Source organism: Somniosus microcephalus, chromosome 5 (genome assembly GCF_052327205.1).
Source record: "Somniosus microcephalus isolate GS21.2 chromosome 5, FLI_Smic_1.0, whole genome shotgun sequence".
In the NCBI taxonomy this organism is placed as follows: domain Eukaryota; kingdom Metazoa; phylum Chordata; class Chondrichthyes; order Squaliformes; family Somniosidae; genus Somniosus; species Somniosus microcephalus.
The window spans coordinates 241,520,036-241,662,537 of NC_140991.1; the positions used below are offsets into that span (position 1 = coordinate 241,520,036).

At 49.4% G+C, this 142,502-nt stretch overlaps 1 protein-coding gene across 5 annotated transcripts; it reads left to right on the forward strand.

Annotated features, from left to right (window-relative positions):
• Positions 1 to 61,143: 61,143 nt before the first annotated feature.
• LOC147117625 (uncharacterized) lies at positions 61,144 to 120,141 on the forward strand. Of its 5 annotated transcripts, none has more exons than XM_085988759.1 (10): positions 61,147 to 61,252; positions 78,981 to 79,433; positions 81,143 to 81,355; positions 82,498 to 82,731; positions 84,483 to 84,713; positions 88,335 to 88,628; positions 93,585 to 93,664; positions 98,191 to 98,291; positions 113,002 to 113,142; positions 119,951 to 120,141. In XM_085988759.1, exons 2-10 carry the CDS (start codon positions 79,198 to 79,200, stop codon positions 120,134 to 120,136), a joined length of 1,716 nt encoding a protein of 571 aa, XP_085844885.1. In that variant the 5' UTR covers positions 61,147 to 61,252; positions 78,981 to 79,197; the 3' UTR covers positions 120,137 to 120,141. The 5 variants fall into 5 exon arrangements, with proteins under 5 accessions (XP_085844889.1, XP_085844885.1, XP_085844887.1 ...); XM_085988761.1 differs by lacking the exon at positions 61,147 to 61,252 and adding an exon at positions 61,264 to 61,522; XM_085988760.1 differs by lacking the exon at positions 61,147 to 61,252 and adding an exon at positions 61,902 to 68,052.
• Positions 120,142 to 142,502: the final 22,361 nt, after the last annotated feature.

Genomic DNA, 142,502 nt, shown 5'->3' on the forward strand with positions numbered 1-142,502 from the left:
TCTCGGAACTCCGAACTCGGAACTCGGAACTCGGGACTCGGAACTCGGGACTCCGAACTCCGAACTCCGAACTCCGAACTCGGATCTCGGATCTCGGATCTCGGATCTCGGAACACCGATCTCCGAAGTCGGAACTCCGAACTCCGAACTCGGAACTCGGAACTCGGAACTCGGAACTCGGAACTCCGAACTCCGAACTCCGAACTCCGAACTCGGATCTCGGATCTCGGATCTCGGAACTCCGAACTCCGAACTCCGAACTCGGAACTCGGAACTCGGAACTCGGAACTCGGAACTCCGAACTCGGATCTCGGAACTCCGAACTCCGAACTCGGAACTCGGAACTCGGAACTCCGAACTCCGAACTCGGAACTCGGAACTCGGGACTCCGAACTCCGAACTCCGAACTCGGATCTCGGATCTCGGATCTCGGATCTCGGAACTCCGAACTCGGAACTCGGAACTCGGAACTCGGAACTCGGAACTCCGAACTCGGAACTCGGAACTCGGAACTCCGAACTCCGAACTCCGAACTCGGAACGCCGAACTCCGAACTCCGAACTCCGAACTCCGAACTCGGATCTCGGATCTCCGAACTCCGAACTCCGAACTCGGAACTCGGAACTCCGAACTCCGAACTCCGAACTCGGAACTCGGAACTCGGAACTCCGAACTCCGAACTCGGAACGCCGAACTCCGAACTCGGAACTCGGAACTCGGAACTCCGAACTCCGAACTCCGAACTCCGAACTCGGATCTCCGAACTCCGAACTCCGAACTCCGAACTCGGATCTCGGATCTCGGATCTCGGAACTCCGAACTCGGAACTCGGAACTCGGAACTCCGAACTCCGAACTCCGAACTCCGAACTCCGAACTCCGAACTCGGATCTCGGATCTCGGAACTCCGAACTCGGAACTCGGAACTCGGAACTCGGAACTCGGAACTCGGAACTCCGAACTCCGAACTCCGAACTCGGAACGCCGAACTCCGAACTCGGAACTCGGAACTCGGAACTCGGAACTCCGAACTCCGAACTCCGAACTCCGAACTCGGATCTCGGATCTCGGATCTCGGAACTCCGAACTCGGAACTCGGAACTCCGAACTCCGAACTCCGAACTCCGAACTCGGAACGCCGAACTCCGAACTCCGAACTCCGAACTCCGAACTCGGATCTCGGATCTCGGATCTCGGAACTCCGAACTCGGAACTCCGAACTCGGAACTCGGAACTCCGAACTCCGAACTCCGAACTCGGATCTCGGATCTCGGATCTCCGAACTCCGAACTCCGAACTCCGAACTCGGAACTCCGAACTCCGAACTCCGAACTCGGAACGCCGAACTCCGAACTCGGAACTCGGAACTCGGAACTCGGAACTCCGAACTCCGAACTCCGAACTCGGAACGCCGAACTCCGAACTCCGAACTCCGAACTCCGAACTCGGATCTCGGATCTCGGATCTCGGAACTCGGAACTCGGAACTCCGAACTCGGAACTCCGAACTCGGAACTCGGAACTCCGAACTCCGAACTCCGAACTCGGATCTCGGATCTCGGATCTCCGAACTCCGAACTCCGAACTCCGAACTCCGAACTCCGAACTCGGAACTCCGAACTCCGAACTCCGAACTCGGAACGCCGAACTCCGAACTCGGAACTCGGAACTCGGAACTCCGAACTCCGAACTCCGAACTCCGAACTCGGATCTCCGAACTCCGAACTCCGAACTCGGAACTCGGAACTCCGAACTCCGAACTCGGATCTCGGATCTCGGAACTCGGAACTCGGAACTCGGAACTCCGAACTCCGAACTCCGAACTCCGAACTCGGAACGCCGAACTCCGAACTCCGAACTCGGAACTCGGAACTCCGAACTCCGAACTCCGAGCTCCGAACTCCGAACTCGGAACTCGGAACTCGGAACTCCGAACTCCGAACTCCGAACTCCGAACTCGGAACGCCGAACTCCGAACTCCGAACTCCGAACTCGGAATTCGGAACTCCGAACTCCGAACTCCGAACTCCGAACTCGGATCTCGGAACTCCGAACTCCGAACTCGGAACTCGGAACTCGGAACTCGGAACTCCGAACTCCGAACTCCGAACTCGGATCTCGGATCTCGGAACTCCGAACTCCGAACTCCGAACTCCGAACTCGGAACTCGGAACTCCGAACTCCGAACTCCGAACTCGGATCTCGGATCTCGGAACTCCGAACTCGGAACTCCGAACTCCGAACTCCGAACTCGGAACTCCGAACTCCGAACTCCGAACTCCGAACTCGGATCTCGGAACTCCGAACTCCGAACTCCGAACTCGGAACTCGGAACTCGGAACTCCGAACTCCGAACTCCGAACTCCGAACTCCGAACTCGGATCTCGGAACTCCGAACTCCGAACTCCGAACTCCGAACTCGGAACTACGAACTCCGAACTCGGAACTCGGAACTCCGAACTCCGAACTCCGAACTCCGAACTCGGATCTCGGATCTCGGAACTCGGAACTCCGAACTCCGAACTCCGAACTCCGAACTCGGAACTCCGAACTCCGAACTCCGAACTCCGAACTCCGAACTCCGAACTCGGAACGCCGAACTCCGAACTCCGAACTCCGAACTCCGAACTCGGAACTCCGAACTCGGAACGCCGAACTCCGAACTCGGAACTCGGAACTCCGAACTCCGAACTCCGAACTCCGAACTCGGATCTCGGATCTCGGAACTCCGAACTCGGAACTCGGAACTCGGAACTCGGAACTCGGAACTCCGAACTCCGAACTCCGAACTCGGATCTCGGATCTCCGAACTCCGAACTCGGAACTCGGAACTCCGAACTCGGAACGCCGAACTCCGAACTCGGAACTCCGAACTCCGAACTCCGAACTCCGAACTCCGAACTCGGATCTCGGATCTCGGAACTCCGAACTCGGAACTCGGAACTCGGAACTCCGAACTCCGAACTCCGAAATCGGATCTCGGATCTCGGATCTCCGAACTCCGAACTCCGAACTCGGAACTCGGAACTCCGAACTCCGAACTCCGAACTCGGATCTCCGAACTCCGAACTCCGAACTCCGAACTCCGAACTCGGAACTCGGAACTCCGAACTCCGAACTCCGAACTCCGAACTCGCATCTCGGATCTCGGATCTCGGAACTCCGAACTCCGAACTCGGAACTCGGAACTCCGAACTCCGAACTCCGAACTCCGAACTCCGAACTCCGAACTCGGATCTCGGATCTCGGATCTCGGAACTCGGAACTCCGAATTCCGAACTCCGAACTCCGAACTCGGAACTCGGAACTCGGAACTCGGAACTCCGAACTCCGAACTCGGAACTCGGAACTCCGAACTCGGAACTCGGAACGCCGAACTCCGAACTCCGAACTCCGAACTCGGAACTCCGAACTCCGAACTCCGAACTCGGAACTCGGAACGCCGAACTCCGAACTCTGAACTCCGAACTCCGAACTCGGAACTCGGAACTCCGAACTCCGAACTCTGAACTCTGAACTCTGAACTCCGAACTCGGATCTCGGAACTCGGAACTCGGAACTCCGAACTCCGAACTCGGAACTCCGAACTCCGAACTCCGAACTCGGAACTCGGAACTCCGAACTCCGAACTCCGAACTCCGAACTCCGAACTCGGAACTCGGAACTCCGAACTCCGAACTCCGAACTCGGATCTCCGAACTCCGAACTCCGAACTCTGAACTCGGAAGTCCTCACTCCGAAGTCGGAACTCGGAACTCCGAACTCCGAACTCCGAACTAGGAACTCCAAACTCGGAACTCGGAACTCCTAACTCTGAACTCCGAACTCCGAACTCTGAACTCGGATCTCGGAACTCGGAACGCTGAACTCCGAACTCGGAACTCGGAACACCGCACTCGGAATTCGGAACTCGGAACTCCGAACTCCGAACTCGGAACTCGGAACTCTGAACTCAAAACTCCGAACTCTGAATTCCGAGCTCCGGACTCCAGATTCGGAACTCGGAACTCGGAACTCCGATCTCCGAACTCGGAAATCGGGACTCCGAACTCCGAACCCAGAACTCGGAACTCCGAACTCCGAACTCAGATCTCGGAACTCGGAACTCGGAACTCGGAACTCCAAACTCCGAACTCGGAACTCGGAAATCGGAACTCTGAACTCCGAACTCCGAACTTCGAACTCCGAAATCGGAACTCCTCACTCCAAACTCCGAACTCGGAACTCGGAACTCGGAACTCCGAACTCCGAACTCCGAACTCCGAACTCGGGACTCGGAACTCAGAACTCGGGACTCGGAACTCAGAACTCCGATCCCCGAACCCCGAACCCCGAACTCGGAACTCAGAACTCCAAACTCAGAACTCAGAACACAGAACTCCGAACTCGGAACTCCGGACTCCGCACTCCAAACTCGGAACTCCGAACACGGAACTCCGAACTCCGAACTCGGAACTCCGAACTCAGAACTCCGAACGCCGAACTCCAAACTCCGAAATCGGAACACCGAACTCCGCACACAGAACACTGATCTCGGAACTCGGAACTCTGAACACTGAACTCGGAACTTGGATCTCCAAACTCCGAACTCGGAACTCGGAACTCGGGACTCGGAACTCCGAACTCCGAACTCGGAACTCGGAACTCGGAACCCCGAACTCCGAACTCGGAACTCGGAACTCGGAACACCGAAGTAAGAACTCCGAACTCCGAACTCGGAACTCGGAACTCCGAACTCCGAACTCCGAACTCCGAACTCGGAACTCGGAACTCGGAACTCGGAACTCGGAACTCGGAACTCCGAAATCCGAACTCCGAACTCCGAACTCCGAACTCCGAACTCCGAACTCGGAACTCGGAACTCGGAACTCCGAACTCCGAACTCCGAACTCCGAACTCCGAACTCCGAACTCGGAACACGGAACTCCGAACTCGGAACTCGGAACTCGGAACTCGGAACTCGGAACTCCGAACTCCGAACTCCGAACTCGGAACTCGGAACTCCGAACTCCGAACTCCGAACTCCGAACTCCGAACTCGGAACTCGGAACTCGGAACTCCGAACTCCGAACTCCGAACTCGGAGCTCGGAACTCGGAACTCGGAACTCCGAACTCCGAACTCCGAACTCCGAACTCCGAAATCCGAACTCCGAACTCGGATCACGGAACTCCAAACACCTCACTCCAAACTCAGAACTCGGAACTCCGAACTCCGAACTCTGAACTCGGAAGTCCTCACTCCGAACTCGGAACTCGGAACTCCGAACTCCGAACTCCGAACTAGGAACTCCAAACTCGGAACTCGGAACTCGGAACTCCTAACTCCGAACTCCGAACTCCGAACTCCGAACTCTGAACTCGGATCTCGGAACTCGGAACGCCGAACTCCGAACTCCGAACTCGGAACTCGGATCTCCGAACTCGGAACTCGGAACTCCGAACTCCGAACTCGGAACTCGGAATTCTGAACTCAAAACTCCGAACTCCGAATTCCGAGCTCCGGACTCCAGACTCGGAACTCGGAACTCGGAACTCCGATCTCCGAACTCGGAAATCGGGACTCCGAACTCCGAACCCAGAACTCGGAACTCCGAACTCCGAACTCAGATCTCGGACTTCGGAACTCGGAACTCGGAACTCCAAACTCCGAACTCGGAACTCGGAAATCGGAATTCTGATCTCCGAACTCCGAACTTCGAACTCCGAAGTCGGAACTCCTCACTCCAAACTCCGAACTCGGAACTCGGAACTCGGAACTCGGAACACCGAACAAAGAACTCGGAACTCCGAACTCCGAACTCCGAACTCGGAACTCCGAACTCCGAACTCCGAACTCCGAACTCCGAATCGGGACGCAAAACTCCAGCACCTCACTCCGAACTCGGAACACGGAACACCGATCTCCGAAGTTGGAACTCGGAACTCCGAACTTGGAACTCGGAACTCGGAACTCGGAACTCGGAACTCGGAACCCGGAACCCGGAACTCCGAACTCCGAACTCGGAACTCGGAACTCGGAACTCGGAACTCGGAACTCGGAACTACGAACTACGAACTACGAACTACGAACTCGGAACTCGGAACTCGGAACTCGGAACTCGGAACTCCGAACTCCGAACTCCGAACTCCGAACTCCGAACTCGGAACTCGGAACTCGGAACTCGGAACTCCGAACTCCGAACTCCGAACTCGGAACTCGGAACTCCGAACTCCGAACTCGGAACTCGGAACTCGGAACTCCGAACTCCGAACTCGGAACTCGAAATTCTGAACTCAAAACTCCGAACTCCGAATTCCGAGCTCCGGACTCCAGACTCGGAACTCGGAACTCGGAACTCCGATCTCCGAACTCGGAAATCGGGACTCCGAACTCCGAACCCAGAACTCGGAACTCCGAACTCCGAACTCAGATCTCGGACTTCGGAACTCGGAACTCGGAACTCCAAACTCCGAACTCGGAACTCGGAAATCGGAATTCTGATCTCCGAACTCCGAACTTCGAACTCCGAAGTCGGAACTCCTCACTCCAAACTCCGAACTCGGAACTCGGAACTCGGAACTCTGAACTCCGAACTCCGAACTCGGGACTCGGAACTCAGAACTCGGGACTCGGAACTCAGAACTCCGATCCCCGAACCCCGAACCCCGAACTCGGAACTCAGAACTCCAAACTCCGAACTCAGAACACAGAACTCCGAACTCGGTACTCCGGACTCCGCACTCCAAACTCGGAACTCCGAACACGGAACTCCGAACTCCGAACTCGGAACTCCGAACTCGGAACTCCGAACGCCGAACTCCAAACTCCGAAATCGGAACACCGAACTCCGCACACAGAACACTGATCTCGGAACTCGGAACTCTGAACTCTGAACTCGGAACTTGGTTCTCCAAACTCGGAACTCGGAACTCGGAACTCGGGACTCGGAACTCCGAACTCCGAACTCGGAACTCCGGACTCTGAACTCCGAACTCGGAACTCGGAACCCCGAACTCCGAACTCGGAACTCGGAACTCGGAACACCGAACTAAGAACTCGGAACTCCGAACTCCGAACTCCGAACTCGGAACTCGGAACTCCGAACTCCGAACTCCGAAATCCGAACTCCGAACTCCGAACTCGGATCACGGAACTCCAAACACCTCACTCCAAACTCGGAACTCCGAACTCCGAACTCCGAACTCTGAACTCGGAAGTCCTCACTCCGAACTCGGAACTCGGAACTCCGAACTCCGAACTCCGAACTAGGAACTCCAAACTCGGAACTCGGAACTCCTAACTCCGAACTCCGAACTCCGAACTCCGAACTCTGAACTCGGATCTCGGAACTCGGAACGCTGAACTCCGAACTCGGAACTCGGAACTCGGAACTCCGAACTCGGAACTCGGAACTCGGAACTCCGAACTCCGAACTCGGAACTCGGAACTCTGAACTCAAAACTCCGAACTCCGAATTCCGAGCTCCGGACTCCAGACTCGGAACTCGGAACTCGGATCTCGGAACTCGGAACGCCGAACTCCGAACTCGGAACTCGGAACTCCGAACTCGGAACTCGGAACTCGGAACTCCGAACTCCGAACTCGGAACTCGGAACTCTGAACTCAAAACTCCGAACTCCGAATTCCGAGCTCCGGACTCCAGACTCGGAACTCGGAACTCGGAACTCCGATCTCCGAACTCGGAAATCGGGACTCCGAACTCCGAACCCAGAACTCGGAACTCCGAACTCCGAACTCCGAACTCCGAACTCCGAACTCCGAACTCAGATCTCGGAACTCGGAACTCGGAACTCGGAACTCCAAACTCCGAACTCGGAACTCGGAATTCGGAACTCTGAACTCCGAACTCCGAACTTCGAACTCCGAAATCGGAACTCCTCACTCAAAACTCTGAACTCGGAACTCGGAACTCGGAACTCCGAACTCCGAACTCCAAACTCGAGACTCGGAACTCAGAACTCGGGACTCGGAACTCAGAACTCCGATCCCCGAACCCCGAACTCCGAACACGGAACTCCGAACTCCGAACTCGGAACTCCGAACGCCGAACTCCAAACTCCGAAATCGGAACACCGAACTCCGCACACAGAACACTGATCTCGGAACTCGAAACTCTGAACTCTGAACTCGGAACTTGGATCTCCAAACTCCGAACTCGGAACTCGGAACTCGGAACACCGAACTAAGAACTCGGAACTCCGAACTCCGAACTCCGAACTCGGAACTCGGAACTCCGAACTCCGAACTCCGAACTCCGAATTCGGGACGCAAAACTCCAGCACCTCACTCCGAACTCGGAACACGGAACACCGATCTCCGAAGTTGGAACTCGGAACTCGGAACTCGGAACTCGGAACTCGGAACTCGGAACCCGGAACTCGGAACTCGGAACTCGGAACTCGGAACTCGGAACTCGGAACTACGAACTACGAACTACGAACTACGAACTCGGAACTCGGAACTCGGAACTCGGAACTCGGAACTCCGAACTCCGAACTCCGAACTCCGAACTCCGAACTCGGAACTCGGAACTCGGAACTCCGAACTCCGAACTCGGAACTCGGAATTCTGAACTCAAAACTCCGAACTCCGAATTCCGAGCTCCGGACTCCAGACTCGGAACTCGGAACTCGGAACTCCGATCTCCGAACTCGGAAATCAGGACTCCGAACTCCGAACCCAGAACTCGGAACTCCGAACTCCGAACTCAGATCTCGGACTTCGGAACTCGGAACTCGGAACTCCAAACTCCGAACTCGGAACTCGGAAATCGGAATTCTGATCTCCGAACTCCGAACTTCGAACTCCGAAGTCGGAACTCCTCACTCCAAACTCCGAACTCGGAACTCGGAACTCGGAACTCTGAACTCCGAACTCCGAACTCGGGACTCGGAACTCAGAACTCGGGACTCGGAACTCAGAACTCCGATCCCCAAACCCCGAACCCCGAACTCGGAACTCAGAACTCCAAACTCCGAACTCAGAACACAGAACTCCGAACTCGGTACTCCGGACTCCGCACTCCAAACTCGGAACTCCGAACACGGAACTCCGAACTCCGAACTCGGAACTCCGAACTCGGAACTCCGAACGCCGAACTCCAAACTCCGAAATCGGAACACCGAACTCCGCACACAGAACACTGATCTCGGAACTCGGAACACTGAACTCTGAACTCGGAACTTGGTTCTCCAAACTCCGAACTCGGAACTCGGAACTCGGGACTCGGAACTCCGAACTCCGAACTCGGAACTCCGGACTCTGAACTCCGAACTCGGAACTCGGAACCCCGAACTCCGAACTCGGAACTCGGAACTCGGAACACCGAACTAAGAACTCGGAACTCCGAACTCCGAACTCCGAACTCGGAACTCGGAACTCCGAACTCCGAACTCCGAAATCCGAACTCCGAACTCCGAACTCGGATCACGGAACTCCAAACACCTCACTCCAAACTCGGAACTCCGAACTCCGAACTCCGAACTCTGAACTCGGAAGTCCTCACTCCGAACTCGGAACTCGGAACTCCGAACTCCGAACTCCGAACTAGGAACTCCAAACTCGGAACTCGGAACTCCTAACTCCGAACTCCGAACTCCGAACTCTGAACTCGGATCTCGGAACTCGGAACGCCGAACTCCGCACTCGGAACTCGGAACTCGGAACTCCGAACTCGGAACTCGGAACTCGGAACTCCGAACTCCGAACTCCGAACTCGGAACTCTGAACTCAAAACTCCGAACTCCGAATTCCGAGCTCCGGACTCCAGACTCGGAACTCGGAACTCGGAACTCCGATCTCCGAACTCGGAAATCGGGACTCCGAACTCCGAACCCAGAACTCGGAACTCCGAACTCCGAACTCCGAACTCCGAACTCAGATCTCGGAACTCGGAACTCGGAACTCGGAACTCCAAACTCCGAACTTGGAACTCGGAAATCGGAAATCGGAACTCTGAACTCCGAACTCGGAACTCGGAAATCGGAACTCTGAACTCCGAACTCCGAACTCGGGACTCGGAACTCAGAACTCCGATCCCCGAACCCCGAACCCCGAACTCGGAACTCAGAACTCCAAACTCCGAACTCAGAACACAGAACTCCGAACTCAGAACTCCGGACTCCGCACTCCAAACTCGGAACTCCGAACACGGAACTCCGAACTCCGAACTCGGAACTCCGAACTCGGAACTCCGAACGCCGAACTCCAAACTCTGAAATCGGAACACCGAACTCCGCACACAGAACACTGATCTCGGAACTCGGAACTCTGAACTCTGAACTCGGAACTTGGATCTCCAAACTCCGAACTCGGAACTCGGAACCCCGAACTCCGAACTCGGAACTCGGAACACCGAACTAAGAACTCGGAACTCCGAACTCCGAACTCCGAACTCGGAACTCGGAACTCCGAACTCCGAACGCCGAACTCCGAATTCGGGACGCAAAACTCCAAACACCTCACTCCGAACTCGGAACACGGAACACCGATCTCCGAAGTTGGAACTCGGAACACCGAACTCGGAACTCGGAACTCGGAACTCCGAACTCCGAACTCGGAATTCCGAACACTGAACTCCGAATTCCGAACTCGGAAATCGAAACTCCGAACTCCGAACCCGGAACTCCGAACTCGGAACTCGGAACTCGGAACTACGAACTACGAACTACGAACTACGAACTACGAACTACGAACTCGGAACTCGGAACTCGGAACTCGGAACTCGGAACTCGGAACTCCGAACTCCGAACTCCGAACTCCGAACTCCGAACTCGGAACTCGGAACTCGGAACTCGGAACTCGGAACTCGGAACTCGGAACTCCGAACTCCAAACTCCGAACTCCGAACTCCGAACTCCGAACTCGGAAATCGGAACTCCGAACTCCGAACCCGGAACTCGGAACTCGGAACTCCGAACTCCGAACTCCGTACTCGGGACTCGGAACTCGGAACTCCGATCCCTGAACCCCGAACCCCGAACTCGGAACTCAGAAATCCAAACTCGGAACTCCGGACTCCGAACTCCAAACTCGGAACTCCGAACTCCGAACTCCGAACTCGCAACTCCGAACGCCAAACTCCGAACTCCGAAATCGGAACCCAAACTCCGCACACAGAACACTGAACTCGGAACTCGGAACTCGGAACTCGGAACTCAGATCTCTGAACTCGGAACGCGGAACACGGAACTCCGAACTCCGAACTCCAAACTCGGAACTCCTGACTCTGAACTCCGAACTCGGAACTCGGAACTCGGAACTCGGAACTCGGAACTCCGAACTCCGAACTCGGAACTCGGAACTCCGAACTACGAACTCCGAACTCGGAACTCGGAACTCGGAACTCCGAACTCTGAACTCCGAACTCGGAAATCGGAACTCAGAACTCCGAACCCGGAACTCGAAACTCCAAACTCCGAACTCGGATCTCGGAACTCCTAACTCGGAACTCCGAACTCCGAACTCGGAACTCGGAAATCGGAACTCCGAGCTCCGAACTCCGAAATCCGAACTCGGAACTCCTCACTTCGAACTCTGAACTTGGAACTCGGAACTCCTCACTCTGAACTCCGAACTCCGAACTTGGAACTCGGAACTCCGAACTCGGAACTCCGAACTCCGAACTCCGAACGCCGAACTCCTAACTCCGAACTTGGAAATCGGAACTCCGAACTCCGAACCCGGAACTCGGAACTCCGAACTCCGAACTCCGAACTCCGAACTCGGGACTCGGAACTCGGAACTCCGATCCCCGAACCCCGAACTCGGAACTCAGAACTCCAAACTCCGAACTCAGAACTCAGAACTCGGAACTCCGGACTCCGCACTCAAAACTCGGAACTCCGAACACGGAACTCCGAACTCCGAACTCGGAACTCGGAACTCCGAACTCGGAACTCCGAACTCTGAACTCCGTACTCCGTACTCCGTACTCTGAAATCGGAACACCGAACTCCGCACACAGAACACTGATCTCGGAACTCGGAACTCGGAACTCTGAACTCGGAACTTGGATCTCCAAACTCGGAACTCGGAACTCGGAACTCGGAACTCGGAACTCGGAACTCCGAACTCGGAACTCGGAACTCCGGACTCTGAACTCCGAACTCGGAACTCGGAACCCCGAACTCCGAACTCGGAACTCGGAACTCGGAACACCGAACTAAGAACTCGGAACTCGGAACTCCGAACTCCGAACTCCGAACTCCGAACTCGGGACTCGGAACTCGGAACTCCGATCCCCGAACCCCGAACCCCGAACTCGGAACTCAGAACTCCAAACTCCGAACTCAGAACTCAGAACTCGGAACTCGGAACTCCGGACTCCGCACTCCAAACTCGGAACTCCGAACACGGAACTCCGAACTCCGAACTCGGAACTCCGAACTCCGAACTCGGAACTCCGTACGCCGAACTCCGTACTCCGTACTCTGAAATCGGAACACCGAACTCCGCACACAGAACACTGATCTCGGAACTCAGAACTCGGAACTCTGAACTCGGAACTTGGATCTCCAAACTCGGAACTCGGAACTCGGAACTCGGAACTCGGAACTCGGAACTCGGAACTCGGAACTCCGGACTCTGAACTCCGAACTCGGAACTCAGAACCCCGAACTCCAAACTCGGAACTCGGAACTCGGAACACCGAACTAAGAACTCGGAACTCCGAACTCCGAACTCCGAACTCCGAACTCCGAACTCGGGACTCGGAACTCGGAACTCCGATCCCCGAACCCCGAACTCAGAACTCAGAACTCCAAACTCCGAACTCAGAACTCAGAACTCGGAACTCCGGACTCCGCACTCCAAACTCGGAACTCCGAACACGGAACTCCGAACTCCGAACTCGGAACTCGGAACTCCGAACTCGGAACTCCGAACGCCGAACTCCGTACTCCGTACTCTGAAATCGGAACACCAAACTCCGCACACAGAACACTGATCTCGGAACTCAGAACTCGGAACTCTGAACTCGGAACTTGGATCTCCAAACTCGGAACTCGGAACTCGGAACTCGGAACTCGGAACTCCGAACTCCGAACTCCGAACTCCGAACTCCGAACTCGGAACTCGGAACTCGGAACTCCGGACTCTGAACTCCGGACTCTGAACTCCGGACTCTGAACTCCGAACTCGGAACTCGGAACCCCGAACTCCGAACTCGGAACTCGGAACTCGGAACACCGAACTAAGAACTCGGAACTCGGAACTCCGAACTCCGAACTCCGAACTCCGAACTCCGAACTCGGAACTTCAATCGTCTTTGTATCATAAAATGTCTTTGGGTGAGCACAAATCCATTCCCTCCCCAACTGATCTTCCCCATAATTTACCTTGCTAAGGAGTGTACCTCGCCCGCACTTTCCTCATTCCGAACAACGAAGTTTGAGAAAACATTTCCTATTGGAGACAAACCTTTAAACAATATACAGACTCACCTAGAGTCATAACAGAATAATCATAATACAATATAATGTGAAATCAAACAAGATACAGAACAATCCAAAATATTAAAACAACAGTAATTACACGGCTGACTCCCCGTTTATACTGACATAGTGGCCCCGCCAATTCGGCTGAATAGGGAATTCCCTGCTGTGTCCCTTCCTTCTGCACTGTACACAGACCAGGTACAAAACTATCCCCAGTTGGCACACCACCAAAATGTGGGAAGCCAGTCGGATCCATGATGGGACCTCTATATTATCAAAAAGGTCCCACCACGGTGGAACCACTATATCCTGAATTTCTGCCCCTATATCAACGGTCTTTTGTTCCAAAGTGAAAAAGTGTTGCTGCGAGATGGCGACCGCTTTGAGCAGCGCGGTTAGGTGTTCTGGGAGAGGGGGAATCGTAAAACCAAAATGTGCTACATACTTTTGGAGATCAGTGAAATTCTCCTTAACGGTGAGGTGAACAGTGGATGGTTTGGGGATCGGGATAATCTGCAGCTGTGCCACTTGAACTATTGCCTCGGGTTTAAAACAGAAGCTGCTGTCACTGACCGCGCACCAGCCGTGCTGTCCGTGCTGGTAGTGAGACGCTGCGGTGGTGACACAATATGTCCCACCTCCTATGTATGCCACCTGTGGGGGAACATGGCCCTGTGCCATGGCTTCCATAGTGCAATTGATAGGCTCAGCGTCAGCAGACCTGAACCCGCATTGTGGTATTGAATAGGCATTCAAGTGCTGGGGACACAGGATTATGTGTGCTCCCCGGCTATGGCACCCCGAGAAGTCAGTCCCCGTCATAGCATGCTCCCACTTAATGACGTAGGGTCGGACCTCTGCAAAATGGACATGAGCTCCCCCCCGAATGACTCCAATGTTCACCACCCTATACACCGGCGCAGGTCGGGCTGTCCTGCTCATTATGGGGATCCGCACGACGACCCCCATGATGGTATGGTTGGAACGGCCACAGTCCACCGGGACTGGATAAGCCTCAGAAGCGAGCCGGAGCTGGCAGGGACTCAACGCGTTCTCAAAAGGGTGGAGGGCTGCGAGGTGTTTGTTACTGATCCAGGAGGGGACCAAACCCTGTTTCAAGTCCTCCAGATTGCTGCGGCCCTCGCCCAGCAACCATGCCCCATACAGCATGCACACCTCATTCTGTGCAGCCTGATCTGAGGCGTTCCTGTCCTCCCTAATGAGAGCGTTGACCGTCCGAGCCTGCTTCTCCAGCTCTGCTATGATCTCTTTTAAGTGGAGTGTCATAGCCTGATCCTCATGGAGCTCCGAATCCACCACCCGATTTTCGTCCGTGAGGATCCCCCTCAACTGGGTCTTTAACCCGTTAACCTGCCGTTAAGGGGCAGCACGGTGGCATAGTGGTTAGCACTGTTGCCTCACAGCACCAGGGACCTGGGTACAAATCCGGCATCGGGTGACTGTCTGTGTGGAGTTTGCACATTCTCCCCGTGTTTGCGTGGGTTTCCTCCGGGTGCTCCGGTTTCCTCCCACAGTCCAAAGATGTGCGGGTTAGGTTGATTGGCCATGATAAAAATTGACCCTTAGTTTTAGGGGGGATTAAATACGTGGGGTTACGGGGTTACAGGGATAGGGCTTGGGTGGGATGGCTGTCGGTGTAGGGACTGGGTGCTAGGGTTTGGATGATCAGCCATGATCTTGTTGAATGGCGGAGCAGGCTCGAAGGGCCGAATGGCCTGCTCCTATCTTCTATGTTTCTATGTTGCAATTCGATGTCGTCCATACTATTTATGATGGACGACCCAGTGTTAAACCCTGTGAACCAGTCATTCATGGTGCCCCTTTTTAGTCTCCCTGCTTGCTCCCATTGCTTGTGGCTTTCGGTATACAGCTTGGTTCTGTTGACCCTTGCGAAGTCAAATTCAAAGAACTTCTGCAGGGTCTCTTTTAGCAGGGCCTGATATAGCCTTCCTGTTTCTACGGGGCACCATTCCGGCAGGTGCACCTCGGTCAGGTTGTGGATGACCGAGGCCACCATGTAATGGACCCCCTGGTAAGCCATTTGATCAGTCGGAACTAAAACAAAACCGTTCCCCGGTCCCTTGGTGGTGGTGGGGCACCCCCCTGTTACCGTCCATGGTGTCTGGGCCGTGGGCAGGGGCTGTCGGGGGCGGGTCACTAGCTCAGTGGCATTAACTGCGATTGGGGAGTAGGGGACCGCGTATGCGTCCAAGCGCGATTCCCAGTCCATCCCCCTCCTGTTATCTTGCCACTGGCTGTGGAAAATGATGGAAACACCTGCGGGGCAGACTTTTCCTGAACCCCACATACATATGTAAATCCCTTGATCGGGTTCCCACCATTTATCCCAGCACACTGTCAGCCCTCCCTGGGTCCCTGTGATGGTCCGGTGAGTGTTGCTCCCTAACCTTTCCCACTGTCCTCTGGGGTTCCCCATGTCCTTGCTCAGTTTCCTGAGCCACCACCACCTATCCAGGGGGGTGTTCCCCCTGCATATTAAACAAATTCGTTTTCCCACAGTAACACTGATCCACGTGGCCTTGATCGTGACCCGCGGACACAATAGTGAAACTTCTCCATAAGTGAAACCAATGTCATTAGAGTATTTAGTGGCGTTCGATCCCAGCCAACCCGGCCAGTTGCCCTCGTGGGTATATCCAGTGACTCCCTCTGCCTTGCGCAGGCCCTGCCCGTCGTGGGCCAGGGGCGCCATTTCTCCGCTACATCCGAAGATGTGGTGATCCTCCATCTCCCCTCGCCATGCAATGTTGAGGCCCACCAGGGCCGCGAGGATGATGCCTCTTAGTAGCATCATTGGATTAATATCTGTTGGAGAGATAAAAGAGAATGTTCGAGCCGGGCTCCTCGGCTTGGGTGTGGGGTGAGTGGGTCCAGCGACCCTAGCTCACTTAACTTGCCACTCTGTACCGTTCCAAAATGCCACCATACCTCAGAAAAACCTTATACATACATACTAAATTTACAAATAACTAAACCTTACTTAGCAAACTATGGTGTATCTATGTACATCTGCCGCCCATCTCCAGACGGCCAGCTTATAATCTGCGGGGACTGTCACAGACTCCCCCTGCAGCGTTCCCACATCAGTCTCAGCTGCTAGTCCCTGGCAGCCTGTGGCTGCTGGCTGTGGACTGTTTAAATTTCCCGCAGCTTTCCTACGGGGGTATCTTTTTACAGTAACCGACGACCAGACCTTTTCAATGCTACACTGAGGGGCAAGACCTAAGACCTCTGGCTCCTCCCCTTCACCGCTGTCGGGGGCGGGACCTTCGTCCTCCGACTCGGCTTCACTTTGGCCAGGGACAGGACCTAGGACCTCCAGCTCCTCCACTTCTGGGTGATCGGGGACAGGACCTGGGACCTCCGGCTCCTCCCCTTCTGGGTAACCAGGGACAGGACCTAAGACCTCTGGCTCCTCCCCTCCTGGGTCCCAGAACAATGGGGGAGTCTCCCGTTTAGATGAGACCTCTCCTCCCCTCACGCAGGCTGCACGTCCAGCCTGTGTGGCCTGTGGCTGCAGCTCCCCTACAGCGTTTAACTCTTTACTGGCCTTTTCAGCCCCTGCTGTCTGTTTCCCTGCCTCCGGCTTAAACAGCTTGCACTGTTTAATATACCTGGCAGCTAGCCAGTAATCTAGTTTTATCTCCTCTTCCCTACCCACTCCTGTACTGGGGGCAGGTATCCCCTCACCACCCGCTGCTGGTGGCTGAAAATCTTCATGAACCATTTTAAACACCTTTAGCTGACCCTCTAAACTGCCAGTCCTCGCTGTTAACCTAGCGTTCTCCTCCCTTAAAGCCTGCTCAACTAACTTAGCCTCCGCAACCTGGCACCGCAGGTATTCCTCCATTTTACTGGAGGTCTTTTCCTCTGCATGTCTTTCTGGGGGACACAGGTCGACAGGCTGCGCTGGCTCTAGTCATTGTGGAGGGGCAGAGGTGGGGGAGGGAACTACAGCAGCTGTACTTCCCTGGCCAGTCAGAAGAGACCGCATGGCCTCTAAAAATGACTCGATCCCAGCGGGAGCAATTTCTGTCTCTGCCTTTTGGACTGGGGCTGTGGGAACCTTTTCCCTTGTGTCCTTCCAGGGATTCTTACAGTCCCTGCGCCAATGCCCCTCCTTCCCGCAACCGTAGCACGTTTGCCTGCTTTGGTTGGGACGGCTCCCTTCCTGGCGCCACTCTTTACGGGGCTGGTCACAAGGCCTGACCTCACAAACCTCCCCTTTTTGCTGGGGTGTCTCACAATCCCTCCCATTTCTAAAGGTGACAGTGAGTTGGCGGATTACCATTGCCTCCATGGTCAGAGGGTTTCGGGGGTCAAACCAAGCCATTGACTGCATTCGAACGTGGGGCAGGGAGTTGTTCATAAGGCACCTTAGCCAGTGAACTAACTGTTCCCCGTTCAGGCGCGCTCGCGCCGGCATTCCCGGGCACGCATCCTGATAGACTGGCCACAGCCTGTCCACAAACGCCTGCGGGAATTCCCCAGGGAGCTGGACTGTTTTCTCTACCCGGGAGAACGGACTCCCCTCATTCATCCCCATGGCCTCCAGGATCTCTTCCTTGAGCTTGCCATAATTCTCCTGACCCCTCTTACACTCATCGGGTAGCGTCTGGAGGAGATCGCTACCCAGGGAGAACAGCATCATTTTGGCCTTTTCTGCCTCATCGCAGTCATTCACACAGGCCGCCTGCTCTATCTCTCTAAAGTGCAGAGAAGGGTCTCCCTTCATGGTGAGCTTGGGGATGTAGCTCACCATGGAACGCAGCAGGACAATAACCGCCCTGCACCAAGAGAGGGGCATCTACCCGGTTGCCAAACTTTCCTCCAGGACCCAAGACGTCCCAGAATGCCCTGTGGAACTCCACGGTCAGCCCGTCCAGCCCCGGGGACTTTCCCTTAGAGAGCTCGTGGAGGGCACCGGTCAGCTCCTCCAGACTCAGAGGAGCGTCCAATTTTTCGGCGCCCTCCAGGCCGACCTTCGGCAGGTCCTCCCACAAAACTCTGCGCGCATCCTCGCTGGACGGATCCGGAGAGAACAGAGCCCCGTAATAGGCGTGGGCCTCCGCGCTGATTCCCTCCGGATCCGAGACCAGAGATCCATCGTCGGCCAGCAGCCCCAAGAGCTGCTTATGGACACCCCGTCTTTTTTCCAGTGAGTAGAAGAAGGGGGAGCCGTGGTCCAGGTCCCGCAGGAGCTGGATCCGTGACCTCACGTACGCGCCTCGGGACCCGACGAGCTGCAGGTCCTTCAGCGCACCCTTCTTCTCTTCGTTCACCTTCCGCAGGGCCGGGTCCTCGACGACTTGACCGAGACGGGACTCCAGGTCGAGCACCTCCTTCTCCAACCGCCCGACCCGGGCCTCCCGCCTCTTGGTCGGCCCCTTCGCGTACTCCTGACAGAAGAGACGGATGTGAGCCTTGCCCATGTCCCACCATAGCCTCAAGGAGGGGAAGCCCCCCCGCTTCTTTCTCCAGTTGGCCCAGAAACGACGAAACGAATCCTGGAACCGCGCATCCTCCAGCATCAGATTGTTAAAATGCCAGTACGCGGACCCCCCCCGCGCGTGCAGTGGAACGAGCTCCGCCCACACCAGGTGGTGGTCCGTGCACGGCACCGGCCGCATGGAAGCCGCCGGAACGCAGGAGACGTACGCCCGGGAAATATAAAGGTGGTCGATTCTGGACCATCCTCCTCCAGACCTCACGCTAGTGAAGGTGCTGGAGTCAGGGCGGAGGTGTCGCCAGACGTCCACCAAGTCGAAGGACCCGACCAGGTCCCTCAACTTCTCCATCACCGCCGGGCATCGCTGGGGGGCCGAATGGTCCCTCGCCTCGAGGGTGCAGTTAAAATCCCCCCCGAGGATGACGCACTCGCCCCCGTCGATGGAGCCCAGAAGAGCGGACACTTCTTCAAAGAAGCGCACTTGCTGCGCACTGGCCTGAGGGGCGTACACGCTCACTAGATGGAGCGGCACACCCCCCAGGCGAACAGTGACCTGGAGCAAGCGGCCCAGCACGTGCTCCTTGACCCCCAAGATCTCCGGCTGAAAATGCGGGGCCAGCAAGATAGCCACCCCACTGGAAACGCTGGAGAGGTGACTCATGCTGACCCCTCCTTGCCACTCCAGGAGCCATGTGGCCTCGTCTCCCGGAACGGTGTGGGTTTCTTGCAGGAAGCACACCACATACTTCCCATCCTGAAGGACCGAAAGGTTATGAAATCTGCGGCGAGCCTCCCTGCTGCCGTTGATGTTGAGGCTGGCTATGGTTATCTTCATCACAGAAGGATAGTGCAACCTCTACCTACACCTAACGGGGGGAGGGAGCGCAGCCGCTAGTCGACCGCCATTCCATCAGCAGCCCAGTGAGGAACGACCTGAGCCGACGCAGCTCGAGCGTGCTCACGTCCGCGTCCGCGCCCATGATCTTGACAGCGGCGCGGACTGACCCGATGAGCAGCGCCAGCTCCGACCACCTGGCTAGGGCCAGCCGGGTCTTGTTTTGATGACCCTGGCACACGGCCACAAAATCCCGGAGTTCCCTGACAGGAATGAGGGGAGACTCGGTGAGGGGCACGAGGTCATCCATCGCCTCGTCGGCGATGGAATCCAACTCATCCTCCGCACCCATCACCGAGTCCCCAACCTCCTCCGGGGGGTCGCCACCAGCGGCCGACCCGTCCGTCGCGCAGTGCGCAGCAAACGGCTCAGCCACAACGGCCGGCCCCGCCTCTGCCCGGATCCCACCCCCAGGATCAGTGGCAGAGGATTCCTCCCTGGGCTCCTCTGGGGGCGCCGGGCCAGAAGACGGCGGCGGTTCGGAGCCCCCCTCCGCCTCAGACGCCGGAACGACCGGAGAAATCGGAGAAAAAACAAATCCGAATTCCTCCAGGACGTCCGGCGCTGGAGACACAGTCAGAGGGCCTTCCTCTTCCCTGCCACCGGCCTCTGACCCAGCAGATGGGGTGTCCTTAACTAAAACCGCGACCAGGTCGAGCAACCCTGGGAAATGTCCGGGTCGCTTTGGCCGAGCTCACTTTCCTCGAACTCGCCCGACCCAGACCCCAGGCCGCCTGACCCGTCGAGGGGTAACGGTACCGATAAAACATCAATATCTGCCGCAGGTTGTTCCGCGACCCCCCCCCCCATGGGCAGGGTCTCGTCCCCATCCCCGGGAGGCATGTGCTGGACAGACACATCTGCCTCAGCCTCCCGAGGGACAGGCGACCCCTGCCGATCGCCGGTGATGGTGACAGCGGTGGGGGGGCGCAGTACCCGCGGCGGGCGACGACTCCCCCTGTTCAGAGGGACCTTCCTCCTCCCGGTCCTCCTCCTCTTCCAGGGGGTCACACCTTCTCTTTAATGCAGAGGGAGCGAGGGAGACCTCCATGTCTGCAGGGGCCCCCTCCGCTGCTCCCTCCAGCGGGGCAGGTTTGTCGGGTCCCTCGGGCCCGAGCCCAGCCGCAGGTATTAGCGTTTCCGCCTCAGCGGTCGTGACCACAGGCTCGGGCACAAGGTCCCTCCCACCCTCGTCTGCCCCGACCAACTCCGCGATGAGCGCGGGTGTCAGGGGCTCTAGGTTCAAGGGCTCGCCCTCCACGGGGGGACCCGCCCTGAGGTGTTTCATCTTGCGCTGCGACTTCCTTCCGCCCGGACGGGCTCCCTTCCCCCTGCTGGAGGCCCCGGTGGCATCGGCCTCTGACGTCGACCGCGCATCAGTGGCACCCGACGCGTGGACAGATCCGGAGGGGGGGCGGCGGCGGCGCCAGCCTCGGCCACGCCAGACGATCTGGCGGCCTTGGAGGCGGGGCAGTTCTTTCTGATGTGCCCCACCTCCTTGCAGGCGTGGCACCGCACACCGTCCGACATCCAGAAGACACGGTAAGCGGTCCCCTCATGGAAGATGACAAAAGCCCTGTCGGTGTCCTCCTCCCGCGTCAGCTGAATAAAGGCCTGGCACTGGAAGGAGAAGACGTGTCGAAGGCTGGCTTCCCGGAAGCCGAGCGGGATGGGTGTAATCCCCGACCTCACCTCCCCAAGTTGGTGCAAGTGGGGGAGGAGGAGCTCACCAGAAATATAGGGCCGGACGTTGGAAATAACGATCCTCCACTCGGTGGCCTCAAGAGGATCCACCAGCAGGAAGGTCCCGCCCATAGTGAGCCCCTTGGCGACGGCCAGGGACACCGCCCGCTCCGACCCCAGGAAGAACACAACCTTCCCGTACATTTTTGAGGCGGCGAGGATGGCTGAAGGGCTGACAACCCCAGCCATGGCCTTTATGCATGCCTCAATTGTCATTGTGGGGTGGGTGTAGCTCTTCACCTCAAGCTTTTTGGTAATCAGTTTGAAGGGTGACGGGGCAGCAGAAGAAGCGGGAGCAGCTGTGGCTGTGGCTGCCACTCCCGCATAAGTCCTGGCTAGCCCCGCCACCGGCGAAGATGCAGTCGCCATTATGGGGTGGGTTTTTTTTTTAAAGAGCTACACCCACCCCAAGTCACAGGCCTTGAGATTTTGAAGATGGCCTCCGGTTGTTTTTTAAGTCCTCCCTTGAGCAGAGGAAGCTGTTAAATTAAAGGCCCACCTCTCCCCTTATTGATTAGAATTGGGAGAGGGGCCTTCTCCCCTCTGCTCAAGTGGCAATTAATGAAAGGTGGAAAAGAGGTGCCTCTTGAGAAAGACAAAGAGAGAGACAAAGAGAGAGAGAGAGGGGGGTGGGAAGGAGGGCGGCCGCAAAGGCAGGGTCGCCACTCAGGATGGTAGGTGGGTGGGTGTCAGCAGGGGTGCACTCCCCGATGGAAAAAAATAAAGTCTCTGAACAGGTGTTCTTCTGGTAGGGGGAGAAGATGTCTTCGCCTGGGAAAGCTGGAGAATGCCCAGGCTCAGCCCTTCACCAGGTTTTAACGATGAAATAAATGAATTAAAGGCTTCACCTAGGCAGCTCCAGCTGACCCAGGCCAGGCAATGGAAGGGGCGCTTATTAGTGGTGTGCTCCATCTCCAGGGCCACCCAGGCGCGAACATGGCCATGGAAGAGAGGGAGGCAATCTGGCTGGACGACCCCCTCGACCGCCCGCTGCCTGGACCAATTGATGGCTTTCTTAGCCAGGCGCAGGAGCAGACCCACGAGGAGGTCCTCCAACCTGCCCGCTCCCCTCCGCACTGGGTGACCGTAGATCAAGAGCGTGGGACTGAAATGCAACCAAAAATCGAGGAGCAGCCACTTCAAATAATGGAAGAGGGGCTGCAACCTCTCACACTCTGTGTAAATATGAAAAACGGACTCCTCCAAACAGGCGGCCTGGGAGTCCATGAACCTACTTAAAAATATATTGCACGGGACTGCTCCGTGCAACACCCTCCAGGCCAAATCCCCAATAGAACAAGGGAGGACTCCCGCATAGAGAGCCCTCCATTGGGGACCTCCGCCTCCGCTGGAAGGCAAGACGGCACGCCATGGTGTGTCCGGACGGTAGGCGAAGATGACAAAGTGGAAAGTGTGCAGGAGCAGCCCGTACAGGAAACCCCTCCGTGCGGAATGAAAAGGCACGGAGGGTATTTCCTCGAGACGGCTCAAGTTGTGAGGCGCCGGTTCCCGAGGGGGGTTTCGGGGCTGGGTGCCGATAAGGAATTCCGTCCGAACGGGGGAAAGCTCGGACGGGATCGCCCCACGCACCTGAGCCACATCGATACACCTCGTGGCGCCGGGGCGCAGCGTCGCTTTCACCGACTCGATGGCATTGACCGCGAGCTGGACGTTGGCCCAAGACATGCGCCGCGCCAACTCCTCCGGCGCCATCCAGCCCGCTCCTCCGCCATCGAGCAGGTCCCCGACCCTAGTCACCTTGCCAGGCACAGCCCTGCCCTCCGCCAGCCACCCGAACCCGTAGACGTGGAGGTGCGGATTCCTGAACAGCGGCTTCCAAAGGACAGCCGCCATTCCTGATGGGGGAGAGCTCCGCCTGGAAGCGACATAGTTCCAAACCCATAGCAGTTCCTGGTAGAAGACAGGCAGCTCCCGCAGGCTGGCACGCGTGCCACCCACTTCCAAGAACAGGAGCTGCATGTCGTAATTGAGGCCGTGCAGCTGGCGGAAAAAATACGTCGCCAGCGCACACCATCTCGGAGGATTCTCGACGTACAGGTATCTCTGCAGCGTCTGAAGATGGAAAGTTGCAGCCTGGGTGCGGAGGCACACCAGTGCCTGACCGCCCTCCCTAAGTGGGAGACTCAAAACCGCGGCAGAGACCCAGTGCTCCCTTTTGTCCCAGAAGAAGTCGACGAGCTTCTTCTGTATCTTGGCGACAAACGCAGGGGGAGGGATCAAAGTGACGAACCGGTACCACAACATGGCGGCCACCAGTTGGTTTATGACCATCGCTCGACCCCTGTAGGACAACACTCTGAGCAATCCTGTCCAGCGTCCTAAGCGAGTGGTGACTTTGGCCTCCAACTCTTGCCAGTTCACCGGCCAGGCGTCCTCGGCGGGGCTGAGGTAGACTACCAAGTAGAGGAGGTGCGTGGTGCTCCAGGCGAAGGGCCTGAACTCCTCCGGCAGGGAGTCCACCCGCCACTGACCCACCAGGAGTCCGGAACATTTCTCCCAGTTGATCTTGGCGGAGGATGCGTCCGAGTAAATCTGCTGGCATTCCCGCATCCTCCGCAAGTCAGCGGGATCCGTGACCGTGAGGAGCACGTCATTGGCGTAAGCCAAGAGGACCACCTCCACGCCCGGTCCTTGCAGAGCCAGTCCCGACAACCTCTTCCGCAAGAGGCGCAGGAAAGGCTCTACGCAAACGGCGTATAACTAGCCGGACATGGGGCATCCCTGACGCACCCCCTCCCAAAGCGAAGGGGCGCCATCAAGGACCCGTTAACTTTAATCAGACACTCTGCGGCAGCATACAGAAGTCAGATCTGGGTGACAAAATGCGTCCCGAACCCGAATGCGTGCAGAGTCCTGAAGAGATACTCGTGATCTACCCTGTCGAACGCCTTCTCCTGATCCAGGGAAAGGAAGGCGACCGACAGACCAGCCCTCTGGGAATGGTGGACCAGGTCCCGGACCAGATGGATGTTATCATGGATGGTCTGGCCCGGGACCGTGTAGGACTGGTCGGGGTGGATCATGTGGGCCAGCACGGTGCCTAGGTGAGCAGACATGGCCCTGGCAAAAATTTTGTAGTCCGTGCTGAGGAGGGAGACCGGGCACCAGTTCTTAAGGAGGTGGAGATCGCCCTTCTTAGGCAGCAGGACAATAACCGCCCTGTGCCAAGAGAGGGGCATCTCCCCGGTCGCCAAACTTTCCCCCAGAACCCACGCGTAGTCACCCCCCAAGATGTCCCAGAACACCCTGTGGAACTCCACGGTCAGCCCGTCCAGCCCCGGGGACTTTCCCCTAGAGAGCTGGTGGAGGGCGCCGGTCAGCTCCTCCAGACTCAGAGAAGCATCCAATTTTTCGGCGCCCTCCAGGCCGACCTTCGGCAGGTCCTCCCACAAAACTCTGCATGCATCCTCGCTGGACAGATCCGGAGAGAACAGAGCCCCGTAATAGGCGCGGGCCTCCGCGCTGATTCCCTCCGGATCTGAGACCAGAGATCCGTCATCGGCCAGCAGCCCCAAGAGCTGCTTACGGACCCCCCGTCTTTTTTCCAGCGAGTAGTAAAAGGGGGAGCCGCGGTCCAGGTCCCGCAGGAGCTGGATCTGCGACCTCACGTACGCGCCTCGGGACCGGACGAGCTGCAGGTCCTTCAGTGTGCCCTTCTTCTCTTCGTACACCTTCCGCAGGGCCGGGTCCTCGACGACTTGACCGAGACGGGGCTCCAGGTCGAGCACCTCCTTCTCCAAACGCCCGACCCGGGCCTCCCGCCTCTTGGTCGACCCCTTCGCGTACTCCTGACAGAAGAGATGGACGTGAGCCTTGCCCACGTCCCACCCTAGCCTCAAGGAGGGGAAGCCCCCCCCGCTTCCTTCTCCAGTCGGCCCAGAACCGACGAAACAAATCCTGGAACCGCGCGTCCTCCAGCAGCAGGTTGTTAAAATGCCAGTACGCGGACCCCCCCCCGCGTGCGCAGTGGAACGAGCTCCACCCACACCAGGTGGTGGTCCGTGCACGGCACCGGCCGCATGGAAGTCGCCGGAACGCAGGAGACGTACGCCCGGGAAATATAAAGGCGGTCGATTCTGGACCATCCTCCTCCAGACCTCACACTAGTGAAGGCGCTGGAGTCGGGGAGGAGATGTCACCAGACGTCCACCAAGTCGAAGGACCCGACCAGGTCCCTCAACTTCTCCATCACTGCCGGGCATCGCTGGGGGGCCGAACGGTCCCTCGCCTCGAGGGTGCAGTTAAAATCCCCCCCAAGGATGACGCACTCGCCCGCGTCGATGGAGCCCAGAAGAGCGGACACTTCTTCAAAGAAGCGCACTTGCTGCGCACCAGCCTGAGGGGCGTACACGTTCACTAGATGGAGCGGCACGCCCCCCAGGCGAACAGTGACCTGGAGCAAGCGGCCCGGCACATGCTCCCTGACCCCCAAGATCTCCGGCTGAAAATGCGGGACCAGCAAGATAGCCACCCCGCTGGAAACATTGGAGAGGTGACTCATGCTGACCCCTCCTTGCCACTCCAGGAGCCACGCGGCCTCATCTCCCGGAACAGTGTGGGTTTCTTGCAGGAAGCACACCGCATACTTTCCGTCCCGAAGGACCGAAAGGTTATTAAATCTGCGGCGAGCCTCCCTGCTGCCGTTGATGTTGAGGCTGGCTATGGTTATCTTCATATCAGATGCATAGTGCAACCTCTACCTACACCTAACGGGAGGAGGGAGCGCAGCCGCTAGTCGACCGCCACTCCCTCAGCAGCCCAGTGAGGAACGACCTGAGCTGACGCAGCTCGAGCGGGCTCACGTCCGCGTCCGCGCCCATGGTCTTGATGGCGGCGTGGACCGACCCGATGAGCAGCGCCAGCTCCGACCACCTGGCGAGGGCCAGCCGGGTCTTGTTTTGATGACCCTGGCACACGGTCACAAAATCCCGGAGTTCCCTGACGGGAATGAGGGGAGACTCGATGAGGGGCACGAGGTCATCCATCGCCTCGTCGGCGATGGAATCCAACTCGTCCTCCACGCCCTTCACCGAGTCCCCGACCTCCTCTGGGGGGTCGCCACCAGCGGCCGACCCGTCTGTCGCGCAGTGCGCAGCGAACGGCTCGGCCGCAACGGCCGGCCCCGCCTCCGCCCAGATCCCACCCCCAGGATCAGTGGCAGAGGATTCCTCCCTGGACTCCTCCGGGGGCGCTGGGCCAGAAGACGGCGGCGGTTCGGAGTCCCCCTCCGCCCCAGACGCCAGAACGACCGGAGAAATCGGAGAGAAAACAAATCTGAATTCCTCCAGGACGTCCGGCACCGGAGACACAGTCAGGGGGCCTTCCCCTTCCCCGCCACCGGCCTCTGACCCAGCAGATGGGGTGTTTTAACTGAAACCTCGACCAGGTTGAGCAGCCCCTGGGAAATGTCTGGGTCGCTTTGGGCGAGCTCACTTTCCTCGAACTCGCCCGACCCAGACCCCAGGCCGCCCGACCCGGCGAGGGGTAATGGTACAGATAAACGTCTATATCTGCCGTGGGTTGTTCCGCAACCCCCCCCCCCCACGGGCAGGGTCTCGTTCCCATCCCCGGGAGGTGCGCGCGGGATAGGCACATCTGCCTCAGCCTCCCGAGGGACAGGCGACCCCTGCCAATCACTGGTGATGGTGACAGCGGGGCGGGGGGGGACGCAGTGCCCCCCTGCTTGGAGGGACCTTCCTCCTCCCGGTCCTCCTCCTCTTCCAGGGGGTCGCGCCTTCTTTTTAGCGTGGAGGGAGCGAGGGAAACCTCCATGTCTGCAGAGGCCTCCTCCTCTGCTCTCTCTGGTGTAGCAGGTTTTTCGGGTTCCTCGGGCCCGAGCCCGGCCACAGGTATCGGCGTTTCTGCTACGGCGGTTGCGGCCACAGGCTCGGGCATGAGGCCCCTCCCACCCTCGTCTGCCCCGACCAACTCCACGAGGAGCGCGGGTGTCAGGGGCTCTAAGTTTAGGGGTCGGCCCTCCGCGGGGGGACCCGCCCTGAGGTGTTTCGTCTTACGCCGCGACTTCCTTCCGCCCGGACGGGCTCCCTCCCCCCCACCGGAGGCCCTGGTGGCATCGTCAACCGCGTATCAGTGGCTCCCGACGCGTGGACAGATCCGGCGGGGGGAGCGGTGGCGGCGCCAGCCTTGGCCACGCCAGACGATCTGGCGGCCTTGGAGGCAGGGCAGTTTCTTCTGATGTGCCCCACCTCCTTGCAGGCATGGCACCGCACACCGTCCGACGTCCAGAAGACGCGATAGGCGGTCCCCTCATGGAGGACGATGAAAGCCCCGTCCTCCTCCCGCGCCAGCTGGATAAAAAGCTGGCGCCGGAAGGAGAAAATGTGGTGAAGGCTGGCCTCCCGGAAGCCGAGCGGGATGGGTGTAATCCCCGACCTCACCTCCCCAAGTTGACGTGAGTGGGGGAGGAGGAGCTCACCAGGAACAAAGGGCGGGAGGTTGGAAATAACCACCCTCTGTGCTGTGGCCTCAAGGGGGTCCACCGGCAGAAAGGTCCCGCCCACGGTGAGCCCCTTGGTGACGGCCAGGGACACCGCCTGCTCCGACCCCAGGAAGAACACAGCCTTCCCGTACATTTTTGAGGTGGCGAGGATGGCTGAAGGGCTGACAACCCCAGCCATGGCCTTTACACAAGCCTCAATTGTCATTGTGGGGTGGGTGTAGCTCTTCACCCCAAGCTTTTTCGTTATCAGTTTAAAAGGTGACGGGACAGCAGAAGAAGCGGGAGCAGCTGTGGCTGTGGCTGCCACTCCTGCATAAGTCCTGGCTGGCCCTGCCACCGGCGAAGATGCAGTCGCCATTATGGGGTGGATTTTATAAAGGGCTACACCCACCCCAAGTCACAGGCCTGAAGATGTTGAAGATGGCCTCCGGTTTTTTAAAGTCCTCCTTTGAGCAGAGGGAGCTGTTAAATTAAAGGCCCACCTCTCCCCTTGTTGATTGGAATTGGGAGAGGGGCCTTCTCCCCTCTGCTCAAGTGGCAATTAATAAAAAGATTAATGGAGGTACCGCTTGAGAGAGAGAGCAGAGAGAGACAAAGAGAGAGAGAGAGGGGGTGGGAAGGAGAGAGGCCACAAAGGCAGGGTCACCACTCAGGATGGTAGGTGGGTGGGTGTCGGCAGGGGTGCACTCTCCGATGGAAAAACAAAGTCTCTGTTGGTGGTCTTCCGGCAGGGGGAGAAGATGTCTTCACCTGGGAAAGTTGGAGATGCCCAGGCTCAGTCCTACACCAGGTCTTAACGATGTATTAATTGATTTAAAGACTTCACCTAGGCAGCTCCAGCTGTCCCAGGCCAGGCAATAGAAGGGGTGCTTATTAGTGGTGTGTGTGGCCTAGTATTCTACAAGAGACACATACCCACCCCTTGGTGTTCCGGCCGGTCTTCTTTCCTCCCCCTGCCTACAATACAAAGTCTTTTGGACAATGCACCAAATGACACCCACCTGCAGATGTTCAGTAGAAGTTGATGGTTGGTGTCGATGCTGTTTCTCTCCCCTCTCTCCCTCTCCTGGAATGGAGGCCAATTTGGGGAGGCAGTGGTGGAAATGCCTCTCCTCTGATAGGTGTTGGCCTCCTTCTCCCTCTGTCCTCCCTCTCCAGGCACCTCAGTTGTAGCTATTTGTGGTAGTGGTGGTCTGGGGTTTCTCCTTCTCCTCCACTCCCTGGTCAAGGTGACCACCACTTTCCACTCTCCTTCTGGGTGAACCAGCAGCACAGAGAGCAAGGCAGAGAATGAATAAAGCTAAGCTGGTCTGGTCTGGTCCTGTCCTTGTCTTGTTTCTGTGCCTCTGGCCTCACCTGTGTGTTGTTAAAGTATTTGTCTCCTGTCTCATTTGAATAATTATGTCACGTGACCACTCTGGCCTGTATTTAAGCTTCCTGTTTCCTGTCCTCTTTGCTCAGTCCTGGGTTCGCCTGCCTGCAAGTAACAGTGCTTGCTGTGTCTCTTGCGTTCTCGAGTCTCAACTGAATCTCCTTTCGAGTGTTACCATGTCTCTGTGTTTTCGAGTCTCGAGTGAATCTCCTTTCGAGTGTTACCCGGTTTCTATATTCTCGAGTCTCAAGGAAGCATCTTTCGAGTTCTACCTGGTCTCGAGTCCTTGGATGGGTTTCCTGCGCTTGGGTCCACTACCGAAACCGTAGCAAAACGGCCCCATGAATGCACGGCCCCGTGACAGGCACAGGGTCGTGGCTTGCTCATTCCGCAGGATCAAGAGGCTCTTCACAGAGCTGCCTCGGATGAGGATGATGCTGAGGAGGAGGAGGACGGAAATGAGCATCCTGCAGAGGCCCGTCAACCAACGGCACCAGTGCGTGAGAACATTGCTGGGCGGAATGCAAGGAACGCACTCATCCTGGGCCGATTTGCGTAGCCTGCTACCTCAAACACCGTAGTCTCGCTGCTTCTTAGCTGACCATGGACAGTGGCCCATCCCTGCGCATTTCTACCTATTGGATCAGCTTGCTGACATCTGCAAGTAATCCTAAGGCCTCAATGTGAAATCCCCATTTGCCAAATGACAGATGCCACAACTCCAGCAGTTGCCACCAGATTTTTTATGTACAACAAAGTGATGGTATTAAAACTATATACAAGAGTGACTACCCTTGTGATTAGTGGTGCTTTATTTTTCTCTTACGCGTGCTCCTACATAATGGTACCCCTGTGGCATCAGCAGATGTGGAGGCCCCTTGCTCAGTTTGCTGCTGCTCCTGTCTCGACACCTTTGGCGGGCGTCCTCTGGGGTGGCAAGCCTGTGAGGGCTCGCCAGCAGTCTGCTGCTCCTGCAGCTGTGCAGGGGTTGAGACTCCTATCTCACTTGGGTGTGGACTCTGGTGGGGCTCTGACCGAAGGCTCTGAAGTGGCATGGAAGTGAGAGCGTGTGGAGAGGAGCCCCCACTTCCCTGACGTGTGCCAACAACCTCCCTCTCATGGGTCAGCTCCCCCTCAGTGCCTGCAAGTGGCTGGAGAGCACCTTGCTGCACATCAGGGGGGCCATGGGGACCCGTCTCTGCACTGGAAGTCCTGCTCAGGGGGACTTTCATGAAGGTTTGGTTTCGGTGTTCAATAGATGCCCATCGCTCCTCAAGAGATGTCATTCTATTCTGAGCACTCACCATGTTTTCGATAACCTGGTGACTAATCTCCTCCATGGCCATAGCCCTCCTCTCCTCGGCTGCAGCCCTCCTCTCCTCGGCCGCAGCCCTCCTCTCCTCGGCCGCAGCCCTCCTCTCCTCGGCGGTAGCCAGCCTTACCATGGAGGTAGCCATCCTTTCCATGGTGATGGTTTCATGCGCCAATGACTCCAATAAGGCTGTGCTCATGCTCGCCATGGACTCCTCCATATGCTCCACACTTGCAGCGACCCTGGAGACAAAACCTGCCAGAGACTCCTGCATCTATCACCTCCTCTCTTGCAGATGGACCCAGAGGCATAGGGTCGACATGCAGCTGAGCTGAGCTGGCAGAGGCCTGCGCCCTCCGACAAGGACTCTCCACTGCTGTCCCTGTCTCCACAATCTGCTGATGCTCACTTGTGAGCTGTGAAACACCAGGTGACAACACTACTCTATGTCCCGAAGGCCCCCCCCCCCGAGGTGTGAGTGTCTGCGCTGGTGCTGGGTGCGCTTACTTCTGCTGACGCTGCACCCTCAGAGGCTGGAGCTTCCTCTGAGGAGTCTGGCTGCAAAGCCTCTTCCTCCTCGGCAGTGGGGATGGGGGCTCCAGATGGTCCTGTGGGGAGTAAAGGGAAGAGTTAGAGATGTGATGCCAAGGCTACTTGCACATTGGATTTGGCATATGCTCATAAGTCCAAATGATGCAGCTTCAGAATCATATCAGCGACTCATGCTATGTCAATGACAGAGATGGGAAACTATTCTGTCACCAGCTTGTGGGCTTGCTCCTCTCTCCTGCCCCAGCTTCCACAGGCACGTCACCCCCAGCAATCTCCATCACGGCTTCCTCCCAGGGGCTCAGGTGGGCGATTGAGGGTGGTCCTCCTCCAGTTCTCGTACACTCTCTCCTATTGTGAGCTCTCTTTTCCTGCAATGAGGGAGATAAGTGGAGTTTGAGTGAGAGTGCTGGAGTGAGTGTAGAGATTGCATAGCATAGATACTTAGAAGGAGACAAAGATGGTGTGAGGCGGCAAGACCAAGAGCCCTCCCTGTGTGTTGTCAGTTGTGTTCCAAGCATCAGAGTGAGAGGCAGTGTGAGGGCTGCATGGTAGAATAGTTCTGTGAATGTGAGCATAGAGAGAGAGGGAATGGGTAAGGGTGCATGGATGTGACTGTGAACATAAGAACATAAGAACATAAGAAATGGGATGTGGAGGAAGAGATTGCTGAAGCTGAGTGCTGCTGGGGAAAGGCAATGAGGATCAGGTTGAGGGTAATGGAAACTTCATACTTACATTTCCTGTATGGTGAAGGTCATGGAAGCGCTTCCTGCACTGGACCCAGGTCCTTCGGGTGACTCCCTGAGAGTTGACCTCTGCAGCCACCTCCATCCATGCTGCCCTGGTCTCTTTGGGAGGCCTCTTCCTCCCTGAGCTAGGGAAGAGGACCTCCCTGTTGTAGTGTCCGTGTGTAGATAAAGACACTGAAGACAGGAGTTGGTTCATAGGTATTGAAATAAAGAATAGATTTGCCTTTCTAATCTAGGCTTTATTAACTTATAAATCCTGTAGCACATCTTTCAACACCCAGTCCCAACTAAAGGCTGGAAAGAACTGAATTTAAGATGGCTACCACAAATCACATGACATCAACTACCAATGAGATTACAGCATATATCCCAAGACAGGAAACAAACAACCAATCACAATACTTCTTACTAAACATAAAGAATAATCACCACATTCACCCCTCCTTTTAAAATATACTCCAACCTAAATAACCTTTACAATTTATAATTAATTAATTACAACTAAAACAATGCACAGACAAAATAAAACTATTCAACATGACACAATACTAAGTGAGCAACAACAAATAGTAACATTGCACATAAGTATTAAGTATCTCTCAACTAAAACAATATAATATAATATTTCAACAATTTTAAAACATTACTATCAATTTAAAAGTCCATTTTCAATCGGTCGACCGGATATCTTGTTCGTGTCGACCTTCTTAACCTTGGTGAAATTCCTTGCCCTCCCACACCAGGAGACACAGAAGTATCTTCTGCAGGAAGGCTATCCATATCCCGATTTTCAACGGTTTCCAGATTAGAAATCCCATCAGGAGGTAAACTGGGACGGTCATGAACATCCATCGAGGGCTGACTAATAGAAGTATAATTATCTGCAGTCGGATTGGAAATATTCATAGTATCTGTAACAGCATCCACATTATCTGAATCATGACTATTGTTAATATCCTCAGAAGAGTGCTGGCCACCACAAGGAGCAAAGTCTTTAATTGAAACGGTACTTTCTTTCCCATCTTGGAATCGAATATGAGCATATTGGGAATTTGCCTCCAACAGCTCCACCTCCTCCACTAAAGGATCATATTTTGACAATCTAACATGGCGTCGAAGCAGCACAGGTCCCTGCATAGTAAGCCATGAAGGTACCGAATATCCCGTAGTAGATCTCCGCGTATAGTTAAAGAGCCTTTCATGGGGGGTCACATTAGTAGCCGTTGAAAGCACGGTGGCATAGTGGTTAGCACTGTTGCCTCACAGCGCCAGAGACCCGGGTTCGAATCCGGCCTCGGGTGACTGTCTGTGTGGAGTTTGCACATTCTCCCCGTGTTTGCGTGGGTTTTCTCCGGGTGCTCCGGTTTCCTCCCACAGTCCAAAGATGTGCGGGTTAGGTTGATTGGCTATGATAAATTGACCCTTAGTGTTAGGGGGATTAAATACGTGGGGTTACGGAGATAGGGTGGGATATGTGTTGATGTAGGGGTTACGGGGTTCGGGTGGGATGTGTGTCGGTGCAGGCTCGATGGGCCGAAATGGCCTCTATCTGCACTGTGGGGTTTCTGTGATTTCTGTGATGTGTTGGTGTAGGGGTTACGGGGATCGGGTGGGATATGTGTCGGTGCAGGCTCGAAGGGCCGAAATGGCCTCTATCTGCACTGTGGGATTTCTGTGGATTCTGTGTGGATTCTGTGGAATGCAGGGCATCAGGCAGTACCATTTCCCATTGTGTATTCTTAAGGTTCCGGGATGTCAAAGCCAACATAACTGCCTTCCAGATCACCCCATTGTATCGTTCGCACTGTCCATTACCCTGGGGATTATACGGGGTAGTTCTGCTAGTAGAAATTCCCCGACTCTGAAGGTATTCCTTCAACTGGGAAGACATAAAAGAACTTCCCTGATCCGAATGGATATACGCAGGCATCCCAAAGATGACAAAAAGTTGAGTCAGACATTTGATAACTGTAGCAGCTGATACATCTGCGCAAGGAAAAGCAAAAGGGAACCTTGAAAACTCATCCACAACAGTAAATATATATCGGTTTTGAGTAGTTGAAGGAAGAGGCCCCTTGAAATCGACGCTCAAACGTTCAAAAGGAGAAGTAGCCTTTATAAGATGAGCTCGTTGAGGCTTAAAGAAATTCGGTTTACACCGAGCACAGATAGAACATGATGAAGTCATTCGCTTGACGTCTTCAACTGAAAAGGGCAAATTCTTACTGCGTACGAAGTGTATCATCCTCATAACCCCAGGATGGCATAAGGCATTGTGAAGATTAATAAGCGTACCTCCATGAATCACAGAACAATAAGCCCTTGACAGCGCATCAGCAGCAACATTATCCTTCCCCGGACGATAAACTATATCAAAATGGTAACATGCCAACTCAATCCTCCACCTCATTATTTTATCATTCTTAATCTTTCCAAAATGTTTGACATCAAACATAAAGGACACAGACTTTTGATCAGCTACCAACGTAAAATGTCGCCCCGATAAATAATGTCTCCATTTACGCAGTGCTTCTACTATTGCATATGCCTCTTTCTCTATTGAAGAATGCCTTTTTTCACTGTTGTTCAAGGCACGTGAGAAAAAGGCCACAGGTCTTCCATTTTGGTTCAGAGTAGCCCCAATTGCAAAATCAGAAGCGTCCATCTCAATCACAAAAGGAACCTGCTCATCAATAGAATGCACAACTGCTCCAAGGATATCCTTTTTAAAATTATCAAAACACGTCCTGCCCTCCCATGATAGAGGATATGTCGTAACCCGAATAAGAGGCCGGAACTTCTGTGAAAAATTTGCAATCCAATTAGAATAGTAAGAAAACAGTCCAACAACTCGTTGCAAAGCCTTAGAATTAGTAGGACAAGGTAAATCAATCAATGGTCGCAGACGTTCTGGGTCTGGTTTAATCTTGTTTCCCGAGATAATGTACCCCAGTAGATTTACCTCAGTGGTTGAAAAGGTACACTTCTCTTTATTGAAAGTTAAACCAACTTTTTCCGCAGCTTGAAGGAATCTTTCTAAATTAGAATCATGCTCCACCCTTGATTTGCCACACACCGTGATGTCATCTAAGTATGAAAAGGTGTCAGAGAGAGAGTTATCACTTATAAAAGCATCCATTGCCCGTTGAAAACAAGCAACACCATTAGTAACACCAAATGGTATTCGGCAAAACTGATACAGCTTTCCACCAGCCTCAAAGGCCGTATATGGTTGATCCTACTTAACAATAGGAATCTGATGATAAGCACTCTTTAGGTCAATAGTGCTAAAAACCTTATACTGAGATACTTTATTGATAAGCTCATCAATCTTAGGCAAAGGGTACGCATCTAATTGAGTATACCTATTAATAGTTTGGGAATAGTCTATCACCATTCATTTCTTATGTCTCTCGTTAGTCGTGACAACTACCTGTGCCCGCCAAGGCGAACAACTAGGTTCAATGATTCCTTCCAATAAGAGACGTTGAACTTCAGAATTAATAAATTCTCTATCCTGACTGCTATACCTTCTTGACTTGGTAGCAATTGGCTTACAATCCGGCATCAAATTGGAAAAAAGTGATAATGGAGAAATGGATAAAGAGGTTAATCCTCAAATAGATAAAGGTGGCTTAGTCCCTCCAAATGAAAGACTGAGAGACTCATGTAACTGAAGCACATCATGACCAATCAAAATATCCGCACAGAGATTAGGCAAAACAGATAGGCATATATCAGTATACGTATTACCTAGAAGAATCAATTTCACAAGGCAACAACCAGCTACTTGTGAAGTGAGAGTCGTCTGAGCCATACACACCTGATAGGAAACAGGTGAAATTTTCAAATGCTTCTCCTTTGCAAACTGAAGACTTATAAAACTCTCAGTACTGCCCGTATCTATAAGGGCCTTCACTTCCAACCCATTAACTTGGGCCGTAACCATAGCTTTGTTTAGGCCATGAGCAAATGCAGCAGAAATTGATGCAATAAATGCCCTATCTAAAAGCTGAATAGTCACAGAGGAGGTCATAGAGTCATAGAGTTTTACAGCACAGAAAGAGGCCCTTCGGCCCATCGTGTCTGCGCCACCCATCCATCCCTGTCCAGTCTAATCCCATTTTCCAGCATTTGGTCCATAGCCTTGTATGCAATGGCATTTCAAGTGCTCATCCAAATGCTTCTTGAATGTTGTGAGGGTTCCTGCCTTTACCACCCTTTTAGGCATTGAGTTCCACATTCCAACCAGCCTCTGGGTGAAAAAGTTCCTCCTCAAATCCCCTCTAAATCTCCTGCCCCTTACCCTGAATCTATGCCCCCTTGTTATTGACCCCCCTACTAAGGGGAAAAGTTCCTCTTTATCTACCCTATCTATGCCCCTCATCATTTTGTACACCTCAATCAGGTCCCCCCTCAGCCTTCTTTGCTCCAAGGAAAACAACCCCAGCCTGTTTAGTCTTTCTTCATAGCTGAGGCGCTCCATCCCAGGTAACATCCTGGTGAATCTTCTCTGCACCCTCTCCAAAGCAATCACATCCTTCCTATAGTGAGGCGACCAGAACTGCACACAGTACTCCAGCTGTGGCCTCACCAGCATTTTGTACAGCTCCATCATAATCTCCCTGCTCTTATATTCTATGCCTTGGCTAATGAAGGCAAGTATCCCATATGCCTTTTTAACCACCTTATCTATCTGTTCCGCTGCCTTCAGGGATCTATGTACATGTACACCAAGGTCCCTCTGACCCTCTGTACTTCCTAGGGTCCTACCACTCATTGTGTATTTGTCCGTCCAAAATGCATCACCTCGCACTTTTCAGGGTTAAATTCCATTTGCCAATTTTCCGCCCATCTGACCAACCCGTTTATATCGTCCTGTAGCCTGAGGCTTTCCCCCTCGCAATTTACCACCCCACCAATTTTCGTGTCATCTGCGAACTTACTGATCATACCTTTAACATTCTCATCCAAATCATTTATGTAGATCACAAACAACAAGGGACCCAGCACCGATCCCTGAGGTACCCCACTGGACACAGGCTTCCAGTCACAAAAGCAACCTTCGACCATCACCCTCTGCCTCCTGCCACTCAGCCAGTTTAGGATCCAACGCGCCAAGGCACCCTGGATCCCATGGACTCTTACCTTCTTGACCAGTCTCCTATGCGGGACTTTGTCAAAAGCTTTACTGAAGTCCATGTAAACCACATCCACAGCATTTCCCTCATCCACCCCCCTAGTCACTCCCTCGAAAAATTCAATCAGATTTGTCAGACATGATTTACCCTTGACAAAGCCATGCTGACTATCCCCGATTAATCCTTGCCTCTCCAAGTGGAGACTAATTTTGTCCCTCAGAATTTTTTCCAATAATTTCCCTACCACAGATGTTAGGCTCGCTGGCCTGTAATTCCTGGGTTTATCCCTGCTACCCTTCTTGTATAATGGTACTACGTTAGCTGTTCTCCAGTCCTCTGGTACATCCCCTGTGGCCAGAGAGGTTCTGAAAATTTGTGTCAGAGCCCCTGCAATCTCCTCCTTTGCCTCCCACAGCAGCCTGGGATACATCTCGTCCGGGCCTGGGGATTTATCCACTTTTTGGCCTGCTAAAACCGCTAGCACCTCCTCCCTCTTGATGCTAATATGTTCAAGTATGTCACAGTCCCCTTGCCCGATTTCTATGTCTGCATCGTCTTTCTCCATAGTGAACACAGATGCAAAAAATTCATTAAAAACCCCGCCTACATCATCTGGCTCTACACACAGATTGCCACTTTGGTCCCTAATGGGCCCTACCCTTTCCCTGGTTATCCTCTTGCCCTTAATATGCTTATAAAACATCTTAGGATTTTCCTTTATTTTGCTCGCCAGTATTATTTCATGGCCCCTCCTCACCCTCCTAATTTCTTTTTTAAGTATGCCCCTGCACTTTTTATACTCCTCTAGGGCTTCTTCCGTCTTTAGTCTTTTGTAACTGCCAAAAGCCCCCCTTTTATTTCTAATGCATTTTTGTATATCCCTTGTCATCCAAGGTTCCCTTTGCTTGTTGGTCCCACCCTTGACCTTTACAGGAACATGTTGGCGTTGTACTCTCTCTATTTCCCTTCTGAAAGTCTCCCACTGTCTTGATGTGGATTTTCCTATAAGTAGCTGCTCCCAGTCCACTTTGGCCAGATCCTGCCTTATCATATTAAAATCGGCCTTCCCCCAATTTAGAACCCTTATTTCCGGGCCGTCTTTGTCTTTTTCCATGACCACCTTAAATCTCACTGAATTATGGTCACTGTCACCAAAATGCTCCCCTGCTGACACTTCCACCACTTGCCCGGCTACATTCCCCAGAATTAGGTCCAGTACCGCCCCCTCTCTTGTAGGACTTTCTACATGTTGGCTCAAAAAGCTCTCCTGGATGCACTTTAGGAATTCTGCACCCTCTAAGCCTTTCACACTCTGACTATCCCAATTAATATTGGGGAAGTTGAAATCCCCCACTATTATTACCCTATTATTTTCACACTTTTCTGAGATTTGCCTACATATCTGTTCCTCTATCTCCCCCTGACTGTTTGGGGGCCTATAGTACACTCCCAGCAAAGTGCTTGCCCCCTTTTTGTTTTTAAGTTCTACCCATATGGCCTCATTAGAGGAACCCGCTAATATATCATCCCTCCTTACAGCAGTAATTGACTCCTTAATTAATATTGCAACACCCCCTCCCCTTTTACACCCCCCTCTGTCTTGCCTGAAGATTCTATACCCCGGAATATTGAGCTGCCAGTCCTGACCCTCCCTCAACCATGTCTCCGTGATAGCAACAATATCGTACTCCCATGTGTTCAACAACAACTTCAGTTCATCCACCTTATTTGCAAGACTCCTTGCATTAAAATAAATGCCCTCCAGCCCTGCCATATTCCCTTTTGCCTTCACATATTTGCTCTGCCTTCCCAGCTGACTTGTTTTTTCCTCTGTATTTGGCTGTAAATCACCCCCTACTATAGCTCCACTCTGTACCCCATCCCCCTGCCAAGTTAGTTTAAACCCCCCCAGCAGTGCTAGCAAACCTCCCCGCAAGGATATTGGTTCCCCTCTGGTTCAGGTGTAAACCGTCCGACTTGTACAAGTCCCACCTTTCCCAGAAGCAGACCCAGTGATCCAGGAAACTAAAGCCCTCCCCCCTGCACCATCCCTTTAGCCACGCATTCATCTGTTCTGTCTTCCTATTCCTATACTCACTAGCACGTGGCACCGGGAGTAATCCAGAGATTACAACCCTTGAGGTCCTGCTCTTTAATCCTTCACCTAGCTCCCTAAATTCTTGCTGCAGGACCTCATCCCTCTTTTTACCTATGTCGTTGGTACCAATATGGGCCACGACCTCTGGCTGTTCACCCTCCCCCTCCAGAATGCCCTGCAGCCGCTCAGTGATATCCTTGACCCTGGCACCAGGGAGGCAACAAACCATCCTGGATTCACGTCTACGGCCACAGAAATGCCTATCTGTTCCCCTTACTATAGAATCCCCTACCACTATTGCTCTCCCACTCTTTTCCCCCCCTTCCTGTGCAGCAGGAGCACCCCCAGTGCCAGGAAGTTGGCTGCTGCTGCCTTCCCCTGGTGAGTCATCCCCCTCAACAGTATCCAAAGCGGTATACCTGTTTGAGAGGGGAATGGTCACAGGGGTCTTCTGCACTACCTGCCTGCTTCTATTGCTCCGCCTGGTGGTCACCCATTTCCTATCTTCCTGTGCAGCCCTTCCCTGCGGTGTGACCAACTCACTAAACGTGTTAACCACGAACCTCTCAGCATCGTGAATGCTCAACAACCCATCCACCCGCAGCTCCAGCGCCTCAAGCGGTCTGCTAGTAGCTGCAGATGGATGCATCTCTGGCACACGTGGTCATCAGGGGCACCGGGGTCCCTGAATTCCCACATAGAGCAAGAGGAGCATATCACGGGGCTGGGCCTTCCCTTTAATTACTTTAAATTAATTTACTATCACCAATTAAAGATATCTCTAAGGCGCTTGTATAGTCTACCAACAGTCCCTGCTATACCAGAAAAGACCCTAGTAACTATAAACTACAGAGTTAAAGTTTAAAATAGAGAAATACTCACCAACCAATCACTTACCTGCTCCCTGGTGATGTCACACTCTGATTACTTTTTACCTCTCTCCCCGCTGCTGAGTTGGTGTGCCTCGCTGGTCGCCGGTTTTTAAGCCGGGCTCCTCCTCGCTGCTCCGAGTGTTCTCGGGCCTCGCTGGTCGCCGGTTTTTAAGCCGGGCTCCTCCTCGCTGCTCCTCCCTGCTCCGAGTGTTCTCGGGCCTCGCTGGTCACCGGTTTTTAAGCCGGGCTCCTCCTCGCTGCTCCTCCCTGCTCCGAGTGTTCTCGGGCCTCGCTGGTCGCCGGTTTTTAAGCCGGGCTCCTCCTCGCTGCTCCCCGCTGCTCCGAGTGTTCTCGGGCCTCGCTGGTCACCGGTTTTTAAGCCGGGCTCCTCCTTGCTGCTCCTCCCTGCTCCGAGTGTTCTCGGGCCTCGCTGGTCGCCGGTTTTTAAGCCGAGCTCCTCCTCACTGCTCCTCCCTGCTCCGAGTGTTCTCGGGCCTTGCTGGTAGCCGGTTTTTAAGCCGGGCTCCTCCTCGCTGCTCCTCCCTGCTCCGGTAATTGAACCTGATGATTTACACACACGTGCGTAATGACCTCTCTTGCCGCATTTACTACACACAGCCTCCCGAGCAGGACACTTCAGACGAGGGTGCCGGACATTCCCACAAAAATAACACTTCTGAATCCTAGAGGCAACAGCCGCTGAAGTAGAAACTGTTTCAGAATCTAGTAAACCACTCCTATTAAGTCCACATAATTCCTTTTCATCTGGAACTGCCAAAACCACAGTCACAGGCCGATTAAAAAGAGCATAAGAATCCGAACTTCTCTGAGCCACATCCAATGTAGAAGCTTGCTCAAAAGCACTCTTAAGATCCAAAGTCTTATTTTCTAACAACCGCTGACAAATTGATCTAGACAGTAATCCATTAATAAAAGCATCCCGTACCGATTCTTCCTTATATTCTTCAGCCGTCACGGCCTTATAATTACAGTTAACACTAAGGCACTGAAGTGCTTGTAAATAAGTATCCAAAGATTCTCCCACCTGCTGCCTACGGGCAGATAGAAGGTGACGTGCAAATACCTCATTCTTTGGTTTAACAAAAATCTTTTCCAATGTAGAAATAGCCACTTCGTAAGTTTTACAGTCCAAAATATACTTATACACATCCGGAGCAATGTAGTTGATCAGCATATTCAGCTTATTTAGAGACTCTTGATCCAACACGCCCAAAAAGTTTTTAAATGTACAATACCAATGTTTCCATTTATCATCCACCCTGCAGAATTAGGGTCAGCATTGAATCGTTCTGGTTGAAGATATCGCTCCATTCTGACATAAAGTTAATAAATTGAAATAAAGAATAGATTTGCCTTTCTAATCTAGGCTTTATTAACTTAAAAATCCTGTAGCACATCTTTCAACACCCAGTCCCAACTAAAGGCTGGAAAGAACTGAATTTAAGATGGCCACCACAAATCACATGACATCAACTACCAATGAGATTACAGCATATATCCCAAGGCAGGAAACAAACAACCAATCACAATACTTCTTACTAAACATAAAGAATAATCACCACAGGTATTTACTAAGCAAGTCTGGGGGGGGGGTGTTCTAAAGGATATACACAATACACAGGCTTATATAGCCCAAGAGGCAATTACCGGCATTACGCACACCTGGGGCTCTTAAAGGCACATACACCACAATTCCTCCCCTTTTAGCTAACCAGTACATCATATTTTAAGTAATTATTAATTACATGTTATATGCAAAATAATATACATTGCTGTAATTAATTAATTATAAGTTTGTCTCTCAGGGGGCTTCCTGACTCGGTCCGGATAATGCCTCGGGGGTGTAGTAGTTTCTGGTGGTGTAGTAGGTTCTTCTGGCAAGGCTGATTCGGCTTGAATACCAGTGTCGGGTTCATCGGGTTCCAGTATCACCGGATCGGAGGTAGATATGGGTATCTCTACTTCATCGTTAGATGTATAGAGTGGTGGTGTAGGTTGTCCCTTTTCGGATGACTTTATGATTTGGTCAGCATGGTGCCTTATTATGCTTTCTCCAATGTCCACGGTATACATCAGTGGTCCTAGTCATGTGCAGATAGTTCCAGGCTGCCATTTCTCGGTACGGCAGTCCCGGGCCAAAACCTGTTGGCCTATCTGGAAGACCCTAGTTGGCCTTTCATTCATGCCTTGAAACTGTCGGTTCTCCACGTCCCTTCGGATGTTGGGCTTGACCAAATCCAGCCGGCATCTTAGGTTTCTATTGAAGAACATCATGGCGGGAGTTTGGTTGGTAACCATATGTGTTGCATTCCTGTATGCGAATAAGAAGTTATCCACCTTGTGCTGAAGTTTTATGTCTTCATTACCCATGGCCTTTATGGCCTTCTTGAAGGTCTGGACAAACCTTTCAGCCAATCCATTGGTGGCGGGATGGTATGGGGTGGACGTGTAGTGCTTTACCCCATTGTTCTTTAAGAACTTTCTGAATTCTTCGGGCACAAATTGCGGTCCATTATCAGAACATATCTGTTCCGGCAGCCCATTCCTGGCAAATATGGTCCTTAATACTGTGATGGTTTTTTCCGTGGTGGTGGAGGACATCTTTATTACCTCCGGCCACTTGGAGTGTGCATCAACCGCGATTAAGAACATTGAGTCCATAAATGGACCAGCAAAGTCGATGTGCACCCTTTGTCAGGGAGATGAGGGCCACTCCCATGGATGTAGAGGGGCCTGTGGCAGAGCGTTTTGGACCTTCTGGCATCCTAGGCAGCTCTTGGTCATGTCTTCGATGTCTCCATCGATACCTGGCCACCATCGCACACCAGTCTGATTGGTAGTGATGGGTTGTAATGAGCCAAAACTTCTTCGGATGTGATTAAGTCTTTACATTTATGGAAGGCACGTTTACAGTCTTCGTTCCATTTCCAAATCACTCCTGTCTGTAGAAGTTCATTAAGAGGGTGTAGAAGAGTTGATAAGTTCGGTAAAAATTTATGATAGTAATTTATTAATCCCAGGAATGACCTTAATTGTGAAACATTTTCAGGTGCTGGGGCTTTTATAACTGCTTCAATTTTTTCAGGTGACTTATGCAACCCTTCCTTATTAATTATGTGGCCACAATATGATATCTGATTTTGGAAAAATTCGCACTTGGGGCGATTTGCTCGTAGGCCCCGTTCTTTCAGCCTAGTGAGCACCTGCTCCAAATTGGCAAGGTGCTCGTTGTCATTTTCTCCTGTTATAAGGATGTCGTCTAGGTAGCATTGAGTCCCCGGAATCCCTTGCAGGACTTGCTCCATAGCTCTTTGCCAGATAGCTGGAGCTGATGCTACTCCAAAAACCAGTCGATTGTACTGGTACAGGCCTTTGTGTGTGTTTATTGTGAGATACTTTTTAGAGGCGTCCTCAACCTCCATCTGTAGATATGCCTGTGCCAAGTCAATTTTGGTGAAACGTTTCCCTCCGGATAGTGAGGCGAAAATATCTTTTATCCTCGGAAGAGGATACTGTACTGTGTGAAGGACCGGGTTTACAGTCACCTTGAAGTCACCACAGATGCGAATTTTTCTCTGTTCTTCAGAGTTATTTTTCAATGCTTTTTTCATGACTGGAACGATGGGTGTTGCCCATTCGCTCCAATCTATTTTGGATAATACGCCTGCTTTTTCCAAATTCTCCAGCTCTGCCTCGACTGCTGGACGTATTGCGTATGGCACCAGTCTTGCCTTAAAAAATTTGGGAATTGCTGCATCTTCTACTTTTATTGAGGCGGTGATGCCTTTCAAGGTTCCTAGTTTCTCTTGAAACACTTCTTTGGCGTTGGCCAAGATGTCTTTTAATCGTTCAGGTATGATGTCATCGTTGTTTTTTTCCTTACTGGTCACTGTCAGTGCCTGAATGGAGTGCCAGTCTAAACGTATCTTCCTGATCCATTCGCGTCCCAACAACGGTGGACCACCATCTTGTAGAATGTATAAATACAACTTTTGTATTTCTTTGCCGTTGTATACAACAGGCACCCTTATTTTTCCTTTGGGGTATACTTTCTGCCCCGTATATGTTTTTAAGATAATGGATGTGTCTTTTAGAGGTATATGCGAAAATAGCCTCTCGTAATCTCGTCGATTTATTATGGTTAGAGCTGATCCTGTATCTAGCTCCATTTTAACTGGGGACCCTGCTATTGTGAGGGTAACCCAAATGGTTTGGTAATCCTCTTTGGCAAGTACATTATGTAATTTGAGACAGCTTAGTCTCTTGTTTCCGGAGTCGCTATCGCTCTTCTGGTCTTCAGAGCTACTGTCCATCATCATTTGTACCTTCCTGTACTTTTCTTTATTGATTTTTTTTTTCTGTCAGTGGGTTTATTTTGTCCAGATTGGCATACCCATGCAATGTGTCCAATCTTCCCGCATTGCCTGCATGCTTTGTCCTTGAACCAGCAGTCCCTCTGGTTTTGGGTGGATCTGCCGCAGCGATAACATCTTCCGAACCCCTGTGTCATTTCATGGGTGCCGAAGTCCTGTGTCTTTTGTTGTATCTCTGCAGCTCCTTTTGCTGCTGCTTCGTATGATACAGCCATACTGAAAGCTTTGTCCAATGTTAAATCTTTTTCAGAAAGCAGTCTTTTTTGTGTTCCTTCACTTAAGAGACCGCAAACGAATTTGTCTCGAAGATAATCCGATAGTCCTGCCCCGAATTGGCAGTACTTTGATAGCTTTCTTAATTCGGTTAGGTAATCAGCATTACTTTCATTCTTGTGTTGATTTCTCTTGAAGAACTTGAATCGTTCCGCTATCAGCAGCGGTGTTGGGTTTAAGTGCTCCTGCAGGATATCAACAATTTCTTTAAAATTCTTGTCCTTTGGTTTGGTTGGAGTGATTAAGTTTCATAACAGCCCGTATGTCTTCGCGCCCATTAAGTTAAGAAGTACTGAAGCTTTTTTTTCATCTTCTATTCCATTTGCAGTGCAATATACCTCTACTCTTTCCACGTATGTGGTCCAATCCTCTATTTCACTATCAAAAGCATCAATATTACCAGATTTAGGCATGTCAGAAAAGATATGGCGCTTCCCGCACTTTTTTTTTTCTGTAGCAAAGATATGGCGCTTCCCGCGCTTTCCCGCCGCTGCTGCCGATAACAACGCTGTTTTACTGCGGTTTCCGTTTATTCACTGTTGGAGACTTGTTCCCGCTGGAGGTCTGAACGCTGACCTGCTTGTTGCGCCGGCCGTCTCCCGAGTGCTCCCTCCCAGTCCGTTATTGCTTGCCTCCGATTTTGCTGCCTGTCTCAGCTGTAGAGCCCGCCGCTGGAGCCCCAGCCTGATGCCCAGGAAGGATTAGCACAGTACCTGCCACCAGCTTGGCCAGCTGGTGAAACCACAGTTTCTCTTACTTCCTTGAGTCTTCTAGACGCTGGAGGAATCGATGTTCTTGAGGTGCTGCCGAATTGCAGGTAAGTCCGTTTCCACTTCATCGCCACTGTAGTGTCCATGTGTAGATAAAGACACTGAAGACAGGAGTTGGTTCATAAGTATTTACTAAGCAAGTCTGGGGGGGGGGTTCTAAAGGATATACACAATACACAGGCTTATATAGCCCAAGTGGCAATTACCGGCATTACGCACACCTGGGGCTCTTAAAGGCACATACACCACACCTGTGGGCCCTTACCTCATCCACCAATGTCTGGAGTGATGTCTCGTCAAATTTGGCAGCAGCTCGGCCTCTGCCACTGACAGCAGCTGGTGCAGGCTCCTCTGCCATTCTGCAAGACTGGTTGGGAAGCCTGCAGAGGTTGAAAAGCTTGCTGGACACTTTAAAAGCACCACGAATGATGACATCATACTGTGGGGCTTTCTGACTGGAAATGGACAATTAGCAAGGGTGCCCACACGTTGGAAGTAAATTGGCCAATTGAGCGAAAATAGCGCGCACCTGGCTGACCCATTTAGATTCGGGTCGGAACCCAACATTCGGGGTGTTGTGTCTGTGTATAATAAGACACAGACTGCAGGAGAATGGTACAACAGGTGTTTACTCAATGTGGCTCACACGGGAACTGGTCTGTACAGATTACTACTCCGTGCTATATACAGGTGTGGTCACTGCCGGTACTGCAGTATACATGAGCTGTAAAAGATAGTTCCCCCCCTTAAAGGTATATACATTACAATTCCTCCCCTTTTAGATTAACAGTACCATAACACTCATTTAACAATTAAATAGCAAACTAATTACAATTAACACTTTTAACATGCAACATTAGCTGAAAATAGTCTATTTATATATTCAGTCTTTGGGGAGGCTTCCTGATCCTTTCTGGATAGCCATGGTGTGGAGATGCCGGAGTTGGACTGGGGTGGACAAATGTAAGAAGTCACACAACACCAGGTTATAGTCCAACAGCTTTATTTGAAATCACAAGCTTTCGGAGCGCTGCTCCTTCTTCAGGTGAAGTGGAGAAATGCATAACGATCCTTGGATCTTATGCTATCATTATGCATTTCTCCACTTCACCTGAAGAAGGAGCAGCGCTCCGAAAGCTTGTGATTTCAAATAAAGCTGTTGGACTATAACCTGGTGTTGTGTGACTTCTTACATCTTTCTGGATAGCGCCTTTCCCGAGTGTCTTGCTCTTGGTGCGGAGGCGATTCTGGCCCCCTGTCGTCAGTTGGTTCATCAGCTTCCGATGCTACTGTTTCTGGGGTAGATGCGACCTGTACGTTGGGTTCATCACCAGGTACGTATGGGCGAGGCATGGGGTTGACTTGTTCCTGTGACTCTAGGATCTGGTCAGCATGGCGTCTCACGATGCTCTCCCCAACGTCCACTGTGTACATTAGTGGGCCCTGCCGTGTGCATATCATTCCTGGCTGCCATTTTTCTGTTCGGTAGTCGCAGGCCAAGACTGGTTGCCCTACATTGAAGCTCCTTGTTGGCTTCTCATGGATGTGCTGGAATTGCTTACTCTCAACATCTCTTCGTACGTTTGGTCTGAGCAAATCCAGGTGAGATCTTAACCTTCGGTTAAAGAACATCATGGCTGGGGCCTGGTTGGTGACTGCATGTGTCGCATTCCGGTAGGCGAATTGTCCACCTTGTGCTGCAGCGGAATGTTGTCATTGTACATAGCCTTTATTGCCTTCTTAAAGGTTTGTACGAACCTCTCAGCCAATCCATTTGTGGCTGGATGATACGGGGCGGATGTGTAATGCCTTACCCCATTCTTTTTCAAGAACCTCCAGAACTCTTCGGACACAAACTGTGGTCCGTTGTCGGAGCAAATCTGTTCTGGCAAGCCATTCCTGGCAAAAATGGTCCGTAGGACTGCAATAGTTTTCTCTGTGGTGGTGGAGGACATTTTGATGACCTCAGGCCATTTCGAGTGCGCATCCATGGCTATTAAAAACATTGAGTCCATGAATGGACCAGCAAAATCAATATGCACCCGTTGCCATGGAGATGAGGGCCACTCCCATGGGTGTAGAGGGGCCTGTGGTGGTGCATTTTGGACTTTCTGGCATCCTGAGCAGCTCTTGGTCAGGTCCTCGATTTGTTTATCGATTCCCGGCCACCACACATAAGCCCTGGCTAGGCTTTTCATTTTTACCCCTCCCAGATGACCCTCATGAAGCTCATTGAGCACTCTATCCCTTAACTTGGGTGGAATTACCACTCGGGATCCACACATCAAGGTCCCCCGGCACACTGACAGCTGTTCTCTCCTTGTCGAGAATGCTGGCAACAGTGAGTCGCCATGTGCTGGCCATCCCTTCACCGTCAAATCATATACCCGAGACAGTGTCGGGTCATTTCGGGTTTCCTTTTCGATACAAGCGTTAGTTACTGGTAGGTATTCAACTATAGTCGAATGGAATATTTCGACAGGATCCACTGCTGGTGCTTCCTCCGCAGTAGGCAGTGGCAGGCGTGATAGCCCATCAGCATTTCCATGCTGTTTTGTGCCCTTATATTCAATCTCATAGTGGTGCGCCCCTAGAAAAAGTGACCATCTTTGTAGTCGTTGCGCAGTCATCACCGGAACGCCCTTCTTCGGATTAAAAACGGAGACAAGAGGCTGGTGATCAGTCAGCAAGGTGAATTTCTGCCCGTGCAGATAGTGATTGAACTTTTTCACTCCCCACACTAGGCTGAGGGCCTCCCTGTCAATCTGGGCGTAGTTACGCTCGGCTGAGTTTAGTGATCATGACGCAAAGGCTATTGGCCTCTCTGAGCCATCTGAGAATTTGTGCGACAGCACCGCTCCAATGCCATAGGGTGACGCATCACATGCCAACCGAATTGGTAATGCTGGGTTGTAATGGGCCAATACCTCTTTCGATGTGATTAGTGTTTTGCTCTTCTGGAAAGCTCGTCTACATTCGTCACTCCACTTCCATGGCACCCCAGTTTGCAGTAGGGTGTTCAGTGGGTGTAGTATTGTAGACGAATTTGGCAAGAACTTATGGTAGTAGTTTACCAGCCCGAGGAACGACCTCAGTTGTGACACATTTTCCGGTGCTGGAGCCTTGATTACTGCCTCAATCTTCTCTGGGGACTTATGTAACCCCTCTTTATCGATAACGTGGCCACAATACGAGATCTGTTTTCTAAAAAACTCGCATTTGGGGCGGTTAGCTCGGAGCCCATATTCCTGCAATCTAGTGAGCACCTGCTCCAGGTTGGCAAGGTGATCACTGTCATTTTCGCCCGTGACCAGGATGTCGTCCAAATAACACTGGGTCCCTGGGATCCCTTGCAGGACTTGTTCCATTGCCCTCTGCCAAATAGCCGGAGCTGATGCTACCCCGAATACCAGCCGGTTGTATTGGTAGAGACCTTTATGGGTGTTGATTGTGAGGTATATTTTGATGCTTCTTCTACCTCCATTTGCAGATATGCCTGGGCCAGATCAATCTTAGTGAAGCGTTTCCCTCCAGATAGCGAGGCGAAAATATCTTCAATCCGCGGAAGTGGATATTGTACGGTGTGAAGGACCGGGTTCACTGTTACCTTAAAGTCCCCACAGATGCGAACTTTCCTTGGTTCCCCAGGCGTGCTGCTCAATGACTTTTTCATCACAGGGACGATGGGTGTAGCCCACTCGCTCCAGTCTACCTTGGACAGTACACCTGAACGTTCCAGACTCTCCAGCTCTGCTTCGACGGCTGGGCGGATTGCATAAGGTCTGGCCTTAAAAAATTTTGGGCTTGCGTTTTCTTCAATTTTAATCGTCGCTGTCATGCCTTTTAGTGTTCCGAGTCCTTACTGGAACACTTCTTTCGTGTCAGTTAGGATCTTTGACAGTCGCCCAGGTGTGACGTCATCATCCTTTTTGTCAGCCACAGTCAGTGCCTGTATGGAATGCCAATCCAGTTGTATTTTCCGGATCCATTCACATCCCAGTAATGGTGGTCCTCCATCTTGCAATACATACAGGTCTAGTTTTGGTGTTTCCTTACCGTTATATATAACGGTCACCCTTATTTTTCCTTTGGGGTAGACTTTTTGCCCCATGTACGTCTTCAAAATAATTTTTGTGTCTCTCAAGGGTATGTGTGAGAATAGCCGCTCGTAGTCCCATCGGTTTATGACTGTTAGGGCTGATCCTGTGTCCAATTCCATCTTTACCTGGACTCCTGCTATCTTGAGAGTGACCCAAATGGTTCAGTGATCCTCCGTTGTGATCACATTATGTAGTTTCAGACAACTCAGTTCCCTGCTTTCGGAGTCGTTATTACTCTTTTGTTCGTCTGAACTATTCTCCGTCATCTTATGTACCTTCTTGTACTTTTCTTTGGTAGGTTTCTTATTGCTGGTTTTCTTTCCCGACCTGCAGACTCGTGCTATGTGTCCTACTTTTCCACACTGTCTGCACACTTTGTCTTTGAACCAGCAATCATTCTGGTCGTGTGTTGTTCTGCCGCAGCGATAGCACTTCTCTGTTCTATATGACATTTCGTTTGTGCCATATTCTTGCGGTCTCTGTTGTATCTCTGCAGCGCCCCATGCTGCTGCTTCATATGATACCGCAATGCTGAAAGCCTTTTCCAGCATAAGGTCCTCTTCAGATAAAAGCCGTTCCTGGGTTCCTTCACTTTGAAGCCCACACACAAACTTGTCCCTTAAGGTATCTGCCAGTCCCGCTCCAAACTGGCAGTGTTTCGATAGTTTGCGCAGTTCTGTTAAATAATCAGCATTGCTGGTTCCGTCTGTGAAACTTGAATCTTTCTGCTATCAGCAGCGGTGTGGGGTTTAAATGTTCCTGTAGTATTGTTACTATGTCTTCAAAACTCTTTTCCATTGGCTTCGTTGGGGCTACTAGATTTCGTAATAAACCATACGTCTTTGCACCCATTAAATTTAACAATACCGACGCTTTCTTGTCATCTGACACCTCATTTGCCTTGCAGTATACCTCTATTCGTTTGACATATGTAGTCCAATCTTCGACTTCATTGTCAAACGCGGTGATACTGCCACTCTTTGGCATTTTGGGTGTGGTTTAAAATGGCATCTCCCAATGGCTTAAAATGGTGTCTCCCATGCTTTCCTTCCTCCCCTGCTGCTGCCAATGCCGCTCCCGGCGGTTCTCGTGGCAATGGCGGCGCCTCACGGGTTTCTGTGCGTCTCTCTCTCCCTCTCTTCGACGCTGCTCGGCCCCTGAACACCGGCTGTGCCCTGTGCACTCTGCCCTCTCTCTCTCTCCCCCGTCGACGCTGCTCGGCCCTTTTTTGTGCCGCTCGGTCGGGCTCTAACCCGCCGCTGTCCAGGAAGGGTCTGCGCACTACCTGTTGCCAGCCCGTTTCGCTGGACCACCTCGACTGGAAAGCCAAGCCTGGCTCTCGACAGCCTCCCCCGCAATTCTCGAGTCTCTGCTGGATGACTGGGCAACCGCCCGTGGTCGACGCCCGAGTCTCTGGCCTTGACCCCCAATCCACTGATCTCCAGGAATGAATCCCCAGGAGGTGATGCAGAGTTGCAGGTAGGTTCGAACTTGCCTTGTCGCCAATGTTGTGTCTGTGCATAATAAGATACAGACTGTAGGAGAACGGTACAACAGGTGTTTACTCAACGTGGCTCACATGGGAACTGGTCTGTACAGATTACTACTCCGTGCTATATACAGGTGTGGTCACTGCCAGTACTGCAGTATACATCAGCTGTAAAAGATAGTTCCCCCCCTTAAAGGTACATACATTACACGGGGAACCCGACAATTCCCCGCACCTTTGGGAAAATCGGGGCCAGTGTATGTGTGGACAGTGTGTGTGGGGACATTGTGTTTGTGTGTGTGGACAGTGTGTGTGTGGACAGTGTGTGGGGACGGTGTGTGTGGGGACAGTATGTGTAGGGACAGTGTGTGTGGGGACATTGTGTGTGTGTGTGTGTTTGTGACTTTTTTGCACTTTGTTTATTTTCACTTCACTTCAAGACAGGCAGGCGGGCAGTCAGTGAGATACTGAAAAATGTTTTTGTGGACTGAGATCTTTGCATTCTCTTTATTGCACTTCACTCAAATCAAGACAAGACAGACATGAAATCAAGACAACGTGCAGAATAGAAGTATAAAGAAAAAATGCTGGAAATACTCAGCAGGTCAGGCAGGAGACAAACAAAATTCTTACAGGGCTTGAGAGGATAGATGCAGGGAGAATGTTTTCCCTGGCTGGGGAGTCTAGAACTAGGGGTCGCAGTTTCAGAATAAGGGGTCAGCCATTTAGGACTGAGTTGAGGAGAAATTTCTTCACTCAGAGGGTGGTGGATCGTTGGAATTATCTGCGCAGAGGGCTGTGGAGGCTCAGTCGTTGAGTATATTCAAGACAGAGATCGATAGATGTTTGGGTATTAAGGGAATCAAGGGATATGGGGATAGTGCAGGAAAGTGGGAGTTGAGGTAGAAGATCAGCCATGAGAACTTTTTTAGCCAGTATTTAGCAAGCCCAACAAGGGAGGGGGCGGTTCTTGACTTAGTTTTAGGAAATGAAGCTGGGCAGCTAGAACGCATATCAGTGGGGGAGCATTTTGGTGCTAGTGACCATAATTCTGTTAGATTTAAGGTAGTTATGGAAAAGGACAAGGATAGACCAGGAATAAAAATTCTAAATTGGGGAAAAGCAAATTTTACTAAGCTCAGCGGGGATTTAGCCATAGTGGACTGGAAACAGCTATTTTAAGGTAAATCAGTGTCAGAGCAGTGGTAGGCATTCAAGGAGGAGAACCGGCGGGTTCAGGCCTTAAAGAAAAAAGGTGGGACTAACGAATCTAGAGCCCCCTGAATGTCTAGGAACATACAGGGTAGGATAAGGAAAAAAAGGGAGGCATATGACAGATATCAAGGGCTAAATACTCCAGAATCTTTAGAGGAGTACAGAAAGTGCAGGGGTGCAATTAAAAAGGATATTAGGAAAGCAAAGAGAGAGCATGAAAAATTCTTGGCAAGTAAAATCAAAGAAAACCCAAAGATGTTTTATAAATATATTAAGAGTAAGAGGATAACTAAAGAAAGGGTAGGGCCTATTAGAAATCATGAGGGTAATTTGTGTGTGGAGGCGGGAGATGTCGGTAGGGTTCTTAATGAATACTTTGCGTCTGTTTTCACAAAGGAGAAGGGAGAAGCAGACATTGCTGTCAGGGGGAGGAGTGTGAAATATTAGCTGAAATAAACATAGTGAGAGAGGAAGTATTAAGGGGTTTAGCAGCTTTAGAAATGGATAAATCCCCAGGCCCGGATGAAATATATCCCAGGCTGTTAAGCGAAGCAAAAGAGGAAATAGCAGAGGCCCTGACCATCATTTTCCAATCCTCTCTGGCTTCAGGTGTGGTGGGTAGGATTGATTGGGGAATGTCACTCAGAGGGTTGACGGTGGATAGGCAATGGCAGACATTCAAAGACCGCATGGATGAACTACAGAATTTGTTCATCCCAGTTTGGCATAAAAATAAAACAAAAAAGGTGACTGAACCGTGGCTAACAAGGGAAATTAGGGATAGCATAAGATCCAAGGAGAGGACATATAAATTGGCCAGAAAAAGCAGTAAACCTGAGGATTGGGAACAGTTTAGCATTCAACAAAGGAGGACAAAGGGATTAATTAAGAATGGGAAAATAGAAAATGAGAGTAAGCTTGCAGGGAACATAAAAACTGACTGTAAAAGCTTTTATAGATATGTGAAGAGAAAAAGATTGGTGAAGTCAAGCGTAGGTCCCTTGCAGTCAGAATCAGGGGAATTTATAATGGGGAACAAAGAAATGGCGACCAATTAAATACATATTTTGGTTCTGTCTTCACAAAGGAGGACACAAATAACCTCGCAGAGATGTCGGGGAACATAGGGTCTGATGAAAGGGAGGAACTGAAAGAAATCAGTATTTGTAGGGAAATGGTGTTAGGGAAATTGATGGGATTGAAGGCCGATAAATCCCCAGGGCCTGATAATCTACATCCTAGGGTACTTAAGGAAGTGGCCCTAGAAATAGTAGATGCATTGCTGATCATCTTCCAACATTCGATGGAATCTGGAACAGTACCCATGGATTGGAGGGTAGCTAATCTTACTATTCAAAAAAGGTGGTAGAGAGAATACGGGGAATTATAGACCGATAAGCCTGACATCGGTAGTGGGGAAAATGCTAGAGTCCATTAATAGCAGAGCACTTGGAAAACAGTGACAGGATTGGACAAAGTCAACATGGATTTACAAAAGGTAAATCGTGCTTGACTAATCTACTGGAATTTTTTGAGGATGTAACTGGTAAAATAGATAAGGGAGAACCAGTGGATGTGGTGTATTTGGACTTTCAAAAGGCTTTCGATAAGGTCCCGCATAAGAGATTAGTGTGTAATGTTAAGGCACATGGGATTGGGGGCAAGGTATTGACTTGGATAGAGAACTGGTTGGCAGACAGAAAGCAAAGAGTTGGAATAAACAGGTCTTTTTCCGAGTGGCAGGCAGTGACTAGGGGGGTACCGCAGGGATCGGTCCTTGGACCCCAGCTATTCACAATATATATTAATGATCTAGACAAGGGAACTAGATGTAATATCTCCAAGTTTGCAGACGACACAAAGTTGGGCGGGCGTGTGTGCTGTGAGGAGGATGCCGAGAAACTCCAGTATGATTTGGACAGGTTGGGTGATTGGGCAGAAGCATGGCAGATGCAATATAACGTGGATAAATGCGAGGTTATCCACTTTGGTGTCAAAAACAGGAAGGCAGATTATTATCTGAATGGCAATAGATTGGGAGAAGGGGAACGAGACCTGGGTGTCCTTGTGCACCAGTCACTGAAGGTAAGCATGCAGGTGCAGCAGGCGGTTAAGAAGGCAAATGGTATGTTGGCCTTCGTAGCGAGAGGGTTTGAGTACAGGAACAAAGATGTCTTGCTGCAGTTGTACAGGGCCTTGGTGAGACCACATCTTGAGTATTGTGTGCAGTTTTGGTCGCCTTATCTGAGGAAGGATGTTCTTGCCATGGAAGGAGTTCAGCGAAGATTCACCAGGCTGATACCTGGGATGGCAGGAATGACATATGAGGAGAGATTGGGTCGATTGGGTTTATACTCGCTGGAGTTTAGAAGAATGAGAGGTGATCTCATTGAAACTTATAAAATTCTGACAGGACTGGACAGACTAGATGCAGGAAGGATGTTCCCGATGGTCGGGGAGTCCAGAACCAGGGGTCACAGTCTAAGGATAAGGGGTAAGCCATTTAGGACAGAAATGAGGAGGAATTTCTTCACCCAGAGAGTGATGAACCTGTGGAATTCTCTACCACAGAAGGCAGTAGAGGCCAATTCATTAAATATATTCAAGAAGGAGTTGAATATATTTCTTAAGGCTAAAGGGATCAAGGGATATGGGGAGAAAGCAAGGACAGTGTACTGAATTTGGATGATCAGCCATGATCGCATTGAATGGCGGGGCAGGCTCGAGGGGTCGAATGGCCTACTCCTGCTCCTATCTTCTATATTTCTATGTGCCGGAGGACTGGAGGACTGCTAATGTGGTGCCCTTGTTTAAAAAAGGAGAAAAGGATAGACCAAGTAGTTACAGGCCAGTCAGCCTAACCTTGGTGGTGGGAAAATTAGGGGAAAGAATTCTGAAGGACAGGATAAATCTTCATTTAGAAAGATACGGATTAATTAAGGATAGTCAGCATAGATTTGTTAAGGGAAGGTCGAGTCTGACAAACTTGATTGAATTTTTTGAGGAGGTAACAAGGAGGGTAGATGAGGGTAGTACGTTTGATGTAGTTTATATGGATTTTAAGCAAGGCTTTTGATAAGGTTCCACATGGCAGACTGTCACGCCCATGGGATCCAGGGCAAAGTGTCAAGTTGGATTCAAAACTGGCTCAGAGACAGGAAGCAGAGGGTAATGGTTGATGGGTGTTTTTGTGACTGGAAGGCTGTTTCCAGTGGGGTTCCACAGGGCTCAGTACTAGGTCCCTTGCTTTTTGTGGTATATATCAATGATCTTGACTTGAATATAGGGGGTATGATTAAGAAGTTTGCAGATGATACTAAAATCGGCTGTGTGGTTGATACTGAAGAAGGAAGCTGTAGACTGCAGGAAGATATCAATAAATTGGTCAGGTGGGCAGAACAGTGGCGAATGGAATTAAATCCGGAGAAGTGTGAGGTAATGCATTTAGGGAGGGCCAACAAGGAAAGGGAATACACATTAAATGGTAGGACACTGAGTAGTGTAGAGGAACAAAGGGTCCTTGGGAGTGCATGTCCATAGATCCCTGAAGGTAGCAGGCCAGGTAGATAAGGTGGTTAAGAAAGCATACGGAATGCATGCCTTTATTAGCTGTGGCATAGAATACAAGAGCAGGGGGGTTATGCTTCAACTGTATAAGACACTAGTTAGGCCTCAGCTAGAGTACTGCATGCAGTTCTGGTCACCACATTACAGGAAAGATGTGATTGCACTAGAGAGGGTGCAGAGGAGATTTACAAGGATGTTGCCGGGAGTAGAGAGTCTTAGCTATGAGGAAAGACTGGATAGGCTGGGTCTGTTTTCCTTGGAACAGAGGAGGCTGAGGGGAGACCTTATTGAGGTGTATAAAATTATGAGGGGCATAGATAAAGTGGATAAAAAGGACCTATTTCCCTTAGCAGAAGGGTCAAAAACCAGGGGGCACAGATTTAAAGTAATTGGTGGAAGGTTTAGAGGGGATTTGAGAGGAAATTTCTTCACCCAGAGGTGCGGATACGATGGGCCGAAATGGCCTCCTTCCGTACTGTAAATTTCTATGATTCTATGATTATTGAATGGTGGAGCAGGCTCGAGGGGCCAAATGGCCTACTCCTGCTCCTATTTCTTATGTTCTTAAAGTGTCAAGGATTGTGGTGGCCTGTTGCGCTTTGCACAACTTTGCCTTGCGGGAAGGACTGACCCTTAACCCTGCAGACGAGATCCCCGTAGAAATGGAGGACATGGAGGATAGATGTCCCTGTGGGCGGGCCTGATGGAGAGGAGCCAAGTGCTGCCGAAAGCAGAGCCGCAAGAGCAGCTAGTAGCCAACACATTTATGAGGTGATGATAGTGTCGCCTACTACCTCCTCCTCCCCCAGCAAGGCACAGAAAAGAACACACAAAATTTAAAGTGAAACAGTGAACTTTTATTGCAGCAGCAAATACTCTTTGCAAAACTTTTGAAGTACATTTTTGGTGTTCTTAGGCATTAAGTACAAATTGTTATCTAGCTATTTTCTACTTTGTAAACATTTGTAATGCTAAATAGGTTGATAAAAATGTAGATAGTTTAAAGTGGCTTTTTGGGATTCTTAGTGCAAAAAAGACTTTACATTCAAGATGTGAACTAGCTATTTTCTACTTTTTAAACAGTTGTAATGTTAAATTGGTTGTTAATAAAAACTTTAAAGTGACTACAGACTATACATATGAAACAAAATGGGAATATACACTATCAGTCACAAATATAAATTTCAAGAAATAACACACCAACATTTAAATAATAGCAAATGTTAAAAAATTAACAGATATGCCCCCTCGCATCCATGCCTGAGGGTCGAAGGAGATGGATTGTGCAAAAGGTGACACCCTACTGTCTCCTGCGCCTTGCTCTTGCTCCAATAACACCATTGCCTGTAATGGCACACTCTCTGGCGTTATGCGCCGTTTTACTCTAAGTTGAAAACAGAATTGAAAATTAAACTTCAGTTTTTGCTTCAGGGACCAGCTGCCTACTTTGGAGACAGGTGGAGATTCACTAATTGAAATTTCACACCTTAAATCTGTGGAGTACAGATAATCTCCAAAGCCATTGAATTTTATGACTAGCTCAGATGCCTGCATAATCACCTATGCATATAAACATGTTTTAAAATAGTAAAGTTAAATTTTACATTTGACATTTCTAATAACTGTACAATTGGAACGTGGGATGGTGGAGTTAGCGTTAACAGTCTGTACAGTGTTTTTTGTTAAGTTTTAAATTTATTTCTGCGGGGTTATTTCTTATTCTATTAAATAGAAGCATGGCAGGGCAGCTCAGTCCCATGGAGTGCATATCCTGTGCCATGTGGGAAGTCCTGGATGCTTTGCGTAGCCTGGACGACCACATGTGCGGGAAGTGTCACCAGCTACAGCAAATCGAGCTCCGGGTTTCGGAGCTTGAGCGACGATTGGAGTCACTGCGGTGCATCCCCGAGGCTGAGAGTTACGTGGATAGCACGTTTCTAGAGGTGGCCACCCCGCAGCTTAAGAGTGTGCAGGCAGAGAGGGAATGGGTGACCGCCAGACAGAAGAGGTGGACCAGGCAGGTAATACAGGACTCCCTGGAGTGCATCGCGCACTTCAACCAGTATTCTGTTCTGAGTACTGGTGAGGGCGATGGTTCCTCTGGGGAGTGCAGCGAGTGTCAAGTCCATGGCAGCATGGGTGGTTCAGCTGCACAGGGGGTAGGAAAAAGAGTGGAACAGCAATAGTGGTAGGGGATTCGATAGTTAGGGGAGCAGACAGGCGTTTCTGCGGCCGTAGACATGACTCCAGGATGGTATGTTGCCTCCCTGGTGCCAGGGTCAAGGATGCCACTGAGCGGCTGCAGGACAATCTGAGGAGGGAGGGTGAATAGCCAGAGGTCGTTGTCCATATTGGTACCAACAACATAGGCAGAAAGAGGGATGAGGTCCTGCAGGCAGAGTTTAGGGAGCTATGAGAGAGATTAAAAAGCAGGACCTCAAAAGGTAGTAATCTCCGGATTACTCCCCGTGCCATGTGCTAGTGAGTACAGGAATAGGAGGATAGAACAGCGTGGCTGGAGAGATGTTTTTTTTAGAATTCATTGATGGGATGTGGGCATCGCTGGCTAGGCCTGCATTTAGTGCCCATCCCTAATTGCCCTTGAGAAGATGGTGGTGAGCCGCCGCCTTGAACCGCTGCAGTCCATATGGTGTAGGTACACCCACAATGCTGTTAGGAAGGGAGTTCCAGGATTTTGGCCCAGCGACAGTGAAGGAACGGCGATACAGGTCCAAGTCAGGATGGTGTGTGGCTTGGAGCGGAACTTGTAGGTGGTGATGTTCCCATGCGTCTGCTGCCCTTGTCCTTCTAAGTGGTAGAGGTCGCGGGTTTGGAAGGTGCTGTTGAAGGAGCTTTGGCGAGTTGCTGCAGTGCATCTTGTAGATGGTACACACTGCAGCCACAGTGCGCCGGTGGTGGAGGGAGTGAATGTTGAAGGTGGTGGATGGAGTGCCAATCAAGCGGGCTGCTTTATCCTGAATGGTGTCGAGCTTCTTGAGTGTTGTTGGAGCTGCACTCATCCAGGCAAGTGGAGAGTATTCCATCACACTCCTGACTTGTGCCTTGTAGATGGTGGAAAGGCTTTGGGGAGTCAGGAGGTGAGACACTCGCCGCAGAATTCCCAGCCTCTGGCCTGCTCTTGTAGCCACAGTATTTATATGGCTGGTCCAGTTCAGTTTCTGATCAATGGTAACCCCCAGGATGTTGATAGTGGGGGATTCAGCGATGGTAATGCCATTGAATGTCAAGGGAAGATGGTTAGAGTCTCGCTTGTTGGAGATGGTCATTGCCTGGCACTTGTGTGGTGCGAATGTTACTTGCCACTTGTCAGCCCAAGTCTGAATGTTGTCCAGGTCTTGCTGCATATGGACACGGACTGCGTCTCGAATGGTGCTGAACAGTGTGCAATCATCAGCGAACATCCCCACTTCTGACCTTATGATGGAGGGAAGGTCATTGATGAAACAGCTGAAGATGGTTGGGCCTAGGACACTGCCCTGAGGATCTCCTGCAGTGATGTCATGTGATTGTGATGAATGACCTCCAACAACCACAGCCAACTTCCTTTGTGCTAGGTATGATTCCAACCAATGGAGAGTTTTCCCCTTGATTCCCATTGACTTGTTTTGCTAGGGCTCCTTGATGCCACACTCGATCAAATGCTGCCTTGATGTCAAGGGCAGTCACTCTCACCTCACCTCTTGAGTTCAGCTCTTTTGTCCATGTTTGGACCAAGGCTGTAATGAGGTCAGGAGCTGAGTGGCCCTGGCGGAACCCAAACTGGGCGTCAGTTAGCAGGTTATTGCTGAGTAAGTGCCGCTTGATAGCACTGTCGACGACACCTTCCATCACTTTGCTGATGATTGAGAGTAGACTGATGGGACGGTAATTGGCCGGGTCGGATTTGTCCTGCTTTTTGTGCAGGAGGGAGGGCTTTAGATTCCTGAGGCATTGGGACCATTTCTGGAGAAGGTGGGACCTGTACAAGCCGAACAGGTTACACCTCAACAGAGCCGGGACCAATATTCTCACGCGGAGGTTTGTTTGTGCTGTTGGGGAGGGTTTCAACTAGCTTGGCAGGGGGATGGGCACCAGCATATAGGAGTAGAAAAGAGGAATAAGGTGCATAAAAGAGTGAGTGTGTTGGATAGTACTAGAGAAGGTAGTACTAGAGGTGTTATTGTACCATATTAGATAGGAGCAGACTAAGAAAGACTACGAAAAATTCAAAAATGGGTTTAGAATGCATGTACGTAAACGCACAAAGTGTGGTGAATAAGGTTGGTGAGCTACAAGCCCAATTAGCCGTGTGGTAATATGATGTTGTGGCAATAACGGAAACGTGGCTTAAAAACGGGAGCACTGGGCACTTAATATTCAAGGGTACAAGGTGTTCAGAAAAGATAGGGTCCCACAAACAGCAATGTGATAATGACCAGATAATCTGTTTTTGTTATGTTGGTTGAGGGATAAGTATTGGCCAGGACACCGGGGATAACGCCACTGCTCTTTGAAATAGTGCCATGGGATCTTTTACGTCCACCTGAGAGTGCAGACGGGGCCTCGGTTTAACGTCTCATCTGACAGATGGCACCTCTAACAGTGCAGTGCTCCCTTAGCACTACACTGGAGTGTCAGCCTAGATTTATGTGCTCAAGTCCATGGAGTGGGGCTTGAACCCACAACCTTCTAACTCAGAGGCGAGTGTACTACACACTGTGCCACAGCTGACACAGATTTATGCGCAGAATGCTTCTGCACAGCTTCCAGATTAAGGCAGTGTTTCTGCGCAGCTTCCAGTGGTTGGCAGGAGTCACTGTAAATGCAATAACATTTACAGGTGTCACGTGAACGGATGTCATGTGGGCAGAAAGTCACATGATTTGTGTCTGACCACTGCAAGGCCCAAACGGCACATCTCTTTTTGGTCCTTTCCCTTCCTGACCGAAAAAGAGGTTTGCCAAGCACTTTTCTCCTGAACAATATAAAAACCATTTCAAATAAATAATTTATATCTTCTGGGCTACAATAACGTTGTCAAAGTAACTTATTGAATTGGAGCCTTGTGCGTATTTAAACGAAGTCAAAGTGAACAAAGCGACATTCTTTTAGTAACGTATATATATATATAAAAAACATAAAACGTAAGTGGAAAACGATCCGTGTGTGCCACGAGCAACCTTCTTAAATGAAAGTGAAACCAAAATGCTTTCAATGGAGATCACTTCCTATAGCTGTAATGTGGAGGAGTGGTCTGGAAAAGCAAACGCAGAACATGACGGGTGAATGTTAGTGGGATCAGGTAATGAAAACAGTCCAGCTGTTCACAGGTCTTAAGAAAAACTTTTCTGTCCATTTGTTTGCAGAGGCAGAAGTTGAGGCTGAGTTAGGGTATTGCTGCCGAAAAGGGCAGGATGCCTTCCTGTGGCATTTTGTGTGTGCTTTTTAAGCCCAGGAATGCATTGGGTATTTCCAAAGCCGAAACTGGTATTCACCATTAAATACAAAAACAAGTGGAAGAATTATATCTTGTAATGGGAGACTGCGCTGCTGCTGAAATGCTGTGAACGCGGTAGGTTGTGAAGTAGTTTAATATTTTGTTTTACACTCGTGCGATGTCTCATTTTCTCTTGGTTCTTCCAGACTGAGTCGGTTCGCAGCGTTGGTCACATGCACCTCCTGGTAATAGGATACAACTATGCAGAAGATGCCGATTAAATGATTTTTTAAAAAAACTTTAAAATAAATGAAGTAGTTGAAAAATCCGACTGAGATGAGCTTGATCAGGGCTGCGAACATGTCGGTGAGGATAATAAAACTGGTGTTTCAGCTACCTGCGTGATGTGAGGGGAGTGGATTATGGTCAATTTTAAAGTGGAAATAGCTAGCAGTAAATTTAATCCTCAATTTGAACTGTTGGGTGTTATAGTGGTGTCCTGGCCACTGTTCCCTGTAAGGTGCGCAGTCGCGTACTTATCTGTAAGCTCTCGCGCATTTAAATTCACAGACCGCGTAAGAGCCGGCCCAGCCCAACTAGCGGGAAAAAATCACCAGTGCCCGAGACAAAGATGACCCCTACGCGCCGCAAAAGCAGAACTCCCGCCCGCACTATGATAGCGACACCCGTGCCCTAGAAAAAGATGGCGGCGTTACTCAATGAACAAAGCAGGCCCCACGCACCGCATAAATATGGCGACAAAAGCGGCTTTGGTGTGACGCACAAAGATGGTTGTGGGGTCTTTTCCGTCGGGTGGTTGACGCCATTGAGGTTCTCTTCCCAGAAGTGATACCTAGTGAGTCGCAGTGGGAGTCGAGAGTCTGGAGGGCAACAGCTGGAGGTCCGGTTACCATGGGAGTGAGCGGCGAGGGGATAGCCTGGCCGCTAGCCTGCAGGAGTCCGAGCAGCCCGGTAAGGAGGAGGCCTGGTACCGGTACGATAGCAAAATACTGCAGATGCTGGAAATTCGAAATAACAACAGAAAATGCTGGAAAAACTCAGCAGGCCAGACAACATTCGTGGAGAGAAAATAGAGTCAACGTTTTGAGTCAAAACCCTTTGTCAAGACTAGAGAAACACAGGAAATGAAATAGATTAAAAGGCCAGAATGGGGTCTGGGAGAGAATTGAAGCAACATTAGAGGTATTCAAAACGAGATGAGATGGTGGTAGGACTAGTGGAGACAAAAGACGGCTTGTAGTGGTTCTTGTAGATCGCCACTAAATAAGAGAGTTTGACTTCGACGAACTATAAATAAGTTGTTTATTTACAGGAACAGGCTAATTACAGCAGGTAAGATAGCAGGTAAGATGGCTGACTGTAGGAGCACCGTGGTGTAGGTCTGGTCCCAGCGGGGACTCCACGAGGACTGAGTTCGCAGTCCTGTGGGGAGCGTGATGACGTCATCGCGTTTGTGTTGTGACGTCATCACGTTGCTCGCGTTTCCCGCGCTTAGGGCGTCACGTGATGCGCGCCGTTGCGTCGCTGGCCGTTGAGGCCGAAGTCGGGATGCCGGGCTGTGCCGGTGCTTGGAGCGGCTGTTGGCTGGCCGTTGAGGCCGAAGACGCTAGGCCGGGGTGTGCCGGCGCACGCACATCACGTCGTACGTGACGTCAGCGCGCTAGGGCGCGCCTTAAAGGGGCAATGGCCCCAACAGGTAAGTTAAAAGGGCAACGGCCCCAAAAGGTAAGTTAAAGGGAATTATGTGTCTCAATGTAAGGGACAACCACTGGTACCGCCACATAGGCCCCCCCAGAATTCACCGAAAGTCCAAGGATGAGATGGTCTGACGAGCTGGTGGTCTCGGCGGTCATGCTGTCTCGGCTTGGTAGGCGAGGTATGAAGATGCTGCTCGTGAGCGGATCCTTACGCGCGTCGTGGCGAATAAAACATCCATCAGGCGAAGGACCGTGGAGACGTGCGAAACAGCAGGCCTTGTCAGAGTGACGGGCAGGTTGGGCGGACGCGGGCGATGTCTCCGTTGGCTGGTGAGCAAAACCTTCGGGAGGCTGGAACGCACGGAACGGTGCGTGCCATAGTGCTATGACGTGAACACAACGGAGGGTGAAGAGTTGCTGCGTTGATCGGTGAGGCTAGCAACTTTCACGTGGCTGATCGCGGCCGCAGGATGCCCGTTGGACCCGTCCTCTGTGTGCAGCCTCAGTAGACGTTTGCGTTTGTTAAAGGGAAAACTGGAGAAAGGGCGGCAACGGTCCAGGTTGTTGTTGCTTTCAGGAGGGGTAACTCTGCCTGGAGGGCGTCAACACTTGTAACAGTTGTAGATTGAAGAGAAAACAGCCGGGAGGGCGGCACGCTTTTTGTTCACGACGAATCGTGTAGTAGGTAACACAACCAGCAGGCTGAAGGGCTGGTGCGTCGTCGGCGGGGACAGAGTCGTCGGTGTTCACGAGGGATGGGTTCTCGGTGTTCACGAGGGATGGGTTCTCGTGGTTCGCGAGGGATGGGTCCTCGTGCGCGAGGAGTGCGTCCTCGTGTTTTGCGGGGGTGAGTCCTCGTGGTATCCCCGCGGGGCGCACTCCGATCTTGTGGGCCCGAACATGCTGTACCCCGCGCTTGGAGAGATGTATACTTGCTGTTGCTTTGGGTGTAGAGGCGGACGATCCGTGTGGCGGTAGAAGAGCCGAATACGGAGATCGTGAACACGGTCTGTGCCGCATCGATGTTTTCGGCGAACAGGGCTTCTACCTGCATAAAGCACGAGGGAGACCGTGGCTCCATAGATTGCGGTAGCGACAGCAGAACGGCTGATGCTTCCATAGCGTGGTTCGTTTGTGAAAGACGTTCACAAACCCACCAATTGTAGCGCTGGTGGATGACGGTTGCCGTTGGTCGTGCTCTACCTCTGACATCGTTCGTGAAAAACGGGCTCACCGCCAAGCTGCGCTTCCTTTGTGAAGACGTTCGCAAAGACGGGGTCACTTTTGGTGGAATCGGTGTTAGGCGGTTATTGTTCCGTGGTTGTTCGTCGTTTGTGCGTTGGTCGTCTTGAGTGAAGACGAGGTTCAGGCGCGCGTTGCTACCGTGAAAATCGTTCACGGGTATGGGTTCACCAATTGTAGCGTTGGAATTGATGAGCTCCCGTACTCACGTCGTGGGGTCACCAATGTAGCGGTTCGTGTAGATCGCCACTAAATAAGAGAGTTTGACTTCGAACTATAAATAAGTTGTTTATTTACAGGAACAGGCTAATTACAGCAGGTAAGATGGCTGTAGGAGCACCGTGGTGTAGGTCTGGTCCCAGCGGGGACTCCACGAGGACGAGTTCGCAGTCCTGTGGGGAGCGTGATGATGTCATCGCGTTTGTGTTGTGACGTCATCACGTTGCTCGCGTTTCCCGCGCTTAGGGCGTCACGTGATGCGCGCCGTTGCGTCGCTGGCCGTTGAGGCCGAAGTCGGGATGCTGGGCTGTGCCGGTGCTTGCCGCGGAGCGGAAGATTGCGTCGCTCCCGTCGGCTGGCCGTTGAGGCCGAAGACGCTAGGCCGGGCTGTGCTGGCGCACGCACATCACGTCGTATGTGACGGGACGTCAGCGCGCTAGGGCGCGCCTTAAAGGGGCAATGGCCCCAAAAGGTAAGTTAAAGGGAATTATGTGTCTCAATGTAAGGGACAACCAGTGGTACCGCCACAGGTTCTAGATTAGGCTGGTACCGGTGTCTGCTCACTTCCTGTTGACCGCGCTCCACACTAGCTCCGCTCAGGGCATACGCACTTACCAGGCCCGGTGAAATAACTATCAGTTTTACTTTAGTATGGTTGGTAGTTATTCTGGTGACTGCATACACTTCCTAGATGCCTTTCACTAGCTGCTCTGCTGACTATTGTAGGTATCCTATTCTGGAGCATATCTGTAAGTTGTTGTAGTTATACCCTGAGTAATCCTAACCTTCATATCCATTGTAACCATGGATTGCTATAGCCATTGTTGTAACTACTATAACCTTGATTCCTATGCTGTTGTATCCCTGGTTCCAGTTCTGATTTTTAAAAGAAAAATAATTTTTGGCAGTTAACTAAACATGCAAATTTCAAAAGACATTCAGCACTCAAAAGGGTTATTTTTCCATGTGGACATTTCAGTGATGCGTGCCAGTGGCAAAACACTTGTTTTTTTTTAATTGTAGTTCACTGCTGTTGCAACTAGTTTACTTTGAACATTGGGGATGACGGCGTATCTCTGGGTACCGGGGTGAGACGGAATATATTTTTAGGTTAACTTTAAAAACAAATGATCCTGAGCTCTAGGCAGTGAGTGTCTTGGTGAACCTCTTTAGGAAAACTTTTTATGTTTCACGTTGCCCATCTGCTGCAGAAGAATGTTTTAATCTCCTTCGTTCTGGTCTATTTGCAGAGTTATTATGGTATGCCTTGGGTTGACTTTACACCAGGACTGTATCATAGAATCATAGAAAATTTATGCCACGGAAGGAGGCCATTCGGCCTATCGTGTCTATGCCGGTTGGAAAAGAAATACCCAGTCTAATCCCACCTGCCAGCCCCCTGTAGGTTTCGGCTCTTCTAGTGCACACCCAAGTACAGTACTTTTAAAATATGATGAGGGTTTCTGCCTCTAGCACCTCTTCGGGCAGTGAGTTCCAGACCCCCACCAACCTCTGGGTGAAATAATTCTTCCTCCTCTCCCCTCTAATCCTTCTACCAATTACTTTAAATCTTTGCCCCCTGGTTCTTGACCCCTCTGCTAAGGGAAATAGGTCCTTTCTATCCACTCTATATAGGCCTCTTATACACCTCAATCAAGTCTCCCCTCCGCCGCCTCTGTTTCAAAGAAAACAATCCCAGCCTATCCAATCTTTCCTCATAGCTAAAATTCTCCAGTCATGACAACATCCTTGTAAATCGCCTTTGTACCCTCTCTAGTGCAATCACATCTTTCCTGCAATGTGGTGACCAGAACTGTACGCAGTACTCTAGCTGTGGCCTAACTAGTGTTTTATACAGTTCTAACATAACTCCCCTGCTCTTATATGCTATACCTCGGCTAATAAAGGGAAGTATCCCATATGCCTTCTTAACCACCATATCTACCTGTCTTGCTACCTTCAGGGATCTGTGGACATCCACTCCAAGGTGCCTCTGTTCTCTACATTTCTCAGTATCCTATCATTTATTGTGTATTCCCTTGCGTTGTTAGCCCTCCCCAAAAGCATTACCTCACACTTCTCCAGATTGAATTCCATTTGCCACTTTTCTGCCCACCTGACATTGATATCTTCCTGCAGTCTACAGCTTTCTTCCTCACTATCAACCACATGGTCAATTTTTGTATCATCTGCAAACTTCTTAATCATGCCCCCTACATCGAAGTCTAAATCATTGATATATACCACAAAAAGCAAGGGACCTAGTACTGAGCCCTGTGGAACCCTACTGGAAATAACCTTCCAGTCACAAAAACACCATCTTTGGTGTGACTGCTAATCAATTTAACCTGATGTTTCCTGTTTGAATTTACAAAGGAACGAGATGACCTGGACAATTTTTTCACCCAGAGGGTGGTGGGCATCTGGAACTCACTGCCTGCAAGGGTGGTAGAGGCAGAAATCCTCATCACATTTAAAAAGTACTTGGATATGCATTTGAAGTGCCGTAACCTACAAGGCTATTGTGCTGTCTCTCCCGCTAACTTAACCTTACTGTATGTACATAACCTACTTATATATGTATAACTTACCTGTTAGGGCCGTTGCCCCTTTAACTCACCTTTTAGGGCCATTGCCCCTTTAAGACGCGCCTTAGCGTGATGACGCCACGTCACGTACGACGTGACGTGCGTGAGGCGGCTGCCGGCCTCACTCAGCTCTCCAGAAAGGCCGCCGGCACAGCCCGGCCTAGCGTCTTCGGCCGCATCGATCAGCCGCCGGGAGCGCCGCTATCTTCCGCTCCCACGGCAAACACCGGCCCAGCCTGGCCTCCAGCTCCCGCTCCCGACTTAGGCCCCAACGGCCAGCGACGCAACGATCGGCAAACGTGACGACGTCACAACCCCGAGCGTGATGAGGTAATCACGCTCCCCATGGGACTGCGAGCTCATTCCTCGTGGAGCCGCCGCCGGAACAGGACCTGTGCCACGTTGCTCCTCGGTTGTATTGTCCCCATGCTTGAGTCTTGGAAATTGTTTGTCTGTAAGTATTCTATAGACGATTAGCGTACACTGTATGTTGTAGAAAATGTTTAGTTGTAACTTTTCTCTGTCTAGCTGGTTAACTAGCAGCTGTATTTGATACACTATGTACAGGGCTAATTTAAAGAGAATGCCTTCCAGCTTGCTAAATGTATATTCGTTGCCAGATGTACTGTGTTGCCCAGGCGTACCTAAATTTGTGTATACATATCAATTATGTGTCTGTATACTAATGTGTCCTTCCATTTCTGTGTTGTATTTCAGTTTTACAATAAGAATCTTTCAGTAAAGCGTTACAAGAAAAGTCAAGCCTTGTGATTTTATTGGAAGATATCAAGTTGTTCGCTATCTGTCTAGCTCTGCATAGGATCGCGTTGCGAGGGCAGAATAGCTATGGACCAAGAGCTGGAAAGTGGGATTAGGGTGGATAGCTCTTTGTTGGCCGGTATGGACAAGATGGGCCGAATGGCCTCCTTCTGTGCTGTAAATTTCTATGATTCTATGCTTCCATGATCTGAGATGGATAATGTGACCTTGCTAATTGTTGCTAATGTGTTAGCTACAATGCCTCTGTTGTTCTGGCCAGTCTGCTATTAACTCCTCACATGGGATGAGTCCCAACCCATCTGTTTCGTCCTTCTCCACAATTGTCCCAGAGAGTGGTGAACCTGTGGAATTCTCTACCACACAAGGCAGTAGAGGCCAACTTATATTAAATATATTCAAGAAGGAGTTAGATATATTTCTTAAGGCTAAAGGGATCAAGGGATATGGGGAGAAAGCAGGGACAGGGTACTGAATTTGGATGATCAGCCATGATCTCATTAAATGGCGAAACAAGCTCGAGGGGCCGAATGGCCTACTCCTGCTCCTATCTTCTATGTTTCTATGTCCCAACTAATCTCCAATATTCGCATATCCTAATCGGACAATGACCCCTAAATGTTATGATTAACTTTAATGGGACACATGGCAGAGCAAATTCTAATACGAGACATGGGTAATATAGTTTTTGTAAGAGCTGTGACCTGTTAGAGATCAAATAAAGCCACTAATGACATTTCTAAACCTAAAAAAGCAACTGATTTCATGAATTTTAACAGTTTGTGTGATTGTCTCGTGATTTGAGACAGTGGGGTGGCAATATGGCATTACTGTATATATGCTTTTAATTGGTTGCTGTTGTTGTAAAATTTGCCTGCGTTCAAAGGAGTTTCTGGCCCACTCAGTAGAAAAAAAAATTAGAGGGAACATTGGTCCTGGCCCACGAAAAATGGAGTGCAAGGGCACCTAATGTACGCTGGCATTTCTACTATCTCACCCCATTATGGGTAGTGAGTAAACCATGGCTAACTGGCTGGTGCCTCAGAAATCAGGGAGCAGGTTCCTTAAATCTTTGGTGCATCATACAGTTGGGAGGGAGATAAATCTTTGGCCTTCTGTAAATAATGTGGTCGTCAGACCGAAAAGGTAGTTGAAAATGTTGGTGGGTATCAGATTGAACTTTAGCAAGCAGCTGAACTTTTAAAATCAAACTTGCATCAATATAAATGGCATCACTCGAATGTCAAGGCTTCAATTAGAAGGGGTGAATACTTTTAGTCCAAAGAAACTGGTTACAGCTGTTTTGGAATGTCTTGAAATTTAAATGCCACATATCAATTGTCAACAGGATCTTAATACCATGTATTGATCACTTTCCTAACTCAAATGATACCAGAACTGCGAGGTTATAGCTATCAGGAAAGGATAAACAGGCTTGAAAGGATGAACAGGCTTGAAAAGAGAAGGCTGAGAGATGACCTAATAGACGTCTTTAAAATTATGAACGGTTTTGATAGAGTAGACACAGGGAGCGTGTTTCCACTTGTGGGGAAGAGCAAAACCTAGAGGATGTCAATATAAGATAGTCACCAAGAAATCAAATATGGAATTCAAAAGTAACTTCTTTTCCCAGAGAGTGGTGAGAATGTGATACTGGAGTAGTTGAGGTGAATAGTATAGATGCATTTAAGGGAAAGCTAGATAAGCATATGAGGGAGAAGGGAATAGAGGGTTATGCTGATGGTTAGATGAGGAAGAATGGGAGGAGGCTCGAGTGGAGCATAAATGCTGGCATGGACTGGTTGGGCCGAATGGCCTGTTTCTGTGCTGTATATTCGATGTAAAACCAGTTTACCTCTTTCTCCCATAATGGAAAACATGGGAGAAAGAGTGATTGCTAATTGAGGAATACCAATTATTATTGTATGGCTGTGGTTATAACTTTTTTAAAAGTGCTGTGAACATTTGAGCGATGACAGAAATACTGAATAAGTAACTTATTCGTTAATTTATTTTTCCATTTTCTCCCCCTTTTCCTTTTCTCTCTATCCCTCCCTGACTGCTCTCTCCTGTCGTCATGCCTCTTTTATCTCTCATAGAGTAGAGTCATAAGGCACAGAAGGAGGCCATTCGGCCCATTGTGTCCGTGCCGGCTCTCTAGAGCAATCCAGTCAGTCCCATTCCCCCACTCTATCCCCGTAGCCCTACAAGTTTATTTCCCTCAAGTGCCTATCCAGTCTCCCCTTGAAAACATTCAATGTGTCCGCTTCCACCACTTCCGTCGGCAACGAATTCCAGGTCATAGAAACATAGAAGATAGGAGCAGGAGTAGGCCATTCGGCCCTTCGAGCCTGCTCCGCCATTCAACGAGATCATGGCTGATCATCCAAACCCTAGCACCCGGTCCCTACACCGACAGCCACCTCACCCAAGCCCTATCCCCGTAACCCTGTAACCCCACGTATTTAATCGCCCCTAACACTAAGGGTCAATTTTTATCATGGCCAATCAACCTAACCCGCACATCTTTGGACTGTGGGAGGAAACCGGAGCACCCGGAGGAAACCCACGCAAACACGGGGAGAATGTGCAAACTCCACACAGACAGTCACCCGAGGCCGGATTTGAACCCGGGTCCCTGGCGCTGTGAGGCAACAGTGCTAACCACTATGCTGTGTAAGAAGGTTTTTCCTCACATCCCCCTTGTATCTCTTGCCCAAAACATAAATCTGTGCCCCCTAGTCCTTGTACCATCAACTAGTGGGAACAGTCTTTCCCCGTCTAGCCTATCCAAACCCGTCATAATCTTGCACACCTCTATCAAATCACCCCTCAACCTCCTTTGCTTTAATGAAAACAAATCCTGCTTCTCCAACCTGTCCTTGTAGCTAAGATCCCCCATCCCTGGAACCATTCTGGTAAAGCTCCTCTGCACCCTCTTCACATCCTTCCTAAAGTGTGGTGACCAGAACTGGACGCAATACTCCAGTTGTGGCCTAACCAGCGCTTTATAAAGGTTTAGCATAACTTCTCTACTTTTGCACTCAATACCTCTATTTATGAAGTCCACGATCGCATATGCTTTGTTAACCACTCTCTCAATATGTCCTGCCACCTTCAGGGACCTATGCACATTAACTTCCAGGTCCCTCTGTCCCTGTACGCTCTTTAAAACTGTGCCATTAAGTGTATATTGCCTCTTCCTGTTCCTTCTGCCAAAATGCATCACCTCACACTTCTCTATCAAATTCCATCTGCCCATTCTGCTAGCCTTTCTATGTCCTGTTGCAGTCGATTGGTATCATCATCCTCACTGTTTGCCACACCCCCAAGTTTGGTGTCATTGGCAAATTTAGAAATTCTACTCTGTATTCCAATATCCAAGTCATTTATATATATCAAGAAAAGCAGTGGCCCCAGCACTGACCCTTGAGGAACACACTGTCTACCATCCTCCAGTCTGAAAAACAGCCATTTACCACAACTCGCTATTTTCTGTCCTTAAGCCAATTCCTTATTCAAGCTGTCACTGACCCACCTATTCCATGAGCCTCAATTTTGTTAACCAGCCTTCTATGTGGTACTTTGTCAAACGCCTTCCGAAAATCCACGTAGACAACATCCATTGCATTCCCTTCATCAATCCTCCCTGTTACTTCATCAAAAAATTCAATTAGATTAGTTAAACACGATCTTTTACAAACCTGTGTTGGCTTTCCTTAATTAGCTTAAATCTCTCCAAATGCCTGTTCATTTTTTCCTTGATTATTGTTTCTAAAACTTTACCCACCACTGATGTTAAACTGAGTTACTAGGATTGTCCTTACACCCTTTCTTGAACAATTATGTCACATTTGCCACTTTCCAATCCTCCAGCACCTCCCCCGCATCTAGGGAAGATTGGAAAATTATGGCAAGCCCTTCTGCTATCTCCTCCCCCAATTGCCTTAGCAACCTGGGATGCAAACCATCTGGACCAGGTGACTTGTCCACTCTAAGCATACCCAGCCTTTCTAGTACATCCTGTCTATCAATTTTCTACCTTTTCCACTTCTGATATTTTGTCAGCAGCCACCTCCTTAGTAAACACCGATACAAAGTACTCATTGAGTATTCTAGCCTTGCCCTGCGCATCTAAGCATATATCACCTTCTTTGTCTCTACTAGGTCCCACCCTGCCTCTTACTACCCGCTTACTGTTTACATGCCAGTAGAAGATTTTTGGGTTCCCTTTTATGTTAACTGCCATTCTACTCTCATTCTCTCTTTGCCAATCTGATTTTCATCTTCACATCCTCTCTCAACTTATTGTATTTGGTCTGGTTCTCCCTTGAATAATTCACCTGACATGCATCATGCACCCTCTTTTTGTTTCATCATCTTCTCTAGAGCCCTTGCTTTGGTTCCCTTACCCTTCCCTCTTGTTGGAATGTACCTAGCCTGTACCTATCCTCCTTAAAGATCGCCCATTGTTCCGTTACAGTTTTTCCTGTCAGTCCTTGGTTCCATTTTACCCTGGCTAGATCCTTTCGCATCCCATTGAAGTTAGCCCTATTCCAGTTTAGAAGTTCCACTCTAGATTGTTCCTTGCTCCTCTCCATTGCTAATCTAAATCTTATGATACGATGATCACTCGTACCCAAGTGTTCTCCCACAGACACTTGGTCGACCTGGCCCGCCTCATTCCCCAGCACCAGATCCAGCAATGCCTCCTTCCTAGTTGGGCCAAGAACATATTGGTCAAGGAAATTCTCCTGAACACTTTTCAGAAATTCCTCCCCCCTCTTTTTACTTTACCCTACCATTATCCCAATCGATATTTGGGTAATTAAAGTCCCCCAATATCGCCACTCTATAGCTCTTGCATATCTCTGCAATTTCCCTGCAGATTTGCTGCTCTACTCCCTCTCACTATTTGGAGGCCTATAGAATACACCCAATAGTGTGATCATACCTTTTTGCTCCTCAACTCTAACCAAATGGATTCTGTCCTTGTCCCCTCCAGAACATCCTCCCTTTCCAGCACTACAATGTCTTCCTTAATCAGCACTGCCACCCCACCTCCCTTTTTTCCTTCCCTATCTTTTCTGACCATCTTGTACCCTTGAATATTAAGTGCCCAGTCCTCACTGTTTTTAAGTCACGTTTCTGTTATTGCCACAACATCATATTGCCACACAGCTAATTGTGCTTGTAGCTCGCCAACCTTATTCGCCACACTTTGTGTGTTTACGTACATAAATTCAAAAATGGGTTTAGAATGCTTCGTGGTCTGTCTTAGTCTGCTCCTGTCTAATATGGTATTACTACCGCCTCTGGTACTATCTTCGCTAGTACTATCCAACACACTCACTCTTTAATGCACCTTATTCATCTTTTCTACTCCTTTTTGCTGGCACCCATCCCCCTGCCAAGATAATTTAAACCCTCCCCAACAGCACTAATGAACCTCCCTGCAAGAATATTGGTCTCCCGGCTTGTACAGGTCCCATTGCCTCAGGAATCTAAAGGCCTCCCTCCTGCACCATCTCTCCAGCCACGCATTCATCTGTTCTATCCTCCTATTCCTCTACTCATTAGCACGTGGCAGCGGGAGTAATCCGGAGATTACAACCTTTTGAGGTCCTGCTTTTTAATCTCTCTCCTAACTCCTTAAACACTGCTTGCAGGACGTTATCCCTCTTTCTGCCTATGTCGATATGGGCAACAACCTCTGGCTGTTCACCCTCCCCCCCTCAGTGTCCTGCAGCCGCTCAGTGACATCCTTGACCCTGGCAGCAGGGAGGTAACATACCATCCTGCAGTCACGTCTGCGGCTGTAGAAATGCCTGTCTGCTCCCCAAACTATCGTATCCCCTACCACTATTGCTCCTCCACTCTTTTTCCCCCCCCCCCCCCCCCCGGGCCCCTGTGCAGCTGTGGACTTCACTCTGGCTGCACCCCCCCAGAGGAACTATCGCCCTCAGAATAGTAGTTGGAGAGCGAGATGCACTTCGGGGACTCCTGAACTACCTGCCTGGTGGTCCTCTTCTGTCTGGCCGTCACCCATTCCCTCTCTGCCTGCATACTCTTACGCTGCAGGGTGGCCACCTCTAGAAACGTGCTATCCACGTAACTCTCAGCCTCGCGGATGCACCGCAGTGACTCCAGCCGCCGCTCAAGCTCCAACACCTGGAGCTTGAGTTGCTGTAGCTGGCGACACTTCCTGCACATGTGGTCCTCCAGGCTACGCGAAGCGTCCAGGACTTCCCACATGGCACAGGATGTGCACTTCATGGGACTGAGCTGCCCTGCCATGCTTCTATTTAATAGATAAGAGCTAACCTAGCAGTAATAAACTTAAAACCTAACAAAAAACACTCCCCAGCTACTCACCAATCGGCTCTTTCCCTCGATTTAATAGGCTAATAACTAACTTAGCAGAAATAAACTTATAAAGTTAAAGAAAAATACACTCACCAATCAGCTGCTTCCCTTGTGCCGAAGTCACTTTTTTTACTCTGACGTTACTTTTTCCAAAAACTGCAACTCAACAGTTGCTGCCGCTCGGGACAGCTCGCTCTCATAGAGTCATACAGCACAGAAAGAGGCCCTTCGGCACATCGTGTCTGCACTGGCCATCAAGCCCTATCTATTCTAATCCCATTTTCCAGCACTTGGTCCGTAGCCTTGTATGCTATGGCGTTTCAAGTGCTTATCTAAACGCTTCTTGAATGTTGTGAGGGTTCCTGCCTCTACCACCCTTTCAGGCAGTGAGTTCCAGATTCCAACCACCCTCTGGGTGAAAAAGTTTTTCCTCAAATCCCCTCTAAACCTCCTGCCCCTTACCTTGAAACTATGCCCCCTGGTTATTGATCCCTCTACTAAGGGGAAAAGTTTCTTTCTATCTACCCTATCTATGCCCCTCATAATTTTGTACACCTCAATCAGGTCCCCCCTCAGCCTTCTCTGCTCTAAGGAAAACAACCCCAGCCTGTCCAGTCTCCCTTCATAACTGAAACACTCTGGCCCAGGTAACATCCTGGTGAATCTCTGCACCCTCTCTCTAATGCAATCACATCCTTCCTATAGTGTGGCGACCAGAAATGCACACAGTATTCCAGCTGTGGCCTAATTAGCATTTTGTACAGCTCCATCATAACCTCCCTGCTCTTGCCTTCATTAGCCGAGGCATAGAATATAAGTATCCCATATGCCTTCTTAACCACCTTATCTACCTGTCCTCCTGCCTTCAGGGATCTTTGTACATGCACACCAAGGATCCTCTGTCCTTCCTAGGGTCCTACCATTCGTTGTGTATTCCCTTGCCTTGTTAGTCCTCCCAAAATGCATCACCTCACACTTTTCAGGGTTAAATTCCATTTGCCATGGTTCTGCCCATCTGACCAACCCGTCTATATCGTCCTGCAGCCTGAGGCTTCCCCCCTCACTATTTACCACTCCACCAATTTTCATGTCATCTGTGAACTCACTGATCATACCTCCAACATTCATATCTAAATCATTAATGTACACTACAAACAACAAGGGACCCAGCACCGATCCCTGCGGTACACCACTGGACACAGGCTTCCAGTCACAAAAACAACCTTCGACCATCACCTTCTGCCTCCTGCCACTAAGCCAATTTTGGATCCAATGTGCCAATTTGCCCTGGATCCCATGGGCTCTTACCTTCTTTACCAGTCTCCCATGTGGGACTTTGTCAAAAGCCATACTGAAGTCCATGTAGACTACATCAAATGCACTACCCTCATCCACACACCTAGTCACCCCCTCTCAAAATTCAATCAAATTGGTTAGACATGATCTCCCCCTGACAAAGCCATGCTATCCATGACTATCCTTGATTAATCCTTGCCTCTCCAATTCTGTCCCTCAAAATGTTTTCCAATAATTTCCCTACCACTGATGTTAGGCTCACTGGCTTGTAATTCCCTGGTTTATCCCTACTACCCTTCTTTACGTTAGCTGTACTCCAGTCCTCTGGCACCTCCCCTGTGGCCAGAGAGGTTCTGAAAATTTGTGTCAGAGCCCCTGCAATTTCCTCCCTTGCCTCACACAGCAGCCTGGGATACATCTCATCTGGGCCAAAAAGTTAATAAAGCAAACTACTACAGATGCTGGAAATCTGAAATAAAGACAGAAAATGCTGGAAATACTCAGCAGGTTAGACCACATCTGTGGAGAGAGAAACCGAATTAACGCTTCAGGTTGATGACCTTTCGTCACAACTGGAAAAAGTTAAGAGATGTAACAGATTTTAAGCAAGTGCAGGGGCAAGGAAAGGGGGATGAGGAGGGAAGAACGAAAGGGAAGGTCTGTGATAGGGTGGAAGGCAGGAATGATTAAATGACAAAAGGTATGATAGTACAAAGCAAAAGGAGATAGTAATGGGACAAGTAAAGAAACAAAAGATGAGTCTAGAAGAGGTGTAAATGGGAATGGCCGAATCATCAGCAGCTGCCATGTGAAAAAATTGGGGCAGAGGTTATGGTGTGAAATTGTTGAACTCTGTTTAGTCCAGAAGGCTGTAAAGTGCCTAATCAAAAGATGAGGAACAGCACCTTCTTGTCTTTTAGCTGTCCTCTCAGGTGGACTTTAAGGATCCCATGGCACTTTTGGAAGAAAAGCAGGTGAGTTCTCCCAATGTCCTGGCCAATAGGTGGGGAAAGGAAGAAGTTAGTCACAGAACAATCAACACGTGCAATGAATTTCCAGGTTGGATACTGTAGACATTTAAGAAACAGCTGAATGCTACTGTAGGGAAATTGTAGGATTGATGGATGGGTTAATGAGCTGACAGACCATCTTTATTTGTATTCAGATGCCAACCGAAGATATATGTCACTCATTGTCTGTTAGCATTCATAGACAGTCATAGGACTGAAGGAAGAAACTGGCTCAACATAGAACTTGAATCTTAAAGAATGTGATCTCAACTCCTGAGTAGAGATAAGCTATCCACTTTTAAAACCGCTAGTACCTCCTCCCCCTCAATGCTAATTTGTTCAAGTATATCACAATCCCCCTGCCTGATTTCTATGCCTACATCGTCCTTCTCCATAGTGAACACAAGAATAGTGAGTAAAAAAGTTGAAGTTCATGTCAAATCACTGATCCTGTGTTGATTGCATCTGCAAAGACTGCAACAGCGCAACCTGTGAAGGAGCAGGGTATCACTGACAGCAACTTCCGGATTTCTGCGATCAATTGCGGACGCCAGAAGTTGCTGTCAGTTTTAGACAGTAATGACTGCGAGCGTCATTACAACCGCAAATTCTAGGCCAATAGGACAGGTGACCAAAAGGTTGGTCAATGAGGTAGGTTTTAAGGAGCGTCTTAAAGGAGAGAAAGGTTTAAGGGAGGGAATTAGAGCTTGGGGGCCTAGGCAGCTGAAGGCATGGCCGTCAATGGTGCAGCGATGAAATTTGGGGATGCGCAAAAGGCCAGAATTGGAGGAGCGCAGCGATCTCGGAGGGTTGTAGGGCTGGATTAGGTTTCAGAGATAGGGCGATGCGAGGCCATGATGGGATTTGAAAACCAGGATGATAACTTTAAAATCGAGGCGTTGTTGGGCCGGGAGCCAAGGTCAGGGAACTAGTTGCAAGTTGGAGAATCCCATGGTGGCCATCAAGTAAAGATGAACCTAATAATTTAGCAGGGGAAAGAGAGGCAAGGTTTGGATGTGCCGCAAATACAATATTTCATGGTTGAAGTGATGAGGTGAAAGGCATGCTGGGGAGATCAGGCACCAAAGACCACACCTGGCATTATGTTACCAACCACATTTGTAGGCCCTAGTGCAATTTCCTGGCAATGACTGTGAATAACTTGCTTTGCAGGTGTCAGGTTAACACAGGGCCCAGTTACAAATCTGTGCTATCTGATGCAAGAACAGCTGTAGCCAGCCTCTCCATGGGCACTGCCAGTCAGTCAAGGTCACCTGTCCTTCAACTCTCTCTTTCTGCCACCTCCTTCCAGGCATGCTGCACTGTTGTTTTCAGGGGAGGATGACCTTCATTGTCAAATGAGGTAACCCTCCTCATCTAGCAGCACTTTCACTATGCCAGTCATTGAACAGAGTAGGGGGGAGATGTTTTTTGAATAGCGCTTGGAAAGGTTGACCTCTGCTGAGAAAACATTTACCGCCTCTTTATTTTGGTCCCTATATGTCTTTTAAGTGGCTGCATCCTTTTAAAATTTTCGTTCTGCTCCCTACCCGTTGAAATCTTCCAGCACAATCAGTATGAAGCGGGAGCTTATGAATAAATATTGAGGGCTAATCTTGGGGCATTGGCCCTTCTAAAAACCAGCAAGCACTGTGCCTGCTGTATGGATGCTTTGCTGGTTTCTGTAGTCCTGTGGAGAATCAATCCTTGTCTCTCAATCTTGCCTCCCCTGTGGTCTGCCATCCTAATTGAAGAGCAATTTATTCCTTCTGGTTTTCCTTTTTTTTAAATTTAGACCACACTGTCCATAGCATATTATTAAACCTCCTCCAGCTAATGGAGACATGATCCATGAAAAAAACACTTAATTGCCTGCACAATAATCACTTGAGCCTCAGTTTGCACTATGGTAGCACAGTAACTAGCATCTTGAATCAGTTCCTGCAAGACCTCCAATTCCTGTACTACATCACTTGAGCTGCTTTTGTATTATACTTTATAGATCAATATGGCATTCTGTTCAACGATGACCCAGTGCCAAAAGGACAGTATAAACTGGGCAATGTGCAATGTTATAGTTGCCATTAAGGATGGACACTATCTGTCGCATAAAAGCAATCACTACATAATCCAACTAAAAAAGTAAACTTGGGATTGGCCCTCTGAACCACCATTCTTGTGTTTAAGTTGTTAAAATTTGCATTAATGCTTTGAGCAGTGCTTTGTACATGTTTTGAATATATATGTGTAGAACTCAACCCCTCGAACGTCTCCAGAATCTCAGCAAATTATAAATTGATAATTCCTGTTCAAATAGGAAGGAAGAAAATGCAATATGCCAATTCTGGTTTATTAACTCAATACTTTTCTGTTGTAGGTCTATGGAAATGCATTGATAAAATTGGTGAATACCTAAAATCTTTACAGGAGTGAACACCTAGTTCAAGCACCTGTATGTCTTGCACTCCTTTAAAGTTGCATTAAAACGCATTTGGCAGTACTGACAAGGCAACTGTCCATAAAGGTTACATGGTGGCTATATCCAACATTGTACAGAGATCTTAACATGGATTAGTGTCCTACAAAAAATTTAAATGGGGAATGCGTCATGTTTCCCATGTACATTCCACCATAGTAAGCAGGAACCTGTACAACAAAGTGAACAGGAAGCTTTATTAAGTTCTACGACAATCAACCTATGCAATGCATGTGTTGTTGAAGAGCAGCCAACATCTCCACAGAAGTCTGTTCGCAGTGACGATCCTACAGATCTGCAAAACAAAACTGAAAATACAGATGTTTGTAATAATGGTGCTGTTCCAACAAAGAGGTAAATTCCTTTTTTTTTTTCAGTTCTGCTGATTTCACACTTTCATCAGCTTCACAGTTATAGCTCTCCATTATAAACCACAATAATATCTTATCAGTTATTTCAATCCCTTTATATTGCAACCTTGAATATTTAACTCTTGGGCATGTTATCGGAAAGTGGTAACTGAATCTTGCATTGCCGTATAGCTGAATCTGGGATATGACTACACTATTGCACTACTTAGGCTTGCTGGCTTTTCAGTGAGGAAAAAAACATGCATGTGCGGTATTTTGAATGGCCTGTGCAGTCCTTTACAGGGGCCACATGCCACCAAACAAAATTACAGGGAACATTGATGTATTCTTTCCTGTACCAGGAATTCTTATGACTTCCTGGCTTTGTCAAATTAGTTGTGGTGTCCACTGTAACTAATTCTTGGTATTGGAGTCTTGTAGTTGGCAGAGAGGACACAATCCCAACTAGACTAGATTTGAATCTAGATTCTAAAAGTCCCTCCTCTCCAGGCTGCCAATATCTGTTAACTGTGCCCTAACATGAGTCGCCACCTCTCAGACATGGTTGGGGTGGGGGGGGGGACTGGAATTTTGAAGCAGGAGGGGGCTGGGATGGGGAGAAGAAAGTAGAGCTCAATACTTCCAAGAAACTTGCATATGGCTATCTTGATCAGAATGTTGAGTCTGGATCTGGCCAGTCAAATGTATCCTTTCATCTGGGGCCATACACAAGTTGCTAGTGGTTATCGATGGTGTACTGAGACCATTCCTAGGAAATGTATATGTGGGCTGGAATGATTTTGGTCCTTTGCTCACTTTTGCGCAAGAGTATGACTGAGTGGGAGAGCTAAGTGAATCCATTAGTGTGCCACCTGTGTCATAAAGGTAGCTTTAAAAGTTGGCCCTGCAGTGGTCTAGATACTTCATACAAGCTGGAAGTGCTACTTTGATTTAGTGAACCTAGACTTAGCTTTGTTTTGCTTACTCGCTCAAGGAATGAATGGGAAATTAGGCTTTTCACTTGAAAAGCATTGTTTTTTTTTAAATTTCCTGACCGGGTTATGATATCCTTTCGGAACTGCCCTTTCGGAACTACAAGGTGTGTGTGTTTTTTAATATATCATGCTGTTTGATCATGGAAGGCATCACAACTGAGCCTGATCCTATCCCAACCCCCATGCACAGGGAGGTGAAATCCTACTTCTTCGTTCCCCAATCACACTCTGATGTATGTCATCTTCAATTTATTAGGTTTATCCATATATTAGCATTTCATAGGTGCTCAACATGGACCCAGGAGAATGCAAACATCTAGTATGGATTCAGTTTCTAGTGTGCATTCAAATATCAATCTACAAACTTTTTTCAGAAACTTCCTACGGTCTTGTTGGTATTGTAACAAAACTAGATTTCTTGACACTAAAATATCCAATTTACAATCAAGCAGTCAGCTGCTGTTTGGGTAGCATTATGGAGATAATTTAAACAAGCTACCTATTGGGTGGGGTGGTGGTGCAATATTATGATCAGTGGAATGTGGATACTTTTAAATGCAAGCGTGGATGTAACTTTTTAAAGCCACTCTCATTTTGGCTGTATTTCATATGTGCATTATCCTTAATGGCTCTTATGTACATATCTGGGATGGATTACTCTAATTGTTCAGGGAACATGGTCTATATTAACAACTCTACAAAAGTAACTTTTTTTTAGTTTCTCCCCACAGTCTTCAACTGCAATTAGAGCAGGTTTTGAAAGTGAAGAATATGGCACCAACACACAGCAGTTAAAAAGTGATCATCAGGAACAAGTTTGTGCAGTCCAGAAGACGGATGAGGCTTCAGAACTAAAAGTGCCATCTGTATTGGAAAGGACTGAAAACTTGCAAGATCATTGCTCCAATTCTGAAACACAGGATAGCGTAAAGTAAGTTGTCCCTTTTTTTGAGAGTTGCACATTGAGGCACATAAGAATGTCTACGTTACTTGTGTGGGAGGAGGATGGGTGGGGAGAGAGAAAGAAGTGAACAAAAATATTCCTGAATAAGAGCAGAAGTGGTTTGGGCAATCTGAAGGTGACATTTCAAGTGTGTTAATGCAGAATGCAGCCTTTCAGTAATCTACTGAAAATCTTTGGGCAAGAGAAAGTGTAATGAACGGTTAGCGCTGTTAGTTTGCTATTGACCGCAAAATCTGGGCCATTATATCTGCGCTTGAGAAGATTTGAATTCATTGAGACTTTTGATTTGTTTACAAATGGACATTCTAATGGAAAGTGACCTACCACACATCTTTAAAGCAGGGCTAATGCACCAGACTGCCAGTCTGGGCTGATGAGTATCCATATTATTGAGCAGTACTTTGAAGTTAAACCTGTCTGGTAGCTTAGAACAGATAATAGGGCTAAGTTCTGCTACTAGGAAGTTGATTCTTTGGCCATCTTTTTGATCAGGATATTGGTTTCTATTCAAATGTATGCTTCCTATCCACAACATTCAGCTGCTGTAATTCACGAAATAGTTTGGCTAGGCTCTGGAAAGCCGTGGATACTTACTGGGCTATACCAAAGTCTGTTTCATCTCGTTTTTTTATTTTGGGAGCCTGGGAGGAGGTGAGAGAATGGGTAGGGGATTGTTTCTCTATTGTATAAAGAGGTAACTCCATATATGCACTCCATTTCTTTGGGTGCTCTAGGTGGAGGAATGAAAATCTTCACTGGGGTATGGATCTGAGATCTTAATTGCAGACTTTAATTGCAATGAACAAAGGATCAAACAAAGTTCAGCAGTTCTCCCTTTTGTATGATGTGCTCATATCTGCACAGTACATTGATTCTGATATTTTAAGCATCTAGTCCATCTGCTTTTTCTCTGAGCAAGATCCTGCAACAGCGATAATGCACCAAATCTTGTATAACTCACTTAGTGGTTTGAAATACTGATTTGAGCTACAGATTGTTGTTGCTGGTCATAGCTTGGAAATGTGCTCAACAGTTCAACAAATCTGTTGTATAAGGAAAAACTGGGGTATAATTGGTGTCTGACTGCAGGATATTGTTTTTGTCTTCAGTTTCTCCCTGCAGGCTTCATCTGTGAGTGGGCCTGATTTGGAAATTGTAAAGGATGAAAAGTGTGACACTCTCTTCAGTGCACAGCAAATAGAAAGTGAAAGTGACCTTCAGAAACTTGCTGGCAAAGTCCAGGATATTAGTGTCATATCGGAACTCAAACCTGCACCTAACATGAATGGAATTGCAAGTGTAGAAGTTCAGCGGGTTGGTTCCAATACATGGGAAAGTATAAGGTAAAGTGAATTTTACGTAGATGTGCTTGGTATGTTGCATACATCAAATCTGCAATTCTTCCAAATCTCAATAAACTACATTGAGAGATTGTTGCCACTCAGTGCCTTTATATATTAGCAAACTTGCAGCCACTTTGAATAGCAATTATGCACCCTTGTTCCTCTATAGCAATTATACAAATTTTAAGCAAGCTGTTTGTTCATCTTGTTGTATGCCCACAGAATTGATCTAATTTTGAAATTATTTTAACTTATCGTTTTGCTGGTAACTGCCACTCTGGTGGACACTCTACAGGCTGGTCATTTAATTGTGATCTCTATTCATTGGCTACTTTGTGAGGTCAAAAAAGTATACTTCAATAAAGTTAATCACAGGGCCCATTTTTAAGCTTGCCATAGCAATGCTTAGTGTCAGAGGTGTAAAATGGTCAATCTAATTTGATTGCAGATTGTGTTGCAGTCTGAAGGCTTGGTTTAATGGGACTTGTGGAAAAACTAATAACTAGGCAAAACTGTAGGCCCAATATTCTGAGAAAATATTAAACTAATTGTGAGTTGGCTGATAGGTCTGTCTTGTGGAAGTAAACTAGTTCATGGAGGCTTAGAAGAAAACTGAATTGAGTTCTGCATACCAATTCTCGGGCAAGAACGTTGCATATGGTCGTTAGGCCATGCTAACCTTGGCCAGCTGTTTTTGAGCACCAAATGGAACACCCATATTGGTTTCCAACTAAGAATCAACGCTGGTCCTTTTTTTTAAATTATGAACCGTGGCACCTGTGCTGCTTAAGTAATGAAATTGAGTAATGTTGATTTCTTGATTACCCATAATTTTTGGAAGGAGGCAGAGAAACTGGCCATAGCAACCCAAGCAATTGTGTGTAACAAGAACTGTGACTAAAATTCATAATAAACTAAGTAGGGAGCAGTGTAAATTAACAAAAAGTGACTATCTCAAGGGATTTTGTTTGTATTTTATTTATATAAAATATAGTGTGTTGTAGCGGTTCGTGTAGATCGCCACTAAATAAGAGTTTGACTTCGACGAACTATAAATAAGTTGTTTATTTACAGGAACAGGCTAATTACAGCAGGTAAGATGGCTGACTGTAGGAGCACCGTGGTGTAGGTCTTGTCCCAGCGGGGACTCCACGAGGACTGAGTTCGCAGTCCTGTGGGGAGCGTGATGACGTCATTGCGTTTGTGTTGTGACGTCATCACGTTGCTCGCATTTCCCGCGCTTAGGGCGTCACGTGATGCGCGTCGTTGCGTCGCTGGCCGTTGAGGCCGAGGTCGCGAGGTCGGGCTGTGCCGGTGCTTGCTGCAGGAGCGGAAGATTGCGTCGCTCCTGTCGGCTGGCCGTTGAGGCCGAAGACGCTAGGCCGAGCTGTGCCGGCGCACGCACATCACGTTGTACGTGACGTCACGTCAGCGCGCTAGGGCGCGTCTTAAAGGGGCAATGGCCCTAACAGGTAAGTTAAAAGGGCAACGGCCCCAAAAGGTAAGTTAAAGGGAATTATGTGTCTCAATGTAAGGGACAACCAGTGGTACCGCCACAGTGTGTATATTTAAAGATGAGGGCAGTAAGTTAAAATATCAAAGGTACTTTTTGACTACGGTATTTTATAACACTAGCACAGATGTCTATATTTCTAAAAATAACTAGTGTAGCAATTGAAGATTTATATAGGACTCTAAAAAAATGTCTCATCAATGAATCCAACTTCAAATTAAATCTTTCTAAAACCTAGCTGCAAAACTTCAGAAAAACCTGAACAAGAGGAGAAATATGCTCATATTGAAGCTGTGCAGAAAACCGTGCAAAATGATGAAAGCAGCAAGGTGGATGATTCCATGTTGCAAGAACATAAGAATGGTTTGTTAACCGAATCTGCAGGTGGAACGTACTCTTCTGATGTGGAAGACTCTGCAAACACTGCAAAAAGAGCCAGACTTTCTCAAGACAGTGACTGGAATGATAGGTGGGTTCTCTTTTTAAGCTCTGTGACCTATAGTACTTCCTTTTGTGTAGATTTTTTTTCTATCTAGATAACTATGAATTGCAAAGAAAGGTTTTTGATGCAATTTAAGACTGGTAGTTCAGATTTTGATTTTTGCCTGCAAATATAAAAAGCAGCTGTGCCATCTGGAAGTCTTTTTAAACCCCAGAATTGAATAAAAGTGTGCCTGCCAAAATATATATATTTTTTAAAGTGCCAATGTTATAGTACCCTGTACTTCCATAATAATATAGTATATATTATAAGCGTTCTTGATCGTTATGGTGAATTGGAGGATACCTTATTTTGTAACACGAGCATTATTCCACGTAACTGCATAATTGGTCTCCTGTGGGATTGCTGATGCACAACATTCTCTTCTGTGACCCATCTCTCTGCTTTTCCATTCTAATTTATTTTGTCTCTCTCCTCCTCCTCACCTCCCCCCCCCCCCCACCATACCTCCTTTTAGTATGTCTCTAACCTTCAGATGTATGTTCCTCTACTGGGGTACTCTGTATTTAACCATCTTTTTTGCCTAGCACGAAGTTGGGAGGCAATACATAGAAACATAGAAGATAGGAGCAGGAGTAGGCCATTCAGCCCTCGAGCCTGTTCTGCCATTTAATGAGATCATGGCTGATCATTCAAATTCAGTACCCTGTCCCTGCTTTCTCCCCATATCCCTTGATCCCTTTAGCCATCTGAGATGGTGTGGGAAAGGCTGTCTGAGATGCTGTAGCAAGGTTGGTTAATGGCAAGGACAAGAAGGGAGATTTGGAGGTGGAGAAAAGCTGTAACCAGGAGGAATATTTGTGAGGGAAGGGGATCCAGCCTAGGACTTGGGGGAGGGGAAGGCTGGACCTGGGTATACTCATGGGGATGGGGCTGTTGAGAGCGCTAGGGTCTAGGGCGACTCGGTGGAATTGTAGTAGTTTGACAGGATGAGGGAGCACAAAGGCCAGCAAGTACTCTGGATAGACAGGTAAGCTGGGAACCCTCTGAGTAGGCCAGTCAGGAAGCACTAGGGCTGCGTGAACAACTACATGAGTTGGTAGGCAAACAAGCTGGTGGTCTCTGAGGCACTCCGAACCAGGACTTTTTGCAGCTTGGCCTGCCTGAATTCTCAATCACACCTGAGTTCTTCCTGCTTTAGTTAGATTGAGGCTACGTAATGCTTTTGTACAGTGGAGAGTATTCACAGAATCACAGAATCACAGAAACCCCACAGTGCAGATAGAGGCCATTTCGGCCCATCGAGCCTGCACCGACACATATCCCACCCGATCCCTGTAACCCCACATATTTAATCCCCCTAACACTAAGGGTCAATTTATTATAGCCAATCAACCTAACCCGCACATTTTTGGACTGTGGGAGGAGCACCCGGAGGAAACCCACGCAAACACGGGGAGAATGTGCAAACTCCACACAGACAGTCACCCGAGGCCGGATTCGAACCCGGGTCCTTGGCGCTGTGATGCAACAGTGCTAACCACTATGCCACCGTGGCTGTGTGTTCAATTGCTAATTGGGCTTTGTAAGAAGGAGCCCCAGACATCTACACCTGGATCTGTGCATTTGGGAAGTAAAAACCAAACCAGAATAGTATTCCTGAACATGACTGGGAGGAGTATAAATGCACAACTAATTTCATTATGTATAATTTTCTGTCAAATGTTTTCTTTCATTTTTGATGGTTTGAATATTTTCTGTCAGGAATTTGCCAATGGGAGGAGGATGGGATTTATAGTTCCATCACTTGGAAATGAGGGCAGGGTTTATAAAATACTGGCATCCTCTGAATTGCTAGTTTTGTTTCAAAACTTCTACAAGTGGTATGTGCAGGTATATGTTGGAAGCTGTTGTGTGCTGGCTTGAGTCTCCTGACCTAACGATAATGGCTCTCGGACCTTTAGGCTTGGCAATAGCACAGGCCTGCGATAGAAATGGACATTTCCTGCAGTGTTATGACATTGTATAGGTACCTTTTCTTGTAACTTTTGTAACTTATATTTATCATGTTAAACTTTTTTTTTCAATAGTAGGTGCTCAACTTATTGGAGAGCCTAAGATGGCAGCCAAAAGGATTTTCCAAAAATTAGTGATTTGATTTGCGCCTCTTCTATTGCTGATTGTTCACTTTGTTTTGAACTTTATTATTGGTAGTTTTAGTTCCTACTTGATTGTTGTATTCCCTACCTGTTCAGTTGTGATTTTGCTGAAATTTTGTATTCATGAAATGACAGTGACCAAATGGAAGTGTGATACAGAAATTTGCAAATAGTTATTGTGATGGACACTAGTCTGTGTCTGGACTAATTGACCCAATGGGCCAGTTCAGGACAAATATGAATGTGGGGCAAGAAGCAGGGGTTGCAACATTTGAAATTGATTCACTATCAATATTCACAGTATCTTGAACACTTGGGCCTAGAAATTCAGTTGCTTGCGCCACCAGTTTGCGCCCAAAGAGGCCACTCAGAGGCTTTAGCGCCACTGGCCACAACCACCGCGATATTTAGCGGGGCGCTAATGGCGGCGTTAGCCTGTAGCGCTGCGCCGCCACCGATGACGTCATCGGTGTGCGCAGCGCCCCTCTACCGCCCCGAGCGCCATATTAGGTCGCGGCCGCCTCTTCCGCGCCAGCCGCAAATAGCGACCGGTACACAGGGGCCTACCTGTGGCGGTAGTGGGGCGAGTTAAGGTGGAGGTGCGGCCGGCCGCTTTTTCGGCGGCCGCCTGCCTGCACCTCCGTCCCCGGCCTCCTACACCACCGCCCGCCCCCCCCCCCCCCCTGCGGCATTGCCGGCTGTTTCCCGAGAGCCCGGCACTTCTCCTTGGTGCTGGGCTCATTTGCCGGCACTCGCGAGCGGGGAATCGCGCTGTTGCAGGCACCTCCCCCTTAACAGTGGGAGGAAGGCCTGCAGTACCGCAGCCTGCCGTGCCGCAGCGGGTGGCGCTGCGGCACTTTGCGCACCGATATTCAGTTTCAGCGCCCCAAGCGGGGCGCCGAAAGCCTTGTTTAGCGGCCGGCTTCCATTTGGGGCGCAGAAACTGAATATCCCGATGGCGCAAGTGGCTCCGCGCGCAGCGGTAATTCCGGCGCCCAGGCGAGCTTGGCGCCCCAAACTGAATTTTTAGCCCTTGATGTTTAATCTGCTGAATAGAATTTAATACCATGGATTCATTTTTTCCTTTTATCTCATCTTTTTTTCCCTGTGCTGTTCTTTTACCTCCTTCTGCCTAGAATTTACTTGGTCTAGCGGCTAGTGCTTTTTGCTTTCGAAGAAAAAGAATGACAATAGAACATGGCCATACTTTAGAGAGAAAATATTGTGCTAAATTTAAAAAAAAAAAAAAATTATAATTTGTCTTTTTGAATTATGTAACGAGATGCAAAGTGTCTGCTTGTTTTTGAGAAATACTTTATTGCACGATGCTCATCTAGCTGTTCATAAACTCAACTAATGTAATATGTTTATTGATAATAGGAGCGAGCCTGAGTCACAATTTCAAACCAGATGGTCATAAGCTTAGTTGCTATTATTGCAATTTCTTCAACGGGTTCTAGCAATCCTTGATTGGTCTTTATTTTAACAGTGGTCATCAAGGGGAGCATGGCCAGACAGAGATGGTCTTGCATGAGGATGAAGAGGGAGCCAAAAAATTGCAAAATAACCAAACTGATTGTGGAATGGAAGAAATGGAGAATTGCCAACCAAGTGAAGACTCTGTTGATACAAGTGTGAAAATGACTGACTGGGTGTTTGATGAACCAGACTTGTCAGAACTGAAAGAAAACCTCTTCAACAATGAAAAAATAATTTGTGAAGTAGCTGTTGCTAAAGAAACTGATGAAAATATGAAAGGCTGCAATCAAGAATGCGTTGATGGGTATGTTGCAAAGCATAATGTACAGCTCCATTTACCAGCATACAAAGCTGGACATTTTCTAAATTTGACTCCAAATGGGGGCAGCTTTTTAAATAACAAAGTACAAGATTCAATATACACTTTGTTTACAGTAGGACATGGAAATTTATAAAGCAGAAAAAACTTGATTAAGAGTCTAAACTCTACATTAGCATGATGGTAACACTTGGAAGTTCCCTGGCCATACCAAAGGAGTTCTGCAATGAATCTATCTGTGCAGCCAGGAGAGGAGGGGGGAATACATCACTCTGAAAATTGGACTTGTGTGTTCACTCTGGATGATTTACAGTTAACCCTAAGCTTCATATGTAAAGGTTTTCTATTCAATGTGCAGTAGAATATCGCCTGGCATCCAGTTATCTAGGTTAGTGACTTATCTTTATTCCAACCTTAGAATATTGCTGTCTTGGCTGCCAATGGGTATGCTGGTACAAATCTGTACAAGCAGACATCCCAAAAAACAGACACTTACTGGCAGTCCCAAATAACTTGCATTGTAATACAGGAAACTTTCTGGTATCCGGCACGGACGGGACCGAGCTGGTGCTGGTCCATCAACAATGCCGGAGAACCGAGCGCTATAGTTAAAAGATACGGAGCTCAGTGCTCCGTCTAAAGCAACAAACCCTGTTGCTTAGCTTCAAAACAATCGGCACAGCTTGCAAGCGTCTCTGTAGCTTAGCAACAGCTTCAGCTAGACGCTTGCACAGCCACAAATGAGTAAAAAAAAGTTATCTGAACCGACTCCTGAATTTTGCCGGTGGATAGAGCGTTCCGGTTATTTAGTGGCCGGTTAATCGAAAGTTTCCTGTAGCTACAAACTGCACCTTGAAACCATGGACACTCGCAAAATACAAACTACGGACAGCCTTCCATGCACCAAGTCCATTTGCCATGGGGGTGAGGAGGCCTCTAGAGTTGGGGTAGAAGGAGACTGGGGAATAGGGGCTGGGGAAAAGAGATGGAGACTGGGCTCTGGAGGAACGATGGAGAGAATAGTTTCCCCTTCTCCCCACCCTCAGTTTCCCCTCTTCGCCTGCTCTCGGCCTCCTGGTTCTTGGAACTTTTCACAACAGCCGCTGATGCAAAACCACAAAGATTCTCGACTACAGGGGACTCAAACTTTTATAAGGTGTGTAACCCCTTCACGGTTCTCTAGATATATGTGAGATGTGGTCTCTGTTGTAGACAGTATTCTATAGTCCAGTAAGGAAATCACTACTACAATGGCTTAATTCTAATTATCTTACTTTATAGTTTTAACGTCAGACAGTATAAGAAGATTACGGGTCAATGACCTAAATTAGACATTTGCATACATTAGAATGAATCTAGACATAATAAACATACATTCTCCATTTACATGGATTCAAAGGAGAATCTGTCCCTGTGTCCAAATTCGAGTGCACTCTTTCATTGGCGCGCTTAAGTTGGAGCTCATGGTATGTATAATGTCTGCAAGACTTACGACTCCGAACCCCTTCGTTGAATTCTCTTCACGATCACTGAATCCCACTTTGAGTTCTGGATGCAGAGCTACTAATACGAAGGGCGGCGGCCGAGTTTGGAAGCCCGGGACGGGATGCAGCAGCCATTTGCCTCCTGAACCCTCTTTTCAGAGCTCCTGCCGCCTTTTCTTCCAGTCGCTCACGTTTCTCAGGCTTCGCTCTTTTAAACTGCCGGGCTCTGCTCCCGCTCTCGGGCTTCGCTCTTTTAAACTGGCGGGCTCTGCTCGCGCTTTCGGGCCTCGCTCTTTTAAAAACCCGACTCCACCCCTTCCTCCTGGGGTTTCTGCCTGGAGACTGCGCAGCCTCACTGTCTGCAACAGTTGATACTGGTGCAGAATTATGGAAAGTCTGCTCTTAGTCACATTATGTCCTTAAAAGTTCTTGCCGTACCTTCACATGGGCAACTTTAACCCAGGGATTTATAACAATGATAATACAGTGTCTAAGTTAAAGATTGATAACCATACTTAGCGTACATAACATTTCCAGTGGTTATTACAGGTGAATCTAATAATATTTGTAGAAGTCATGATCTGTTGTCATGTGATCTGATGTCATATGATCCAATGTCACATGGCCAGATGGCATGCAGTCAGAACATCATATGACCAACCCTCCAGGAATGCCTCCAACCAGCCTTGGTAACTCTACTCCATCAGCACGTCCGGTACTGATGAACTGCTAACAGCATTAGAAGCATTACATGTTGAGTCTCTCTTGCACTTGCTGCCCTTGCAACTCTAATTAATTTAGATATTCATTTTGACATTTGTTTCATTTTGTTGACCTGTAAACAGTGCTGTATTTTAAAGTTGCAGCTGGAGAAACTGAGTTTCCAAAAGGCAGGGAATAAAATAAAATCTCAAATGCCCATTAGTAGTACTTTTACAAAGATTTTTCTTGAGCATCTTTGATAATTTCAGTAATCAGCTAAATATGCTTAAAGTCATGGGATGTTTTTCCTTTCACCATGTTTTTTGGAATAACCAGTTTGAAAAACTTGTTTTTTGATGCACAGTAAACATTGTAGCTGTAGCTTATGAAAGCTGCATTGTGTCTCAATGTTTCTAATGCAATGTTTTCTGTAGAATTATCATCTCTTCAGAGACTCCTCCTGGTTTGCTTACTCATGTTTGACACCATATGCAACATTAGAAACAAAGGGAGGAGGGAACACATTAGTTATGCTGCTTAGTCATAACGGCACAGAAGGAGGCCATGTGCCCATCGTGTCCGTGTCGGCTCTCTGTAGAGCAATCCAGTCAGTCCCATTCCCCCACTCAATCCCTGTAGCCCTGCAAGTTTATTTCCCTCAAGTGCCTATCCAGTCTCCCCTTGAAAACATTGAGGCCTAGAAATTCGGTTGGTAGCGCCAGCGATTAGCGCCTAAAGAGCCCGAGAATTGGGGCGTTACCCAATTTTTGGGCGGGCGCAGTGAATATAGTGCCACCTCCCATATTGAGTATCCTTTTAGCGCCGGCGCTAACTCTTTGCGCACGGGCGCAGGCAGATCATGACGTCATTTCAGTGTGCAACGCCTTTTTGGCGCCCTGGACCGGATATTCGGTGGCGCCCGCAACCTTTCCGCCTGGCGCTATTAGTGACAGTTGGATGGAGCGTTCCCAGGCCCTTCTCAGACTCTGGGGGCGCTATTTAAAGGGGACAGCACTAGTATAAAAGCTGCAGCCATTTGCCCTGGCCATTCTGATCGTTGCTGGAGAGAGTTGCTGACCTTCTGTTGGACAGTACTTTTCTCATTGAGCCTTCGGAGGCATTGGCACTGGCAGCTTGAGGGCCTGGCTCCCGAGCTGGTGATGCAGCATCTGAAAGCAGGGAGGTGGAAGAGTGGCTTTAGCAAAAGGACAGCTTGGCAGCAAGGGATGCCAGATTGCGGCAAGGCTATGACATGGGTCCATAGTGAGAAAGCATGCTGGTGGAGGGAACAAGTGGAAGGAGACAGTTGTAAAAGGTGAGAACCTTACCATCGCTGTCAACAATGGGGTCGGCAGCTGCAGTGGTTACAGGACCACTCGGATGTCCTCCAAGAATCTGGTGGACTGTCTCCTCGAGATCCGTGAGAGTGACCGCTTGTGGAGGTCCTCCACCGGTGCGAAGCTGGTCTTTGCCAATCCTCGCCAGCTTGGACTACAGGGGAAAGGAGGGGAAGTTATGTTACCTGATGCCCTGAGTGATCATCTCATGGCCCCCCATGGTGGAAGAGCCCTTACATGACACCTTGAGTCAAATGTGCATGTGTGTGCCCAGAAAGGGCCATGGGTGCTTGCTGGCAGATGGCCAATGGGGCACAGGCCACCCTGTAGCCATAAAGTCAGGTGCAAATGAAGGGATGCAGAAGTTTGCAGAAACAACACCCACCCTCACGACCCGAGTGAGCTCGTTGAATTTCTTTCTGCATTGGTCAGGGCTCCTGGTCACCATGCTGCTGGAGTTGACCCTCTGGCGTACATCCCTCCAAGCTCGTCGGTAGCCCTTATGATTCGGCCTCCTGCCATTGTCTGGGTAGAGAACATCTCGCCGGCGCTCCACTGCGGCCACCAATTGCTCCAGAGCCTCATTGGTGAAGCGCTCTGCTCTCTGCCTCGCCTTCTCCATCTGGTCCAAGTTTTTAGCGCCAGAGAAGGGCCCGCGCCGATTCTGAGGCCTGCAAGGTGCAAAGTGTGGATGCTGAAGCTGACTGACCCACCCCTTTAAGAGCTGGCCGGCGCCTGGAAGTCTCGTGGTCATCGGTAATTGAGAGCACCTGCGCTGCGCCCGTCCGCTCCGATATTGGGTTACGCTGGAAGTTTAGCGCCTTAGGGGTCCCGTGTAACGCCTAAATTCGCGCCTCACCTTTAGAGGCGATGCAACCCAATATCGTGCCAGGTGGCGATAAGTTGCGTCTGGCTATAAACTTTGCGCTGTGCCAATTCTAACGCCCCAAGCGGGGCTATACCCAATTTCTAGGCCTGAGTGTCTCCACTTCCACCACTTCCGTCGGCAGTGGATTCCAGGTCATAACATAAGAAATAGGAGCAGGAGTAGGCCATTTGGCCCCTCGAGCCTGCTCCACCATTTAATGAGATCATGGCTGATCTGATCTTGGGCTCAGCTCCATTTCCCTGCCCGCTCCCCATAACCCATAACTCCCTTATTATTCAAAAATCTGTCTACCTCCACCTTAAATATATTCAATGACCCAGCCTCCACAGCTCTCTGGGGCAGAGAATTCCACAGATTTACGACCCTCTGCGAGAAGAAATTTCTCCTCATCTCAGTTTTAAATGGTCAACCCCTTATTCTGAAACTGTGCCCCCTAGTTCTAGATTTCCCCCTTATTTATGCATCTTTAAACTATGGTGCTGAAAAGCCATTCTGTAACAAAAATTATTTTATCTTTTTTCTCTTGCAGAGCGGAAGACCTGTACCGTGATGAAGATGAGATAGAAAAAGAAAAATCTCAAAGAGTGCTGTTTGAAAACCCGCTTGCAGGTAATCTTCTTTCCACTCGTCCCCCTACACATCTCTTTTTGCTACTGACTGCCTCACCTTCGCACCAATTAAGTCAGCAGAAACCCAAAATCATCTATTATGGTTATTGAGTTAGGCTTCTTAGTGTAAAGTAAAACTGACATTGAGGAGATATAGGCCTAGAAATTCAGTTGCGTTTGCGCCCAATTAGGGGTGAAAGAGTGGGTTGCGCCGGAAGTTGTGTCGCTCCCGAAATTAGGTGGGCCCTAACATCGGCGTTAGCCGGTAGCGCTGCGCCGGCACCGATGACGTCATCGGTGTGCGCAGTGCCCCGGTACCGCCCGAAACCACGCCGATCCCCATCTTCAGTAGCGGCCGCCTCTTCCGTGGCGGGCGCTAACAACATCGGGAGACCGGGTCCTTACTGCAGCCTTAGCGGCGCAAGTTAAGGTGGAGGTGCGGGGCGGCCGCCTGCCCGCACCTCCTTCCCCCCCCCCCCCCCCCGCGGCATTGCCGGCTGGTTTCCGTGGAGCCCGGCACTTCTCTGTTGTGCTGGGCTCTTTTGCCGGCACTTGCAATCGGGGCTCCGGCCGTTGCAGGCACCTCCCCCTTAAGAGAAGGGGGAGGCCTGCAGTACAGCAGCCTGCCGCACCGCATCGGGTGGCGCAGCGGGACCGGGAGTGCTGAAATTCACTTTCAGCGCTCCAAGCGGGGCGGACACACCCTGTACCAGCGCCCGGTTCCGCTTTGGGGCGCTGAAAGTGAATATGGGGCGGGCACAACTGGCTCCGCGGCGGGCGCAAAATTTTCTGCGCAAACGTGCTGGCGGGGCTATACCCAATTTCTAGGCCATAGTGTTGTAGTTACATTGACTATATGAACTGTATGGACAAGCAAGCTCCTACGAGAGCCAGATGAAGTTTGGTGTATATATGGCTTCTACCCTTTTTTAACAATTTTTAACAAAATATTGTCATAGAGCCATAGAAATTTATAGCACAGAAGGAGGCCATTCGGCCCATTGTGTCTGTGCCGGCCGAAGAAGAGCTATCCAGCCTAATCCCACCTTCCAGCTCTTGGTCCATAGCCTTGTAGGTTACAGTACTTCAAGTGCATATCCAAGTACTTTTTAATGCGATGAGGATTTCTGCCTCTACCACCCTTTCAGGCAGTGAGTTTCAGACCCCCACCACCCTCTGGGTGAAAAAAGTTCTCCAGCTCTCCTAATCCTTCTACCAAGTACTTTAAATCTATGCCTCCTGGTTATTGACCTCTCTGTTAGGGGAAATAGGTCCTTCCTATCCACTCTATATTGGCCCTTTATACACCTCAATCAAGTCTCTCCTCTGTTCCAAAGAAAACAACGCCAGCCTATCCAATCTTTCCTCATAGCTAAAATTCTCCAGTCATGGCAACATCCTTGTAAATCTCCTCTGTACCCTCTCTAGTGCAATCACATTTTTCCTGTAATGTAGTGACCAGAACTGTGGCCTAACTAGTCTTTTATACAGTTCAGGCATAACCTTCCTGCTCTTGTATTCTATGCCTCGGCTAATAAAGGAAAGTATCCCATATACCTTTTTAACCACCTTATCTACCTGTCCTGCCACCTTCAGGGATCTGTGGACATGCACTCCAAGGTCCCTCTGTTCCTCTGCACTTCAGTATCCTACCATTTATTATGAATTCACTTGCCTTGTTAGCCGTCCCCAAATGCATTACCTCACACTCCTTCAGATTGAATTCCATTTGCCACTTTCCTCCAATATATATTAATCTGGTACTATGCTATAAAGATTTTGCTGATAGATGTATTACTTTCCAAAGCTTAAAATATCTAATTTTAAGAAAGAAACTGCGGTTGCTGCTGCAAGATATCAAATGCCACCTGAGCATTTCCAGTCTTGTGCTGTATTAGAGCACTGCTGATAGCAGCCCTGACTTTAGCAGTAGTGTTGTAATATACAGGAGACAATGCCAGTGGCTCCAGAGTTATGGATGAGCACCTTCGATTTCTTCTTCACCCCCACCTTTACTGTTGCAAAGACAAATGGTGGTTATCTGGATCATGGCATGATGCTTGACAGTTTTATACAGAAAAATAATCCAGCACTGGTAGATTGAGCAATCATGCCTGTATCACATTATATTGGCCTGATTTGATTTGCTTGTGGTAATTCAGGCAAATATGTATCTGTCTTCTCTTCATGCCTCCACATACATAGCTGGGTGGAAAAAATAGACTTCATTTCAAAATGAAGCTATCCAGACCACAACTGGGTGGTAACTTTACCAGGTGGTGATTTTTATGGCACTGCTTTCATTTGGGATTTTTTCTTTTTATATAGTTTAAATGTGGCAAAAGTCTTGCTCTGGGGTCCTCCAATGGCTCAGCTGGTTTATCTAGTGAGTAGCTGAGCCATATAAAGACGATTGGAGACTTGCTCACTCCCAGTCTGACTGCAGTTGGCTCAACTCAGCCAGGACATAGAAGAGGTGTTATAGTTGCCCTGGGCAAAATGTTCGTTCCAGTTGCACCTGCTGGAGTGCATGTGTGGACACCAGACAAGGACAAGTTGGGTTCAGCTATGACATGATGTGCCTCCCCCAACCACCTGTAACCTGGCCACAATTAAATGTCTTGCTTACACGTTCCAAGGTTCCCTCACGAATAATTGCCTTGGAGCGGGCTCAGCAGCAAAAAAAACACTAGCAAGGTGTCACTGACTTAACGAGGGGTGTAGGGAGAAAATAAATGGTGAAGAAACTCTGTCCAGCTCTTTCAAAACTTTGTGTAACATTAGCCTAGAAATTACTGTTGATGTGCACTTCAGAGGTAAACTGCTGCTAAAGGTTTTTGAGAGTAATACTTGTGTTTTGCAGTTTTTGGTCTGGGGGCTATACCTCGCACACTGGGCCAACCATCATCATAATTGGTCAACCATTATTGGAGCTTTTGCTCTTTCATTGTATTGTGTACAACAGCTGCATCACAGCTTGCAGGTGTGGGTGCCATTGGCTAATTGAAGGTTAGATCCTCTGCCTTTTGATGCCATTTCTCCATCAAGGGATCCACTATTCTCCTGCAGGTGTTCATCTGCCTGAAGCCATTGGCACTTTCTGAAAGTGACCAGGTTACTTAGCTGCTGCCTGGCATTCGCCGTTGACCAATCACTGTACTGTCTACTGCCATTACGGTGGCAAATTTTAACACCTGACACAACCATGGAAAAATAGAGAACTAATCCACTTAAAACAGCTGTGAAGTGCAGGTCACGTGGTGAATTGCTGCAGAGCATCCTGTAGAGAGTGTACTTCTGTGGAGAGTACACCGAAGATGGAGGGGTGAATATTAAGTCACTTAACTCATTGCGTTAGCGTCACTTGATGGAAGCAGACATCAATTGTGCCATCACTTTGCTGATATACGGGAGGAGGTTACTAGGGTGGTAATTGGTCAGGTTCGATTTGTCTTGCTTGTGGATAGGACATACCTGGACAATTTTTCACATTTTCAGGTAATAAACTGGAATAGCTTGGCTAGTGGAAACAACTAGTTCTGGTGCTGGGGTCTTCAGCACTACGGTCGGGATGTTGTCAGGGCCCATAGCCTTCACTGTGCCCAGTGCATTCCTTCACTTAGTTCACTCCGTGACATTAAGAATTGGCTGGACACTGGAATCTATGATGATGAGGGCCCTTGGGATCTAATTCACTAATTTTTTGTTCTGCCATGGGAGATCTGATGGCCATCACCAGCATATAAGATTGATGCTTTAGATCTTTATGGTAAGCACATACCTCTCAAAATAAATAACTCTCTCCACTTGCAACAGATGAGTATTTTGATAGAATAAGTCTCCATTTGAGGGGTTAAAAATAAAAGAAAGAAAAAAAATGCCTTTATATTGTGCCTTTCTTGTCTTTGTGATTTCCCAAAGTGCTTAACATACAATTAATTGCTCTTGAAGTATAGCCACTGTTTTGTATGCAGCAACCAATTTGTGCATGGCAATGAGATGACCAGTTAGTTTATATTGGTTGAGGGGTGAATGTTGGCGAGGGCACTGGGGAGAATGCTCTGCTCAACCTCAACAGGTAGATAGAGATTCAGTTTAACCTTGCATCCGTCAACAGGTAGATAGAGATTCAGTTTAACCTATCTGCCAAAAGATGGCACCTCCAACAAAAGAAAGAAAGACTTGCATTTATATATTGCCTTTCACGACCACTGGACGTCCATTGGCTGTAAAGCGCTTTGGAAGTACTTTTTGAAGTGTAGCCACTGTTGTAATGTAACCAAGAAACACTGAATCATAGAATGCACTGAGGTATCGGCCTAGATTAAGTGCTCAAGTCCTGGAGGAGGACTTGAACTATTCATCCATGTATGTATAATCTGTATATCTAATATACATTATATCTTGATACTTGTTCTTGATTAATACCTAAAATGATCACATTTAGTGTTTGTTTGCAACTGTTCATGTATTGCAAAATAAGAAAGTTGACTTTCTTTTATATTTGGCTCAATTTCCCATATGCAGCTGCCACAGAGAGGTCTACTATTGAACCCGGTATGGCCATTTTGGAATATTGTACCAGAGAGTGGAAAGGAAACACAGCAAAAGCACAGCTGATGAAAAAGGTAGATACTTCTGGTGTTTTAAACTTTAAGTTAATTTTTTTAATTCATTTGTTCCTGTATTTTAATGTGGGCTGAGGTCCATGTAAGATATGGCTTGCTTATTTGCACAAATTTTAAAGTGGTGTTTTAATTTGTATTCTGGAATTGTGGCACCTGTTTTTTTTAACATTTTAAACACCTCGATCAGATCACCCCTCAATCTTCTATACTCCAGGGAATACAAGCCAAATTTATGCAACCTGTCCTCATATAAAGTAACCCTCTAAGCCCCGGTATCATTCTGGTGAATCTGCACTGCACCCCCTCCAAGGCCAATATATTCATCATGAGGTGCGGTGCCCAAACCTGAATGCAGTACTCTAGGTGGTGTCTGACCAAGGCTCTATATGACTGAAGCATAACTTCCTCTCTTTTGTATTCCAGCCCTCTTGAGATAAAGGCCAACATTCCATTAGCCTTTTTGATTGATTACTTTTAATGATTTGTATACTTGGACACCCAAATCTCTCTCCTCCTCTACAGTTCCTAGTTGCACTCCTGACCGGCCTCCCACATTCTACCCTCTATAAACTTTGAGGTCATCCAAAACTCTGCTGCCCGTGTCCTAACTGACACCAAGTCCCACTCACCCATCACCCCTGTGCTTGCTGACCTACATTGGTTCCTGGTTAAGCTACACCTCTATTTTTAAAATTCTCATCCTTGTTTTCCAATCCCTCCATGGCCTCACCCCCTCCTATCTCTAATCTCCTACAACTTTCCGCGATATCTGCGCTGCTCCAATTCTGGCCTCGATTTTAATCACTCCACCACTGGCGGCCGTTCCCTTAGCTGCCAAGGCTTTAAGCTCTGGAATTTCCCCCTCTAAACCTCTCCGCTTCTCTACCTCTCTTTTCTCCTTTCAAGACGCTCCTTAAAATCTACCTCTTCTGCCCTAATATCTCCTTGAGTGGCTCGGTGTCAAATTTTGTTTGATAACGCTCCTGTGAAGCGCCTTGGGTTGTTTTACTATGTTAAAGGTGCTATATAAATACAAGTTGCTGTTTCTCGCTGTGGTAAACCACTGTTAACTCTGTACAGGTCCGGGCATGTCTCCGCCCCTGGCTCCACCCCTAAGCCCGGGTATAAAGGTGACTCACCACCCTTCCCCCGGGAGCTCTTGGGATGGATCCACTAGCAGAGGCATGCTCCAGTTCTTAGTCAATAAAAGCCTACTTCGTATAAGTTCAACTCGTAGTCTTTGGTGTTGTTGATAGTGCATCAATTTTATTGACTACATTTTCGACATGGAGCAAATCTTGAAGCCGGAACGTTTAGACCTGGATCCTCAAGCAGCAGATGCAGCCAATAACTTTGAACACTGGCTGAGCTGTTTCGAAGCCTTCCTGGAGGCCTCCAGCACTACTGCACTACAGATGACGCGAAACGGCTTGTCTTGAACTCACGGGTGAGCCACCGAGTCTACTCGATCATCCGAGACGCCACAACTTACGCGGCCGCCATCGCGACGCTAAAGGAACAATACGTGAGGCCTGTTAATGAGGTCTACGCCAGACACCTCCTGGCTACCCGAAAACAGCGCCCCGGGGAATCGGGCGCCGAATATTTACTGGCACTGAGAGTCCTCGGCCGGGCCTGTAATTGCAATGCGGTGACGGCCAAGGAATGCACGGAAGACCTGATCCGAGACGCCTACGTAGCTGGCATCAGGTCCAACTATACTCGGCAGAGGCTGCTGGAACAGAGGGGGCTCGACCTGCAGAAGACGGTGGCCCTCGCTAACTCGTTAGACGTGGCCCTCCAGAACATGGACGCCTACCCCCCTGACCGGATGGCCACGTGGATGTCACGGGAGCAGCCATCTTGGGACCCGGTAAGGCCACAAGCCGCCAGCAGCCCAACTACAGCTGCAATGACCAGAGGCCAGAAATGCTACTTCTGCGGCCAGGCCAAGCACCCCAGACAGCAATGCCCAGCAAAGGACGCGACCTGCTCCAAATGCGGCAAGAAAGACCACTACGCGAGAGTGTGCAGGGCGAAATCGACCCCCAATTCCAGCAGCGCCGCGTGTGAACTGTGCAGGCCGCCATTTTGGACCCCACCAACCACGTGTGAGCCGTGCGGGCTGCCATTTTGGGCACCACCAGCCGCGGGGGAGCCGCCATCTTGGACACCATTTCGAGACCAGGCCCCCGGCGCGGGCGAATACTACAGCGACCCACCGACCTCGACGATGGCCTCCATCACCCTGGACCAATCTAGGTCCCATCAACTAGCCAGGTCCATTATGAACGTAAAGGTAAATGGCCATGCCACAAATTGCCTTTTCGACTGTGGAAGCACGGAGAGCTTCATCCACCCCGACACGGTGCGACGCTACTCCCTATCGGTTATACCCACACGCCATCAGGTCTTTATGGCCTCAAAGTCCCATACGGCGGACGTTGGCGGCTGCTGTGTAGCGACTCTGACAGTGAACGGCGTGGAGTACAGAGATTTTTAATTCCTCGTCCTGCCACAGCTCTGCGCTCCCGTACTGCTAGGATTAGACTTCCAGTGCCATCTGGAGAGCGTCGCGATGGCATATGGCGGGCCCCTGCCCCCACTTACAGTCTGCAGCCGGCAGAATTTAAACACGGCGCCACGCAAAGTATGCAGCCTGTCCACCCTGAAGGTCAAACCGCGCCCCCCCCCCCCCCCCCCCCGTTGTTCGCTAACCTCGCCAAAGACTGCAAGCCAATTGCTACTAAAAGCAGGCGGTACAGTGCCGGGGATAGGAGCTTTATTAAATCAGAAGTAGAAAGACTCCTGAGGGAAGGGATTATCGAGGGCAGCACCAGCCCATGGCGAGCCCAAGTAGTGGTAGTGAAGACCGGCGAAAAACAGCGCCTGGTTATTGATTACAGCCAGACGATCAATCGATACACGCAATTAGATGCATACCCACTTCCCTGCATATCCGACATGGTCAACCAGATAGCACAATACCGGGTATTCTCGACGATTGATCTGACGTCGACATACCACCAGCTCCCCATCAGGCCTGAGGACCGCCAGTACACGGCCTTCGAGGCCGACGGTCGCCTCTACCACTTCCTCCGAGTCCCCTTCGGCGTCACCAACGGGGTCTCGGTCTTCCAAAGGGAGATGGACCGGATGGTTGACCAGAACGCGCTGCAGGCCACCTTCCCCTATCTAGACAACGTCACCATCTGCGGCCATGACCGGCATGACCACGACGCCAACCTAGAAAAATTCCTCCGTACGGCCCAACGGCTGAATCTGACACACAACAGAGAAAAATGTATGTTCTTGGCTGCGTGGTGGAAAACGGAGTCATCGGCCCCGACCCCGACCGAATGCGCCCCCTCCTGGAACTACCCCTCCCCCACTGCCTAAAAGCCCTGAAGAGATGCCTAGGGTTCTTCTCTTACTACGCCCAGTGGGTGCCCAACTATGCGGACAAAGCCCGGCCCCTCATCAAGTCAACCTCCTTCCCCCTGACGGCAGAGGCCCGTGCGGCCTTCACCCTCATAAAAGAGGACATTGCGAAGGTCACAATGCACGCAGTGGATGAGTCCATCCCTTTCCAAGTGGAGAGCGATGCATCCGAATTCGCCCTAGCCGCAACCCTTAACCAGGCGGGGAGACCCGTGGCCGCCTTTTCACGGACCCTCCAGGGCCCCGAAATTTGACACTCCTCAGTCGAGAAGGAGGCCCAGGCGATAGTGGAGGCTGTACGGCACTGGAGGCATTACCTGGCCGGTAAACGTTTCACCCTGCTCACTAGCATTTATGTTTAACAACAGACAAAGGGGGAAAATCAAAAATGATAAGATATTGCGGTGGAGGATCGAGTTATCCACCTACAACTACGATATCTTATACCGGCCCGGGAAACTTAATGAGCCCCCAGACGCCCTATCCCGTGGGACATGTGCCAACGCACAAGTCGATAGGCTACGGACCCTCCACAATGATCTCTGCCACCCGGGGGTCACCAGGTTCTTCCATTTTATTAAAGCTCGCAACCTGCCTTACTCCATCGAGGAGGTCAGGACCATGACCAGGAACTGCCAGGTCTGCGCCGAATGCAAACCGCATTTTTATAGGCCGGACAGGGCACACCTGATTAAAGCCGCCCGCCTCTTCGAACGTCTCAGCGTCGATTTCAAGGGGCCCCTTCCCTCCTCTGACCGCAACACGTACTTCCTCAATATTATTGACAAGTACTCCCGTTTCCCCTTTGCCATCCCCTGCCCAGACATGACCAGCGCCACAGTCATCGGGTGCCTCAACAACCTGTTCGCCATATTTGGCTTCCCCAATTACATCCACAGCGACAGGGGCTCGTCGTTCATGAGCGACGAGCTGCGCCAGTACCTGCTCGAGAAGGGCATAGCCACGAGTAGGACTACCAGCTACAACCCCTGGGGTAATGGACAGGTAGAGAGGGAGAACGCAACGGTGTGGAAGACTGCCATGCTCGCCCTAAAATCCAAGGGCCTCCCAATTTCCCGCTGGCAAGATGTCCTCCCCGATGCGCTCCACTCCATACGATCACTGCTCTGTACTGCCACAAACGCCACCCCTCGCAAGAAGATGTTCGTCTTCCCCAGGAAATCCACCTCGGGAACATCACTACCGACATGGCTGACTTCTCCGGGACCCGTCCTGCTCAGGAAACACGTGAGGAGCCATAAGACGGACCCCCTGGTCGAAAAGGTTCACCTCCTCCACGCCAACCCACAGTACGCCTACGTGGCGTATCCTGACGGGCGGGAGAACACAATCTCAATTCGAGACCTCGCACCCTCAGGTACCACCCGAAACACCATCGATCACCATCCACTACCTCCACCCACCACCACTACCCACGACGCACCACCGGGGTGTCTACCACGAACTGACGACATGCCGGTGCCATCCCTACCCCGAGAGGACGACACGCCAGTGCTCCGTCCCACGCGAGAAGCGGCCGCGGGCAAAGAACCGCCGCAACCGGCACCACGAAGATCATTACGGCAGACAAGACCCCCGGAGAGACTTTCGTATACGAACTTTTGAAACACTTCACCCCGCCGGACTCTTTTTTTTAAACGAGGGGTGAATGTAGTAAACCACTGTTAACTCTGTACAGGTCCGGGCATGTCTCCGCCCCTGGCTCCACCCCTAAGCCCGGGTATAAAGGTGACTCACCACCCTTCCCCCGGGAGCTCTTAGGATGGATCCACTAGCAGAGGCATGCTCCAGTTCTTAGTCAATAAAAGCCTACTTCGTATAAGTTCAACTCGTAGTCTTTGGTGTTGTTGATAGTGCATCACTCGCCATTTAGAAAACACTCTGATTTGTCTTTCTTGGGTCCAAAGTGGATGACCTCACACTTGTCCACATTGAACTCCATTTGCAATAGTTTTGCTCACTCACTTAATCTGTCTGTCTCTTTGCAACTTCCTGCTCCTACCTGCGCTACTTATTGTCCTTCCCTGAACAAAACCGCTTCTGTTGTGAAGTTACCTTTTTGAAGCTGACGAGCTCAAGCTGTTCCAGCCTTTCAACTTAATTTAGTCTTTTGCTTTTGTCAGCTGTGGCTCAGTTGGTAGCGCCCTCGCCTCTGAATCACAAGGTTGTGGGTTCAAGTCCCACTACAGAGACTTGAGCACAAAAATCTTGGCTGACACTCCAGTGCAGTACTGAGGGAGTGCTGCACTGTCAGTACCGTCCTTCTGATGACAATAGAACATAACATAAGAAATAGGAGCAGGAGTAGGCCATTTGGCCCTTCAAGCCTGCTCCGCCATGCAATGAGATCATGCCTGATCTTCTGTCTCAACTCCATTCACCGGCCCTGTCGCCATATCCCTTGATGCCCTTACTAGTCAGAAATCTATCGACTTCTGTTTTGAATATACCCAATGACTGCGCCTCCACAGCCCTCTGGGGTAGAGAATTCCAAAAGATTCACCACCCTCTGAAGAAATTTCTTCTCATCTCAGTCCTGAATGGCCTACCGTTTATCCTGAGGCTGTGGCCCCTGGTTATAGACTCCCCAGCCAAGGGAAACATTCTTCCAGCATCCACCCTATCAAGCCCTATAATAATTTTGTATGCTTCAATGAGATCCCCTCTCATTCTTCTGAATTGAAGAGAATACAGCCTAGTTTACTCAATCTCTTCTCATACGACAGTCCTGCCATCCCAAGAATCAATCTCGTGAACCTTCGTTGCACTCCCTCTATGGCAAGTATATCCTTCCTTAGGTAAGGAGACCAAAATTGTACACAGTACTCCAGGTGTGGTCTCGCCAAGGCCCTATATAATTGGAGTAAGACTTCTACTCCTGTACTCAAATCCTCTTGTAATGAAGGCCAGCATACCATTTGCCTTCCTAATGGCTTGCTGCACCTACACATTCACTTTCAGTGACTCATGTACAAGGATACCCAGGTCCCTTTGAGCATCTGCATTCCCCAATCTTTCACCATTTAGGAAATACTCTGCCTTTCTGTTTTTTCTACCAAAGTGGATAACTTCACATTTATCAAAGGCCTTCTGAAAATCCAAATACACCACATCTACTGGTTCCCCTTTGTCTACTCCACTAGTTACATCCTCAAAGAGCTCCAATAGATTTGTTAAACAGGATTTCCCTTTCATAAAGCTATGTTGACTCTGCCCAATCTTACTGTTAGTTTCTAAGTGCCCAGTTATTGCATCCTTTATAATAGATTCCAGCATTTTCCCAACTACTGATGTGAGGCTAACAGGTCTGTAGTTCCCTGTTTTCTCTCTTCCCTCCTTTCTTAAATAGCAGGGTTACATTTGCTATCCTCCAATCTGTAGGAACCGTTCCAAAATTTTACAGATTCTGGAAGATGACAACCAATGCGTCAACTATCCCAATGGCCACCTCTTTCAAAATCCCAGGTTGTAGGTCATCCGGTCCTTGGGATTTATCGACTTTTAGTCCCATTACTTTTGCTAGTACTGTTTTTTTTACTAAATTTCTTTAAGTTCCTCATTCTAGTCACACCCTTGGTTTTCCTGTATTTCTGGGAGGTTTTTTGTATCTTCCTCCGTGAAGACAGAAACAAAGAATTTATTTAATTTCTCTGCCATTTCCTCATTCCCCATTATAAATTCTCCCATCTCTGACTGTAAAGGACCTACATTTACCTTTGCCAGTCTTTTCCTTTTCACATACCTATAGAAGTTTTTACAATCCTTTTTTTTATATTTTTCGCTAGTTTGTGCTCATATTCCTTTTTCCCTTTCTTTATCAATTTCTTGGTTCCCCTTTGATTTCTACAAAGATCCCAATCCTCAGGCTGACTGCTTTTTCTGGAAACTTTATAAGCTTCCTCCTTTGACTTAATACTAGCTTTAATTTCTTTTGTTAACCATGATTGGATCACTTTTCCTTTTGGGTTTTTATGCCCTAGAGGAATATATGTTTGTTGCAAATTATGCATTATTTCCTTGAATGTTAGCCATTGTATGTCCACCTTCATACCTTTTAGTGTAGTCTCCCAATCTACCATGGCCAACTTGTCCCTCATACCCTTGTAGTTTCCTCTGTTTAGATTGAAGACCTTCGTTTCAGATTGGACTACATCACTCTTAAACCGAGGTACCGTCTGCTCGCTCAGGTGGATGTAAAAGATCCCATGGCGCTATTTCGAAGAAGAGCAGGGGAGCTCTCCCTGGTGTCCTGGCCAATATTTATTCCTCAATCAATGCCACCACAACAGATTATCTGGTCATTATCACATTGCTGGTTGTGGGATCCTTCCTTCCTTCCGTCCACCCGTATATATTTGGGAAGTGACAACACGTTCGAGAACTTCAGAGGAAAGGGAGGTTGGAGATGGGGCAATGGCTTGAAAGGATGGAGGGGTCAAGGGTTGCTTTTCTGAAGAGAGGGGTGATGACGGCAGATTTGAAGGGAGGGGGACAATACCTGAGGAGAGAGAACCGTTAACAATGTTCACTAACATGGGAGCTAGGAAGGGAAGTTGGGTTGTCAGCAATTTAGTAGGCATAGGGGTCAAGAGAGCAGGAGGTGGGTCTCATTGACAAGATGAGCTTTGAAGGGGCAAGAGGAGAGAGAGAGATATGCAAATTTAGGGTTAGGGCTGGTAGAAAACTGAGTGGAAGTAAGGTCCGGTGGACTAAGGGAGGGAATTGAAAGTATAAGCAGTTGAATGGATGTTGACTCAAGTCCATGAGCTCCTCACATTTATTGTTGGAGGCAAGGGAGGAGGCGGCAGGGGAGGGCGGTTTGAGAGGATGGTTAGTGGTGAAGAAAAGCCTAGTGTTATTTTTGCCGCCCTGGATGATCTTGGAGTAGTGAACAGTTTTAGTGATGGAGAGCAGGACCCGGTAGTGCTTTATATGCTCTCGCCAAACCTGGTAATGGATGATTAGACCAGTTGTCCGCCAAACACATTCAAATCTGCACCCCTAGGACTTAAGGGAGTGGAGATGGGGGGTATACCGGGAGAACGACTAGGGTGAGCGAGTATAATGATTTTAATGAGGACAAGGGCATTAAAGGTGGTGGAGAGGTTGCGATTTAGTTAGTTTGGTTCGTTGATTGATCTGCAGTGACTGGATATTTTAAGCAGCGACTCTACTGATGCCCTCAGATCTATTAACTTTACCTTCACTTTGTTAACTCTGCCAATCATATTGTACAAGATGTTGCCCACTTTCCTTTCCATATGCAATATCTTGTTTAATTTTATTGTCCTTGACCCACTTATTCAAACTTGTTTTGTAGGTCTTTACCTTTTTGGATTTAACTATTTTCCTGCCAAATCTCTCTCCATTTTAGTGTCACCTGTTCAATTTACATTTAGCCTTTTGATTGCAAGGTGTTGATTTAAACTTTAAATTCCACTATTGATCCCTGGGCAAACTGCACTCTGCATTTCTGCCACCCTCTAAATGCCACCCTCTAACATGCCAACACCACCCCTTAACAGTTACCTGCTATTTCCTACCCTACAGCCAGTTTCTTATCCATTCACAGTTCTTGTTTTGAATTCCCATCACTTAAGTCTAAGTAGCAGCCTTTTGCGTGGAACCCCTCCAATCAAGTCTCCGCCCTGCCACAGCACTGAAATGGCCCTTATCAAAGTCACAAATGATATTCTATGTGACTGTGGTAAACTATCCCTCCTCCTCCTTCTCAACCTGTCTGCAGCCTTTGATGCTGTTGACCACACCATCCTCCTCTAATGCCTCTCCTCCGTCGTCCAGTTGGGTGGGACTGTACTCACCTGATTCCATTCTTATTTATCCAGTCATAGCCAGAGAATCACCTGCAATACTTCTCTTCTCACTCCCGCACTGTTGCCTCTGGAGTCCCCCAAGGATCTATACTTGGCCCCCCTCCTATTTCTCATCTATATGCTGCCCCTCGGCGACATCATCTGAAAACATGTCAAATTCCATATGTACGCTGATGACACCCAGCGCTGCCTCACCACCACCTCTCTCGACCCTGCCACTGTCTCTGATTTGTCACACTGCTTGCCTGACGTCCATTACTGGATAATCAGAAATTTCTGCGCAGAGCGGGATTAAACGGAGTGGACTTGAACAGAGTGTTTTATTTGGGAATTTGGAAAGAGTGGGATTTTGGAGAAGAGGGGGAAGGTGTTGCTGCTTTTTGCCTACACTACTTGTAGTGCTTTGTGTTGTAAGTAGATATATAATTTCAGTACCCTTCACTTAATCTAGATCAAGTTAAGTAGTCATGAAACTACACTATAAATGAAGTTACCTAATTACAAATTTAATTACATTTAATTAAATAAAACAAGGTCATATATGGATGGCAGCGCAGGTGGTGTGCCGCAACTATAGGATGTGGGAGTTTGTGGAGAGCATTGTGATCCCAGACAACCATGTTTGCAGTAAGTGCCTGCATCTTGAGGAACTTCAGCTCAGAGTTTTTGAGCTGGAGTCTGAGGTGCAGACATTGTGGGGCATCAGGGATGGTGGAGAGTTACCTGGACACTTTGATCCAGGAGGCAGTCACACCACTTGGGTTAGGTAGTGGTACAGGTCTGGTTAGTGGTCAGGGACAGGAGGGTGTGACTGCAACTCCGGCAAGTGCAGTGCTGGAGGAGCCTCGGCCTTTGCCCTTGCCCAACAGGTATGAGGTTCTTGCTGCCTATGTGGATGAGGGAAAAGCCTGCAGAATGGATGAGCAAGCTGACCATGGCACCATGGTGCAGGAGGCCATTCAATTGGGGGGAGTGAAAGGGAACGTTGTTGTGGTAGGGAACAGTATAGCCGAGGCGGGGGGGGGGGATAGATACTGTTCTCTACAGCCGCGACCGAGAGTTCCGAAGGTTGTGTTGTCTGCCAGGATTAAAGACATCTCCTTGCGGCTGGAGGAGAACGTGGGAGGAGGAGGATCCAGTTGTCGTGGTCCACGTAGGACCCAACGACATAGGTAGAACTAGAAATGAGGTTCTGCGGAGGGAGTTTGAGGAGCTAGGATCCAAATTAAAAAGCAAACCTCAAAGGTGGTAATTTCTGGATTGTTACCTGAGCCACGCGCAAATTGGCATAGGGACAAACAGATTAGAGGTTTAAATGCGTGGCTCAGAGTGGTGTAGGAAGAAGGGGTTTCAGTTCATGGGGTACTGGGGAAAGAGGGAGCTATTCCGTTGGGATGGGCTCTACTTAAACCGGACTGGGACCAGCGTACTGGCGAACCGAATAACTAGGGCAGTAGACAGGGCTTTCAGGAAAGAGTAAATTTAAAAGCAGCGAGAGAAATGTCAAGGCTCGAGAGCATAGTAGAGTTTGGGGTTAAAATAAACAGAGTGGGTCAGGAAGTGACAGAGAGTAACTAAGATAATGGGGCATCAGTGACTAAGGTGACATCAGGGAAATATAGAAATGTCAAAGCTAAAGGCACTAAATCTGAATGTGCGAAGCATTCGCAACAAAATAGATGAATGAAGAGCGCAGATAGAAATGAACAGGTTTGATCTAATAGCCATAACTGAGACATGGTTGCAAAGTGGCCAAGATTGGGAACTAAATATTCCACGATACTTAACTTTTAGAAGAGATAGACAAAATGGAAAAGGAAAAGCGTTAGCCCTGATAAAGGATGGGATAAAGACAGTAGAGTGAAAGGATCTTGGCTTGGAAAATCAAGAAGTAGAATCAGTTTGGGTGGAGCTGAGCTAAGCAACAGCAAGGAGCAGAAAACATTGGTGGGAGTTGTTTATAGGCCCCCAAACAGTAGTTGTAATGTAGGGCAGAGTATAAATCAGGAAATTAGAGGCGCATGTTACAAGGATAATACAGTAATCATGAGGGACTTTAATCTACATATAGATTGGGCAAACCAAATTTGGTAGATTGGGAAACTACATTCAAAGGTATGACAGTAGACAAACAATGGCTAGCATTTAAAGAATTAATACATAATTTACAACAAAGATAAATTCCTTTAAGGCACAAAAACCCCACAGGAAAAGTGGTCCAACCGTGGCTAGCGAGTAGTTGAAGATAGTATTAGATCAAAGGAAGAGGTTTATAATGTTGTCAAAAAGAGTAGTAAACCTGAGGATTTTAGAATTCAGCAAAGGAGGATCAAGAAATTGATTAAGAAAGGGAAAATAGAATACGAGAGTAAACTAGCAAGAGACATAAAAACCGACTAAAAGCTTCTAAAGGTATGTAAAAAGGAAAAGATTAGCAAAAGTAAATGTGGGTCCCTTACAGTCTGAGACAGGAGAAATTATAATGAGGAATAAGGAAATGGCAGAGAAATTAAACAAATACTTTGTGTCTGTCTTCACGGAAGAAGACGTAAAAAACTTCCTGGAAATAGTGGAGAACCAAGGGTCTAGCGAGAATGAGGAACTGAAAAAAATTAGTATTTGTAAAAAAAAAAATAGTACTGGAGAAATTAATGGGACTGAAAGCTGATAAATCCCCTGGACCTGATGGCCTCCATCCTAGGATTTTGAAAGAGGTGGCTGTAGAGATAGTGAATGCATTGGTTGTCATTTTGCAAAATTCCATAGATTCTAGAACAGTTCCCACGGATTGGAAGGTAACAAATGTCTTTTAAGAAAGGGAGAGAGAAAACGGGGAACTACAGACCAGTTAGCCTGACATCAGTTGTAGGGAAAATGCTAGATTCTATTATTAAGGACGTGGTAACGGCACTTAGAAAATAATAGGATTGGGCAGAGTCAACACGGAGTTATGAAAAGGAGATCGTGTTTGACAAATCTGTTCATTTTTTGAGGTTGTAACTAGCAGAATACATGAAGGGGAACTGGTGGATGTGGTGTATTTGGATTTTAAGAAGGCATTTGATAAGGTGCCACACAAGAAGTTATTAAACAAAATTAGGCTCATGGGATCGAGGACAGAAAACAGAGAGTAGGAATAAACGGGTCATTTTCGGGTTGGCAGGCTGAAACTAGTTGATCAAGGATCAGTGCTTGGGCCTCAGCTATTCACAATCTACATCAATGATTTGGATGAAGGGACCAAATGTAATATACCCAAGTTTGCTGATAATACAAAGCTGGGTGGGAATGTAAGTTGTGAGCAGGATGCAAAGAGGCTTCAAGGGGATATAGACAGGCTAAGTGAGTGGGTAAGAACATAGCAAATGGAATATAATGTGGAGAAATGTGAAGTTATCCACTTTGGTAGGAAAAATAGAAAAGCAGAGTATTTTTTAAATGGTGAGAGATTGGGAAATGTTGGTGTTCAGAGGGACCTGGGTGTCCTTTTACACGAATCACTGAAAGTTAACATGCAGGTATAGCAAGCAATCAGGAAAGCAAATGGTATGTTGGCCTTTATTACACGAGGATTTGAGTATAAGAGTAAAGACGTCTTGCTGCAATTATATAGAGCCCTGGTGAGACCACACCTGGAGTATTGTGTACAGTTTTGGTCTCCTTACCTAAGGAAGGATATACTTGTCATAGAAGGGAGTGCAGTCTGATGGGATGGGAGGATTGCCCTATGAGGAGAGATTGAGTAGACTAGGCCTATATTCTCTAGAGTTTAGAAGAATGAGAGGTGATCTCATTAAAACATACAAAATTCTTACAGGGCTTGACAGGGTAGATGCACGAAGGATGTTTCCCCTGGCTGGGGAGTCTAGAACCAGGGGTCACAGTCTCAGAATAAGGGGTCGGCCATTTAGGACTGAGATGAGGAGAAATTTCTTCACTCGGAGGGTGGTGAATCTTTGGAATTCTCTACCCCAGAGGGCTGTGGAGGCTGAGTCGTTGAATATATATGAGATCGATAGATTTTTTAATATAAAGGGAATCAAGGGATATGGGGAAAGTGGAAGAAGATCAGCTATGATATTGAATGGTGGAGCAGGCTCGAAGGGCCAAATGGCCTACTCCTATTTCTTATGTTCCTCCAACTAAATATTGGGAAGACCGAAGCCATTGTCTCCCTGGCAACGAGGATGAGCCAGACCGCTCGCAACCTTGACGTTGTATTTGATTCCGAGGTGAGCTTCCGACCGCATATCTGATCCATCGCAAAGACTGCCTACTGACACCGCTGTAACATCCACCCCTACCTCAGCTCATCTGCTGCTAAAACCCTTTCATCAGTGCCTTTGCTACCTCAAAAACATGACTATTCCAATGCTCTTCCATCTTCCACCATCCATAAACTTGAGCTCATCCAAAACTCTGCTGCCCTATCTTAACTCACACCAAGTTCCCGTTTGCTGACCTATATTGGCTTCCGTCTGGCAACGCCTCAATTTTAAAATTCTCATCCTTGTTTTCAAATCCCTCCATGACTTCAACCCTTCCTATCTCTCTAACCGCCCCCAGCCCTGCAACCCTCCAAGATCTCTGCGCTCCTCCAATTCGGCCAACTTGTGCATCCCCGATTTTAATTGACCCACCGTTGGCGGCCATCCTTTCAGCTGCCTAGGCCCTAAGCTCTGAAATTCCATCCCTAAACCTCTCTACCTCTCCTCCTTTTAAGATGCTCCTTAAAACCTGCCTCTTTGACCAAGCTTTTGACATCTATCCTAATATGTGGCTCGGTGCCAAATTTTGTTTGATAATGCTCTTGTGAAGCACTTTGTGATGTTTTACTACATTAAAGGCACTATATAACTGCGAGTTAAACTTTGAAAAGTTTTTTGGCAGTCTATATACGCTACTTCATAAACTTTTCCACAATCCACTCGGTGTCATGATGCAGAATGCATCGATAATTTTATGATCATAGCAGAAAATACACGAATGTGCTAGACCATAGTTGGGAAACTCCACAATAAGCCTGCAGAATGGTGGTCCAAGTGCATTGAGTGCATTTTCTCTGATGCATGCTTGCTGCTGTTGCTTAAAAGTTAAGGTAGTTTTCCATGATTCTGTGTTTCCTCCAATGGCTATTGTGTTCAGCGGCTCCTGGAATTCTGGTAGGTTCTATAAACTTGCTATGAACCAGTAACTTTGCAATGTTGTCTCGTGGTCTTGCTAATCAACTCTCGAGTAATCTCTTTTCTAGTGCAAATTTATTTTTCTAAACCAGGAATGAACCTGAAGTTTAAAATTTTTAAAAATTGCTTTAAATGCTGATGTAAGTGTGTGGAATTTTCCTCTTGGGCTACTATAGTGAAAATTTTACAAGGTATTTGAGGATGCTGTAAATGTAGTTTTTCTTTTAACAGGCGTATGAAGCTGTATGTCAAACTTTCAGTTCTGTAAGAAGAGTTCGGGGTGATAATTATTGTGCTCTAAGAGCCACACTGTTTCAAACATTGAGTAATGTTGAACTTCTTCCCTGCCTGCAACAGGATGACCTAGTCCAGGTACCTTTGTGTGTGCAATTATTGACCTTTCTGTATCTTTTTTATATCCAGATCTGGAATTTTTCTAGTTCTCTGAATTCAAATTATACGCCTTGACAGATCATCCGAACCGCATGGAAACTCAGTATTGCTGGCGCAGAGTTGGGCTATTTGCCCAGCAATTGCCCACAAAGCTCTTACGGCTGGTAAAAGCAGGCATAGGACTTGCTTTCATCATCGTATAAGGGTATATATAAGCCTTAAATTAAATTAAACATTTAAAACTCAAAAATTATGCACGTACACTTTAAATGAGTTTATGCAAATATTGGCTCGGATTAAGAGGTTTAAAATTATCACAATTAAATTTTTATTGAGGTTGGTGAGCTTTTGATGGAAGATTTTAAAATCTGTCACAAATGTTTTGACCTCGTATACAGGAGACTAATGAGGCACTGAAAGCATATTTCAGTGAGACCGCACCTGGAATACTGCATACAGTTTTGGTGTCCATACTTAAGAAAAGACATACTTGCTCTCGAGTCAGTACAAAGAAGGTTCACTCGGTTAATCCCGGGGATGAGGGGGTGGTCATATGAGGAGAGGTTGAGTAGATTGGGACTCTACTCATTGGAGTTCAGAAGAATGAGAGGCGATCTTATTGAAACATATAAGATTGTGAAGGGGCTTGATCGGGTGGATGCAGTGAGGATGTTCCCAATGATGGGTGAAACTAGAACTAGGGGGCATAATCTTAAAATAAGGGGCTGCTCATTCAAAACTGAGATGAGGAGAAACTTTTTCACTCAGAGGGTGGTAGGTTTGTGGAATTTGCTGCCCCAGAAAGCTGTGGAAGCTACATCATTAAATAAATTTAAAACAGAAATAGATAGTTTCCTAGAAGTAAAGGGAATTAAGGGTTACGGGGAGCGGGCAGGAAATTGGACATGAGTCTAGGTTCGGAATGGTCATGGCCCTGTGGGTAGTGGAGTGGGCCCAGGGGCCGTGTAGCCTTGTTCTGCTCCTACTGTGTTCTAATTCTGTGTTAGATTTCAGGAGATGGTTTTATTCCTGTTCCTGGCTGGGGTGGAGATCGCCTTTACAGAAGGTAAGTACTGTAGAAAATATAGGGACAGAGTGATCTCCTGGAAGAATTTCGATCGCCTAGATGGGTCGGAGAGGAATTTCCCAGATTTTTTTCTCCCAAATTGGCCATTGGGTCTTTATCTGGTTTTTGGCCTCTCCTGGGAGATCACATGGGTTCGGGTGGATGCAGAGTGATAGAAGATTTGAGGTTAGGATCAGATCAGCCATGATGTTATTGAATGGTGGAGCAGGCTCGAGGGGCCGATTGGCCTACTCCTGCTCCTATTTCTTATGTTCTTATGTTTCCCGGGTAGGTGTAAAGCATGTGCACTGGATTTTGGGGTGTTGTGCTGAATCCATTATAACATCTGCCACCAAATGAGACTCGTAGTAGTTGGTGTAGTCAAATCAGAGCAGGATTGTGGCTCAGCGATAGCCTTCTCACCTCCTGAATTGGGAAGTCCTGAGTTCCAGCCCCACTCCAGGTAGCCTTGCAAATCATAACTGGGTGGTCCTGGCTGAACGAGCAGTTAAAAGCTTATGATAATCTGTGCTAGTAAGTTGTATGGTTTTAGCTGGCTAAATTCTAGTAGTCCCTAAGCATTGGCTCTGCCAGCCTGCACTTACACTATGAGTAGTTTTGGAGACTCTTCAACATGCAGATGGATTTCTCTGCATGTCAGCCATAGATGGAAATGAGCCAAGGTCACTTCTGATGATCGTGAATCTTGATGTAATCAGAGATGCCATCTGACTATAAAAATTGAATGTTAGCTTGATGGTTGGCAGATGTGAAAAATGGCCAGTTGGACCATGTACCTGTAGGCTTCCAGCAACTGTGAAACTATTATAAAAAGAATATGAGCATGGAGGAGGTGCAAAAAAAAATTACTCGAATAATACCAGAACTGAGACGTTATACCTATCGGGAAAGATTGAATAGGCAATTTTCTCTAGAAATGAGAAGGCTGAGGGGGGGGACCTGAGAGGTCTTTAAGATTATGAAAAAGTGTGTTGGGGTAGAATTTGAGAAGATGCTTCCACTTGTGGTGGAGACCAGAACTAGGAGCCATAAATATAAGATGGTCATTAATAAATCCATTAAGGAATTTGGGAGACATTTCTTTACCCAGGCGTGGTTAGATGTGGAACTCGCTACCACATGGAGTAGCTGAAGCAACTATCACAGAATCACAGAAACCCCACAGTGCAGATAGAGGCCATTTCGGCCCATCGAGTCTGCACCGACACATATCCCACCCGATCCCCGTAACCCCTACACCAACACATATCCCACCCTATCCTTGTAACCCCACGTATTTAATCCCCCTAACACTAAGGGTCAATTTATCATAGCCAATCAACCTAACCCGCACATCTTTGGACTGTGGGAGGAAACCGGAGCACCCGGAGAAAACCCACGCAAACACGGGGAGAATGTGCAAACTCCACACAGACAGTCGCCCGAGGCCGGATTCGAACCCGGGTCTCTGGCGCTGTGAGGCAACAGTGCTAACCACTATGCCACCGTGCTTACCATAGATGCATTTAAAAGGAAGCTAGATAGACACATGAGGGAGAAAGGAATAGAAGGATATGTTGATTGGGTTGGACAAAGAATTGTGGGTGGAGCATAAGCACTCGCATGGACCTGTTGGGATGAATGGCCTGTTTCTGTGCTGTAAATACTATGTAATATTTCAAAAGCTGGAAATGCACAGCAGGGCAACTTTTATCCATTCTGATAGTGTTGTACCTGAAAGAATTTAATTCTTGTCTGTTTCTTTTATATGCTGATAGATCTGTTGTGGATTTCCAGTACTAACTTTGATCTCAGATTTATAGCATTGTAGTTTTTCATTTTAACTGCCTTGAGGGGAGAAAAGGAAAGAGTTACAGAAAAGATCCATCTCCGACACTTTTTAGTATTGTTTGCCTGGAGAGGTGATGCATAGTTTGCTTAGGAAATTGTACACATAAGTGACTTGGTTATGAGTAAATTAAAATGACCTCCAAGCCTGTGAGAAGTTGTACTTACTCCAGGAGGTGCAATTTTTGAAAAAAGTAGGATGAGGTTTTCTGCTTTAAACATACAAGATTTTGAGGGGGATTGCCAGGATAGATGCTGAGAGGGTGTTTCCCCTGGCTGGGGAGTCTAGAACTAGGGGGCACAGTGTCAGGATAAGGGGTCGGCCGTTTAAGACTGAGATGAGGAATTTCTTCACTCGGAGGGTTGTGAACCTTTGGAATTCTCTGCCTCAAAGGGCTGTGGATGCTCAGTTGTTGAGTATATTCAAGGTTGAGATGGATAGATTTTTGGACTCTAGGGGAAATTGAGGGATATGGGGATCGGCGGGAAAGTGGAGTTGAGGTCGAAGATCAGCCATGATCTTATTGAATGGCGGAGCAGGCTCGCGGGTCCGTATGGCCTACTCCTGCTCCGAATTCGTACGTTCTTAAACCATTCTCTCAGTATCCTGTAATCATTTTATATCCTCACTCTTACGAACAGTTGTTCAGGCCAGAATTGTAATTTCAACCAGAAGTATAAGGGGCTTTTTATTCTGCCAAAATTGGGAGAGCTGTCCCACAGACTAGTCAAGCAACAGCCTAACATAGTCTTACTCACAGAATCATACCTTCAGCCAATGTCCCAAACTCCTCCATCACCATCCCTGGGTATGTCCGGCAGGACAGGCCCACCAGGGGTGGCGCGGCACAGTGGTATACAGTCAGGAAGAAGTGGCACTGGGAGTCCTCAACATTGACTCCGGACCCCATGAAGTCTCATGGCTTCAGGTCAAGCACGGGCAAGGAAACCTCCTGCTGATTACCACCTATCGCCCTCCCTCAGCTTATGAATCAGTACTTCTCCATGTTGAACACCACTTGGAAGAAGTACCGAGAGTAGCAAGGGCACAGAATGTACTCTGGGTGGGGGCCATCAATGTCCATCACCAAGAGTAGCTCGGTAGCACTACTGCTGGCCAAGCCCTGAAGGACATAGCTGCCAGTCTGGGCCTGCGACAGGTGGTGAGAGAACCAACACGAGGGGAAAAACCTACTTGACCTCATCCTCACCAATCTACCCATCACAGATGCATCTGTCCATGTCCGTATTGGTAGCAGTGACCACCGCATAGTCATTGTGGAGACGAAGTCCCGTCTATACACTGAGGACACCTTCCATCGTGTTGTGTGGTACTACCACTGTGCTAAATGGGATAGATTCAGAACCAATCTAGCAGCTCAAAACTGGGCATTCATGAGGCACTGTGGGCTATCAGCAACAGCAGAATTGTATTCCACCACAATCTGTAAAGTCATGGCCCAGCATATCACTCACTGTACCATTACCATCAAGCCAGGGGATCAACCCTGATTCAATGAGGAGTGTAGAAGAGCATGCCAGGAGCAGCAACAGGCATACCTAAAAATGAGGTGCCAACCTGGGGAAGCTGCAACACAGGACTACATGCATGCTAAAAAGCGGAAGCAGCATGCTGTAGACAGGGCTAAGTGATCCAACAATCAACGGATCAGATCATAGCTCTGCAGTCCTGCCACATCCAGTCGTGAATGGTGGTGGACCATTAAATGACTAACCGGAGGAGGCGGCTCCATGAATATCCCCATCCTCAATGATGGTGAAGCCCGGCACGTGAGTGCAAAAGAAAAGGCTGAAGCATTTGCAACCATCTTCAGCCAGAAGTGCCGAGTGGATGATCCATATCTGCCTCCTCCCGAGGTCCCCACCATCACAGAAGCCAGACTTCAGCCAATTCGATTCTTTCCACGTGATATCAAGAAACGGCTGAGTGCACTGGATACAGCAAAGGCTATGGGCCCGACAACATCCCGACTGCCGTGTTGAAGACTTGTGCTCCAGAACTAGCCGCGCTTCTAGCCAAGCTGTTCCAGTACAGCTACAACACTGGCATCTATCCGACAATGTGGAAAACTGCCCAGGTATGTCCTGTCCACAAAAAGCAGGACAAATCCAATCCGGCCAATTACTGCCCCATCAGTCCACTCTCAATCATCAGCAAAGTGATGGAATGTGTCATTGAAGCAGTACTTACTCACCAATAACCTGCCCACTGATGCCCAGTTTGGATTCCGCCAAGACCACTTGGCTCCCTAGCTCATTACAGCCTTGGTTCAAACATGGACAAAGGAGCTGAATTCCAGAGGTGGGGTGAGAGTGACTGCCCTCGACATCAAGGCAGCATTTGACCGAGTGTGGCATCGAGGAGCCCTAGTAAAACTGAAGTCAGTGGGAATCGGGGGGGGGGGCGGTGGGTGGCAACGCGCCACTGGCTGGAGTCATACCTAGCACAAAGGAAGATGGTTGTGGTGGTTAAAGGTCAATCATCACAGCCCCAGGACATCGCTGCAGGAGTTCCTCAGGGCAGTGTCCTAGGCCAAATCATCTTCAGCTCCTTCATCAATGACCTTCCCTCCAACATAAGGTCAAAAATGGGGATGTTTGCTGATGACTGCACAGTGTTCAGTGCCATTCACAACTCCTCGGATAATGAAGCAGTCCATGCCCACATGCAACAAGACCTGGATGACGTTCAGGCTTGGGTTGATAAGTGACGGGTAACATTTGTGCCACACAAGTTCCAGGCAATGACTATCTCCAACAAGCAAGAGTCTAACCACCACCTCTTGACATTCAACGGCATTACCATCACCGAAACCCCCATCATCAACATCCTGGGGGTCACCACTGACCAGAAACTTAACTGGACTAGCCACATAAATACTGTGGCAACAAGAGCGGGTCAGAGGCTAGGTATTCTGCGGCAAGTGTCTCACTACCTGACTCCCCAAAGCCTTTCCACCATCTACAAGGCACAAGTAAGGAGTGTGATGGAATACTCTCCACTTGCCTAGATGAGTGCAGCTCCAACAACACTGAAGAAGCTCGACACCATCCAGGACAAAGCAGCCCGCTTGATTGGCACCCCCATCCACCACCTTTAGCATTCACTCCCTGCACCACCGGCGTACCGTAGTTGCAATGTGTACCATCTATAAGATGCACGGCAGCAACTCGCTAAGGCTTCTTCGGCAGCACCTACCAAACCCGCAACCTCTTCCACCTAGAAAGGCAAGGGCAGCAGCCACCACCTCCAAGTTCCCCTCCAAGCCACACACCATCCTGACTTTGAAGTATATGGCCAATCCTTCATCGTCGCTGGGTCAAAATCCTGCATCTCCCTACCTAACAGCACTGTTGGGAGTACCTTTACCACACTGACTGCAGCAGTTCAAGGGGGCTCACCACCACCTTCTCGAGGGCAATTGGGGATGGGCAATAAACACTGGCCTTGCCAGTGACACCCACATCCCATAAACTAATAAAAAATTCTGTGCTAATGGATACTTAAAAAAATATATTAGCTTGATCTTCACTCTTCAAAAGGCTTGATTAGCAGTGTATGATACTTCCAGTAGAACGAAGTGGAAAATGTTCCAATTGCTACTACTGGTATTTCTTCACCTTGATGTGCATTTAGGTGGGAGGAAGGAAGGGAGAGGGAAGATTTTTTGAATGTCGCTGCACAAATGAATGCAAGTTTCCAGTTTATACTACTAGATGGCATGTTGTATTGCAGTAGTTACTTGTTAGGTTGTGTAATTCATTATAAAATGGGGTTGATATTGGGCTGACTTGCTCATTATTGTTTAATTGCAAGATACTGTGGTAATCAAATAACTATCTCTTTTCTAGCTTCCAGAAAAGCTGATTGCAGCAAACTATATCTGGATTAAGCAGTGGTATTTTGGAGTTCAAGACTCTGGGAATGAAAATCCTGTAAAAAAGCTGAAGGGATATTTGGCAGTACTGAAACAAAAGGTGCACTTTGGTTGTGGGTTTGTAAATATATTTGCTCAATGTTCATTACTAAAATTTTAACTGTCCATCTTTTTTCTTGTTTCCATCTCTCTCACGCTCACACATGCCAACCCAAAGAAAACTCTCAAAAGCTGACCAGCTCCAAAAAAGCTGACTTCACAAGTTATAGATATATTAAATACTTTAAAAAGTAGTTGTTGCAAGTTACAATTGACTGTAGAAGGAATTTCTGCAGAGGCGCTCTCTCTTTCCCGCAATAACTTTGGCAGGAGATTGGCGGAACCCTGGTGAAATGGCTGTTTACACCATTTCTCCGGGATTTCCGCCAAAGTTACAGCAGGCGATCTGGGGAACTCTCATGGAAATTCTACACCAGTGAGTAGAACATAGCATAATGCTGCTATTAATATACGAATGATTATCTCACAAAAGTAGCTAATGGGAACAACCGACACTAATTGCTGGAAATGATGAACACTTTAGTCTTGCGGTACGGGACTCTCTAATTCAAAAGAAGGGTCAGCTGAGAATTTCTTTGCATATCTGCATCCAAGTGCTGGGCTGAGCCAGTGCCGAACCTGTGTTTTTCCCAACCTCCCCATGTGAACAGATTTTCAGCGTTTGAGCATTTGCATAAGAAACATGTCAGTCATGTGGGCACCCATGATGTGCTGGAGAAAAACCTTGAAGCTCTGAAGCAAAATGTTTTTTTCAGCCCATATTTGCCCACAACTAGCTAACTCTCTTAATGTCAATGTTGACAAATCTAAAATGATCTGATTCAGTACCCAAAAATTTGTATTTTGGGGGGAAAAAACAACCAGGTCCACAAAATGCTGTCATTCTCTTAAAAATACTGATAAGCTGTTGAGATGTAGGGGTGGCCAAGTAGTGTGCGAACAATATCTAAGTAATTGGAGAGCAATAGATGTGAGTAAGGACCAGAAAAGGCTCTTTCTGAGCTGTTTTGCATTGTGGGCCTTATTTGCCTCTATTGCTCACCTGCTTCTTGAAGTTCCTGGTGCTGGCATGGGGGAGCAAGATGACTTTTGGGTTGCAAATGTGGAGAGTGCCAGAGGAGTGATGGCTGTCAGTGTGAAACATTAATGGTTGGCATGTTGGGACCCGCTAAAGTAACGTTCTATTCTAATTTGTCGCTCACGTAATTCTTACAAACTATTTCTCTTTCCCTTCATCAAACTCTTGGCTCCTTTCTTTAAAAATGGACTTTCTTGAACTTGTGTTTGTGTCCTATTATCACCAACAGTTCCATCACCAGGCTGTGTACAGCATGGGAGGGAAAAAAAAGGTTGTCTACATTTCCCCCCCTGGAACTAGTCAACTCCTCTCCATTTGCAAGCATGTAAATTGTGCACTGAACCTCTAGGTAAAAATAATCATTCTAGCTAGTGGTGTAGTGGGTCACGAATACTTTGTGCCACAGAATGGTGAGCTGTGTGTGTTCACTTGCTCTATTTTCCATTGGCAGGAAGGGAAAAATCAGTGTAGTCATAGGAACAGGAACAGGCCATTCAACAAATCGAGCCTGTTCTACCATTCAATTAGATCATGGCTGATCTGTATCTTAACTCAATCTACCCGCCTTGGTTCCATAACCCCTTAATATCCTTGCTTAACAAAAATCTATCGATCTCCATTTGAAATTTGAAGCCTCAACAAATTTTTGGGGATCGTTTTCCAGATTTCCACTGCCTTTCCTGATATCTCCCTGAATGACCTAGCTCTAATTTTAAGGTTATGCTCCCTTGTTCTGGACTCTCCCTCTAGAGAAACAGTTTAGAATCATATAACAGTTACAGCACAGGAGGAGGCCATTCAGCCCGTTGAGCCCGTGCCGGCTCTCTGCAAGAGCACTTCAGCTAGTCCCACTCACCCACCCTTACCCTGTAGCCCTGCAAATGTTTTTCCTTCAGGTACTTATCCAATTCCCTTTTGAAAGCCACGATTGAATCTGCCTCCACCGCCCTTTCAGGCAGTGCCTTCCAGATCCTAACCACTTGCTGCGTAAAAAAAAGTTCTTTCTCATGTTGCCTTTGGTTCTTCTGCCAATTAGGAGAAGGGGAAGTGCAACGAGACCTGGGTGACCTTGTGCACCAGTCACTGAAGGTAAGCATGCAGATGCAGCAGGCAGTTAAGAAGGCAAATTGTATGTTGGCCTTCGAAGCGAGAGGGTTTGAGTAAAGGAACAAAGATGTCTTGTTGCAGTTGTACAGGGCCTTGGTGAGACCACATCTTGAGTAGTGTGTGCAGTTTTGGTCGCCTTATCTGAGGAAGGATGTTCTTGCCATGGAAGGAGTGCAGCGAAGATTCACCAGGCTGATACCTGGGATGGCAGGAATGACGTATGAGGAGAGATTGGGTCAATTGGGTTTGTACTCGCTGGAGTTTAGAAGAATGAGAGGGGATCTCATTGAAACTTATAAAATTCTAACAGGACTAGATGCAGGAAGGATGTTCCCGATGGTCGGGGAGTCCAGAACCAGGGGTCATAATCTAAGGATAAGGGGTAAGCCATTCAGGACAGAGATGTGGAGGAATTTCTTCACCCAGAGAGTGGTGAACCTGTGGAATTCTCTACCACAGAAGGCAGTAGAGGCCAATTCATTAAATATATTCAAGAAGGAGTTGGATATATTTCTTAAGGCTAAAGGGATCAAAGGATATGGGGAGAAAGCAGGGACAGGGTACTGAATTTGGATGATCAGCCATGATCGCATTGAATGGCGGAGCAGGCTCGAGGGGCCGAATGGCCTACTCCTGATCCTATTTTCTATGTAATTACCTTAAATCTGTGTCCTCTGGCTCTCGACCCTTCCACCAATAGGAACAGTTTCTCTCTATCTACTCTGTCTAGACCCCTCATGATTTTGAACATCTCTATCAAATCTCCTCTCAACCTTCTGTGCTCTAAGAAGAACAACCCCAGCTTCTCCGGTCTATCCATGTAACTGAAGTCCCTCGTCCCTGGAACCATTCTTGTAAATCTTTTCTGCACCCTCTCGAAGGCCGTCAAATCCTTCCTAAAGTGCGGTGCCCATAATTGGACAATACTCCAGTTGAGGCCGAACCAGTGTTTTATAAAGGTTCATCATAACTTCCTTGCTTCTGTACTCTATGCCTCTTTTTTTGAAGCCCAGGATCCCTTATGCTTTTTTAACCGCTTTCTCAACCTGCCCTGCCATCTTCAACCGTTTATGTACATATATCCCCAGGTCTCTCTGTTCATGCACCCACTTTAGAATTGTATCCTTTAGTTAATATTGCGCCTCCTCATTTTTCCTACCAAAATGTATCGCTTCGCACTTTTCTGCATTAAATTTCATCTGCCACGTGTTTGCCCATTCCACCAGCCTGTGTCCTCTTGAAGCCTTATCACTATCCTCCTCACTGTTTACAATACTTCCAAGTTTCATGTCATCTGCAAATTTTGAAATTGTGCCCTGTACACCCAAGTCCAAGTTATTAATATAAATCAAGAAAAGCAATGGTCCTAGTAACGACCCCTGGGGAACACCACACTATACCTTCCTCCAGTCCGAAAAACAACCGTTCATCACTACTGTCTGTTTCCTGTCACGTAGCCAATTTTGCCACTGTCCCTTTTATTCCATGGGCTTCAACTTTGCTGGCAAGCCTATTATGTGGCACTTTTATCACACGCCTTTTGGAAATCCATGTACACCACATCAATCGCATTGCCCTCAACAACCCTCTCTGTTACCTCATCAAAAAACTCGATCAAGTTAGTTAAACACGATTTGCCTTTAATCCCTCGATTTGCCGTGCTGGCTTTCCTTAATTAATCCACACTTGTCCAAGTGACTGTTAATTTTGTCCCGGATTATCATTTCTAAAAGCTTCCCCACTATTGAGGTTAAACTGACTGGTCTGTAGTTGCTGGGTTTATCCTTATACCCTTTTTTGAAAAAGGGTGTAACATTTTGCTATTCTCCAGCCCTCTGGCACTACGCCCGTATCTAAGGAGGATTGGAAAATTATGACCAGTACTGTTGTGTATGTACCTTTAAGGGAATAACTGGTCTCAGACTGCAGTACCGGCAGTGACCACCCCTGTATAAAAGGCCCTAGCAGGCTTCTGTAGTTTCAGTTTCCAGGTTGTCTCCATTCAGTAAAGACTTGTTATAATCAACTCCTGCAGTCCGTGTCTCAATTATACACGGACATAATACTGGCGACGAGTAAGAAACGAACTTACCTGCAACTCGGCAGCACCTCAGACGACGTTATTGAAGGTCGAAGCCAGAAGAAAGAAAAAAATAATAATCCAAAGAAACTCGAGAAACGGGCATCGACTGTGGGCAACTGCCCTCCAAATCATCGAATTGAAAAGTGCAGGAGAGACTGTCGAGAGCCAGGCTTGGTTCTCCAGTCTGTGGTTTCCCAGCTAATCGGGCTGGTGGCAGGTAGTGCACTGATCCTTCCTGGGCTGCAGCGGGCTAGAGCTCGATCGGGTGGCTCTGCAACAGGGCCGGGCAGCGAGCCGGGAAGCAAAGAGGGAGGGTGGAGCACACGGCGCGGCCGGTGCTTCGAAGCCGGGCAGTGTTCGGACCTAAGAAGAGGGAGGGAAGTGTCCCAGAGGGTCCGCTCCACGACGGGAAAGGTTCTTCAATTAACGGAGCAAATATTGAAGCGCGATAGAAAAATAAAAATACCGCGGAGAGCGACGTTGGCAGCAGCGATCGGGGAGGTGCGAAGACCATAGGGTGTCGCCATTACAGGATAGTAAAATAAATATAATCGCCAGCAACAGCGTTGGCAGCAGCAGGAAAGCGCGGGAGGCGCCATCTTAACTCGGCGGGGAAGAAGGAAAAGCGCGGGAGGCGCCATTTTGATCCATCGGGGACGAAGGCAAAGCGCGGGAGGCGCCATCTTAGATTTTCAAGATGCCAAAGACTGGCGATATCACTGCCTTCGATAATGCAATAGAAGACTGGACCACGTATGTGGAAAGAGTCAAGGTATATTGCGAGGCAAACGAAATAGCCGATGAGAAAAAGGCATCGGTATTGCTAAATTTAATGGGCGCAAGAATGTATGGCCTATTGCGGGACCTGATTACTCCAGCCAAACCGAAGGCGAAGAGTTTTAACGAAATTGTTGCTATCCTACAGGAACACCTAAATCCTACACCGCTGCTGATAGCAGAAAGATTTAAATTCCACAGGAGAAATCAGCATAAAAATGAGAGCAATGCTGATTACCTTATGGAACTACACAAGCTATCAAAGCACTGCCAGTTCGGAGCAGGACTGGCAGATACCTTACGGGACAAATTTGTCTGTGGACTCCTGAGTGAAGGAACCCAGACGAGGTTACTCAAAGAGCTGATGCTAGATAAGGCTTTCAGCGTGGCAGTATCGTACGAAGCAGCAGCAAGGGGAGCTGCGGAAATACAACAAAAGCCACAGGAATACGGCACCCACGAAATGACACGGGGATTTGCAAAATGTTATCGCTGCAGCAGAACAAACCATGACCAGAAGGACTGCTGGTCCAAGGACAAAATATGCAGGCAATGCGGAAAGATGGGACACATTGCACGAGTTTGCAGGTCTGGGAAGAAGACCAACGATAACAAAAAGGCTACTAAGGAAACGTACAGGAAAGTACAAAAGGTGACGGACAGTAGTTCCGAAGACCAGATGAGCGATAGTGAATCCGGGAACAAGAGACTAAGCTGTCTCAAACTTCACAACGTAATCGCAAAAGAGGATCACCGAACCATTTGGGTCACCCTCACGATAGCAGGGTCCCAAGTCAAAATGGAATTGGATACAGGATCAGCTCTAACCGTCATGAATCGACGAGACTACGAGCGGCTATTCTCACACATACCCTTGAGAGAGACACCCATTGTCTTGAGGACGTATACGGGGCAAAAGGTATACCCCAGAGGAAAAATAAGGGTACCTGTTGATGCGCTATCAATTACTACAAAAGACTGGAAGTTGAGAGAGTAACAAACAGGCTTTTATTACCAAAGAACAGAGCATGCCTCTCGTGGTTGCTTGGTATCCAAAAGGGCAGGGGGCTGCCGAGCAGTCACCTTTATACCCGGCCATGAGGGTGGAGCCAGGGGCGGAGTCAGCTGAGGCATGCACAGACAAGTACAACAATGTGCAAGAGTGAACAACAGTGAACAACAATACAACAGTGGTTTACCACATTCACCCCTTGTTTAGAATTGAGTCCGGCGGGGTGAAGTGCACTAAAAGTTCGTGTACTGAAGTCTATCAGGAGGCCTTGTAAGCCGTCCTGAGCGTCGCAGCAGCGGTGGTGATGGTGCAGCATCCAACGTTGAACCCGGTGTCTCGTTCAGAGGAGGTGTAGCCGGTGGCGGGCCCTGGGGCTGCTGCATGCCGTCTACAGGGGTCGGAGCACGGGTAATGGGAGGTAGCGATGGTGGTCTCTCAGAGGCACCCGAAGGTGCGAGGTCTCGTGCGGGGACTGTGTCCTGGGGGTAGGCATGAGTAGCGGTGGGTGGCGAAGAGGGTGTTTCAGGAGCACCCGCAGGTGCGAGGTCTCGAATGGAGACTGTGTCCTCCCGCCCGTCCGGGTACACCACGTAAGCATACTGCGGGTTGGCGTGGAGGAGGCTCACCCTCTCGACCAGGGGGTCCGCCTTATGGGTCCTCACGTGCTTCCGCAGTAGGACGGGTCCTGGAGAAGTCAGCCATGTTGGTAGCGAAATCCCCGACGTGGACTTCCTGGGGAAGGAGAATATTCTCTCGTGAGGAGTGGCATTGGTGGCTGTACAGAGCAGCGACCGAATGGAATGGAGCGCCGCAGGGAGGACCTCCTGCCAGCGGGAGGTCGGAAGGCCCTTAGATTTTAAGTTTAAAAGGACTGCCTTCCAGACCGTCGCATTCTCCCTTTCCACCTGGCCGTTCCCCCGGGGGTTGTAGCTGGTGGTCCTGCTTGTAGCAATGCCTCTCGCGAGCAGGTACTGCCGAAGTTCGTCGCTCATAAAGGATGAGCCCCTGTCGCTATGGATATAGCTAGGGAAACCGAACAAGGCGAAGAGGTCATTCAGACATTTAATGACCGTGGTACTGGTCATGTCCGAGCAAGGGACGGGAAACGGGAGTACTCATCAATTATATTGAGGAAGTACACATTGCGGTCAGAGGAGGGGAGGGGCCCTTTAAAATCGATGCTCAGCCGCTCGAAGGGGCGCGTGGCTTTGATCAGGCTCGCTCTGTCTGGCCTATAAAAATGCGGCTTGCACTCGGCACAGATCTGGCAGTTCCTGGTCATGGTCCTGACCTCCTCGATGGAGTAGGGCAGGTTACGGGATTTGATCAAATGGAAGAACCTGGTGACCCCCGGGTGGCAGAGGTCATTGTGGAGGGTCTGTAGTCTATCAACCTGCGCGTTGGCGCACGTACCACGTGATAGGGCATCTGGGGGCTCATTGAGCTTCCCGGGCCGGTACAAGATATCGTAATTGTAGGTGGAGAGTTCGATTCTCCACCTTAAGATCTTGTCATTCTTGATTTTGCCCCGCTGCTTATTATGAAACATAAAAGCCACTGAACACTGGTCAGTGAGCAGGGTAAATTGTTTTCCGGCCAGGTAATGCCGCCAATGTCGCACGGCTTCCACAATGGCCTGGGCCTCCTTTTCGACAGAGGAGTGTCGAATCTCGGGGCCCTGGAGGGTCCTTGAGAAAAAGGCCACGGGTCTCCCCGCCTGGTTAAGGGTTGCAGCTAGGGCAAAGTCGGATGCGTCGCTCTCCACTTGAAAAGGGAGGGACTCATCCACAGCGTGCATTGTGGCCTTCGCAATGTCTCCTTTTATGAGAGTGAAGGCTGCACAGGCCTCTGCTGTCAGGGGGAAGGAGGCGGACTTAATGAGGGGTCGGGCTTTATCCGCATAGTTGGGCACCCACTGAGCATAGTAAGAGAAAAACCCCAGGCATCTCTTCAGTGCTTTCTGGCAGTGAGGAAGGGGGAGCTCCATAAGGGGGCGCATTCTATCGGGGTCTGGGCCGATGACTCCGTTCTCCACTACGCAGCCAAGAATAGCAAGGCGCGTAGTACGAAACATACATTTGTCTTTGTTGTATGTGAGATTCAGCCGCTGGGCCGTCCGGAGGAATTTCTCTAGGTTAACGTCGTGGTCCTGCTGGTCGTGGCCGCAGATGGTGACGTTGTCTAGATATGGGAAAGTGGCCTGGAGCGCGTTCTGGTCAACCATCTGGTCCATCTCCCGTTGGAAGACAGAAACTCCGTTGGTGACGCCGAAGGGAACTCTGAGAAAGTGATAGAGCCGACCGTCGGCTTCAAAAGCTGTGTACTGGCGGTCCTCAGCCCTGATGGGGAGCTGGTGGTATGCCGACTTCAGATCAATCGTCGAAAACACCCGGTATTGTGCTATCTGATTGACCATGTCAGATATGCAGGGGAGTGGATATGCATCCAGCTGGGTGTAGCGGTTGATCGTCTGGCTGTAGTCAATAACTAGGTGCTGTTTGCCGCCAGCCTTCACCACCACCACTTGTGCTCGCCATGGGCTATTGCTGCTCTCGATAATCCCTTCCTTCAGGAGTCTCGCTACCTCGGATTTAATGAAACCCCTATCCCCGGCACTAACGCCTACTTTTGGTAGCGATGGGCTTACAGTCGCGGGTGAGGTTAGCGAACAAGGAGGGGGGGGTAGACTTTAAAGTTGGAGAGGCTGCAAATGGCGCGTGGCGGGCGATTTAAAAACTGCTGGCTGCAGACTGTGGGAGGGGTCCACCGTACGCTAAAGTGACACTCTTAAGGTGGCACTGAAAATCCAACCCCAGTAGGACGGCAGCGCAGAGATGGGGCAGGACCAGAAGTTTAAAATTTTTGTATTCGGTACCCCGCACTGAAAGAGTCACCATACAGTAGCCACCGACGTCCGCTGACTGGGCTTTGGAAGCCATAGAGATGCGATGACGCGTCGGCAGGACCGGGAGAGAGTAACTGCGCACCGCGTCGGGGTGTATAAAACTGTCCGTGCTCCCGCTGTCAAAAAGGCAGGTAGTGGCGCGGCCGTTTACTGTAATGTCCATCATGGACCTGGACAGTTGATGCGGGAGAGATTGATCCAGCGTCACGGAAGCCAGCGTATGTTCAAGCGCGTCGATGCGGTCGTCCGATGAGACGGTGGTGGAGTCCGGGTCCCCCGTAACCGAAGTCTGAGGCGTCCAAGATGGCGGACAAAATGGCGGCGCCCACAGCCCCGATCCCCACGCGGCTGGGGGAGCCCAAGATGGCGGACAAGATGGCTGCGCCCACGGTTCGCACGCGGCGCTGCTGGTGTTAGCGGTCTTCCCTTTGCAGGCGCTAACGTAGTGACCTTTCTTCCCACAGCCAGAGCAGGTAGCATTCTTCGCGGGGCAGCGTGCTCTAGGGTGTTTAGCTTGGCCACAAAAATAGCATTTTTGTGCCTTGGACATCGCTGCAGCAGTCGGAGGTGGCGGTCCCATGGCCCAAGATTGCGGCGTCCACGGCGCGGGGCGATTAGGAGAGAAAGCGTCCATATTTCTGTGGGCCGCGTCGAGCGAGAGCGCGAGGGACACTGCCTTTGTCAGGTCTATTTCACCCTTCTCCAGCAGCCTCTGCCGGGAGTAGTCGGACCTTAGACCCGTAACGAAAGCGTCTCGTATCAGTCCCTCCGCATGTGCCGTGGCCGATACTTCCTTGCAGTCGCAGCCGCGTCCGAGTACCCGCAGTGCCCGTAGGAAGGCCTCCACCGATTCCCCGGGCTGCTGTCTGCGAGATCTTAAAAGGTGCCTGGCATAGACCGTGTTAACCGGGCGTGCATACTGCTCTTTCAGTAGGTCGATAGCCGTCGCGTAGGTCGTCGCATCTTGGATTAAAGTATAGACTTGATGGCTCACCTTCGAGGCCAGGATTTTCAGTTTATTTTCATCGAGAGTCACGGTTGAGGCTTCCAGATACGCCTCAAAGCAACGCAGCCATTGTGCGAATTTAGTCGATGAACCCGCTTCTTGGGGGTCTAGGTCCAGGCATGTTGGTCTGAGGGCTCGCAGCAGCACCTGCTGCTCAGCGTTTTGCGCCATCGGTTGATCAGCATTCGGAGCCAACATTTAACTTTGGTAATAAAATTGATGCGCTATCAATTACTACAAAAGACTGGAAGTTGAGAGAGTAACAAACAGGCTTTTATTACCAAAGAACAGAGCATGCCTCTCGTGGTTGCCTGGTATCCAAAAGGGCAGGGGGCTGCCGAGCAGTCACCTTTATACCCGGCCATGAGGGTGGAGCCAGGGGCGGAGTCAGCTGAGGCATGCACAGACAAGTACAACAATGTGCAAGAGTGAACAACAGTGAACAACAATACTAACAACAGTGGTTTACCACACCTGTCGAATACAATGGCAAGAAAATATGGAAATTGTATCTCTACATTCTGCAAGATGGTGGACCACCATTATTGGGACGTGAATGGATCAGAAAGATAAGTTTAGACTGGCACTCCATTCAGGCACTGACGGTGGCTGGTAAAAAGGATGACGACGTCACTCCTGGACGATTGTCAACAATCTTAGCTGACGCCAAAGAGGTATTTCAACAAGAACTGGGCACTCTTAAAGGTGTAACCACCTCGATAAAAATAGAGGAGAATGCAATTCCCAAGTTTTTCAAAGCAAGACCGGTACCATATGCAATTCGCCCAGCCATCGAGGCAAAGCTGGAGAATGCAGGCGTGTTATCTAAGGTAGACTGGAGCAAGTGGGCGACACCCATCGTTCCTGTCATGAAGAAAACGTTAAACAATAAGCCTGAGGAGCCAAGGAAGGTTCGCATCCGTGGGGACTTCAAGGTGACGGTGAACCCAGTCCTTCACACAGTACAATATCCTCTTCCAAGGATAGAAGATATCTTCGCCTCACTATCTGGAGGGAAGCCTTTTACAAAAATTGACCTAGCACAAGCATATTTGCAGATGGAGGTTGAAGAATCCTCTAGGAAGTATCTCACGATAAACACTCACAAAGGTCTTTACCAGTATAATCGACTGGTATTCGGAGTAGCATCAGCTCCGGTGATATGGCAAAGAGCGATGGAACAAGTCCTGCAAGGGATTCCGGGGACTCAGTGTTACTTGTGTTGTATCCGTGTGTTAATGAAGACCCGGAAAGCAGGAGTCGATTTAACAAGTGTTTACTGAACAAAGTCTGGAGGTGAACTAAACTATACAAGACGCTATACAGGCTTATATACCAGAGTGGTCACTACCGGTACTACAGTACACGGGCCTCAAAAAAAACATAGTTCCTCTTAAAGGTACATACACCACAATTCCTCCCCTTTTAGATAAATAGTACATAATATTTTAAGTAATCATTAATTAACATTTTTACCAGAACAATAATCTACACATTTGCTGAAGTTAATCAATTACAAATTCAGTCTCTCTGGAGGCTTCCTGACTTGGTCCGGATAACGCCTCGGTGGTGTAGTAGGTTTCGGTGGTGTAGTAGGTTCTTTTGGCAGGGTCGATTCGGCTTGAATGCCAGTGTCGGGTTCATCTGGTTCCAGTATCACCGGATCGGAGGTAGATACTATGGGTATCTCTGCTTCATCATTAGGCGTATAGAGTTGTGGTGTAGGTTGTCTCTTTTCAGATGTGTAGGTTGTCCCTTTTCGGATGACTCTTATGATCTGGTCAGCATGGTGCCCTATTATGCTTTCTCCAATGTCCACGGTATACATCAGCGGTCCTAGTCGTGTGCAAATAGTTCCAGGCTGCCATTTCTCGGTTCGGTAGTCCCGGGCCAAAACTTGTTGACCTATCTGGAAGGTTCTAGTTGGCCTTTCATTCATGCCTTGAAATTGCCGGTTCTCTACGTCCCTTCTGATGTTTGGCTTCATCAAATCCAGCCGGCATCTTAGTGTTCTATTAAAAAACATCATGGCGGGGGTTTGGTTTGTAACCACGTGTTGCATTCCTGTACGCAAACAAGAAGTTATCTACCTTATGTTGTAGATTTATGTCTTCATTACCCATGGCCTTTATGGCCTTCTTGAAGGTCTGGACAAACCTTTCAGCCAATCCATTGGTGGCGGGATGGTATGGGGCGGACGTGTAGTGCTTAACCCCATTGTTTTTTAAGAACTTCCTGAATTCTTCGGATACAAATTGCGGTCCATTATCAGAACAGATCTGTTCAGGCAGCCCATTCCTGGCGAATATGGTCCTTAATACTGTGATGGTTTTTTCCACGGTGGTGGAGGACATCTTTATTACCTCCGGCCACTTGGAGTGTGCATCAACCGCGATTAAGAACATTGAGTCCATAAATGGACCAGCAAAGTCGATATGTACCCTTTGCCAGGGAGATGAGGGCCACTCCCATGGATGTAGAGGGGCTTGTGGTGGGGCGTTTTGTACCTTCTGGCATCCTAGACAGCTCTTGGTCATTTCTTTCGATGTCTCCATCGATACCTGGCCACCACACAAATGCTCTGGCTAAGTTCTTCATTTTCACTCCACCCAGATGCCCCTCGTGAAGCTCCTTTAGCACTTTATCCTGGAGTTTGGGTGGAATCACCACTCTGGATCCACACATCAAGGTTCCTCGGCACACTGACAGCTGTTCTCTTCTTTGCGAGAATGCTGGTAACAGTGGTTCGCCATGTGCTGGCCATCCCTTCACCGTTAGATCGTAGACTCGTGAGAGAGTCGGGTCACTTCTCGTTTCCTTTTCAATGGTAGAATTTGTCACTGGTAGACATTCAACTATGGTCGAGTGGAACATCTCCACTGGGTCCACTGTAGGTGCCTCTTCTACCGTTGGCAACGGTAGGCGCGATAAACCGTCAGCATTCCCATGCTGTTTTGTTCCTTTGTATTCTATGTCATATTGGTGTGCCCCTAGGAAAAGGGACCACCTCTGTAGCCTTTGCGCTATCATAATGGGAACGCCCTTTTTAGGGTTGAATATGGAGACGAGGGGTTGATGGTCAGTCAACAAGGTAAATTTTTGTCCGTGTAGGTAATGGTTGAATTTCTTCCCCCACACCAGGCTGAGTGCCTCCCTGTTGATCTGGGCACAGTTACGCTCAGCTGAGTTCAATGAGCGTGACGCATAAGCTATCGGCCGCTCCGAGCCATCAGGGAATTTATGCAATAATACCGCTCCCACGCCGTAAGGGGATGCATCGCACGCCAGTCTGATTGGCAGTGATAGGTTGTAATGAGCCAACACTTCCTTGGACGTGATCAAGCCTTTGCATTTATGGAAGGCACGTTTACAGTCTTCGCTCCATTTCCAAATTACTCCCGTTTGTAGCAGTGCAGAACCGTTGACAAGTTTGGTAAAAATTTATGATAGTAATTTATTAATCCCAGGAACAACCTTAATTGTGAGACATTTTCAGGCGCTGGGGCTTTTACGACCGCTTCAATTTTTTCAGGTGATTTATGCAACCCTTCTTTGTTAATGATATGGCCACAATATGATATTTGTTTCTGGAAAAATTCGCATTTGGGGCGATTTGCTCGTAGGCCCCGTTCTCTCAGCCTCGTGAGCACCTGCTCCAAATTGGCAAGGTGCTCATTGTCATTTTCTCCTGTTACAAGGATGTCGTCTAGGTAGCATTGAGTCCCTGGAATCCCTTGCAGTACTTGCTCCATAGCTCTTTGCCAGATAGCTGGAGCTGATGCTACTCCGAAAACTAGCCGATTGTACTGGTACAGGCCTTTGTGTGTGTTTATCGTGAAATACTTTTTAGAGGTCTCCTCAACCTCCATCTGTAGATATGCCTGTGCCAAGTCAATTTTGGTGAAACGTTTCCCTCCGGATAGTGAGGCGAAAATATCTTCTACCCTCGGAAGAGGATACTGTACCATATGAAGAACCGGGTTTACAGTCACCTTGAAGTCCCCACAGATGTGAATTTTTCTCTGTTCTTCAGATTTATCATTATTCAATGTTTTCTTCATGACCGGGACGATGGGTGTTGCCCACTCGCTCCAATCTACCTTGGATAACACGCCTGCTTTTTCCAAATTCTCCAGCTCTGCCTCGACTGCTGGACGAATTGCGTATGGCACCGGCCTTGCCTTAAAAAACTTGGGAATTGCCGCATCTTCTACTTTTATTGAGGCGGTGGCGCCTTTCAGGGTTCCTAGTTCCTGTTGAAACACTTCTTTGGCGTTAGCCAAGATTTCTTTTAATCATCCAGGGATGATGTCGTCATTTTTTTTTCTTACTGGTCACTGTCAGTGCCTGAATGGAGTGCCAGTCCAAACGTATCTTTCTGATCCATTCACGTCCCAACAATGGTGGACCACCATCTTGCAGAACGTATAAATACAACTTCTGTATTTCCTTGCCGTTGTATACAACAGGCACCCTTATTTTCCCTCTGGGGTATACTTTCTGCCCCGTATATGTCTTCAAGATAATGGATGTGTCTTTCAAAGGTATATGCGGAAATGGCCGCTCGTAATCCCGTCGACTTATGACGGTCAGAGCTGATCCTGTATCTAGCTCCATTTTAACTGGGGACCCCGCTATTGTGAGGGTAACCCAAATGGTCTGGTAATCTTCTTTGGCAATTACATTATGTAATTTGAGACAGCTTAGTCTCTTGTTTCCGGAGTCACTATCGCTCTTCTGGTCTTCGGAGCTACTGTCCGTCATCATTTGTACCTTCCTGTACTTTTCCTTATTGACCTTTTTTACTGTCAGCGGATTTTTTTCGAGATCGGCATACACGTGCAATGTGTCCCATCTTTCCGCATTGCCTGCATGCTTTGTCCTTGAACCAGCAGTCCCTCTGGTCATGGGTGGATCTGCCGCAGCGATAACATCTCTCGAAACCCCGTGTCATTTCATGGGTGCCGAAGTCCTGTGGCTTTTGCTGTATCTCTGCAGCTCCTCTTGCTTGCTGCTTCGTATGATACAGCCACACTGAAAGCCTTGTCCAGTGTCAAATCTTTCTTGGAAAGTAGTCTTTTCTGTGTTCCTTCGCTTAGGAGACCACAGACGAATTTGTCTCGTAGAGAATCTGCCAGTCCTGCCCCGAATTGGCAGTGCTTAGACAGCTTTCGTAATTCGGTGAGTTAATCAGCGTTACTTTCATTCTTGTGCTGATTCCTCCTGAAGAATTTGAATCGTTCCGCTATCAGCAGCGGTGTTGGGTTTAAGTGCTCCTGTAGGGTATCAACAATCTCCTTAAAATTCTTGTCCATCGGTTTGGCTGGAGTGATCAAGTTTCGTAACAGCCTGTATGTCCTTGCGCCCATCAGATTTAGAAGTACCGATGCCTTTTTATCATCCGCTACTTCATTCGTCTCGCAATATATCTCCACTCTTTCCACATATGTGGTCCAATCCTCTATATCACTATTGAAAGCAGTAATATTGCCAGTCTTAGGCATCCTGAAAATCAAAAATGGCGCCTCCCGCGCTTTCTCTTCCCTGTCGAGTCAAGATGGCGCCTCCCGCGCTTGCTGCCGCTGCTGCCAACGCTGTTCTCCGCGGTTTTTAAAATTACATATATATTTTTAAACAGTTTCTCCGTCACTCCGTCGGACTCTCTGGGACTTTCCCCTCCCTTTGCTTGGTCCGAACGCCGACCTGCTTTGCAGTGCCGGCCGTGTCCTGAATGCTCCACCCTCTGTCTCTGTTTGCTTCTGCCTTACGACTCGCTGACCGGCCCCGCTGCAGAGCTACCCGATCGAGCCGCAGCCCGCCGCCCAGGAAGGATTAGTGCAGTACCTGCCACCAGCCCGTTTAGCTGGTGAAACCACAGTTTTTTTTTTCTTCGACCTTCGTCTGAGGAATCGATCTCCTTGAGGTGCTGCCGAATTGCAGGTAAGTTTGTTTCTAACTCGTCGCCACTGTTGTATCCGTGTGTTAATGAAGACCCGGAAAGCAGGAGTCGATTTAACAAGTGTTTACTGAACAAAGTCTGGAGGTGAACTAAACTATACAAGACGCTATACAGGCTTATATACCCGAGTGGTCACTACCGGTACTACAGTACACAGGGGCCTCCAAAAAACATAGTTCCTCTTAAAGGTACATACACCACAACTTGGACGACATCCTAGTGACAGGTGAAGATGACAGTGAACACCTTGCCAACCTAGAGCAGGTGCTCACTAGACTACGTGAACATGGGCTACGAGCCAATCGCCCCAAGTGCGAGTTTTTTAAGAAACAGATATCGTATTGTGGCTACGTGATTGATGAAGAGGGGTTGCATAAGTCCCCTGACAAAATTGAAGCGGTAGTTAAGGCTCCAGCGCCTGAAAATGTGTCGCAATTGAGGTCATTCCCCGGATTGGTGAATTACTACCATAAGTTTTTGCCGAATTTGTCCACAATTCTGCACCCACTGAACGCCCTACTACGAACGGGAGCAGCATGGAAATGGAGCGATGAATGTAAGCGGGCCTTTCAGAAGAGTAAGGACCTAATCACTTCAAGAGAAGTATTGGCTCACTACAACCCATCACTACCGATAAGACTGGCGTGTGATGCGTCTCCCTACGGCATTGGGGCGGTACTGTCACATAAATTCCTTGATGGTTCAGAGAGGCCGATAGCTTTTGCGTCACGCTCGTTAACTTCAGCCGAGCGTAACTACGCCCAGATTGACAGAGAGGCCCTCAGCCTGGTGTTGGGGGTGAAGAAGTTCAATCACTACCTGCACGGTCAGAAATTTACTCTACTAACTGATCATCAACCTCTCGTCTTCATTTTCAACCCTCAGAAGGGCGTACCGATAATGACGGCACAACGGCTACAGAGGTGGTCCCTTTTCCTAGGGGCACACCAATATGACATCGAGTACAAAGGAACTAAACAGCATGGGAATGCTGATGGATTGTCGCGCCTACCGTTGCCGATGGTGGAAGAAGAACTGGCAGTGGATCCAGTGGAGTTATTCCACTCGACTATAGTCGAATGTCTCCCTGTGACGAATGCAAACATAGAAAAGGAAACACGAAATGACCCGACACTCTCCTGGGTCTATGATTTAACGGTGAAGAGATGGCCAGCACATGGCGAACCACTGCTGCCAGCATTCTCGCCGAGAAGAGAACAGCTGTCAGTGTGCAGAGGAACCTTGATGTGTGGATCCAGAGTAGTAATTCCACCCAAATTGAAGGATAGAGTGCTCAATGAGCTTCATGAGGGTCATCTGGGAGGGGTAAAAATGAAGAACTTAGCCAGAGCGTTTGTGTGGTGGCCGGGAATCGATAGAGAAATCGAAGAGATGACCAAGAGCTGTACAGGATGCCAGAAGGTCCAAAACGCCCCACCACAAGCCCCTCTACATCCATGGGAGTGGCCCTCCTCTCCATGGCAAAGGGTGCACATTGATTTTGCTGGTCCCTTTATGGACTCGATGTTTTTAATTGCGGTGGATGCACATTCAAAGTGGCTAGAGGTAATAAAAATGTCCTCAACCACCACAGAAAAAAACTATCACAGTCTTACGAACCATATTCGCCAGGAATGGGCTGCCTGAACAGATTTGCTCTGACAATGGACCACAGTTTGTGTCTGAAGAGTTCCGGAGGTTCTTAAAGAACAATGGTGTTAAGCATTACACAGCCGCCCCATATCATCCAGCCACTAATGGATTGGCCGAGAGGTTTGTTCAAACATTCAAGAAGGCTATCAAGGCAATGTGTAATGAAGATATACCCCTACAACGCAAGGTGGATAACTTCTTGTTTGCCTACTTCTTGAATGCGACACATGCGGTTACCAACCAAACTCCAGCCATGATGTTCTTCAATCGAAGACTACGATGCTGCTTGGATTTGGTTAAGCCAAACGTCAGAAGAGATGTGGAGAACAGGCAGTTTCAGAATATGAATGAAAGGCCGACCAGGAGTTTTAAGATAGGTCAACCAGTTTTGGCCCGGGACTACCGCACAGCGAAATGGCAGCCAGGAACGATCTGTACACGGCAAGGACCTCTAATGTATACCGTGGACGTTGGAGAGAGCATTGTAAGACACCATGCTGACCAGATTCTAGAGTCACTGGAAAACGTCAACTCCACACCACGATCTGATACACCTGGCGATGAAACCGAAGTACCAATTGCATCCACCACAGAATCGGTGATATTGGAAGCAGACGAACCAAACAACGACATTGATCCCGACGCAACCTTGCCAGAAGAACCTGATATCCCAAAGAGGTGTTATCCAGACAGAATCAGGAAGCCTCCTCAAAGACTGAACTTATAATTGCTTAACTTCAACCAATGTATCTAGCAATTGTAATTGTAATTAGTTATTATTTAGTTGTTAAATGAATGTTATGTACTGTTTATCTAAAAGGGGAGGAATTGTTGTGTATGTACCTTTAAGGGAATAACTGGTCTCAGACTGCAGTACCGGCAGTGACCACCCCTGTATAAAAGGCCCTAGCAGGCTTCTGTAGTTTCAGTTTCCAGGTTGTCTCCATTCAGTAAAGACTTGTTATAATCAACTCCTGCAGTCCCTGTCTCAATTATACACGGACATAATAAGTACTGCTGCAATTTCCACCCTTACCTCCCTCCGCATCCTAGGATGCATCCCATCTGGTCCTGGTGACTTATCTGCTTGTGGTAAGCTCCTCCCCCGCAGTCTCCCCGTCATGTTACCGGGGGCAATGGCGTCGGCCGTGAGGGACACGGGACAGGCACAGGGTGCGCGCGCAGCAGGTGACACACACACGTTCGAGGCACAGAGCGCGGGAAGCCAGCAGATGAGATGCGGCGTCTCTCTTCCCCGCTCGGCGGTCTTCAAGCCGGCTCGGGCGGCGGGGCTCTCGGGAGAACGGGAGGCGGGGCTCGGGAGTGCGGGGCGGGGCGGCCGGGGCTCGTGAGTACGGGGGGGCGGGCCTTGGGAGGGGGTGGAGGGTTAACCCGGCCAGGCCATCCGCAATCGGCCATCTCAAGTCGTCTCAGGCCCGGCCTCGGGAGGGGGCGGGGCTCGGGAGCCACCCGCAGTCGGCCGTCTCAAGTCGCCTCGGGAGGGGGCGGGGCTCGGGAGCCACCCGCAGTCGGCCGTCTCAAGTTGCCTCGGGAGGGGGCGGGGCTCGGGAGCCACCCGCAATCGGCCGTCTCAAGTCGCCTCAGGCCCGGCCTCGGGAAGAGGGGCGGGGCTCGGGAGGGGCGGGCCGCGGGAGGGGGAGGAGGGTTACACTAGCAACCCGGCCTCTCCTCCCTCCCTCCCCCCCCCCACCTCCTCCTCTACCCCCCTCCTTCCCTTCCCCCCCCTCCTTCCCTCCCCTTCCCCCCCTCCCTCCCTCCCTTCCTTCCCTCCCTCCCTCCCCCTCCCCCCTCCTTCCCTTCTGCCCCCCTTCCCCCCCAGTCGCTCTCTCTCTTCCCCCCCCGGTCGCTCTCTCTCTTCCCCCCCCGGTCGCGCTCTCTCTTCCCCCCCCCCCCCCCCCGGTCGCGCGCTCTCTTCCTCCCCGGTCACGCGCTCTCTTCCTCCCCGGTCGCGCTCTCTCTTCCCCCCTGGTCGCGCTCTCACTTCCCCCCGGTCGCGCTCTCACTTCCCCCCCCGGTCGCGCTCTCACTTCCCCCCGGTCGCGCTCTCACTTCCCCCCCGGTCGCGCTCTCTCACTTCCCCCCCGGTCGCGCTCTCTCACTTCCCCCCCGGTCGCGCTCTCTCACTTCCCCCCGGTCGCGCTCTCTCACTTCCCCCCGGTCGCGCTCTCTCACTTCCCCCCGGTCGCGCTCTCTCACTTCCCCCCGGTCGCGCTCTCTCACTTCCCCCCCGGTCGCGCTCTCTCACTTCCCCCCGGTCGCGCTCTCTCACTTCCCCCGGTCGCGCTCTCTCACTTCCCCCCGGTCGCGCTCTCTCACTTCCCCCCGGTCGCGCTCTCTCACTTCCCCCCGGTCGCGCTCTCTCACTTCCCCCCGGTCGCGCTCTCATCACTTCCCCCCGGTCGCGCTCTCTCACTTCCCCCCGGTCGCGCTCTCTCACTTCCCCCGGTCGCGCTCTCTCACTTCCCCCCGGTCGCGCTCTCTCACTTCCCCCGGTCGCGCTCTCTCACTTCCCCCCGGTCGCGCTCTCTCACTTCCCCCCGGTCGCGCTCTCTCACTTCCCCCGGTCGCGCTCTCTCACTTCCCCCCGGTCGCGCTCTCTCACTTCCCCCCGGTCGCGCTCTCTCACTTCCCCCCGGTCGCGCTCTCTCACTTCCCCCCGCTCGCGCTCTCTCACTTCCCCCCGCTCGCGCTCTCTCACTTCCCCCCGCTCGCGCTCTCTCACTTCCCCCCGCTCGCGCGCTCTCTTCCCCCCGCTCGCGCGCTCTCTCTTCCCCCCGCTCGCGCGCTCTCTCTTCCCCCCCGCTCGCGCTCTCTCTTCCCCCCCGCTCGCGCTCTCTCTTCCCCCCCGCTCGCGCTCTCTCTTCCCCCCGCTCGCGCTCTCTCTTCCCCCCCGCTCGCGCTCTCTCTTCCCCCCGCTCGCGCTCTCTCTTCCCCCCCGCTCGCGCTCTCTCTTCCCCCCCGCTCGCGCTCTCTCTTCCCCCCGCTCGCGCTCTCTCTTCCCCCCCGCTCGCGCTCTCTCTTCCCCCCCCGCTCGCGCTCTCTCTTCCCCCCCGCTCGCGCTCTCTCTTCCCCCCCGCTCGCGCTCTCTCTTCCCCCCCGCTCGCGCTCTCTCTTCCCCCCCGCTCGCGCTCTCTCTTCCCCCCCGCTCGCGCTCTCTCTTCCCCCCCGCTCGCGCTCTCTCTTCCCCCCCGCTCGCGCTCTCTCTTCCCCCCCGCTCGCGCTCTCTCTTCCCCCCCGCTCGCGCTCTCTCTTCCCCCCCGCTCGCGCTCTCTCTTCCCCCCCGCTCGCGCGCTCTCTTCCCCCCCGCTCGCGCTCTCTCTTCCCCCCCGCTCGCGCGCTCTCTTCCCCCCCGCTCGCGCGCTCTCTTCCCCCCCCGCTCGCGCGCTCTCTTCCCCCCCGCTCGCGCGCTCTCTTCCCCCCCGCTCGCGCTCTCTCTTCCCCCCCGCTCGTGCTCTCTCTTCCCCCCCCCGCTCGCGCTCTCTCTTCCCCCCCGCTCGCGCTCTCTCTTCCCCCCCGCTCGCGCTCTCTCTTCCCCCCCGCTCGCGCTCTCTCTTCCCCCCCGCTCGCGCTCTCTCTTCCCCCCCCGCTCGCGCTCTCTCTTCCCCCCCGCTCGCGCTCTCTCTTCCCCCCCGCTCGCGCTCTCTCTTCCCCCCCCCCGCTCGCGCTCTCTCTTCCCCCCCGCTCGCGCTCTCTCTTCCCCCCCCCCCGCTCGCGCTCTCTCTTCCCCCCCGCTCGCGCTCTCTCTTCCCCCCCGCTCGCGCTCGCTCTTCCCCCCGCTCGCGCTCTCTCTTCCCCCCCGCTGGCGCTCTCTCTTCCCCCCCGCTGGCGCTCTCTCTTCCCCCCCGCTGGCGCTCTCTCTTCCCCCCCGCTGGCGCTCTCTCTTCCCCCCCCCCCCGCTCGCGCTCTCTCTTCCCCCCCCCCGCTCGCGCTCTCTCTTTCCCCCCCCCGCTCGCGCTCTCTCTTTCCCCCCCCCCCCGCTCGCGCTCTCTCTTTCCCCCCCCGCTCGCGCTCTCTCTTTCCCCCCCCCCGCTCGCGCTCTCTCTTTTCCCCCCCCCGCTCGCGCTCTCTCTTTCCCCCCCCGCTCGCGCTCTCTCTTCCCCCCCCGCTCGCGCTCTCTCTTCCCCCCCCCGCTCGCGCTCTCTCTTCCCCCCCCCGCTCGCGCTCTCTCTTCCCCCCCCCGCTCGCGCTCTCTCTTCCCCCCCCCCGCTCGCGCGCTCTCTTCCCCCGCTCGCGCTCTCTCTTCCCCCCCACCCAGTCGCTCGCTCGCTCTCTCCCAACAAAAACATCCCCGCAAAAAACCCTCGGCACCGCTGGGCACTCCAGCTAGTATCTATATATAAATAATATAAGAGCTCTTCTGTCTGTCCCGATGTCTGTCTGTCTGTTCTCTATACGTTTGAAAGTTACAGAGCGTACCGACGCGCGCGTCGCCTCAAAAGAAAGCTTGCGATTCCGGACCGGTCCTAGGCGTATTTACGTTTCGGCCGCACAAAAATCCCGCCCGCGGTATCCGAAAAACGTTCAGCCTTCCGCTCATTAGCATCTCATTAGCAACCGTGTGACGTCGAGGTCGACCAATCGGACGGCGGGTTCCTTCCTACAGTTGAGTGTCGAGTGACTCGATGATTGACCAATCCTACGCTTCGGTGACCTGACCGGTCGACCAATCGGTGCGTGTGTGGGCGGGCCTTATCCTGAACCGAGGTGAGTGGCCGCCATCTTGATTTTTCACAATTTTTTCCCCACACTTTCAGTGTGTTAGGGAAGTAAGGTAAATATTTGAATTATGTGTTAGGGAATTAATTAACAATTTATTTGAGTTTTATATTGTGTTTAGCAACACCCCCCCCCCCCTCCTCCTCACC

Coding starts and splice junctions, on each gene's coding strand:
- LOC147117625 (XM_085988759.1), top strand. CDS start 79,198: ATGGGGAATGCGTCATGTTTCCCATGTACATTCCACCATAGTAAGCAG. Junction 79,434..81,142: donor GGTGCTGTTCCAACAAAGAG/GTAAATTCCTTT, acceptor ACTTTTTTTTAG/TTTCTCCCCACAGTCTTCAA. Junction 88,629..93,584: donor AATCAAGAATGCGTTGATGG/GTATGTTGCAAA, acceptor TTTCTCTTGCAG/AGCGGAAGACCTGTACCGTG.